Source organism: Trachemys scripta, chromosome 7 (genome assembly GCF_013100865.1).
Source record: "Trachemys scripta elegans isolate TJP31775 chromosome 7, CAS_Tse_1.0, whole genome shotgun sequence".
In the NCBI taxonomy this organism is placed as follows: Eukaryota; Metazoa; Chordata; order Testudines; family Emydidae; genus Trachemys; species Trachemys scripta.
In genome coordinates this window covers 87,374,671-87,518,849 of record NC_048304.1, presented here as the reverse complement: position 1 = coordinate 87,518,849, position 144,179 = coordinate 87,374,671, and positions in this window count along the sequence as shown.

Here is a 144,179-nt window from a genome sequence, read left to right as displayed (position 1 = left end):
GGTCTGCCAAGGGCTAGATTAATCTGGTTACTTAGGCACCTCGTGGATTGCTACTATGCCAAGGTGTGAGTCCTCTTTATGGTGGAATGGATGGCTTTTCAAATATGTTGTGAGGAACACTGCTGCCAAGGCAGTAGGTACCATCAAATGCTTAAATAAATACAGAAGCATAGTTTGTACATTTTACAAAGGTCTTTGTGATCCTTCAGATGAAAGGGGTTACATAAGAGAGTTATTATTTATTAGTAGCATATTAAAGCTCACAGTAGGAAGTATATACCCTATTTTGATCAGCCCAGCAGTTTGACAAGTCAAGAGACTGTAAGACGTTCTCAGCATGTTACTATGAAATATATTTGAATGTAATTTTTAATGCAATTATCTTGAAAATATTTTCAAATCCATTCCACAGTTTATTCATCCTAAGAAGTGTTTTTATATTTTAACACTTTCAGGATGATAGGCGGTTGTCCTTTACTGTCTAATAGTGTATATATATATATATACACACACACACACACACATATATATATATATATATATATACATACACATATATACATACACACACACACACACACAAACACACACACAATAGCACTTTGAGATATATGGATGGAAAGCATTATATAAAACTAGGTATTCATTATTATTCTTATTGAACTGTTTCAGAGCAACATGTGAAAAGGGACACAACAAATTTAAAATAAAAGAGGAATAGCCTTCACAATTATCTAATAATAGATTACAGAATCCATGTCAGTATGGACCAGAAGTCAATACAATCAGAGTTGATGGGTAAGGTTATGATTTATTCATGGGTATTTTTAGTAAAAGTCATGGATAGGTCATGGGCAATAAACAAAAATTCATGCCTGTGACCTGTCCATGACTTTTACTATATACCCCTGTCTAAATCTTATCTGGGAGGGACGCTGCTCTAGAGGGCTGGGGGAGCCCCTGCTCCAGGGAGGCCAGCGGCACCAGCTATCGGGGGCCACCGAGCAGCGTGCTGCTCCTGCCGCCCCCAGGACCACTGCTCGGTCAGTCCCAGGGCCAGCCACACCAGCTGCTGCTCAGGCGGTCCCCGAGGCCAGCTGCCCGGGGCCACTCCAGCAGCGGCCAATGTGGCTGACCTCATGGCTGCCCAACCAACTGGCCCCGCCGCCGCAGAAGTCACGGAGGTTGTGGAAGTCACTGAATCCATGACTTCCGCGACCTCCATGACAGACATGGAGCCCTATTGATGGGCAGCCTATAAGAGAATAGGATGGTCTTGTGATTTCAAAAATGTTGATCATTTCTAAAAACAATACATATCATATGTGAAATGAGTGGGCCATATCACAGAAACTACCATCACAGTTTGTGTGAACTGACCATTTGGTTTAGTTTTGACACAGAGATCAAAGGCTTAAGAAACATGGAGATTGAAGAACCCTCTCAAATCTGGGGGTAGTCCCTATAAGTTTGTGAAGTATTGGTTTGTGACAGATTTTTGTTACCCATCTGCCTGGGCCACAGCTGATCAGGCTGGGCCACAGGATCTTTTCAGGGAGGAGATGACAAAGCACACCAAGTTTTAAAGCTTTATTAATAAAATAACAGTGGAGAGTGCTGGAAATGCTTCCACGTCACTCAAAGGAAGAAAGAAAAGAGTTAGTGCCCCAAACCTCCCAAACCCTAATCCACTCTCATACTCACATATGAATGACCCAAAGGTGGCCAGACCTGGGTGTAACATGAGAAGAAGGAGGAAGGGTGGACGGGAGTGCTGTCCTGGGCCCAGGCCGTCCAAGAATTCGCTATGCTCTCCAAATTGCTCCAGCTCTCAGAAGGGTTTTAAGTCCTGGCTCTTCGGGAGGAGGGGGAAAGGGTGCGCTCCATTCTGGGACCTCTGGTCCTGGTGCCCTCTGTGCCAGTCTAAACCTGCCTTCCATGGTTTCTTCAGCTTTCCCAAAACACACCGGCTAGACTATGTTGTCCTCTTTGTTTTCCTCTGTGCTGGCCTTCGCTTGCCTCGCTTGTTATGGACTGGCTCGGCAGGTCTGTTTCTGTTCAGCTGAATCTTCCTTTCTCACGGCTGGTCTGTGGATTCTGGGCCCCCCTCTTTCTTGGCCGGCAGCCGAGAGTCAGATGTGTGCTGTGGCCTTGAGCTGGCTGGAGTTAGAGAGTCCTATCTTCGGGCTGAGCTTGCTAGCTGCAGTGTTGAGTTAACCCGTCCTCTCCTTTCTTCTTTCCTCCCCCTCCTCCCCCCGGCCTCTCATACCCTGTAAAGGAAACTTTCACTCTCCACTCGCACACTTTTGACCCTCCCCAAAATGCTTTGCGATGCTTGCAACAGTGTTAGCAATATACAGTGCTGATCTGCCTTCTCAGGGGACTTCCTAAGGGGAGGAGGCCATTGGGTTGTAACATTCACCCCTTGACCCCGAATCAACATTTTGTTGGGAGGGGTCACCACTTAGGTTTCCATCCTCCCCCTGGTATGATGGTAAGGATTACTGTTGGCCTTCTAAATAAACAGCAAAATAGCATACATAAAATTATTAGGACAGCAATAATTGCATACATTAGCCAATAATAACTTCTGGCTTCATTAGTCACATAGCATAACACATCCCGCCATTGGCATAGATGCTCCACTCGAATGGTGGTGGCAAAGGCAGCTTTCTCCAGGTTAAATGTGTGTTTTAACACTGTGGAGGAGGAGGCGTCTGTCTGGTGAGCTTATCTCATATAACACAATAATGGCCTAATCCTTACTTAATGGATAATTGATTAGCAATGTATAGTAGATGCATAAGTAATGCATAATCAATATACATGCAAGTTTTGTATGTCTGTGTAATCAAGCGTGGTTATGACCTCTGTATAATATTTCAGAGATGAAAAGTACAAACAAAGGTTTCTAGCAACGATATCATCATCTGAAAATCCTGTTATTGAGTTTGTGGAGTGTTGAGGCAAAACAAGGCAAGTTTCTTTCAGATAAATAGGACGGATACACTTTTTAGCAATAACAAAACTAAGGATCCAAGAGTGCAAGTCTACAACCCAGGGCTGTGGGGGCTCTAAATCACTGACACTCCTTCAGCATCATCAAGGGAGATGGGTGAAGCAGCTTCTCACTAAACCTGGAAGGTCAGACCCTACTGGAAGTCCTATGGGAGTACCTAAGCCCTGCTGCCACCTGATTTGTCCAAACCATTATTTAAGCCAGGAAGTGAGCCAGATGCGTTGTCTTAGCAACTGTGCAGACTTCCGGCTGCTGCCACATTGAGCCACTCTCTTGCCTGCTTTCTACAATCCTAATCCAACCCTTTCCTGATTCCTGACCTGCTCCTCATTCCTAGCTGCCACCTTGCTCCTGATCTGTGCCTGATTCTTGCCTTTCTCCAGTTCCTACCCTTTCACCTTTCTCCTGACCCAGAGCTCAGACTTCTGGCTCTGGCTCAACCCTTGGCTCTGGCATTTGGTATCTGACCCCAGCTCCAACCTTCATATTTGATTCCTGGTCCTGACTCTGGCTCTACCCCCTGGCTCTAGTATTGGCATTTGATTCTGGCTCTGACTCCCACATCTGTTCCCTGACTTGGACACCTGCTCTGCCTACTACAGCTGACTCCTGCTCTACCCACTAGACAAGACTGCCTACATCCTGGTTCCTAATGAAAAATAGAAAAACCTGTAATAGTGTAATCTGGAATAGCATATGTGGTAATAAATATTGCCAAATAGGGAAGGATAGATGGGTATAGTGAATGAGAAGAAAGGGTATTCATAAAAGATAATGTGTAATATTGTGTATAAAAGTCCCTAAAGTCTATCTCTGTGAAAATAGCTAGTTCACTAGCCTGCTACATCACTAAGGTATAACATTCTTCACCTATGCCAATAAAGCCTAGACAATGGATCCAAGAACCATGTGTTAGCAGTAGACTGTGCTTTCTTTGGGTTAGCAAGGAAACCTTGCTAGACGGTGTCCTAAAATATCCTTACAGTTTCTCCTAAACAAAAAATCTGTAGCATATTTGTGGACAAGTGTGAGAGTTTGTAATAAGAGTCTGTGCTGCATTTGTTTTGTGGATAAATAAGAGTATTCAGCACCTTTCACATGAATACTTAAATTCAATGCAAAATAGAATACAAAGAATTTAAGTCAAAAAATGGTACGGTATATATTGATGAATTATATTGTATTGCTAGGCCCATATATATTTAACATTTTGTGGTCATAACAGTCCTGAATAAGATACGAGAACAGGGTAAATATTATTATATTATATTATATTATATTATATTATAAAAGCAATAATCTATGTTATTGTAAACTTATGGCTGATGATTTTATTGCACAAGTCAGGAAATTCTAAATTATGACACCAATAGCAACCATAATTCATCCCTCTTGTATTTTGTATTACTGTACTGCATGGTGTTCACTTTAATGCCTTAATATATCTGCAATGTTACTGAGTTATAGTGATTTGGGGCAGTATATTTAAATTCCCTGAGCCAGATTCTGGTCTCAATTATATCAGTATAAATCTGGAGTAACTCAAATGCCTTTGTATGTTTTATTGTAGATTTTACTGATAGTAACTCTGGACCCCTAGCTTCAGTTGGTTTTAAAAATCCATGTCTTGATTTTGAATAACATCTTTTGAATTAATGTAATTTTGATTTATTACATTTTAAATAAGGCAAAAGACCAAAAAAAATAAAACTGATCCATTTCAAATAAATGCACTGATGCTTATGATATCAAGTCAATGGCAAAGTTCCAGAATCCTTTGATTTAATTCATTTTGGGAAATATGGTGTTTATAACCTTTTTAAAGATTCCAAAGTTCCTATTGATGTAATTGGGAACAAAATTGGATGCTGTATGTGCATTTATTTGATTTTGTAATCTGAGATTCAAATACATGCTTGAATGTAATCGTTAGAACTCTATGAATTGTATATCATAATTATTTGGGGATTTATATATTTTTAAATGCATATTTGTTTCAGTGTTCCGTTTCCCAGATACATATGCACACTCAATACCAACTTTTGGTCCTTTTGACATTACTGTGGCAAAATTCTCACCGACTTCAAGGAGAGCAAAATTTGGCATAGAGTTCATTGTTTGAAAAAAAGGTAGTAGGAAATAATACAGTATAATGTGTTCATTTCATGTAGATTTACTATTTGTAAACCCAGTTTCTTCAAAACACATCAAAGGACACCAGTTCTCACTGCATATTAAATCTGTATTTGAAGATCACCAGAAAAACATTTATCAATTGTCCAAGCACAAAAAACATCTGAAAAAAAATCATAAATGCTGAAAAGTACTTCCGACTCCTCGCCCACCTCCCACAAATGATGATTAGTAACAGTTTAAATTTGCTTACTTTTTTCAATTCAAATGGAGATTAGAACAAATCCATTGGATTACTCATGTGCTTTGAAGTTAAGAATGTGCTCAGATGTCTTGCTTGATTAGGGCAGAAAGCTCCGCATGTTGCAGAATCAAGCTCTATTTGCATTACAAGGATAGCAGATGCTTGTATCAGTACAGACTCTTCTTCCATAATATAATGGTTGCAGGTCAGGCACACCCCGTCCCTTCCCAGGGTGGGGCACGAGTCTTGATAGGCCCGTGGTCGCACCTGCCCACCCTGGCTTGGGGCTGTGCAGCCGAGTGGCCGGAAACACCAGCTGTCCCCCACCCCCAGCTCGGGGCTGTACGGCCTAGCGGCCAGAGTCTGTCGCTTCACAATGGGCCGCCACCCCAGGATGGGCGGTGGCCAGGATAGGGGAACCCAGGCCCCCCGTTCCTTCTCCCTCGGTAGCATCCAGAGTCTGGGGGTTGAGGGTTGCTGTCAGCTGGCTGGCCTCCACGTCGTGAAGTTCCCATGGCCCTTCAGCAGGAGCCAGCGGCACACCTTCCCCTATGGCGGTCAGCCCAGACTATGCCAGACTGCTCCCTGTTATACTGGTGTTGCACTTCGAGCATGCCCAGTAGGGTTGTGGGGGCATGGCCTCCTCAGCCCACAGTGAGGAGTTAACCCCCGCAGCCCCAAAGCGGTGCGTGCATGCCCCGTCTCACTAATCTTTAGGAATGTGAGAATGATGGCATAGTGTACAGAATCTAGGAGAATGGGCTGGCAATTGAGTGTATTCCCTACTCCATATCTATATAAGGTTTTTGAAATATAATTCTCTATACATCTGGTCCAGAGCCCGTTGAATTCAATGGGAGACTTTCCCTTGACTTTTATAGACTGGATCAGGTCCTATTTGCAACCAAGTATCAATGAAAGAAGTCTCTTGATTTTCTTCTATACTTATCTTAGAAATTAACAAATCTACAGATGAGACTGAAATAGTGAAGGGTGGAAGTGCAGTACTTTCTTCTTTCTCTGTCCAGGAAGCTGTTCACAAAGCAAAACTTCAAATACCTTTATTGAGAGCTAAAGTACTCAACATCATGCAGTACAAAAACAGTCTCATTACACTTATAACTGCAAGAGAAATTGGTCTCAAGCTGGCAGTCAAAAAAATGATGCATCACTCAAACACTAAGCGTCTACACTAAAATGTAGCTCCCACCAATGTAACTCACCCACTATTCCAACTTAATGACTCCACCTCCACGAGAGGCATAGCATTTAAAGTTAATTAGTTAGGTCACCACATTGGCAGGGTAGACACTTCGATGCTTACATTGACTGTTGCTGCCTTTCAGAAACCATCCAACAAGCCCTACACTGGCAGTTAATCAATGCAAGCACTCCTGGTGAGGACGTGCACCACCGACATGAGGAGCGTAGAATGGGTGTGTAAAACTGATTCAATTACTGCGGTGGCTATACATCAACATAAACTTAGGTGGACTTAATTTTTTAGTCAAGACTTGGCCTTATATACCTGGCCTCAACATCACCATATCAATTCCTGTCTTATGGATTGATTCCAGCCTAGCACAGGAATGACTCATCAATGCATGTGGCTTAATCAGGCTCTAGTTCAGGGATGACTCACAGTACATAAAGTGCCAATCATTGCATACTATTCACCCAATGTTCTGCAAAAGACCATCGTTTTACATATAAATTACCAGAACAGCAATAATCATTGTTTCAAAAGTAAAAGTCCTTTTCTAATGCCCATATTAAATATTGTATATTCCTTTCCATCTCTAAGTAAACATCCCTTTACTATGAATCATCATTTTTCTTCTAAGGAAGATAGAAATGAGTTGCCATACCAGATCAAAACTTCGTCCATCTACTCTGTTATACTATTTTTGTCCTGGGCTCATAAGTGAATACTTCAAAAGGAAGGTGAAAACCTGCTTTAATGCTGCCTAGCCCATTGTGCAATGCCATATCTGTGTGTGCATACTTGGGGGAGAGGGGGAGAAGGAAAGGAATTATTTCCTGTTTCCTGCAGCCAACCAATTTATATCATAAATATATGAGTATCACCTTATTTTTGTCTTTGAACTGGATATACAAAATGCCCCTTTGGCCAGATGCTCAGCTGATGTAAATCAACATTCAAATTAATGGAGAAATACTGATTTACACCAACTGAGGATTTCTTTCCTTGATTTATGCATAAGTGAAAAGAGTAAAGTTCACATAAATCTTGCAGAAATACTATCCTGAGACCTAATCCTGCTATTTCTACACAGGTAAAATTCACATTAAAGTCAAGATTTCTTTTTTATTTTATAAATGATTAGATGCTTTTTAGTGTACTCAGAAAAAAATAATGTTTTTAATATTTCAGCCATATATACTGAAGCAATCTACTGTACTTGTATCTCTGTTAGAAGGAAATAGCTGTATTACTATGATTGAAAAACTTTTGATTGAAAAATCTCTGAACACCAACACTGAATCTAGTATTAAATCAAAAACAAGACTTCAGACTGCAATTTGCTGTATATAAAATAAAGAAATCAACATGCAAAATATAGTTTCATGTTTTTGCACAGTGGCACATACGAGCATACAGAGAATCCCTCGAAATTCGTACCTGCTGGAGCCCTTATGTCTGTCAGTCAGTCTCAACTCCCCAAATTTATCAAAAGGAATTCATTAAAAAGTGCTGTAATTTGCGTGCCATTCATTTAGAAAATGACAATGAATTTGATTTACATAGCCTCTTTAAAAATTCTATCACCCATTTCCCTGAGGTAACAAGCACTTAATATCATAAAACTCCAAAGAGAGAAATTCACATTTGCATTATACATACTACATTAACATTTTTCTCACTTTCTTAGATAACTTCTTGTAGAGAAATCCAATAGTCTTCCAATTATTATTAAGGTTGAAAGCACTAATAGATTATGTGATTAATTGCTCCATGTGTTTAATTTGGTTTCTTTATTGCAAAAATGAATGTTGAATATACAACAAGGGCTAATGCCACTCCAGAAATAACTATATATTAAAGGGTTATTTAAGTTTTCTTGAAGTCTAACACTTCATTCTGTACATCACTTAAGAAAGAATCTCTTCCCATATCCTACACAGAATATTCTCTCTCCTTCGTCCCATTTTGTAAAACTTGTTTTCTTGGCTTAAAACTTTGGAATCTTTAAAAAGGTTATAAACACCATATTTCCCAAAATGAATTAAATCAAAGGCTTCTGGTTCAAATTAAGTGATAAACTACAAGGTCTTAAGTAAGTAGCTAAAGACCTTCAAATATTGTATGTAAAGCCGTAATTAAATGTATTATTTTGTGTGTGTACGTACTCACTCGTGTAAATAAGGTTAAGTGCAAAGCTATTACAAACTTGGAGCACGGAAATGTTTACTTATCAGTTGTTTTCTCTCTTTAGCAGATACGCATATACAGCTGTAATCAAGAAAGATATGCAGAAAACAAGCTGCTGAAAGTTACAGATTTGACTTTTACAGAAAACTGTTCTTATTAATCCTAGCTGGTGCAGACTGAACATGGGAAACTACTTAAATACAACTAATCTCTTCCCAGAAAGGAAAAAAACAACAACTAATTTCGGTCATTTATTTAGCCATTTTGATTTGTCTTGTTTGTGTGTTTGATTTTGCCACACCTAACAGCCCTCTAATCATTTTGACAATTGTGCCAAATGTAAAGATGGTATAAATAGTGAAAGTTAGATTCCTTGGGCAAAACTGTGCTGTAACACTGGCACAACCCCCACTGATTTCAATAAGGCTGTGCCAGTGTAACCAAGACCACAAATTTGCCTACTTACACTAATTTAGTTTTCCTTATATTCAGACTACCTAGACCTACTTACACTTACTAATCAGTGTGTTAGACAGACAGGATGGGTAAGGTAATATCTCACTGACAACTCTCTGATATCATCTACTATAAAGAACTCAAGGACAATCCCCCCACACCACAATTTACTCAGGAATTTAAGATCATCATCAAATCCTTCCCCAAACAATTCCAAGAGAGAAGCTACAAAAACTCATTCCCCCCCCCTACTCCCATGAACCTCCGCCTTCCCTCAGGACATTCTACATGCTTCCCAAGATACACAAACAAGGAAACCCAGACAGACCCATCATAGCTGGCTATGGTACTCTTACTGAAGGAATATCAGGACTCAGAAACCATCCTCAAAACCACTCACCACACAAATGGCCAGCTTTCTCCAGGACAGACTTCTTCCACAAATTCCACAGGATTAACCGCCCCCCTCAGAACATCATCCTTGTTACCATGGATGTCACCTCCCAATACAGACACATCCCACACAATGTCAGCATAGTTGCCTGCCTCAAATATTTACAAGACCATTGACAATACTCAGATATCCACCCCAAAATCATCTCCAAACTCATCCATTTCATCCTCGCCCATAATAAAAAACGGTTACTCACCTTTGTAGCTGTTGGTCTTCGAGATGTGTTGCTCATATCCATTTCAATAAGGTGTGTGCACGCCGCATGCACAAACATCAAAGAATTTTTACCCTAGCAACACCCGGTGGGTCGGCTGCAGAGCCCCCTGGAGTGGCGCCTTCATGGCCCTGGATATATACCCCAGCCAACCCAGCGCCCCCTCAGTTTCTTCTTGCCAGCTACTCTGACAGTGGGGAAGGAGGGCAGGTTTGGAATGGATATGAGCAACACATCTCGAAGACCAACAGTTAAAAAAGTGAGTAACTTTTTTTCTTCTTCGAGTGCTTGCTCATTTAGATTCCAATTAGGTGACTACCAAGCCTTACCTAGGTGGTGGGGTCGGAGTGAGACATCGCTGAGTGCAGAATCGCTGAGCCAAATGCAGCATCGTCTCTAGACTGCTGCACTAACATGCAGTGAGGGGCAAAGGTATGAACAGATGACCAAACTGCCACTCTACAGATCTCGTGGATTGGAACCTGGGCCAGGAAAGCGGTCGAGGAGGCTTGAGCCCTCATGGAGTGGGCGGTGATGCGTGGCGTCGGGACATCGGCCAAGTCGTAGCAAGCACGAATACAGGACGTGGTCCAAGAGGAGATACTTTGCGAGGAGACCGATAGGCCTTTCATCCGGTCAGCCACTGCAACGAAGAGTTGAGTCGTCTTCCTAAATGGTTTTGTATGCTCGATATAGAATGCAAGGGCCCTGCACACGTCCAGAGAGTGCATACGTTGATCTTGCCGCATAACGTGCGGCTTAAGATGGAAAACCGAGATTAAGATATCCTGGGTCACATGAAAAGCTGATATCACTTTGGGGAGAAAGGCAGGGTGGGTGAGAAGCTGCACCTTGTCTTTATGGAAGACTATATACGGAGGTTCCGACGTGAGGGCTCTGATTTCAGAAACACACCTTGCTGAAGTGATGGCTACAAGGAAGGCTGTCTTCCAAGATAGGTAAAGGAGTGAGCAGGTAGCCATTGGCTCGAAGGGGGGCCCCGTGAGCCTGGAAAGGACCAGGTTAAGGTCCCACGCCGGGACCGGTTGATGCAGTTGTGGGTATAGGCGATCTAAGCCCTTTAGGAATCTGACGACCATTGGGTTAGAGAAGACTGAGGAAGCATGTTCTCCTGGATGGAATGCCGAGATAGCTGCCAGGTGCACCCTGACAGAGGATAATCGCCAGGCCCTGCTATTTTAGGGATAGGAGATAGTCCAGTATAAGTGGTATCGACACCTGCAAGGGGGGCATGGCGTGCTGCTCGCACCAACAGGAGAAGCGCTTCCATTTGGCTAAGTAGGTGGCCCGTGTGGATTGTTTCCTGCTGCCTTACAGAACCTGCTGCATGGATTGTGAGCAGAGTAACTCCACCCGAGTTAGCCATGCAGCATCCACGCTGTAAGGTGGAGCGATTGCAGGTCAGGGTGACAAAGTCGTCCATGGTCCTGGGAGATCAGGTCCAGCCACAGTGGGAGCATGATCAGAGGCTCTACCGACAGCTCCAGGAGTGTGATGTACCAGTGCTGCCGCCTTGGCCATGCTGGAGTGACCACAATCATGCGGGCCTTGTCCCTGCGCAGCTTGAGCAGAACCATGTGGACCAGCGGGAATGGAGGGAAGGCGTAGAACAGCTGGTCTTTCCACGGCAGTAGGAAAGCGTCTAACAGGGAGCCCTGAGAGCGCCCCTGGAGAGAACAGAACACCTGGCACTTCCGATTGATGCGTGAAGCGAATAGGTCGATCTGGGGAAACCTCCACCTCCGGAAGATGGAGTGGATGATATCTGGGCGAATCGACCACTAGTGAGTTTGGAATGACCTGCTGAGACCATCTGCCAGCGTGTTCTGGACTCCTGGGAGAAACGATGCCATCAGATGTATCGAGTGGGCTATGCAAAACTCCCACAGGCGAATGGCCTCCTGGCATAGAGGGGACGACCGGGCTCCCCCTTGCTTGTTGATGTAGAACATGGCCGTGGTGTTGTCTGTGAGGACTGCCACACAACGGCCATGTAGGAGACCACGAAACGCCTGACATACTAGGCGTACTGCCATCAGTTCTCGTACATTGATGTGCAGAGTTAGTTTGGATGCGGTCCAAAGGCCCTGTGTTGGGTGTTCCCCGAGGTGGGTGCCCCAGTCCAGAGATGATGCGTCTGTGACAAGGTATAAGGATGGTTGTGAGTTGTGAAATGGTACCCCGTCGCACACCGACATGTGGTTCAGCCACCAGCTGAGGGAGTCAAGACCGATTCCGGAACCGTGACCACCCTATTCAGGCTGTCCCGACCTGGACGATACACCGTTGATACCCAGGCCTGAAGCGGGCAGAGCCAAAGTCTGGCATGCCTGGTTACATAAGTGCACGATGCCATGTGCCCCAAAAGGCCGAGGCATGTCCTTATCATGGAAGTCGGGAAGCTTTGGAGGCTGCGGATGATGTTTGCGATAGCCTGAAAACGAGTGTCCGGCAGGAGAGCGTGGGCGAGTCTGGCATCTAAGACTGCCCCGATAAACTCTATTCTCTGGGTTGGTTCCAGAGTTGACTTCTCTCTGTTGAGTAAGATGCCCAGCTTGCGGAACATGCCTAGGGTGAGTTGGACGAGGGATCGCACTTCTTCCCTTGTGTGGCCCCGAATGAGCCGGTCGTCAAGATACGGGAACACCTGTATCCGTTGATGATGAAGGTAGGCTGCCACGATGGCCATACATTTGGTGAACACTCTCGGAACCGTGGACAGCCTGAAGGGAAGGACGACAAATTGGTAATGTTCATGGTTCACCACAAAGCAAAGGAAGCGCCTGTGTGGAGGGTAAATCGCTACGTGAAAATACGCGTTCTTCATGTTGAGGGCGGCATACCAGTCTCCAGGGAAGGGATAATGGTCCCCAATGAGACCATGCGGAACTTCAACTTTACCATGAATTTGTTGAGTCCACACAGATCTAATATGGGTCAAAGTCCCCCTTTTGCCTTGGGAATTAGGAAATAGTGGGAGTAAAACCCCCTGCCCCTTAGCTCCGATGGAACCTCCTCGATCGCTCCCATGGACAGGAGCGTAAAGACTTCCTGTATAAGGAGTTGCTCGTGAGAGGGGTCCCTGAAGAGGGATGGGGAGGGAGGATGGGGGGGGAAGGGAAGAAAATTGGAGAGAATATCCCCTTTCCACCGTATGAAGAACCCATCGGTCTGAAGTTATAAGGGACCACGCATGGTGGAAATGGGAGAGATGATCAAGAAATGGAGGGAAAGGATCCTGGGTGGTGACTAGTACGCCGTCCTCGGGTGCACCTTCAAAAATTTTGCCTGGGCCCTGACAATGGTCTAGGAGGGCCTTGGTTCTGACCGGGTTGGTGGCCGATGGATCTCCTTCTACCACCTCGTCAACGTCTTCTGTAAAAGTCTTGCCTTGGACGAGGGGGAGGGTAGAACTTTTGAGGCTGTGGTCTAAAGGGCCTGCGCTGGGTAACTGGGACGTGCATCCCCAGGGAGCGCATGATGGTTCTGGAGTCTTTTAGGCTCTGTAACCGAGAGTCCATTTTGTCTGAGAACAGGCCCTGCCCATCAAATGGTAGATTCTGCAGGGTCTGTTGCAGTTCTGGCAGTAAGCCAGACACCTGAAGCCAGGAGATGTGTCACATAGCTATGCCCGATGCCAGGGTCCTAGCAGCAGAGTCCGCTACATCAAAAGAGGCCTGTAAGGAGGTCCTGGCCTCCTTTTTGCCCTTTTCCACTGAAGCCCCGAACTCATCCCTGGACTCTCGTGGAATCAACTCCTTAAAATTTACCCCTGGAGTTCCACGAGTTATAATCATAGTGGCTCAAGAGCACCTGTTGGTTTGCGGCTCTGAGCTGTAGGCCCCCTGCTGAGTAAATTTTGCATCCAAACAAATCGAAGCACTTGGTGTCTTTAGATTTGGGTGCTGCGGCCTGTTGACCATGCTGTTCCCTTGCATTCACTGAGGACACCACCAGTGAACACGGCTGAGGGTGAGTAAACAGGTATTCATACTCCTTAGAGGGAACAAAGTATTTCCTCTCCACCCCTCTGGCAGTAGGTGGGATAGAGGCAGGGGTCTGCCATATTGTCTTGGCGTTAGCCTGAATGGTGCGGATGATGGGCAACGCTACCCGGGACGGGGCGTCAGCTGAAAGAATGCTCACCACCAGGTCCTCCAACTCCACTATCTCCTCTGCTTGGAGGTCTATGTTACGTGCCACCCTATGTAAAATGTCTTGGTGAGCATGTAGGTCTATCGGGGGGGGGGTGCAGGGACCCGAGGTCATTATCCCCACCACCACTTCATCTGGAGAAGACGAGGAAGATGCTACTGGGACTAATGGATCCTGTGGCGGGTCCAATTGCGAGGGGTCCTGATGTTCAGGATCAATTGTACCGGGGTCTGGGGCCCGTGTAGGAGTGGGCGCAGGCGCCTCCATACCCCCCGGGGGGGACGACTGATGGTGGCCTCCGGTACTCGGGGCTCTGAATGTGTTGAGTGGGAGGCCGCCGGTGGAACCCCTTGGGCTTGGTGGTACGCCCATGGGGTCCAGAAAGACCACTGTGCAGGCTCCTGGCTAGGGTCTTTGGCCTCATCCTGCCAGTGACCCAGGCTGTCTGCTGCTTGGTGCGGTGCGGGATAGGCTGAGCGGGAGGCGCCATCCGACTGGGAAGAATGTGAGGTGGATCGTGAGGGCCAGGGCGGTGCAGAGTGTGCGTGCGTTGACTCCGCTGGGAACGGTGCCAAACGGTGCTTGCCCACAGGATAGCGGTCTCTGCACGGTGCCAGGGAGCGGTACCGGGATTGAGAATGGTGCCGATGGTCATGCCGGTACCGAGATCTGGACCTGGATCGCGATGAAGACCATCTGCAGGAGCAGTGCTGGGAGCGGCTTCTCGAGTGGGATTGGCGCTCTGACCGGTGCCAGGAGCGGCGTTGGGAGTCCAAACGGTACTGAGGTCCGGAGCAGTGCCGCTAGGTGGAACAGTACCATGTGGAAGATCTGGACCGCGAGTACGACCAGTGCCGTGATAGAGAACGATGCCAGGACTGCGAGTGGTGCCGGGACCTACTCCTAGATCGGGAGCGGTGCCGAGAGTCCACGCTCAAAGATGGTGGACGTAATAGGGCTGGCTTGCCTCTAGACTGCACCGCACGGGTGGGATGCGGTACCATAGCCTGAGTCAGTGCCGGTTCTGTAAAGGCAATGAGTTCCTCGCCATCACAAACGTCTCCGGCATCGATGGAAGACGGGGCTCAACCATGGTGCGGGTTGGGGAGTCAGTCCGCGCCGGACTCAATGGCCCTTCTGCCGGTGCTGGAGTCAACGGTGCCGATATCAGCGCCTGTATCCTCGGTCGCTCCGGTCCCGGACGCGCATCCGAGGTAGGTAAGGGGGGTGCCGGTGCCTGCTGTTGGGAGGCAGTCCCCTCTGGTTTGTAAGGTCTCTTCTGACCTGGGGACAGGGACTGGCACTGAGGTGCTTGCGGTGGATGCGGTGCCGGCGAAGGCCGGTGCCGTGGGACTCTATCCGTGTCTCCTCACAGTGCAGTACTGGAAGTCGCTGCCGGAGCACTGCACACCAAGGCACTAGGTGCCGGAACTTGGTGTGCCAAAGGAGGGTCCGGGCTGAAGGCCGCCTCCATAAGGAGCTGTTTGAGTCTAAAGTCCTGCTCCTTTTTGGTTCGAGGCCTGAATGCCTTACAGATCTTGCACTTTTCGGTCTGGTGAGATTCCCCGAGGCACTTTAATCAAGAGTCGTGAGGATCTCCCGTTGGCATAGGCTTCCAACAGGCTGAGCACAGCTTAAAGCCCGGAGCCTTGGGCATGAGCCCGGGCGGCACGCCGGAGGAAGGGGTGGGGAGGGACCCCTTCCAGCCCGCTAACTTCACTTATAAACTTAAATCTATAACTAACAACTACTGTACTACACTAAATCTATAACTATATAAGTACAACAATATCTAAACCGGGAAGTAAAAGCTAGGGAGAGTGGAGGACAGCTATGCCGCGCTCCACAGTTTCAACGACCATCACGGGTGGTAAGAAGGAACGGAGGGAGCGCTGGGTCGGCTGGGGTATAGATCCAGCACCATGAAGGCGCCACTCCAGGGGGCTACACAGCCGACCCACCAGGTGTTGCTAGGGTAAAAATTCTCTGACGATCGTGCACGCGGCACACACACACCTAATTGGAATAGATATGAGCAAGCACTCGAAGAAGAATTTCACATTCAAACGCTTTGTCCAAACTATGGGAACAACCGTGTGTACCAGTATGGTTCCTGAATATGCCAACCTCTTCACAGGCTGCCTTGAAGAATTTCTGGACTAATATACCATGAAACCAATGATATACATAAGACACGATCAATATTTTCATCATCTGGACAGATAGCTTAAAGTCCCTTGTAGATTTCCACCACAACTTCAACAACCATCACCCATCCATTAAACCCTCTCACGGACACTCCCACATTCACATCTACTTCCTGGACACCTCAATCAGCTTCTACAATAGAACCCTACAGACAAAAATATATCAGCAAAAAAACTATCCCAGCACAGCAAGAAATCTGTTATCTGTAGCCAGGCATTCAGATACCAAATAATATGCTCCAAAAAACAACAACAGGATATTCAGCTTACAATGTTCAAAAAAGTAGATCACATCATGGAATAAGGCACCCAAATACACCAAAAGACCTGGCTTCAATACAAAAAAAAAAACTCTGACCACACACCCCTAGTTGTCAACTCCCATCCCACACTAGAACTCATGCAAGGTCTCATTGAACAGTTACAATCCATACTTGATGGGGACCACATCCTGAAAGAAATCTTTTCTGAACCCTCTCTTCTCACCTTCAAACAATCCCTCAAGCTCTCCAAGCTCATCGTCAGAAGCAAGCTCCCCACCAATCATGACACACCAACTCAAAATGGAACCAAACCCTGCCAGAACATATGCAAAATCTGCAGACATATCTCCACTGCTACAATGATGAACCACTCCCAAACACACTTTTCAAGATCCATGGATCCTATATATGCTTATCACAATATGTAGTTTCAGAGTAACAGCCGTGTTAGTCTGTATCCGCAAAAAGAAGAACAGGAGTACTTGTGGCACCTTAGAGACTAACAAATTTATTAGAGCATAAGCTTTCGTGGACTACAGCCCACTTCTTCGGATGCATATAGAATGGAACATATATTGGGGAGATATATATACACACACATACAGAGAGCATAAACAGGTGGGAGTTGTCTTACCAACTCTGAGAGGCCAATTAATTAAGAGAAAAAAAAAAAACTTTTGAAGTGATAATCAAGATAGCCCAGTACAGACAGTTTGATAAGAAGTGTGAGCATACTTACAAGGGGAGATAGAATCAATGTTTGTAATGGCTCAGCCATTCCCAGTCCTTATTCAAACCGGAGTTGATTGTGTCTAGTTTGCATATCAATTCTAGCTCAGCAGTCTCTCGTTGGAGTCTGTTTTTGAAGTTTTTCTGTTGTAATATAGCCACCCGCAGGTCTGTCACTGAATGACCAGACAGGTTAAAGTGTTCTCCCACTGGTTTTTGAGTATTATGATTCCTGATGTCAGATTTGTGTCCATTAATTCTTTTGCGTAGAGACTGTCCGGTTTGGCCAATGTACATGGCAGAGGGGCATTGCTGGCACATGATGGCATATATCACATTGGTAGATGTGCAGGTGAACGAGCCCCTGATGGTACAATATGTAGTGTACCTCATCCAGTGCACTAAATGTCCCCAAAACAACTATGTGGGTGAAACCAGACAATCACTTTACTCTCAAATGAACTCACACAGGAAAGTGATAAAAGACAAAAACACCATATCCTCTGTGGATGAACATTTTTTCACAAAGTGATTGCTCTATATCTGACCTATCAGTCCTCATCCTCTAAGAACACCTCCACAAAACTTACAAAGGACAAGCCTGGGAGCTTAAATTCATAACTTTGCTAGACACTAAAAATCATAGTCTTAATAAGGGCATTGGACTTATGGCTTATAACAATCTGTAACCCATTCACCTCCCTTTTTTCCCCTATGACTACAGGGGTGTTAATGGGCCATTTCACCTTGAATAGTCCCTTAGTTTAGCATAAGTCACTGATTCTCAAACTTTTGTACTGGTGACCCCTTTCACATAGCAAGCCTCTGAGTACAACCTCCCCATCCCCCCTTATAAATTAAAAACACATTTTTATATATTTAACACCATTATAAATGCTGGAGGCAAAACAGGGCTTGGGGTGGAGGCGGACAGCTCAGGACCCCCCCCCCATGTAATAACCTCGCAATTCCCTGAGGGAATTTGCTTTTCAAAATAACCCAGGGGGGAAAAGCAAGTGTTGCCTAATATATTTTACATCTTGAATTTTTGCCCAATTAAGACACCTTTTAGCAGATGTAGACTAATACAAAATAACTAAGACATTCACCCAATAATTTTAAACCTAGGGGTTGGAACAGTTGACCTCTACTTTGCCCATAAGGAGATTCAGTAATGTTCATAGGCTAAACCTGGGTTCATGCTGTGATGTTGGGCCCAAGCCATAATGTATCAACACTAGGGTGACCAGATGTCCTGATTTTATAGGGACAGTCCCGAATTGGGTTTTTTTTTAATATGGGCTCCTATTACTCCCCATCCCCATCCCAATTTTTCACACTTGCTGTCTGGTCACCCTAATCAACACTATCTGGAGAAGAATAGGGGTGGGTAGTACATAGACCCCCCTTTTCTCACCATTTCATAAAAAAGATTCCTCATGTTTGAGGTTCGAGCAGGCCTACCACTCTACCCTCTAACAGTAGAAGGGTACTGATCCAGCTAAATGCTCCCTGTGGAGAGCCAGGTATTTGTTTTAGAACTTCTGTGGGTAGAAGTTCACTGGTAGAGTTGGTCAGATTATCCATGATTGATAATTTATCTGATAAATGTAGCCCTTTTTCACTTTATTCATAAACAGATTTGATTTTACAAATCTACGCTACTCAATTCTTTGATTGAACAGTTTTGCAAACAAGTTTCCTCATATTGGTTATGCACAAACTATCCGCTTTGTCTTATTATTTGTAATGAATGGCATGTGTGACAGGTCACCTATGTCACATTGTTGCTTCTGCTTCCTGGTTGGATGACTAAAAAAAATTTAAAACAAGAGAACAGTAAATAAATACTATTTTTGGACATGCCTTTCTGGTGCCCCTCGCCCTGCACAGCACAGCTGCATCTAGAAAGCTCCTGACAGTAGAAGCCAGGGGACTTGACTTGTCCACTACAACAGAACTTCCACTGTCTGTGGCTCCTTCTCCTCCCCGCCCTCCCACCCCAATCTCTGGAGTACCTTTTAATCTGTCATTGCTCCCTGAGATGATGTACAGCTGACATCAGGCTCAGAATGGGACAGAGCTCATTCTAACTAGAGACGTGAAAGTCATAGATAGTTCTAAGAAAGTAATGTAGCTTGATTGCTCCATTTCAGCCTGAGCCTAGTAGTGGGTTTTGCTTTTTAAAGATTCCATAAAGGCCAGTCACATGTGTTCAGACTGCAGATTTTTGTGGTTTTATTGTTTCAAAGCATTTAAATAACGGACTTGTGCTAGCTTGAGTGTACTATTTGGGGCTCCCAAGGTGCTTACCTCCAAGATGGTGGTTTGCTAATAAGCAGCCAATTTTTGCATCTGAATTCTATCTGCTAAACACACTACACAGAAAGTGAATGTATTGATAAGTACTTAGATCCAATATACAAACTGAATAAAGGTTATTACGGTGGAAGCCTGCCAAGATAGTGGAGAAATATTTGACAACTTTATAAGTCAGGAAATTCAAAGTTAAATTTCCACACGCAACCTGCTATCAATGCTCCTCATCTGCTTATTCACTAACAAACCTGTACTCCCAAATGCCATTCCACAAACCACTGCAACTTATTCAGTTTCCAATATGGACCACAAACCCTCAGCATACTGTAAATACAAAAAAGATATAAGAAACATTGCTGGACTAATCCCAATAGTGTGAGTTACATGATGTAATTTAATTCATAATAGAATTATCAACTACCATACTGTAGTTCATCAATCTATATTGATGAGCAATCGACCAATTGTCTCCACCCCTGACGATTGTGTGTAAGTGCTTGAGTCTCAATGAAGTCCATTCCTGTCCACTCTTTTATGTTGTCAGTCCATCTCTTCTTCTGTCTACCTCTTCTTCTCTTCCCCGTACTGTCCTTTGGAGGATGATCTTGGATAGACTAGATGATTGTGTTACATGGACGTACCACTTCAGCTTGCACTTCTTCATGGTTGTCAGGAGGTCTTCATATGACCCAGCATGTTGGGTAATGTTGCGGAGCTCTTCATTAGTGATGTAGTCAAAGTAGGAGATGCCCAGGATTTTATGGAAGCATCTCAACTCTACTACCCTGTATTTTCCGTTCAAGTTCTGCTGTAAGGGTCCATGTCTCGCAGGCATACAGAAAAATGGAGATGACCAGTGCATACAGCAGTTTCAGTTTGGATTCCAGGCAAATGTTCTTGTTCCTCCAAATTGGCTTTAGCTTTGCCACTGTTGCTGTTTGCGTAGTTCTTGTCAGAATTTCTGCCTTTGATCATTCATCAGTGATGATTTCCCCCAAATACTTGAACTGTTTCATTGTTTCCAGCTCTTGTCCACTGACAGTGATATGCAAGCTGATCCCATCACATTTGTTTGTCATCAGCTTCGTTTTCTCTGCATTGATTTCCATGTCATATTTTGCAGAGGTTTCATCCAATCATTTCACAAGGTTGGCAAGTTCATCTTTGCTGCCTGATAGACAGTCAATGTCATCAGCAATCCAAAGATTTGAAATTGTTCACCACCCAATGCTGACTGTGCATATGTGATCTTCTAGGGCATCAGTCATTATGCGCTCCAAGTAGATGTTGAACAGTGTGGGCAAAAGAAGGCAGCCTTGCCGGACTCCAACAGTAGTGCAAAATCACTCTCCTATTGTGCAATTGACGAGAACTTCACTGCTGGCCTTGGCATACAGTTGTTTAATGGTAAGAATAAGCTTACAACCAACATTGTACTTCTTTATGGTTGCCCAGAGAGCTTCGTGCCATACTCCGTCAAACACCTTCTTGAAGTCAACAGAGATGTGATAGATGTCCTGCTGGTGTTGTAAGTACTTCTCACATAGAACACGAAGATTGAAAATCTGTTCTGTGTGTGACAAAGTTCCTCCTCTATCTTGGTGGGTCCTGCGCTTATTGGCGGATTTTCTTGCCTCAGAGATTCACCATGTGGGTTGGGGAACAGCCCAGAGACCTTCCCCTCTGGAAGAACCCACAGTCCAGGTCAATTGGGAGGTTTGGCGGGAACCTGGGCCCGCCCTCTACTCCGGGTTCAAGCCCAGGGCCCTGTGGACTGCAGCTGTCTATAGTGCCTCCTGTAACAGCTGCAACTCCCTGGGCTACTTCCCCATGGCCTCCTCCAAACACCTTCCTTATTCTCACCACAGGACCTTCCTCCTGGTGTCTGATAACGCTTGTGCTCCTCAGTCCTCCAGCAGCACACCCTCTCCCTCTCAGCTCCTTGCACCTCTTGCTCCCAGCTCCTCACACTCTCACCACAAACTGAAGTGAGCTACTTTTAAAACCCAGGTGCCCTGATTAGCCGGCCTTAATTGATTCTAGCAGCTTCTTCTTAATTGGCTCCAGGTGTCCTACTTAGCCTGCCTGCCTTAACTGGTTCTAGCAGGTTCCCGATTACTCTAGTGCAGCCCCTTCTCTGGTCACTCAGGGAACAGAAAACTACTCATCCAGTGACCAGTATATTTGCCCTCTACCAGACTCCTGTACCCCACTGGTCTGGGTCTGTCACATGTAGTACTTCTTCCAGCACGAAAGCCAGCCTGTTTCTCAGTGATGATATTCTCCACTTGCGGCTTCAATCTGTTCGGTATGACTTTCAACATCACTTTGCTGGGATGGCTAATTAAGTTTATGGTCCAGTAATTTTGACACAATTGCAGGTTGCCTTTCTTTGGCAGAGTGATGATTAGTGATTGTGTCCATATGGAGAGCCACTCACCAGTCTGCCAGATCTTACTGCAGATCTTGGTGAGTACATCTATTATTATTTCTCCTCTGAATTTCATCAGTTCAGCTGGGATACTGTCAATACCTGTAGCCTTTCCGTTCTTGAGTGATTTCACAGCTGTAAATACAGATCTAAAAAAATCCCTGAACCCAGTTATATATGGGCCTGTCACGGCGTCACTCACCATACTGGTGCCTCCTGCTGGCCATTTTGGGAATTAGTTCAGTCCCAGCAGGTGCACCCTCGGATGGTGGTGGCTCTCCCGTCCTCACCTCTGCCTGCAGAACCATTATGGCGCCTTTCTGCTCAGCATCTACTTCATGGCACAGCCCTCCAGCCATGTCACCATCCGGTTTCCCCCCTTGCAGGGGACTCCTCCAGTAAGAGTCCAGCCACTCCTCACAGCACCTTGGCAGTCCACAGCCAGGCTGCTCCTTCAGCAGCTAGTGCGGAGGGGGGGGGCGGGGGCAGGCCCCCCCACTACTCTGGGCCCCGACCCAAGGACACTGCAAACTGCAGCTTCCTGCTGCCTCCTCCTTCCAACTCACTGTCTATTCCCTGGGCTACTTCCCCGCAGCCTCAGTTCCTTCTGCTCCTGCCTCTGGCTCCAGCTCCTTTGCACTCTTCCCAGGGCCTTGAGCCTGTAAGTTCTGGCAGCTTGCCAGGAGCCCTCTAGGAAGCCAGTTGTCTCTCTAGGACTCCCTGCAGCAAAATCCTTCACTGTGGTCTGCAGCTTCCTTTTATATGGGCCAGCTGCCGCTCTAATTGTCTGCAGCCGCCACCCTAATTATCTGCAGCTGTCGCCCTAACTGGCTGTTTCCCCTGCAGCCACTCCTTTGGCTGCCTTGCACTCAGCCTCCCTAGGCTGGTTTTAACCCTCTCAGGGCCACTGCAGGGAAGGTGCCCCATCACAGGGCCATAGACCTGAACACAGACCTTACTCCCTTCTCCATTTCAGTCATGAACTGACAGCAACCAACATCAACACCTCACTTCTTACACTTCCATGTACAATTGAAAAAGATAGTGTCTTATAGACATCAATCCACTATAAGCCAAGAGTCACTGCAATCCCTCATTCACCCCCAAACTACACATTGACTGGAAAACTAGAACAGAACTATGTGTTGTAGACAATATACATAATTTCTAAATACTGTAAATGACACTTGCATAACCTGGAAAGATAGGATGAGAACCATTGTCCTTCAGTTACAAAAATACAGGCCTCTGTCATTACAGCTAAAATATCTCCCTTAGTTGACATTAGTAATAGGACCCAGATGCTCTGTATCAACCAACCACTAGCAACCTCACACAAAGCCAGAACATTACAATAAATAGGAGACATACGCATTTTCTGTTAAGATTTATCAATAAAGGTGCTAAAATTAATATAAGTAACAGACAATATTGAATGAATGAATGAATGAATGAACAAACGAACATGAACAGATATTTCAGTTGGAACTTTAGATTTTGCTCACTAGAGCATTTTTAGCCCAGTGACAGGAAAATCTTGCCAAAAGATCTGCTACATACTTTTCCAAGATCTTTCCCTCCTTGTCTTATTGCTCTTGATGCATGCTTGTCTTGGACTAAATTCTGATTGCCTACAGCCCAGCATACCTAGATACATGCCATAAAACAGACTTTGAGGTTTCTGCCCCACCAGAACCTGGGTACAGGCCACTCCAATGACCCTCTGTGACAGGAGCTACAGAAGGGCATTCTAGCACAGATGCTAGGGATCAGGGCCATGATACATCTCTGCCACATCCCTCCAGCTCCTCTATAGCAATTATCAATGGGAATTATTTTCTCACTGCTGCCAGAGATTATTTTCTAGTCATGAATAACCTAGGTAAGGTCTGTGTAAAAGGACACTGCTGGTAAGATTTTGGGATACAAAAATGCTACGTATGCATCCTTAGACTCACCCTTTTCAGCAACAATTCTGCAGGCTACCACAACTGTCTGGCCTTCGTGCCTTATCAGTTTTTAAAGGTTCTTTTAACAACCATTAAGCTACTATTGGCATTAGAGAGTCCATTTTAATTCCCCTTCTTTGTGCTATCGTAACACCGACAGACCCTGGTCGTCAGCTGGTGGGATTGAACCTGGGAATCAAGGGCGGCTCTAGGCACCAGCAAAGCAAGCACGTGCTTGGGGCAGCCAGTTGCAGGGGCGGCAGGGATCCAGCATGGGAGCTGAGAACCAACAGGGGGCCCTGGGAGCTGTAGTTCCTTGGTTAGCTCCCTGCCTATAGAGCCAGCCCTGGAGCAGGGGAAGAACTACATTTCCCAGCATTCCCTTGGCCACTACCAACAGGAAAGGGGGAGGGAGTGAGGAAGCTGAGACCTCACGCTGCAGCCTGCTATGAATGGAGAGCTGCACTGTGAGTAGGGATTCCATATTTTAACATTAAAAAAATAGGACACCCCACGGGGAGGGAGGGTAGCCCCACCCTGCCCCCATCCACTCCCTCCAACTGCCCCCCACAGAAACCCCAACCCATCCAACCCCCCTGCTCCCTGCCCCCCCCCCCCCCCCCCTGGCACCCCCCCCCCCCCCGCTTGGGGCAGCAAAAAACCTAGAGCCGGCCCTGCTGGGAATTTCTGGAGCTAAATACATGAGCCTCTACTGCATGAACCAAAAGCCACATGGCCCTTAGCTAAGGCTATAGGGCAGACTCATTAATCTCTATCTACGTGGTCTCGGTGCCACTAGATGGGACAGAACACTACACCCAGGAGGTGTGTGGGTTATACTATTATTTTAGAATATGGTGCAGGTCCCCTTTCTTAACATGCAGTGAAAAATAATGCTACATAGCTATTTAATATCAGTGCATTTGCCCTTCACCCCTTACTGCCCTTTTTTATTCATAAAGAGAGCAGATTTTGTCTCAGCTATATATTTACTAATAACTTTCTCTCTTATGTTGAGCTTTCCTATGGCATTTGACATTTAGTTTTCATGTTTTGCTCCTTCAATTATTTTTTATGAGCTGCATTCCTTATATTTTTTATCAGTGATGCAGTGGTTTATATACCAGAAATTCAAACTCTGGTGCATAAGCCTTGTGTCAATACCCATGTTTATGCAACAGGCTTGCAGTTAAAAACAAAAACAACCGTTCCTCCACTGATTGTTCCTTCTTGGTTACTGAAGAATTGGACTCAGCCACATAAACTCTGGGATTGCTGCAAGTTCAGAAATGAAAATACCTGAGTTATACACATATACAATAAATTCTGCTATTGATAAAAGTAAAACACTATTGTCACAAAAAACATGGCATTTTCAAAACAATATTCCTTATGTACTCATAAAAAGATTGTGAACTTTTTGTATGTTTTTGATGAGCTTCAAGATCAGTTGGTCTAATATTTTAAACTATGGGGGTTTATTTCTGCCCTCTTTTGCCCAACCTGTAATTTCTATATCAATTTTAATTAATCAGCTTAAGTCTAGCAATTTTGGAGCATTTTTCAAAAGCAATTTGCTCATCACTTAGTAAATAAATACTTCCTAGGAATCATAGCTGATAATTTTACAGATTTTTTTTGTTTTCCCCAATCATTGTTGTTTTAAAGAATAAATAGTACTTGACTGCTCATTTCTTTCTGAATCACTTCAGTTACTGATTGAAAAACCTCACACTCCATTAAAATGCCACAACAACATTATTCACTACCTGAATGCCAGATGCAAGCCATTTAATTTTCTTCTGTAGTACAACTAGCAGGACAGTAGAAAGCCTGACCTAACTGTGTGTATAGTAGCAGCCTGTCATTCTGCTCTACAGGAAAGCATGGCTTTGGGAGTGACCTTTTTAATGCTCAGGTCACAACAGTAGACATCATGCAGAAAAACGTCATTGTTCTCTAGTTCCTGTCAAACTTCTATGTTTCCTTCTTAAAGTATTACACACACACCCCCTCTGAGATCAAACAAATATTCTCATTTCAGTCTGGTTGTACACTATCTTTAAGACAATCAATTTTTAAGGTCACCTATTGTAGGTCACTTAACACTTAAACCCTTTAATAGAAATACACATTTAACATTTGTTTAATACTTTGCAATGCATAAGATCATTACTTTTATTCGAAGCAAAAACCTCTTTATTTCCTCCCCCCATTACATTAAAATTCCTTTTTTCATTTCTAAATTGTTTGCTTGTTTCACAATCCTTACTCTTGACATTTTAATTGTACCTGTGATATACCGGGGCACAATCCAGACTAGTGAGGTGCTGTGTCACACCTGCCCTGCAAGCTTGAGTGCCTCACAGTGCCTTGCTGTAGCCGCTCCCACCTGGGCTGCTCAAAAAACAGCCTTCCAGTATGCAAGTCACCCTGAATGTGTGTGTGTGTGTAACTGCAGCCTGCCAGCTACACCCTGGCTCTCACTAGCCTTGATTATACTGCAGGATGACTCCTTTAAGAGAATAATGTGCCAGTTTATTACTTAAATAGTTACCTAGACATTTCCATTTAAACACACCGGTGTTTAATAAGACAGTAAGACAAGTTTATTAACTACAAAGAGAGAGAGTTTAGTGAGTATAAATAATGAGGCATAAAAGTCAGAAATGGTTATAAGAAAAATAAAGATAAAACACTTATTAGTATCTACTTAAGAAACTAACTTAGTTGCAAAGCAAACTCTCTCATCACATGTTTTTAGCATATTACTGACCAAACTCTTCAGATCAGGACCTCTCCCCAGAGTCCAATGGCTGTTACCTTTTGTCCTCTCAGGTGCAGACAATGAGGTACCTTTCCCAGACCTGAAGAAGAGCTCTGTGTGACTCAAAAGCTTCTCCCTCTCTCATCAACAGAAGCTGGTCCAGTTAGTTCTTAAAGAAAAATGGAGTGACTAAATCAAGCTTCCTTTTTGAAGATGGAATGTAGATTTTGCAAATGAAGGTTAGAAAAAATTGATGATAGCAGAAGATAGAAATTATCCAAAAGCCAGTGGTAAAATCCTGGCCCCACTGAAATCAATGGGAGTTTTGCCATTAAATTTCAGTGAGGACAGGATTTCACCTCAGGTCCATTCCCTCTTCCCCCCCCCCCCCCCCTTTTTTTTTTTAATGAACTATTGTATACCGTTTAATAAAGAACTCATGTATATTTGATGATAATCATAGGGTAAAGCGGTTGCACAATTATGAAACATTTGAATCAATTAGTAGTCCAAGATGTATGAAAACCACATTTCATTCACATATAATTCTTTCAGAGCTTTAGACTATTAATAGTAATTAGATTGTGGTGGCATGCAAAATGTGCTGGGCGCTTTCCAAACACACAAAACACAATCCCTACCAAGGATATTGGGAATATGATGAAGAGGATAGGAGAGAAAAAAGCAGTAATACCCCTTTCTTCAGGCACTCCACATAACCAAAAATCAGGCCAGCAGAAGGTATGGCAGTGGGGGGATGTGACAAGAGAAGGAATCAACAGAACAGATGGGAATGCAGCACCTGAAGGGGTCGCTCAGCAATGTTTAACAATCAGATCCCAGACAGAAACTGAGGGGTTCTTTGCTCCTATCAACATGCATGGTATTGACATATGCAATTCTCTTTCATTTCAATTGAAATTATGTAATTCACTTGAGGGGAAAAACACCTGTTTACATACACACCCTTCAGCTAGGAGCACCACACTCGACTAATCCTTCAGTCAAAATTCAGTGCAATTAAGTGAATTTACAAAGTAGGATTCCTGTGAACAACAGTATATACGCTTATTTATGTCCAGTTTTTCCAACCTAGTTTAATGACTTTCTCTGAATTCATTTGAAAACTTCTGCTCATTTCTCAGTTTATGAAAAGCAGCAACACTATAGTATATTTAAATGCCAGCTTTTCCATTATTTACTCTTTCAGCCTGAATTCATCTTATTTCCAGGCTGACAGTTTCCCACTGGAGGTTTTAGGCTTCAAAATTATATAAAATCAACGAACAGCAGCAGGTCAAGATGGTTTGGGTTAGATATCTCTGGAGAGCTTTAGAGCCGATAAAAAGGTGCAGATACTGTTGATAGCTTGGAACAGTAAATACCTTGAAGCTGTAATAAGGTTATGTCAAAAGAAAAAAAAACACAGGTCATTCAAAATAATCTTTTCTGATACCTTAACTGCTGTAGTGAAAATTAAAATAATAAATCATTCCTTGACAGGAAACAATTTTAAAGAAGCAATTTTAGATTTGGGTTCTGATGAGCATTAAGAGCTTTTTTAACACACCTTTTGCAATGGGATTAAGTAGAATGACACTTCATATAAACAACAACAAAATTAAGGTTTTTGAGGTATGCTAGTTTAAATCCAATAGAAGTGATAGGCAAGGTTAGTGAGATTTTAAAATATATTGGGTTGTCCTATTTCTACTGAATTAACTGCAAAAGCAAATGAACTTTTGATCCCAGACTTAGCTCTAAGGACCAATTGCAATACAAAGCCTACAGATATCTAGAAACACCCAAACCATGCAGAAACAGTTCAATTACTAACCAGAAAACCAAGGTACCACCCCACTAGTATAATCCTTATTTACACACCAACATTTTTCCACCCCCAGAGGCAGCTTTCAATAGAAGCCACAAAGTGGCTGCTAGGTGCCCCTTGTAAATTTGTGGCATTAGTTGTCTGACAACACAAAGCATTGCCCCGGTGATAGACGGAACTGCTGCATGAACCTATGCAAGCTAACATCTCAGTTGTCAAATCTACAAAACCAGGGATAATGAAAGCTGCTCAAAATTTTTTATCAGAACATTTTGTTTGACAAAACATGGCTTTTCAACTAAAAGGAAAGTGTTTTTTGCAGAACTTTTCCCCTTTACCTAAGTTTCCCAGGCTTTGTCAAACAAACTGAAAACCAAAAAGGTTTGGGGAGGAATTTTCAAATGAATATGTTGAGTTTTCAGTTAAAGGGGGTGGTGGGGGGAGGGAGACTAAGACACGACAACCATGACGTATTTTTTGCAGGAAATTTTGGAAAAACTGATTTGGGCCCCGACTATCCTACATTGCTTACCATCAGTTATAACATATACAGGACCTTTTCATTAATAAAGTAATAGTATTAATCTGTTACATTATACCTCTGTTCTCAACCTTTAATTCATTATGAAAGGCTTTAACACTAGTACCTCATCCATCTCTAGTAGAGTAAGTTTTCAAGTATTTATTTAAGTTTTATACAACTTGCTATACATTACAGCTATGAGAAGAGATTTACTAGTGCTATATTTTGCAATTTTGCCTAATACCTCTTGTCTAAATCGATTCTGCAACTAATAGCTATAGACTTTTGATACAAAACTAGACCCATGTTTTCTCACAAAAACATTTTACACTGAGTGTAGGAAATGAGCCCTAGCTTGATGCATAAGCCATGAGTGAATAGGGAGAAAATTATAATTTCCATTTTTTTCAAACATATATAATAAACATTACTCTGTTTATGATCAGAAATAGGAACAATATAAATTGAGCTGGTCATGACTTTTTTTAAAAAATCCATTATTTCAACAAAACAATTTGCAAAACAGGATCAGGCTTGACAAATCTCCCTACTTCCAAAAAAAAATTGGAAAAATGTTTTAAAAATTGTCAAAAATTACCTCTTTCAACATTTTCAAAATAAAAAGTCTCAGTTTTTTCAAGCTGAAATTACTTTTTGTTTTGAAGTTTTAGTAAATTTAAATTTTAAAAAGCTTTTAAAAAAAGAAAAAAGGAGGAAATCAAAAGAAAATGCTTCAAAATTATTTAAACAAAATGTTTTAACTAACCCAAATCTTTGTTTTGTTTTATTTTGTTTGTTAGTTCATGATGTTTTGTTGAAATTTTTACTTTTTGAAATCTTGAAAATTCTTTCACGACAGAAAAAACATTTCTCTTCTAGCCCTAAAAATAAGTAATATGGTTATTCAAGGCTCTTTTCCTGACCATTTCTTTGCAGGATTCTGAAATACAAGTGTTATTTTCCAGAGTTTGTTTATGAAGTGGTTGAAGTCTCTTCAGTGACAGGGCCAAATTTTCAAAAACTGACATCTTAATTGCACATACAAACTATATACACATTGGCACAAGCAGGAACAGGCATGTGTAAACTATGCTATTGTACACTCAGTTATCCATTTGGATATACAACTGTTCAGTTACCCACTTGCATCCACAGATGTATTCCAGTTCTGCACCCAAATGGTTCTACTGCTGTACCATCATCCTACACTCTTCCATTTATTTGAAATTTATGGGCGATTCACTGATACGGTATGGTTGGTTTGCATCATTCTGGTGATGCAAAGCAGCTGTAAACCCAGCTTAACTGCTTGGTTAGGCTGAATTTACTGCATCTTTGCATCACCAGAGCAGTACAAAGCAGCTGGACCCTACCAGTGAATCTGGCCCTACGTTTCCCATTAAAAGAGTCTATAACCAAAGTGATCTGCTTATAGGTAGTATCATTCCACATCTATTACTCTTCTCTATGACACTCCCTTTATTATGATTGTGGAAACATTCTTTCAATGAGATCAAATAGTGAGTGAGTCCTAAAGCTGGGTTATATCTATGATCTTCATTTAATATGTTTTACTCAACTTTCATTCTGTGGCACTGTCTAATCCAGCTGAAACCAGGAAAAAAGTTTTAGTAACTTCAAGTCCAATATTCCACCCCTTTTGTTTTTTCCCTCATTCTTTACTCCTTTGAGCCACATTCTTATTCATAGACAATTAAAGTGCATAGAATTCAAATAAAGGCCAAACATTATGCAATAATAGAAGTACAACAATATGTCTGCATTCTGACATGTTAGTGACATAATGTAAGGGAAGGTGGAAAAGAGACAGGCACTTATCATAGGTTTCCCTTCCACCTACATTGTTCTGATAGATACAGAAGTCAGAGGGTCTTTCTACATTGCATATTAAGCCCAGGGCTCTGTCTCAGGTTTGAGCCCAAGCCTCCCTTCCATCCACATACAAATCAGCAAGCATTCAGGACCTGGGTCCTAGGACCCTATTAGATAGTTGGGGGTCAGAGCCCAAGTCCCAAGCCCTGTCATTTTACAGGGTAGATGCAACTTAAGCTGCAAACCTGAATCAGAAGATGTGTGTAGTGCCGTATGGATGAGTTAGCATGGCTGTGAGACCCGGGTCCAGCAATTGTAAACCCAGGTAGATGCTCAAGCACAAGCTTGGAAATACTGAGTCCACAAGTCCAAGTCCCACAGACCCAGGCTTAGTGTGCTGCGTAGACAGATCTTAAGTGAATTGAGATTGGGCAGTAGAATAAGCCATTCCTATCATTCAGGCCAAATGCTTTACAACGAAAGGCAATCTCCAGCCCCTGCTGTTTTTTATTCATCAAGCTACAGTCACCATTGAGGACGGCAGTTGTCCTACACCTCACATCACCAGCAAGAGCATAGACCTAGGAAAGCCTGGAGTGCTGCTGGGTGGTTAATTCCAGCTTGTTAATAAATTAAGGTATGCAGCAGTGATTCCACCAGTACCATGCACTTAATATACACACTGAAGATGCACTCAAAACCATTTTACCTTTTTAACCACATCACAGCATGCCAGGACCTCCTGGATCTATGCTCTTTCTGGCCTGCTGGTGTTACAAAGAAGTCAATAAAAACTAGACAAGGGCAATCAATAGCATGTAACCAATATCAGTAAATATAAATGTAATTGAAAGTGAACCTATTATATATTTATGGGTCCAAACTTGCAGTCCTTAAATGGGCAAAATTCCTCTCAACTTCAAAAGGAGTTTTGCTCATTTAAGGATTGCAGGATTGGGCTTGATATCATAATTTATTTGTACCTCATCCAAGACACTTTGTCCTAATCATCTAGTGTAGTGCTAATATATCTTGCCACCATATTATTTTGACTTTTCCTGTTTGACAAATGTGTCTCTTGAGGATCTGATAATTGATTATTTTAATTCAATAAATTTCTCTTCCACCTCCTATGAAGACAGATTATGCTTAACGGAAATATGTACAATACAACATGCCAGAAGTGTATAATACCCTAAACTTTAACTGGTGAGCATGGTAATTTACCACTAGATTTATCTAGACATTGATATTTCATGTTTAAAATGTTAAAAGTTCTTTCAATAATCACTCTGGTGAGTTTTATGAGATTCATTATAATTTCAACTATTTTGTTATAATTTATTGGGGGACATAAATTAAGAATCATGATTATCCAGTTTTCTATAAAGTACTTTCTGACTCCTGTCAATTAAACAAAAGCCATTTTAAAAAACGAGAATAAATTTCATTAAACTAACACACACTCAACAGCCATCTTCCTTTTAATTATGAGAGTTTTAAAATGCTATATTCTATGAGTTTGCATGCAAGTGAATTAATCATATAATTCTGGATGGATGGATGGAAAAGTAGGTCCAATCCCATAGCTTCCTTGGTGTAGGTAAATGCCAGAAGGTGGTAAAATCAGGCTAATCTCTCCTGAGGAAGGATGGTGAGGTGCATAACACTGGTCTACAATTTTTGAGAAGTCGTCTGCTTCAGAGATACAATGTGCTATTTATTATGTATTTTGATGTGCTGAATTCAAATATGACAATTAAAACAACTGATTGGCTACTGTTTCTAAGATATTTAAGTTTTTACATTTTATGTCTATGTATATTGTGTAGATAGTAGAGTTTTAATCACAAATTGTAAACCTAGGTCTTTTCATGTGTTTATGGTTGCTTTACATGATAATATTTCACCTGTCCTGTTTAAGTAACACTTTAAAAATCAGCAAAAGGGGTTATATAAATAAAATTTATTATGAAACAAAAGGCAAAAAACTATTCTGTACATAGTTTAGTCCTATTCAGCGTCTACTCGGCGCTTCTTGGCTTGTCTCTTGTATTCATTAATTGGAGCATCTCTCGTCACTGTCCAGCAATAGTCTGCAAGCATTGATGGGCTCCATTTGCCCTGATAGTGTTTCTCCATTGTTGCAATGTCCTGGTGAAATCGCTCGCTGTGCTCGTCGCTCACTGCTCCGCAGTTCGGCGGAAAAAAATCTAGATGAGAATGCAAAAAATGTATCTTTAGTGACATGTTGCAACCAAGGCTTTTGTATGCCTTGAGGAGATTTTCCACCAACAACCTGTAGTTGTCTGCCTTGTTGTTTCAGAGAAAATGTATTGCCACTAACTGGAAGGCTTTCCATGCTGTCTTTTCCTTACCACGCAGTGCATGGTCAAATGCATCATCTCGAAGAAGTTCACGAATCTGAGGACCAACAAAGACACTTTCCTTTATCTTAGCTTCACTTAACCTTGGAAATTTTCCACGAGGTACTTGAAAGCTGCTTGTATTTTGTCAATTGCCTTGACAAAGTTCTTCATCAGACCCAGCTTCATGTGCAAGGGTGGTAACAAAATCTTCCCTGATTCAACAAGTGGTGGATGCTGAACACTTTTCCTCCCAGGCTCCAATGACTGTCGGAGTGACCAATCTTTCTTGATGTAGTGGGAATCTCTTGCACGACTATCCCATTCGCAGAGAAAACAGCAGTACTTTGTGTATCCAGTCTGCAGACCAAACAAGAGAGCAACAACCTTCAAATCGCCACAAAGCTGCCACTGATGTTGGTCATATTTTATGCACCTCAAAAGTTGTTTCATGTTGTCATAGGTTTCCTTCATATGGACTGCATGACCAACGGGAATTGATGGCAAAACATTGCCATTATGCAGTAAAACAGCTTTAAGACTCGTCTTCGATGAATCAATGAACAGTCTCCACTCATCTGAATCGTGACCGATGTTGAGGGCTGCCATCACACCATCGATGTTGTTGCAGGCTACAAGTTCACCTTCCATGAAGAAGAATGGGACAAGATCCTTTTGACGGTCACAGAACATGGAAACCCTAACATCACCTGCCAGGAGATTCCACTGCTGTAGTCTGGAGCCCAACAGCTCTGCCTTACTCATGGGTACTTCCAAATCCCTGACAAGGTCATTCAGTTCATCTTGTGTTATGAGGTGTGGTTCAGAGGAGGAGGATGGGAGAAAATGTGGGTCCTGTGACATTGATGGTTCAGGACCAGAAGTTTCATCCTCTTCCTCATCTGACTCAAGTGAGAATGATTCTGGTGCATCAGGAACCGGCAGTCCTTCTCCATGGGGTACTGAGCGTATAGCTAATGGAATGTTTGGATAATGCACAGTCCACTTTTTCTTCTTTGACACACCTTTCCCAACTGGAGGCACCAGGCAGAAGTAACAATTGTTGGTATGATCTGTTGGCTCTCTCCAAATCATTGGCACTGCAAAAGGCATAGATTTCCTTTTCCTGTTCAACCACTGGCCAAGATTTGTTGCACAAGTGTTGCAGCATATGTGTGGGGCCCACCTCTTGTCCTGATCTCCAATTTTGCAGCCAAAATAAAGGTGATAGGCTTTCTTAACCATAGTGGTTATACTGTGCTTTTGTGATGCAAAAGTCACTTCACCACAAACATAGCAGAAGTTATCTGCACTGTTCACACAAGTACGAGGCATCTCTGCTCACTTTGGCTAATCAGAAATGTGTCCCTTTGCAAAATCAAACACTGACAAATAAGAGAGCACGACACTGTATGATTTCTAGAGCTAATATAGGGCAATTTCTTCAGCAGAGTGATGTAAGCTTCGTTATGATTGCATCATCCATGACTTCTAGGAATAACATGATGCAATTCATATCATGTATGACGCAATACCAGCTTCAGATTGCATCATTCATTGTTTTGCCTAAAAAGCAAGTACTGTCCAAACCCAGTCATAGATTTATTCATAGATCCAGTCAAAGATGTATTTTAGTCATTTCTGGTTTAAATTGAGATCCCTTTCCCTTTATAACTCACTTAGCCTCTGCCATTCCCAAGTCAAGGGTCGTATATACTGACCCAATAGCATATCTTGAAAACTAGAGCCAATCAACAATTTTAAGCATCATTTTCATTCTCAGTGACCCAGAATTAGTAAAGTTTGACTACATTTATTTCAGAAGCATTTTGGCTGTATAGCAGTGAATTGGTGGAGAGCAAATGTACTTGGACTGTGGTCCTGAGTTTTGTAGCTGCTTGAGTGGCAGGGAGCTCTTTCAAATGAGTTCTCCATCCTTTAAGCAACTGTAGTTCTTTCCGTGACCTCTCTCTGTGCGTGCCTTATGTTTGGGCTGTGACAGCAGCCATAATCCTTTCACACAGCTCTGGTAGGAGGAGCAGGAACGACCGAGACTAGTTCCCTTTGTTTCATAACAAGAGTTTTAAATGTACCTTGCCTGCAGGAGCTCTCATGTCCTGGTTCATGAAAGGAGTTTCATTCCTTAAGGGCTCCCTCGCATCCTCCCTTTAGAGACATGTTACCAACACTGCTAACCCCAAGCATTCAAATGTTATGAGTCAGGACCCCAAAATCATGCGAGTGGCTTTAAATCATGAGACTTCTTAACATAATTAATTTAGGGTTCTTTTATTTACCTTTTGGTTTTGAGCCTTTAGGGTACACTAAGGTCATTGTAAGAGAGTCCTTGGAGGGTCAGGTGACCTAATGGGTTGCACACCCAGTTTCCAGCTTCACCTCCCAGCAGGAAGGCCTTTCAGTCCAATTCCTAATCCTTGTACCGGGCTTAGCTTCACCTCAGGGTTTTCAATATCCTTGCCCTCCCCTTACTAGAAAGGGAGTGGGGTGGAAATGAGGCTTATGCCCCTTCTGCAGCAAGGGCACCAGGTAGGCAAGCCCAGGCCCTCCCACTCCATTGGGCTCTGCCCCAGGCCCTATGAGAGCCAACAGTGTCTGGCACCCTGCCTTTGTCACTTTCTACCATCCATCTCCCTGCACAGTTCCAAATCCAATATAAGATAAAATAAAGAACAACGACTACATCTTCCACCCCAGCTGGGCTCAGCAGGCAGTCTTATTCCTCACCCAGAGGGATCTTTGGAGCCCTAAGATAAGAGTAGGTCTGTCTTCCTCCCAACCTCCCGCTGCTGAGCTGAGTTGCTCCCTTTTAAGCTTTCTCTCCAGCTGAAGCATGCTTTGCAGGTCTGGAGGGGTGGGGCTACCTGAACCCAGTATTGTCCTTTAACCCCTTTGGGTCTGGTGTGGGTTATATACACCCCATCACAGTCATTTACAAGCTTTATTCCACATCAGTGAGGGTTAGAAACTTTCTTTAAAAAAAAAAAAAAAAAAGCTGAGATTCTGATGTAGTCACTTGGTTCCAGGAGCTGGGACTTCAAGAAAACCAATTATTGTGAGAGTTGGCAGTATTGTGTTACTGGTAGCCTCTCTCCAAACCAGAGTGCTGCTGGGGAAAACCTCAGCCCAGTGAGGTTACTTCTACCTCAATGAGCTTCATTATTGGAGCTGTCAGCCAGGAACAGTTCCCATGGCCCCTTTACTGCTATCCTTTGGATGAATGTCAGTCCACCTGAGAAGAATCTATTTTCCCATGCACACTTCCCTCAAGGAGAAGCCTGGTATCCCTGAGCCTCTCCTGTGGACTTTGTCCAGAGCCTAACTATTGTATGTGGCAGTGGGGAAGGAGAGTACCTAGACTCCTCTGTTCGGGAAATACCTGTAATCATCGAGCCTGATTATGGAGGGGAAATTATTTTCCAAACCTCAGTTTGTTAGCGTTGCTGTCTCTGGGCCAAATACTGAGAATTGCTGAGCACTTAGTACTCCCATGGATTTCAGTATGAGTTACAGGAGTTCAGCACTTGGCAATGTTTAGCCCTATAGGAATATGTATGCAGTCAATAGGGCTTAGCCAGCTATTTGCTGCTTTATATATAACAAAAAATATATGCAAGGATTGGCAGCGAGGTACAACTTACCTTCAGAGGCTTTCAAGAGAGACAAAGTCCTTATTTATTTTAACTGATTGCTTTAGCTTGGGACCAGAAAAGAGCACTGTGTGACAGTGTGAGCCTGGTGGGCAAAGCAGAGTGATCTCATAAGCTAACACTGATAGTCTTGTCGAAGCTCCTTAAGAGCTTGAAAGACTGGCAAACAGCTAACTTCAACTCTAATATCTTCCTGCCCACACAATCTCCAAGTACAATGCTCTGGAGTGGGATAGAAGTCAAGACACCGCAGGGCTATAGTGGACAGTCCTGTCGTCTGCAGTGCCCTAAGTAACAAGCTAAGCCTAATCACAAGATTAGAGCTGTGTAGAAAGTCATTCCAGCTATCATTAGGGAATATTACATCTTGACTAAAACCAATCAGATACCTGTCTGGAGGTGATTACTAGACATGCAGCTGTTCAGGTTAAGAAATGAGCTCTGCCTGTATATTTGTGATGATGATTCTGGCATGTCCTTTCTGCATAAGAAGTTACTTTCAGTCTGTACCATCAAAGGTATGCAGTTCTCTATTAATAATAGCTCTAAATCGTCATTTAAATTGCCACTGAATGCCTTTATTTAAGCCACTTGATGTGTTTAATGTTTAAACAATGGTAATAACTGATAAATTAGTCAGTCATTTATCTAAAAGGATCATTTAATTATTCTAAAGAATAAATGGCACCTGAATATTTAACTAAGGGATTTAGACATCTGAGATACTGTTTTAGAATTGTTATTACTTTTATTTAGATTTGTTCCTTTCCTAATCACTGAAATACTCTGGGGCATACAACATATGTCTTGCCAGTTCTGCTGTTTATGAGTAAAGTTCCACCTCCCCACAACTCAAATCATAGCACCTTAGGGACTTATTGCTTTCCCTCCTGCTCCATTTCACCATACTGAAAACAGTTTCCTATATAAAAGATGTGGCCTTGGGTTATGCACTTAGATATGACATAAAAGGAACCAGCACCTGTACAAATAATACCACATTGAACTCTAACAAAAAGCTATTGGTTTTATTACACCTTCTTCAAAAAAGTTAACAACTGAGAAAGGCAAAGTAGAACAACAAAGATGTGACACTTCTGGATCTGCTTCAAATACGTTAATTAAATAATAGATACATTATTCTATACTAACTCTTCTGCTCTAGAATATTGCTACATCATCCACAGTGATACCCACTCCTTACAGAAAGGCACACAAACAAACACGGTCATCTGTAGCTTCAAGCTACGCATTAACCCTAGTATTAGCATATTATTGTGAGGGATTTTTTTAAATTTAATTACTTTGTAGAATAAGGGAAAAGAAAAAGCTTTGCGTTTGCCCTTCTTCACTGCAGCTGCATTCAACAAACACATTATAGTTTACAGAGACCAGGTTTAAATATCCAGGGACAGGCATTATCTCTGGAGAGATATAGATATCAATATTCACTGTAGATCAAGCTGAGGCTGAGGCTGGCAGCTTTCAGAACACAAGGCAAGACCTGTCTCCTTGAGGAGACACATTACAGAATGTCCTCAGTAATAAAGTGGACTTCCATTTGAAGTCCTGGAGTCTAGTAGTACAAATGGATTTAGAACCAAATACCATTACACACATTTCTAATGTGTTCATTACAATGGAATTTAGATGCTGTTACATATAGTAGGTGCTTATTTACAAATACTTGGACTAAAATGGTTTTCTCAGAGAGGACATTCACCACTTTCTGTAAAATGATACCTCCAAAACATTTCTTATTTCTTAACACTCAACTTAAAAGCTTAACTTCTGGTCTGTACAACAATCTTAAACAAATCATCAAGATTAATTTTATAATACCCCTTATCTAGTTTAAATATATTGTTCATGTCTTCTCTACAAACTACATAATCCCAGTTTTGTAATTCTCTTAATGTATAAGCCCCTTCATTCCATGTATCAACTCAGCTTTCTTGTGCTAGAATCTCATTGTATGTCATAATACAGCTTCACTGAATCTTTCTTCAGATACGTAGATGCAAGTCAACATTCTGTTAATCTTCTTTCCTGTTCCTATACACTGGACGCAGAATTTAAATGTTGGATATATCAATGCAGTCACATTCTCCCCCCTCCCGCACCCCCATAATGCTTGAAGGCCTTTTATACTATACTCTGGTCCTTACTTCTGATCAGTTGCATCACTTTATACTTAAAGACTTTGGGGGAAATTCATCCCTGCTGTATTTCTATTGGATTCAGTACAGTTATACCAGGAATGAATTCAGCCCAATAAATTTCATATTTCACTTCAGAGTCTCTTCACCTAAATTTTTCCTCTTAAATTTGCAAATGATACAAAATGGGGTTAAGGCAGAATTTTTGAAGTTTCTTTAGCTTAAATTCCTTTTGCGTGCACAAAGTTTTATATACGCAGAACTTGCCTGTACACTTTTTGCATATGTAAATTCCAACATGCAAGTGACAGTATTTGAAAATGTATATAAAGTATTTGCACACCCAAATTTGTGAACACACAAGACCTGTTTTTAAAATGTGGTGCTTATTTATTGGACACCTAATAAACCTCAAACTAAAAAAAGCTTGAAGATATCTTGTCTGATGAACAAAAATCTTTGACATACATACACTGTTAAAATATAAAGATTGTAATGCTGCCAGAATCAACTGTAGTTTAGATTACTGGCTCCATGAAAATAGACAATTCTTGCATCTAAGAAGAGGGAAGAATTTTGGATTCAAGTGTTACTAGAACACACTCATTTCTGGAAATCCAAGCAGATATTTCAGGAATTTAGGCCTCTAATGCTGTGTTTTAATTTGTACAGGTTCCATTTTCCCCTCTCATGATGGGACTATTGGAACTTTGTTCCTGTATAAATGGAGGAAGTTGGGTCTATTAATCCAGCAGTGCTGAATGCTCAATGAAGGTAACACAGGGTGGCATTAATTAGGACTTCAGTCCCCTCAGGTGAGGCAAAATGAACAAAAAAAGGCCCACAACAGATCTTTGCAGGAAAATCTTAAGGGGAGAAGTAAAACATTGTAGAAAGCTTGGGGTGGATTTTTTTAAAAGGTAACAAGGTGAAATTCAGAGTAATTTTTATTTAAAACCAATAAAGTTACATTATTTAGTAAATAATTTGTATCGGGGATTTCATGTTTCTGTTCATGTGACTTTGCATTTACAAAGTCCTGCAGATTTTCCAAAGCTTCCTACAGCCGCTATGGCAAAATTCTTGCCAATTTCCATTGGCTCTAGTTAATGTTTGCATTCAGCTCTGTCACAGGGCGGGACTCACCTCTGCGGTGCCTCCTACTGATTGTCCAGGGAATTAGCTCTTCCAGCCTCCAGAGCGCCCTCTGCAGGCCAGTGTCCCGCTTGCTGCTGGGGCCGAGTCCCTCCTGGATCCTGGTGCCCCTTTCAGGCTGGGGTGTTGCCCCCTGGCAGTACCCCCACAGTCTCAGGGTCTTCCTACCCAGAGGAATCCCCAACCCTCTATCCCCACCTCACCTCAATATAAGGATACTGCCAGTCATTGTCTAGGCCCACGCCCTGGGGCAGACTGCAGTACCTGCCTACTCATCACCGGCAAGGTTGAGATTTACCACTGAATTTTACTGGGTCCATACAGCTTCCAACACCTCTCCTCTTCCACTACAACCACCATTAAATTGCCAAGATGAGTCTGGATTTCCTACCTTTGTAATCTGCCACTACACCACTGTGGTATCAAAAAATAATGTCAGCTGGCTTCCCATTCTGGTGAGGGGAGTGATCATTTAAAAGTTTAGGTAGGATCCACTACTATTCAAGTATGATGATTTATTGGAACACTTAAACACTGACCTCAAATTGACAAGAAAACATTGCCCAGTAGATAGCTGTATGCATTGGGGGGAGGGGAGGGGAGAAATCGCTTTTCACTACAAGCATCACAACTTGCTGTAAATGTTAGAAGACATACACTTTGGCACTTGATAAGCCATCTCCCTTCTGTAGTCTATAAAGAAAGGGAATAAATACCAATTCTTGAAGACCTCACTTATGTTAGTAGAGCCACTGAAATCACAATGGAACTAGTTGCATGAGAAAAAGGCAGCAGAATCACGTTTAAGTATTTTTGAGAGAAGGGGAAGAGACAGGAAATCTGTGAATTGACATACGCATGCATAAGTATATACATTTTTCAGCAGGAGAATGGAGAGCTTTGAGATTAGCAGTGCTTAGTTGGTAATGAAAGAGGTGCCAGGGCTCATGCCCAGAGGTGCTGGGCTATGAAATGCCAAGCTGAGAGGCGCTGGGGCTCAGCCCTGGCAAGCCCTGGCACAAATTCCCTGGGGGGAGGGATAGCTCAGTGGTTTGAGCATTGGCCTGCTAAACCCAGGGTTGTGAGTTCAATCCTTGAGGGGGCCACTTGGGGATCTGGGGCAAAATCAGTACTTGGTCCTGCTAGTGAAGGCAGGGGGCTAGAGTCAATGACCTTTCAAGGTCCCTTCCAGTTCTAGGAGATGGGATATCTCCATTAATTAATTAAATTAAGCACTGGAGATTAGAAAACAAAAAAAACAGTGTTACAGGCAAGCTAATACTAAAAGGGGATTGGTAAGATATTCAAAATTATTTACAGATATGGGTTCTTAACTTTGGCTCAAGGTTACTGGGTAATGACAAAACCTCCCTGATTAAATCCAAACAAACACTATCCTTTCCTCCTCTAAATCTTTTCTCAAGACTCACCTCCGCTATAATGTCTACAAAACCAAACCTGCTGATCATGGCTAGACAGGTGACAAGCTGAGACTATTCCTCTTCCCCTTTTGTTTGTCTTGCCCCTTCCTCCCCAAAAAGTCCATGTGACTAAACAAGTAAAAATACAACATATGTAACTAACAAAGCTGTAGTGTAAGGACATCAACACAGAGGGCCATGTTTTAAGCAGCAACTAGACAACTCCTTGAACATGAAGTTCCTATATTTACTAAGCTCCCCATTATAACACATCCTGGTCCTCTCTGGTAAAGATAGAGGACCAGGAACTCTATAACCACTCCAAAAAAGGAGTGCCAATTCTTCACCATACTCATTACTTAATTTATTGTACCCACATCCCCTACCCCCTTGTTTGTGTCTTTAGGTTGTAAGCCCTTCAGGGAAGGTTTGTCTCTTTAATATTTGTACAGTATCCAGCACAATGGAGCTCCAATCCCAATCAGGGCCTTTGGGCACCACCATAATATAAATATTTATTACTACTAATAAGCCTGCATTATGTAAGACAAGCACAATGACTTCCTGAGAATATGCTGCTTTATATTTATAATGAGACAGGAAAATACCAAAAGCAAGCAATACCACAGGGCAATTTGTCAGTTAATAGATTGACACAGCAGTCCAAAGGTGTATTTTATCTCTATATGACAAATCCACACCTTACAATGTGTTATTGTGCTAAAATTTAAAAACAAAATTTTAAGTTATAATAGCTCATTATTTAAAACACTGGGTGTGTACAGCAGTCCCTCTCATCCCATGAATTCCAGTGTACTTTACAGACTTTATTAATTGTTAGTATACACAACAGGTCAAATTCTATCCCCATTTACATCTGTGTCACCCCACTGAAGTCAATGAGGTTGCATAGGCATAAGAGGTCAGAAATTCTGGATATGTCTGTGTGTGTATAGAGAGAGAGAGAAGATATAAAACAACCTTAACTCTGTCTTTTTATCCCTGTTACTGCCTGGACAGAGATTTAGAACCTTAAGGGAGGTTAAAGTAGTCAATGTGTTATTTGCTCATGACAGAATTAAGACTTCAAGTACTCTCATTTTTCAAAACAGTGCAGAATCACAGTTGGAGAATGTAGCACTTTGCCCCGTTACTGTAACGTAATTAGCCCCAAACTGCAAAAAAATCTAGTGTGATCAAGTGATCTCAGAAATTTCCCTCCATCTTCAATGGTGGGTGGAAATCTCCTGAGACGTTTTTGTAAGATCTTAGTCAAATTTGAACCAATACTAGAAAATGGTCTCCTTCCAGTTTTGGATCTACCTCAGAATTAAAATGGTAGAGGTGGATTTTCTGTGAATTTGGCTCCCAGCCCCAAGTTTGAAGGAGTTCAGATAAGAGTTTTCAGTTTTGGCTCATCCCTAATATAAACTAATTTAACTTACATGTGGGAGAAGATGGCAGTTTGGTGATGAAGAAGAAAAGCAGGGCTATCTGAAAAAATGTAGATGGGATAATGAAGTTTGCCTTAACTGTATGTGAGCCCATCCTATAGCTGACAGACTATCAAAGTCCTGCTGCTACTGCTACCACCAGCTTGGAGCCCCTTATGCACAAGTGACCTTTATTTGAAGACAGCTCAGAAAGCACACTTCTGTGCAGTGCTCTGCTATCAGGGCTGTTCAGTTAAGTCTTCCTGTGTTTTGAAGCCCTCACTGGAATGTGCTCGTATGCACTGTACAGCTTGGAGAACTAGAACAGCTGTCCCATATGTATTCTCCATCTAAAAGAGCTATTCCATTCAACTATCAGCTTCAATTGTCATAAAATACTGAGAAGAAAGTATATTTATTTTTCTCTGATTTTTGTAATCATTTTTCTGAGTGGGCCTGTGCCCAGATGGTCCAGTGGCAGAGTGTTCACTTGTAAAAAGGATTAGCCTGGATGTGTGTGTTCAATGGGAATAATTACATGGGTTTCAAACATTTTTCAAACAATCACTGCTTTCATAAGTCATTTTCTAACACAGCAATATACACATTCAGTTAAATTTCAGACCTGATATCTTTACAGGGACAATCCCCTCAAGAAGGAATCTTAAATTGGCTGTGGTTTCAACAAACAGATTTGGTTTAATTCAATTAACAGGAAATATCACTGGTTTCAGTAGCAGAAGTGTCCGATTTCCCCTTCCCTTCTTTCTAAAAGGTCACATACGTTTCTTGTAAACACACATTACACTTTTCACATCAAACCAAAAAACTATCTTTTCTGAAAAATATAAACAATTTTTGTATTTTCATTTTAAAACCCATACACAGCAAGTGATTTAGAAAAGCAAATCACAGTAAGTGCATCTGCTATTGTTGCATTTCTTGAAAGCTGATTAATTTGTGGATGGCACACTGTATAACATTTTATTGACCAACAAAGAAACACCCTGCAATGCATTTCCATCTCCCTCATATTGATTCAAGTCAAGCCAGGCAATCATACAAAAATCAAGCATTTTACAGTCAACCAGAATCAGAACAAAGTGAAATACCCAGCTAGAAGTTATTGTTTTGCACACAAGTAAGCTTATCACTAGGGCTGAAAAACCCACACATAACCAGGAAGCTCCTTTAGGCTCAAACTCAATAAATAAAGTCCAGCCTCCAAAGAACTGACTCTATTTAAGGCTGTCAAAGCCCACAGAACAGTTGAAAAGATTGGAAAACTTTCCTGATAGTGAAAGACTTAAGGAGCTCAATCTATTTAGCTTATCAAAGAGAAGGTTAAGGGGTGACTGAATCACAGTCTATAAGGACCTTCACAGGGAAAGAAATTTGATAATAGAGGGCTCTTCAATCTCACAAAGGTATAACAAAATCCAGTGGCTGGAAGCTGAAGCTAGAGGAATTCAGATTAGAAATAAGGCATTTTTTTTTAACAGTGAGGGTAATTAACCGTTGGAACAGTACAGATTCTCTATAACTGGAAATGTTTTAGCCAAGACTGGATGTATTTCCAAGGCTGTGTCTACGCTACTCCGGTAAGTCAATCTATGCTACGCAACTCCAGCTACGTGAATAATGTAGCTGGAGTCGACGTACCTTAGGTCAAGTTATCGCAGGGTCTACACCATGGGGGGTTGATGGGAAAAACTCTCCCGTCGACTTACCTTACTCTTCTTGTTGGGGGTGGCGTACAGGGATCAACTGGAGAGTGATCTGTCGTCAATTTGGTGGGTCTTCACTAGACCCGCTAAATCGACCGCCGGTGGATCGATCTCAGGGCGCTGATCCCAGCTGTAGTGTAGATGTAGCCTAAAAAAGATATGCTCTAGTTCAAACAGGAATTAATTCAGGAAAGTCCTCTGGCCTGTGTTATGCAGGAAGTCAGAACACAATCACAATGGTTCCCTCTGGCCTTATCTATAAATCTGTGAAAAATAATATTTCCAGGGATTCTACAGTGTACAAGTTAGATTATTTGTATTGAATGTACCTCTTAGTTGTTGTATTTTTCTAAAGCACCTCGAACCTCACAGTCCGAAAGAGATTTCAATAAATTCAATGGAGAAATCTTTCACATAAAAAAATAGCAGCTAACCACTAAACACAAAGTTTTTTAAAAAGCCAGCAACCCTGGGTTTGTGTCCTTTATTGATCCATTAACAGATCTAAAGACACAGAGGACTTCAGAAAAATCTTTGGAGTGTGTGACTGGCGACATTACTGCTCAAGGCTGATATCTGAGCTGCAGCTCTACCAGTTCCCAACTGGGAACAAGGATGTTATGTCTGAGGGTATGTCTACTGTGGCAAGTTTCTGCGCCACAAGTTATACCACTTTTAATAAAATGCTGGAATTAAACCGCTCTTGCGTGTCCGCACTGTGCTCGTTGTGACATTGCAGCTCTTGCAACTGCAAAGACCACAGTGCATTGTGGTAGTATCCCACTGTGCAACTGGCTGCACGATGCTTTGGGAAGGGTTTGCAATACCTTTTGGGGCAGGCACAGCATCACATGATGCAGGTTTTTCAATACCATGGTTCCATGGTCATCCTACTACATTGCCAGCTGCTTTTCAACTGAAGTGGCAGGGGCAAAGTGTATAACAGAGAGAGTGAGAGCGTGTGTGGGGGAGGGAGAGAGAGTGTGTTTTGGGGATGTGACAAAGTTCCTCCTCTATTTTGGTGGGTCCTGCGCTTATTGGTGGATTTTCTTGCCTCAGAGATTCACCATGTGGGTTGGGGAACAGATCAGAGACCTTCCCCTCTGGGATAACCCACAGTACAGGTCAATTGGGAGGTTTGGGGGGGAACCCGGGCCCGCCCTCTACTCCAGGTTCCAGCCCAGGGCCCTGTGGACTGCAGCTGTCTATAGTGCCTCCTGTAATAGCTGCATGACAGCTACAACTCCCTGGACTACTTCCCCGTGGCCTCCTCTAAACACCTTCCTTATTCTCACCACAGGACCTTCCTCCTGGTGTCTGATAACACTTGTGCTACTCAGTCCTCCAGCAGCACACCCTCTCAGCTCCTTGCGCCTCTTGCTCCCAGCTCCTCACACTCACACCACAAACTGAAGTGAGCTCCTTTTTAAAACCCAGGTGCCCTGATTAGCCTGCCTTAATTGATTCTAGCAGCTTCTTCTTAATTGGCTCCAGGTGTCCTAATTAGCCTGCCTGCCTTAACTGGTTCTAGCAGGTTCCTGATTACTCTAGTGCAGCCCCTGCTCTGGTCTCTCCGGGAACAGAAAACTACTCATCCAGTGACCATTATATTTGCCCTCTACCAGACTCCTGTACCCCACTGGTCTGGGTCTGTCACAGGGGACAGAAAGTGTGTCAGTATGCTGTCTTGTACATTCAGACAGCAGCAGGAAACAACCAGTACTGAGGCAGGGGGAGGGGGAAACCCCGACGACAGCCCCTGCCTTCCTCCCTGGGCCCTCTGCACAGCAATCTCTCTATCTCTCTTACACACACAGGCGGCTCTAGCTTTTTTGCCGCCCCAAGCACAGCAGGCAGGTGACTTTCGGCGGCATGCCTGCGGGAGGTCCACCAGTTCCTCAGCTTCGGCATACCCACTGCCGAATTGCCGCTGAATCCGCCGGACCGGCAGACCTCCCGCAGGCGTGCTGCCGAAGGCTGCCTGACTGCCACCCTCGCAGGGACTGGCAGGGCGTCCCCCGCGGCTTGCCGCCTCAGTCATGCGCTTGGAGCACTGGTGCCTGGAGCCACCACTGCACACACACCTTTGCCTCTGTGTCCAACAGCACGAGCATTCCACATTAATGGTTTGCTTTGTGTCCCGGAGCAGATAAGCATAGCATGCAACAGCTGTCAGAAACAGTGCTTTGAAAGGGGAGGGGCACGTCTCCAGGGCAGCAAAGTTCAAAACAATGAACAGAGCAATCATTTGAGGCATCCGGAGGCCAATTACAGTGCAGAAAGAAATCAAGTGTCTACCACTGAAGCCTCTGTGCAAACAGCCTTAAGACGCTCGTCGAGATAGTTTTTTTGCAGCGCTACAACTGAGGAGTTTCTGTTCACAAAGTGGCTTGGCAGTGTGTACACATCTGCAGTTTGAGTGCAAAAAGCTGCTTTACTGCGCAGAAACTTGCCAGTGTAGACAAGCCCTAACACTGTGTTAAAACTTGGACCTTGGAGAGCTTAGATTCAGGGTTTCACCTCAATTTGGATGTCATTACTGCAGTTTATAAAAAACAAAAACAAAAACTCTCCAGTAAAAAGAGGACCTGATATTCCTGTTTTTAAAACCAGAAAAAATAATTAGAAAGAAACCCTGTAGAATATATATAATGATGATTTCATGAAGCAGCAGTGAGGGGCACAAGCAAAAAATTCTGTTTGTGTATGTTTCCTTTTCAGTTCATTTTTATCTTTGAATTCACTGGGCCCAATTTTTCTCACTTCTATTAATGGAAATGAGGAATAAGTCCATTGAAGTCAATGGAGTCACCCCAGTGTAGTATGTGAGCAGAATATGGCCCGATATTTTTGTTTTGAGATCAAAAAGTATCTGTCAAAACAAAAAACCTTGTTCCCCACACTCTTATCTCCTTCCTTTTGTTCACCTAACACTGGCATGCTCTGTCCCTTCATATAATCTAGGGCTAGGCACTTCTGGTGTGAGAGTCTTTTCTCTGATGCGGATACTTCTGAAACACCATTCCAGTGTTTCTGCTTCTCACTGAGTCAGAGTCAGATCTATCACTGGCATAAGAGGGCACCGTGTTATTCACTTCAAAGGCATTCTCCACTCATTTACACCAATAGTGAATCTAGTCGTATCTCATCTTTTTCCTTCTGATACTTTTTCATTTTATTGTTTCTGGTCCTATTAATTAATTTTGCAAAATAGCATCCATTGCTGCGAGATGCCTTTTAAGGTAGCTACAAAGGGGCCAGAGTCACCAAGCTGACTTCAAGATGGGGGAGGAGGAACATAAAAGCAGCACAGAGCTACAATTGCCTCTCCTTCCAGCTACACCGAGTTGATGATCTAGTCCCTGATTAGGAGTTCAGCACCAACAAAACCTCAGGCAGGATACTAAGTACTTTTTGATGGTCAGAGAGCAGACCCACTCATTTGAGGCTGATCTCATGATTTGAGTTAGTTTTCAAAATGTTTCCATCTTCCCACTAACATCATTTGTGTCTTGCTGGCCTTTAACCACAGGCAGCTACTTTTCATGCAGACATCTATCTTGCTTAGGCACTAAGACAGCTAGGGGATCCCTAATATCAGCAACTGGAGTGTTTCTTTAAGTATACTGTGTGACATTCTATACCTTGGGGGAGCGTCCTTTAACCCCCATATTCCTCATTTTTATATAATCATGACCTTACATCTAAAGCATGCCTTGTAAGGTATCAGGGGAAAGGTTATGATCTGCTGAAAGTCATTTCTGTATCCATATATGTATATCATTAGTGCATATGAAGTTATGAGAATTGTGTTGTATGGTTGTCACTAAAACATGCTGTAAGTTGGGGAATCAGCCAGATATTAACTCCCCAGTGAGTTTGCAAGATTTTGTAAGCAAGCTTTGAAAGACTTTTTCACCAGCATTAAAATCTTAGGTGAATAGCTTCCTCCAGCTCCACTTTATGTGCTGGCATAGAATAAAGATAAGAAACACAGTGAATGGCATAATACTGTACCTTACTCATTCTGCTTTTACTGACTCATACCGAATACACTGAAGGAAGATCATGCATTGAACTTTGTCCCTCTTGTAAATGAAGTTACAAAGGAAAATGTCATGCATGTTAACCATTTTTGAAGCCTTGTATGTGTTGTCTGTTTATAGCCAAGGATAGTGTGATAGTTCTCAGAAGGTGTGATTTTTTCCTATTGTCTTACACTTAAGCTTTAAGCCTGATGAACAGAGTACCATGTCAGGATAGGAAAGCAACAAGGGTCAATACCAACCTCTGTGCATGCAACAATGTTAATAGGTAAATACCCTGTGTGATTTCAGCTGGACAGCAAGGCCTCATGCAGTGTGATTTCTGGGAGTGAATTGGACTTGAACACATCCATTACAAAGAGCAGAAGCAATGAATAATGTACAATGAGAGCACTGTATAGCTTACAGATAAATGTGATCTCGTAACTAGCCCAAAAAACAAACCGTACCAACTGAATTTTGTGGTGGTGCATGGTAAGCGCCACAAGCTCCTCTTGAGCAATACAGCCATACAAGCCAAGGTACAGCCTCCAAATTTTATAGCTGTAGTACAAGAACCAAAAGGAGAAGTCATATGGACAATGGAGACAGTTTTAAAAATCATATGGGGATATTTTCAAAGGTGACGAATGCCTCGAAGGAAAGCCGCAACTAAAAACAGATCCCACAATGGAACCTGTGTGCTTAACATGAAGGATAATGCCAAAGATACTACATAATCCAGTACACAAGGAGCTCAAAGTCTGCAGAGCATAGGTATCGTAGTTCTTTAAGGGTATATGTACACTGCAATAAAAAGCCCACAGCACTAAGTCTCAGAGCCAAGTCAATTGACTCGGGCTCATGAGGCTCGGCTCTGGGCTAAAAACTGCAGCGTAGATGTTTGGAATTTGTGACCCATCCCACTCACAGGATTTCAGATCCCAGGCTCCAGCCCAAGCCTGAACATCTACGCTGCTGTTTTTAGCCACACAGCCTGAGCCCAGAGAGCCTGAGTCAACTGACCTGGGTTCTGAGACATGGTGCCACAGGGTTTTTATTGCAGTGTAAATTTACATAGAGGCCAGTACCAACTGGGTAAACTTCATGGCGGTGGTAAAGAAACCATCAGGCAAATTACAAATCTGCCTAGTTCCAAAGCCACTGAACCAGGCATTGAAGAAATCCCATTATTCACTGCACACAATTGATGTCATCTTGCCAGAAGTTTCAAAGCCAGAATCTTTACTGTCTGTGATGTGAGGAATGAGTCTTGGCACATAAGCCTGAATAAAAAACCCAGCATACGGACAACCTTTGCAACACCATTTGGACACTACAGATGGCTATACATGGCGGTGGGCATAAACCCAGCTTCAGAGGTGTTCCAGAGAAGACTCACCAAGCACTGGAAGGACTGCCTAGAGTAAAAATAATTGCAAATGATATCCTCTTTGTAGGTGAAGGGAGCCATGATAAAGAAGTTGAAGGAGACCCTAACAGAAAACAACAAGCTTTTCTACAGCAATGCAAGGACAAGAACATGAAACTCATTCCAGAAAAATGTGAGACTCAAAGAGCATTAGATGACATACACTGGACATCTACTCACAGCAAAGGAACTAAAAGCAGATCCCAACAAGATCAAGGTATCAGGACTCCAAGAAGGGCAAACAGGGCCAAAGATTGTAGCAGGGGCAAACCTGAGACTGGGAGTAGCAGAGGAGTTTGTAGTCAGGATACAAGCCAGGGTCAGTACCAAGGGTCAAAGTCTGAATCAGGTTTCAGAGTCCAAGTCAGGAGATGAAGTCCAAATCAAGCTGAGGTTAAGCCAGAAATTCAAGAGCAAGGAATAGGAAAAGTCATGGCAACTACAAAAAGATCTACACTTTGTCTGGACATTTCCTGGAAAACTACTTGAGTTTATATAGGACAGGGAGCCAATCAAGAGCCATACGGCTGCTGTTTGTCAAACCCTTGAGGTGGAACTTCCCATGGTCTGTGTCCAGGGCACGTCATGGAAGTGGACTGCACATTGGTTACAGCTGCTGCTGGGTGGCAGCCTGGAGATATCAACTGCCTAGTTAGGGTTGCCAACTTTCTAATCACACAAAACCAAACATCCCTGCCCCACCCCTTCCCTGAGGCCCCGCCCCTGCTCGCTCCATCACCCCTCCCTCCATCACTCACTCTCCCCCCCCGCTCCTTACTTTCACCAAGCTGTAGCAGGGGGTTGGGGTACGAGAGGGGATTCAGGGTCCTGGAGGCACTTACCACGGCTTCTGGGAAGTGGCCACCTGGTCCCTGCAGCCCCTAGACACATGGGCAGCCAGGGAGACTCCACGCACTGCCCTCACACCTGCAGATACTGCCCCCGCCGCTTCCATTGGGCATGGTTCCCAGCCAATGGGAGATGTGGAGCCAGCCTTTGGGGCAGGGGCAGTGTGCAGAGGCTCCCTGGCCGCTTCCAGGAGCCACACAGACCTAGGGAAGACAGGGAGCCTGCCTTAGCCCTGGGCCCTTGCTGTGCCACCAACTGGACTTTTAACGGCCCGGTCGGTGTGGGCATACCAATTGAAAACCGGACTCCTGGCAACCCTAGGCCTAGTTGCTCTACAAGCCTGGGTTCAAGACCCATGGGACCTTCTACAAAGCAGTCAGACATGCCAGGTCCTGTAGATGTGAAAGGTATATAGTGCTTCGTAGAAATTATAGATGTTCTGTTGCAATAGTTGAACCCAGACATCATCTCACAAGGGAAGATGTTGAGTTGGACTGAGCAGATCCCCACTGGCAAGCATCTGACATTTTGAAAAAAATAGTAACAGATGCCCCTATTCTGAAGTATCTACCAATCAGCAGAGTCACTGACACCAGTGTGATGCTGTGGGGAAAGGACTGTGTGTAACGCTTTTGCAGGAGCAGCCAGTCACTTATGCCAGCAAAACCCTATCAGAGACTGAACAGGAGTATGCCCAAATTAAAAAAAAAAAAGCTTTTGGCTGCGTTATGTGGAGTAGAGCAATTCCATCAGTACACTTGTGGCCACCCAGTAATAGTGCAATCAGAGCACAATCCCCTAAAGACAATCACTGTAAAGCCTCCAGGGTCTACCAGGAAGAGATCAGCTATTGTCCAGGAAGATTACTGTTCTTAGCTAACACCCTGAGCAGGGCATATATCATCAGAGAGTTGGAGGAAGAGGAGGACATTCAATCTATTAACATGCTGCATTATTTCCCATTTCAACATCAAAGCTGATGGAAATCAATGAGACTACAGAAAATGACACCCAACGACAGGGAGTCAAGAGAATAATATTAAGCAGGATGGCCAAAGGCAAAAGCCAAGTACTGGTAGGAGCAAAACCATAATTTTCAAATTAAAGATGAGCTAGGTATGCATGATGGAATCATATTTCAAGGAGAGAGAGCAGTTGTCTCTGCCTCATTACATAAGGCTGTCACAAAAGAAATGCATGCCTCACACCTGACAGTTGTTTTAGGCAGGCCCATGAGTGTGTTTACTGGCTGGGAATGAACAGTCACAGTCAACCTGTGGAACTCTTTGCCAGAGAATGTTGTGAAGGCCAAGACTATAACAGGGTTCAAAAAAAAAGAACTAAATAAGTTCATGGAAGATAGGTCCATTAACGGCTATTAGCCAGGATGGGCAGGGATGGTGTCCCTAGCCTCTGTTTGCCAGAAGGCTGGAAATGGGCAACAGGGCATGGATCACTTGATGATTACCTGTTCTGTTCATTCCCTCAGGGGCACCTGGCATTGGCCACTGTCAGAAGACAGGATACTGGGCTAGATTAGATGGAACTTTGGTCTGACCCAGTCGTGTGCTAACCAACATATCAGCTGCCCACACTAGCATGGGAAAAGATGAGAGAAGAGTTATTTACCTTAAAAAAAAAAGTACTTGATTACAATCACTACTATTCAAACTCTGGGTGAGTTGATGCCCTGCCTGATACAAGAGGCAAGTCAGTGACTGGCAAACTGATGGCCCGCTTTGCAGAAATATGGCATTCCAGACACAATGACAACAGAACCCAATTTGCCTCAGAAGAATTGAAGAAATTTGCATGAAAATGGAAGTTTGACCACCACATTTCCTTCCCAAAGAGTAATGGTAACATGGAATCAGCTGTGAAAAACAGCTAAGAGACTGTTATACAAAGTTGTTTTTTCTGGCTCAGACCCCTTCTTACCATTTTGGTACTCTGTAATGTCCCACCAAAGGGGTGCCAAAACAGTCCAGAGCAGGCCTTGATGGGACGAAGGACCAAAACCCTGCTATCAATCAGGAGAGACCTCTTGCAGCCAGAAGGACAGGGCCAGCAACAAATGGAGATGGTCAACAATCTGCGAAAGGAAGCACTGGAGCACAACAGGTCATCCAAGGACATACCGGTCCTGGAGGCAATTTTTTTGAGGATCCACCCATTAGAAAGACAGCATAAGAAGTGAACTAAAAAAAGTAATGATGGGTGAAGTGATACCCAGATCAGATATGGTGACTATGCAAGAGGGACAAGTGATCTGAAGGAACGGGATGCACTTATGAGCCAGGAGATACAACACCCAAAGAGAGCCTACAGAGCTACAGCGATCATCACTGAAAGGAGAGACAGACAACTGGCCAGAGGCCAACCCCACGTGGAAGGAGGAGACTCCACAGATAGTTTGCTAGACTCAAAGGAGAGACAGGTGATGGGGAAACAGCGATAAGTCAGTCCCAGTGCATTTGCCTGTTGAGGAAACCTAACTATTTCAAAGACTATATAATCAATTGGGTCTGTGGTAAAGACAAGACTTCAGTTCCAGATCTATTTTTCTACAATTACAGGAGATCATTAATCAGAATCTCTCACACCAGCTGTGAAATTAGCTTCACTTTCTGCAATATGTGTGGTATTTTCCTTCCAGTTTTAAAAAACACAGGGAAAGGCATTGTTTTATATCTAATATTGTGTATAAAATTGAGGAGTTATTCATTACAGTTAATGCAAATGGCTTAAAGCAAGTTTGAAAGAATATTAAGTGCACATGCTAATTAATACATGCTAATTATTTGAAGACAACCTCATTATTTCCACATGCAAATACAGGTTTATTTGAACATGTAGACTCAGGAAATTGAACATCATCTTAGACATACAAATGAATAATAATTTAGCAATATTCCAGAAGTGCTCCTTAAATTTAAGGAAAATTAAATGGTTTAAAATTAAACAGATTCCTATTTAGTCTTAATTTCACCTGCCGAAACAATAAATTAGCAAAGAAATTGGTCATATTAACAATAAACAAAGCATTTAGAGCAAAAAATTATTTATAGTACAATTAGTAAATTTAACAATGGACTCAGTCTTGCAGAAAGTCATTGGAAACTTTTGCCTAAAGACTGCAGGATCAGCACTTATAGGTTTGATTCTGTTCTCACTTATGCCAATATAAATCTGGAGTAACACCACAAGTCAGTTCACTGTGGTGCAGAACTATTAAACTACACTATAAGCAAGAGCAGAAAGAGACCCTGTGTGTTCTGGAATTTTAAATATAAAAAATTGACCACACAAAAAAAATTGTGTAAATAATGTGTGTTGCCTAGCTGGATATGGGAACTCTGAAGCAAAGAAATAACTGATATACTCAGTGAATGCCAGTAATAGGAAAGTGCACAAATTACTAAGTTTGCTGGATCAAGTTCAACCCTTAGACCTGAATGCACAAATTAATGGGTTCATGTGTGCACGCACATGTCCGGGAACAGAATATGGCCCATTGCACCGATAACTGTGGCTATGAGTCATAAAATCTGTCCATTTCAGCATTTGGGCAGGGAAATAGCAAATATCTAAGGACCCAATCCTACAAGGCTCTGAAATTTCTTTGCACTTTGCAGGATCAAGCCCTAAAAAGGCAGTAAAAAGCTAACATGCAAAGCAGTATTTAAAAAGGGCTCTAGAGGTGATCTCAGCCATTACAGACCGGTCAGTCTAACATCAGTACCAGGCAAATTAGTTGAAACAATAGTTAAGAATAAAATTGTCAGACACATAGACAAACAAACTGCTGAGCAATAGTCACCATGGCTTCTGTAAAGGGAAATCATGTCTTACTAATCTATTAGAGTTCTTTGAAGGGGACAACAAACATGTGGACAAGGGGGATCCAGTGGACATAGTGTACTTAGATTTCCAGAAAGCCTTTGACAAAGTCCCTCACCAAAGGCTCTTACGTAAATTAAGCTGTCATGAGATAAAAGGGAAGGTCCTTTCATGGATTGAGAACTGGTTAAAAGACAGGGAACAAAGGGTAGGAATTAATGATAAGTTCTCAGAATGGAGAGGGGTAACTAGAGGTGTTCCCCAAGGGTCAGTCCTCAGACCAATCCTATTCAACTTATTCATAAATGATCTGGAGAAAGGGGTAAACAGTGAGGTGGCAAAGTTTGCAGATGATACTAAACTGCTCAAGATAGTTAAGACCAAAGCAGACTGTGAAGAACTTCAAAAAGATCGCACAAAACTAAGTGATTGGGCAACAAAATGGCAAATGAAATTTAAGGTGGATAAATGTAAAGTAATGCACATTGGAAAAAATAACCCCAACTGTACTTACAATATGATGGGGGCAAATTTAGTTACAACGAGTTAGGAAAAAGATCTTGGAGTCATCATGGATAGTTCTCTGAAGATGTCCAAGCAGTGTGCAGAGGCCATCAAAAAAGCAAACAAGATGTTAGGAATCATTAAAAAGGGGATAGAGAATAAGATGGAGAATATATTATTGCCCTTATATAAATCAATGGTACTTCCACATCTCAAACACTGCAAACAGATGTGGTCTCCTCATCTCAAAAAAGATATACTGGCATTAGAAAAGGTTCAATAAAAGGGCAACTAAAATGATTAGGGGGTTGGATCTGGTCCCATATGAGGAGAGATTAGAGAGGCTAGGACTCTTCATCTTGGAAAAGAGGAGACTAAGGGGGGATATGATAGAGGTATATAAAATCATGAGTGATGTGGAGAAAGTGGATAAGGAAAAGTTATTTACTTATTCCCATAATACAAGAACTAGGGGGTCACCAAATGAAATTAATAGGCAGCAGGTTTAAAACAAATAAAAGGAAGTTCTTCAAGCAGCGCACAGTCAACTTGTGGAACTCCTTACCTGAGGAGGTTGTGAAGGCTAGGACTATAACAGCATTTAAAAGAGAACTGGATAAATTCATGGAGGTTAAGTCCATTAATGGGTATTAGCCAGGATGGGTAAGGAATGGTGTCCCTAGCCACTGTTTGTCAGAGGGTGGAGATGGATGGCAGGAGAGAGATCACTTGATCATTGCCTGTTAGGTTCACTCCCTTTGGGGCACCTGGCATTGGCCACTGTCGGTAGACAGGATACTGGGCTAGATGGACTTTTGGTCTGACCCGGTACGGCCGTTCTTATGTTCTTATGTTAATATTGTGTAATTGGAAGGAATCTCTATTATTGGAGTAGTATGAGAGCCAGTGAACCCAAAACAATAATATGTATTGAAGTGAAGATGTGTCATAGAACTTGAAGTCAGAAATCAGGAGCTTCCTGTGGACAGTTAAAAAAAGAGAAGAATGAAGTAAACTGAACAGGTTTTGTGCCATTTAAGATACATACAGTAACTAATCTTTTTAGGAAAAGCAAAGTAACTTGCAGCTATATAGAAGATGGTTTGAAAGTAACTGTCCAGATGGAGAGAAGGAAAATGGAGCCATGGTTACAGAAGACATTGCCTTCTTTTTTATTTTCTACTTTTCTAAAGTGAAGCTTGTCAGTATGTATTTAGATTTTTAAAAAGTTTTACTGAAACTGCTTCCTGTAATTTATAAACAGACAAAACTATATATGGTACAGCTGCATCTGCTTTTGGGACTACTCACATACTTAACCACATGCTGAAGTGCTTTGCTGGATAAAAGCCAGAGTATGCAGCATCCTACAGGATTGAGCCCTAGCAACTCCCATCTCATCCATTTCTTGAACTCTGACTTTAATCTGCCTGCCCTTATGGAACAGTTCTTTAATAGAAAATTATAATCTTTCTATAGATTTTTTTCACTCCTTTAGCATTTAGTAAGAAGTTATATCTCTGCTATGAATTTCTTTAAAATTTTAGAGAAAGAATTAGACAATGAGATCCTATGGGTTTTTAGAACAAGAATATAAGAACGGCCCTACTGGGGCAGACCAAAGGTCCATCTAGCCCAGTATCCTGGTCTTCCGACAGTGGCCAGTGCCAGGTGCACCAGAGGAAAAGAACAGAACAGGTAATCATCAAATAATGCATCTCCTGTCGCTCATTCCCAGCTTCTGGCAAACAGAGGCTAGGGACACCATTCCTGCCCATCCTGGCTAATAGCCATTGATGGACCTATCCTCCATGAATTTATCTAGTTCTTTTTTGAACCCTGTTATCATCTTGGCCTTCACAACATCTTCTAGCAAGGAGTTCCACAGGTTGACTGTGCATTGTGTGAAGAAAAACTTCCTTTTATTTGTTTTAAACCTGCTGCATATTAATTTCATTTGGTGACCCCTAGTTCTTGTGTTATGAGAGGCAGTAAACAACATTTCCTTATCTACTTTCTGTACACCAGTCATGATTTTATAGACCTCAATCATATCTCCCCTTAGCCGTCTCTTTTCCAAGCTGAAAAGTCCCAGTCTGATTAATCTCTCCTCATACGGAAGCCGTTCCATACCCCTAATCATTTTTGTTGCCCGTTTCTGAACCTTTTCCAATTTCAATCTTTTTTGAGATGGGGCGACCATATCTGCACACAGTATTCAAGATGTGGGCATACCATGGATTTATATAGAGGCAACATGATATTTTCTGACCTATTATCTATCCCTTTCTTAATTATTCCCAGCATTCTGTTCGCTTTTTTGACTGCCGCTGCACATTGAGTGGATGTTTTCAGAGAACTATCCACAATGACTCCAAGATCTCTTTCTTGAGTGGTAACAGCTAATTTAGACCCCATCATTTTATATGCATATTTGGGATTATGCTTTCCAGTGTGCATTACTTTGCATTTATCAACATTAAATTTCATCTGCCATTTTGTTGCCCAGTCACCCAGTTTTGAGAGATCCTCTTCCCAGTCTGCCTGGGTCTTAACTATCTTTAGTAATTTTGTATCATCTGCAAATTTTGCCACCTCACTGTTTACCCCTTTTTCCAGATCATTTATGAATATGTTGACTAGGACTGGTCCCAGAACAAACCCTTGGGGGACACCACTATTTACCTCACTCCATTCTGAGAACTGACCATTTATACCTACCCTTTGTTTCCTATCTTTTAACCAGTTATCAATCCATGAGAGCACTTCCCTCTTATCCCGTGGCAGCTTACTTTGCGTAAGAGCCTTTGGTGAGGGACCTTGTCAAAGGCTTTCTGAAAATCTAAGTACACTATATCCACTGGATCCCCTTGGTCCACATGCTTGTTGACCCCCTCAAAGAATTCTAGTAGATTGGTGATGCATGATTTCCCTTTACTAAAACCATGATGACTCTTCCTCAACAAATTATGTTCATCTATATGTTTGACAATATTGTTCTTTATTATAATTTCAACCAGTTTGCCTGGTACTGAAGTCAGGCTTCCAGGCCTGTAATTGCCGGGATCACCTCTGGAGCCCTTTTTAAAAATTGGCATCATATTAGCTATCCTCCAGTCATCTGGTACAGAAGCAGATTTAAATGATAGGTTACAGACTACAGTTAGTAGTTCTGCAATTTCACATTTGAGTTCCTTCAGAACTCTTGGGTGAATACCATCTAATCCTGGTGACTTATTGCTGTTTAATTTATCAATTTGTTCCAAAACCTCCTCTAATGATACCTCAATCTGGGACAGTTCCTCAGATCTGTCACCTAAAAAGAATGGCTCAGGTTTGGGAATCTCCCTCACATCCTCAGTTGTGAATACTGATGCAAAGAATTCATTTAGTTTCTCCGCAATGGCCTTATCGGCCTCAAGTGCTCCTTTAGCACTCGATTGTCCAGTGGCCCCATTGGTTATTTAACAGACTTCCTGCTTCTAATGTACTTAAAAAAAATGCTATTACTTTTTGAGTCTTTGGCTAACTGTTCCTCAAATTCTTTTTTGGCCTTCTTAATTGTATTTTTACACTTCATTTTCCAGTGTTTATGTTCTTTTCTATTTTCCTCACTAGGATTTAACTTCCACTTTTTAAAGGATCCCTTTTTGCCTCTCACTGCTTCTTTTACTTTGTTTAGCCACGGTGGCTCTTTTTTGGTTCTCTATGTTTTTTAATTTGGGTTATACATTTAGTTGAGCCTCTATTATGGCTCAAATATTCCTATAGACCATCATTAAATATCTTTTAGAACCTTATTGATTCAATAAGGCTTTTCCAAAACACTGGGCCTCGTGTTTTACTATCTGGAAATTAAGAATACTAGTACTTATCAATTCACACAAGTTAGTTGTAGATTCATAGATTTTTAGGTCAGAAGGGCCCATTGTGATCACCCAGTCTGACTTCCTGCATAACACAGGTTATCGAATTTCACTAAGTAATTGTGAGAATTTCAGTGTTGTGAAAATCACTTAGTTAACTTTTGTAAATTGCTTTGAAAATGTTCTTTGTAACTCGAGGCCTGGCACTGTGTTATAATGAAAATGATTTCTTTGGCTACAAAAAGCATACCTCACTTGTGGGGAAGGTATTGTAGAGGTAATATGTAACTACCATCTTCTGTTTACCTGTATTCCCTCTCCTCTTTTCAGAAAATTGGCATTATCAATAAAAACTTGACAATAGAGATCATCCAGGGTGACAGGGAGAGCTACGGCTTTGTGCAGTTGGATAAGCTAGGCAAGCTTTTTCCTCCTTATCTTTAAGATGCTTCTGTAGTTTATAGGACTGTTAAGTTGTATGGGGTATGATTTAATGAGTGAATGCGATATGAATAAATATGAGCAATCACCTTTTTGTGGGTTTTTTCTTTATGTCTACTTACAACTGCAACATTTTCCTGTTCTAGTCCTTTTTTTCACTTTCTTTGGAAATTAAATGAGCTCCAGAGTCTCAACGAGTGCTAACACCTGGAAATTAGCTAGGGTTGCCATGGCAATTAGCTAGGAAAAGCAGGAACTAATTCTCTTTAGATGATCCTAACAAAACAGATGAGGCTTGGTGAGGAAAGCAGAGTCTGGGCCAATCAGGACAGGGGAAAGGCTAGATAAAAACAACTTTCCTGAGTTAGTAACAGGTGGATGGTTGTGTGTGCTGGTAAGGTTGAAGCCTGTGAATAGGAATCACTACTTTATGAACTAAAGCTAAAATACTGGGATGAGGAAGTTCAGAGCAGTATACTAGAACAGTTATGCAGTCAATTCAAGTGCTGAAAGCTATAGGCATTCTGAGTCTGGATGGTTAAAAATGTTGTGTGCTGAGACCGAAGCTGGGAATATTGCATACTAAAACCCTGGCTGTGAAACCTGAATATCTGGGTGTGCTTGGGGGGGGGGAGAGAGAATTTATTTGTTTATTTCTTTGGGAATGTCCTTTCCCAGTTCAGGGAAGGATGAATAAATTTTTGTATTTAACTGTGGATAAAGCAAGCACCTATCTCTCTTATTATAGGTAGACCCACTGCTCAAGGCATTAAGGAAGCTGGGTTGTGACAAGTTACCTTTACCCAGAAGTATGCCATGCATAGAAAAAGAAATCTGACTAGTTTTAAGAATTAGCAAATAGTGACACCAAGTGTTGAAAAGCCTCCCACCTTAGTTTGTATGGGATCTCACTTTTATTGAGCATGTTAGTCTTTGAGGTCTGTACCCTCTTCTCCTGTTGTGAGACTTCTAAAGGTAGCAGCCGTTAGCCAAATTCCTGTATCTTGTAGTCTTCTCAAGAATACCCAAGTTTGTTTTATCCAGGAAAAAAAATGTACTGCTACATTTTACGGATATTAGGAGAAATCTGTTCATTCCCATTATGCTCTGTCATCTCCAAAAATCCAGAATAATGGACGATTTGCATTTTCTGTAGTTAATTTACAATGATTACCTACGATATTAACCGTAAGATGTATTAATTAAACATGAGAGTGACTAATCAATCTGACTCAAACTAGGGACATTAGATTTAGGAGCTCATCACAATGAGTGCTTGCAGGAATTAATTGCTGTTGGGCTGTTTTTTTCCGACACAGTTCTATCTCCATCATGAGCTGGGGATGGGGAAGCAGCAGGATGCTTCCAATTGCTTGCTTCTGACTATTTTACTTTAGAGCCGGGGTCTCTTATAGATTGACCAGTTACTGACTATGCAAAGAAACAGTCCTGACAAGAGTCAGACCTGAACCAAAACTCCAGATCCAAAACCCTTGAACTTTTGGGGAATCCAGAATCCAAAACTATAGATTTCACAGCTAATTCAGAGCCTTGGATCCAAATACCCGTAATGCTTTGAAACTTTAACACCTCAATCTGAATTTTGTGGCTGACATCCATTTGTAGTTGTGACTAACTGAATTTTTATACTTGCCAACTACATTTCTATGGTAGATGTCTACGTACATAGAAATGTAATGGTTTACTGCCTATAGGAGATACATTAAGTGAGATGAACTTGTTAAAAATAAATCTGAATTTTTATTATAACTCAGTGTCTCCCCGTTGAGTGTGGATTATCAGCTAACCTGGAAGGAAGCTTATTACACTGAGAATGCTCTCAAAACTCTGACTGGCATTGCTTTTCCTTTGACTCCCTTAGTCTTCAGGCATCTATCAGACAATACATGCTCCAGAGGAAAGCCACAAAATGCACAATGGACCAAGTTCATCTTTGGTCTAACTACTTTCCCTCATTGTGCCTGTAGACACCCATACATACTACTGTGATAATATTCACAGCCTACACACTATTGCAATAATATTTGTATGCCTTGTGAGGTATCATTTAAAATCTAACACATTGGTCAATAGCATCATTGTGAAATGATGTAATAATATATGTGAAGTTATAACCTCTCTCTGTGTAATTATACTAGGACAGATTTCAGACCAGGTGACCTATCCTAGGTAAAGGTGATAAACAGGTTTGTCCTAGACAATGGAATGTGGGTTTACTTTAATTTACATATCATCAATAAATGAAGCTATTAAGCTAAATCAGCAGAGATTATCTTGAGACTGAACTCAAGAGACAGAGAATTAACATGGCTCCTGCACCCCAGAATGAAACAGGAGACTGAATTCCCAGAAGGCCTTCCTGACTTTTAGGACACAGACAATTCCTTTGGGAATATAAAGGACAGGGAGACTCCATCTTTATCATTCACATTAAGGAGATCAAAAAACAAAACAAAAAACCCACACCCAAGCAATTTCATCTCTGAGATGGGTCCTGGCCAGTAAAAGCTGGAAAGAAGACTGTGGGTGAGAGAAACCATCTTGAACAAAAACTGTACCTTGCTAAATTAAGTTTTAGACTTTTAGATGAGTGTTTTCACTTTTATTTATTTGTAACCATTTCTACTTTTATTTCTTTTACTTGGCATCACTTAATCCACACTCCTTTATTAATAAAGGTTTTGCTTTCATTATAAATCATCAGTGCTGTGTACGTTCAGTAAAGTGTGTGCTTCTAGTAACAGGTTGGAGTGTTTTATTGTCTCTGTATCGGCAGTAAACCTAATACTTTTTTTGTGAGAGTCCTGTGAGAGAGAGTGGTCCCTGCAGTAGGATGATTTCTGGGTGAATTCAGGAAGGGTATGATGGTCAGCCTGCAAGGAGTAACCAGGTTGGGCAAAGCCACAGTAAGGCTTGTGAGCTGCTGGCAAGCAACTGGGGTCAGAACTTTGAACCAAAGCTGCACAGCCACAAGACACCCAGAATTACAAGGCAGATGTTGATTGAACCTCTTAGGGTATGTATACACAACAACTAAACACCCATGTCTAGACCACAACAGCCAACTTGGGCTCACATGGGGCTCGGACTGCAGGGCTGTTTCATTACTGTGTAGACTTGGGCTGGAGCCCGGGCTCTGGGACCCTGCCACCTTGCAGGGTCCCAGAACCTGGGCTCCAGCCCAAGCCCAAGACTACACAGCAATGAAACACCTCCACAGCCCAAGCCCAAGTTGGCTGGCACGGGCCAGCCACAGGTGACTAGTCACTGTGTAGACATATGCTTACTGGCCTGAAAGGCTGGCCTTTGGGGTGGGCCGTACAGGCCCCCACCCAGGCCGACCTGCCCAAGGTGGCGCCATGTGCAGAGTTTGGATTCCCACCTGACCTGCTGCTGAGAGGCCAGCTGGGCTGACAGAGGTGACGGCAGGCAGGCAAGCAGCAGCGCTCCTGATGGGGATGGGGGGGTGGGGAGGGCAGTTGGACGACCAGCTGTTGGAGCCATGTGACTTCTCCGGAGCAGGGGTGCCCCATCTCCGCCCTATTCCGTGTGTGCACCCACTGCTGTTCCTGTCCTTCCACTAGGGTGACCAGATAGCAACTGTGAAAAAATGGGACAGGGGGTGGGGGGTAATAGGTGCCTATATAAGAAAAAAAGTCCCAAAGAACGGGACTGTCCCTTTGAAAATGGGACATTTGGTCACCCTACCTCCCACCCTCCTGGCCTCCATTGGTCTCTGGAGTTGCCCCTGTCCACTCCGGACTGGGAGCATCCTCCTCTCTGCTCTGCGGGGGGAGCTGATGGCAGGGTGTCCTCCTCTCCTCCCCCACACCTGTGTACCTGATTTCCACTAAGCTGGGGTGATGGGACTGGGGGAATCTGTGTGTGCTGCTGCCTCCCTGGGTCCAGAGCTGCTCGCAGCTGCTTGAGTCTGAACAAGCCTAGGTCAGACTCCTGACCCTGAGTGCTTTCTTAAAGAGACAGCGCACTCACCCAGGCACACACATACTCCCCGCAACACAACACACACACACTCCTTCACACAGTCCCCCCAACACACACACCAGGGCTCCCTGCATCCAAGTCACTTCCCTACCTGGGCGGTGCTGAGGCATCAGGAGCTGCTGCTCTCCTGCCCTCCCTTTACAAAGCCCACAGAGAAAGTGACCTGGATGCAGGAAGCCCTGATGTAGCTCCTTGCTTGCCCCCTCACAGCCCCCTAGGGCTGCGCGGGGTGGAGGAGCAGCAGTTCAGTCGGGGAGCGAGCAGCAATGCCAGCTTCTTTGTGCATCCAGGTCAGTTTCCCCACATGGGTGCAGTGGCGGATGCAAAAGTTAGGGGCAAAGGGAGCAGTGCAGGGGTTGGGGGGAAGGGAGAGTGGGGAGCCAGGGTGACCATCGGGGCCAGGGGCAATGAGGGGGTGCCACACCCACAGCGACCAGGGGCACCAAAATGCAAGTTCGCCCAGGGTGCCACTAAGCCCTGGGTGAATCCCAAACTATCACTGATGTAGTTACAAAAAGGATTAATCTGACTCAGAGTTCTATAGGAGCACTGGAGACAAATGTATCTTCCTCTCTGGCTCCTCTAACTTCTATTTTAGTTAGACCATTCTATTTGCTAGGCTTCCTAGTCAGGCTCCAACTGGTCAAGTACAGCATCTCCTCAGGCTTTCATTTACGCATATTTTGTGGGCTTTCGAGCATGAGCTCTGTAGACATACAAAACTGACTGCCCTTAATTTCAGCTCCCATGCTAAATTCAAACACCAAAGGATGCTGCTCTGTATTACCTGTATCATCCCTGCTGTGCTAAGATTCTTACAACAAATGAATTCCCAACAGAGACTCAGTTTAAGCTAAAAAGATTTTTAAACAGACAGTACACCATTTAGAGAGACAAGGTGGGTGAGGTAATATTTTTACTGGAGTGGACCAACTTCTATTGGTGAGAGAGACAAGCTTTCAAGCCACACAGAGCTCTTCTTCAGGTCTGGTAAAGTACTCCCAAGCTTCACAGCAAAATGCAAGGTGGAACAGATTGCTTAAAGTACACAGTTATCACATATTGTAAAGGACCATTCAAGGTAGCGTGGCCCATTGACACCTCAGCAGTCACAGGACAAAAAGGATGTCACTTCCCTATACCCCAACATCTCTCACAATAATGGCATAGCTGCCTGCCTCAAATATTTACAAGACAATGGACAACCCTCAGATAACCACCCCAAACACATGACCAAACTCGTCCATTTAACAGTCACTAACATAAGTTAATTGCTTTTTGAAAGACAGAGTTTGCCAGCTACCCAGTTACCAAGTTTGTTTTCCATTCTAAGGCAAGAGAATCTGTGGAATCTCAGGATATATCTACTCTACCATAACTTATGCCACTCAGGGGGCATGATTAAGTCACTCCCTTGAGCGACATAAGTTACATCAATCTAAGTGCCAGTGTGGACAGCACTATGTCGGCAGAAAAGCCTCTTACACGGACATAGCTGCTGCTGCTCATTGGGGGTGGATTCATTAAGTCGACAGGAGACAACTCTCCCGTCGACTTAGAGCGGCTACACGAAATGCATTGGTGCAGCTGCGCCACTAAAAGCTCTCCAGTGTAAGCGTAGCCTCAGATACCATTTTGTGGTTTTTGCACGTACTGACTGTTTCATGATGAGCACTCTTCAATATGTATTTAATGACCCAATTAATGGATAATTACATACAGACTTTGTTTTGAGCTTTATAAAAAAATATTCTCTCATGTAGCCCTTATGTAAAAGAACTCCTGTGAAATCATACTTACCTGTGAAAATATCTGAAATTATGACTAAGTGAAAGCAAAATAAATGCTGTATTCAAAGTCTGAAAACAGAAGTGAGCTATGTCTCATATTAAGGCATAAAAGAAATTAACGTTCCAGTGAACATGAATCATGAAATACCTATTTAAGAATCTTAACTTATTTACTTAAACATTTCAGGTGGAATATAGTCATATATTATGTGCACACTGGACTTAAACAGTCCGTTCACTGACTACAGGTCCGTAAAACTGTGGTATTGACATTCAGGCTTGGCCCTCTCGCAGGGTCCCAGAGCTCAAACTCCAGCCTGAACTCCAACATCACCAGCACATCCCTCAGTCCGCGCCGCTTCCAGCAGCTCCCATTTGTCTGGAGCAGCGAACTGCGGCCACTGGGAGCCACGATCAGCCGAACCTGCGGACGCAGCAGGTAAACATCCCAGCCCAGCCTGCCAGGGGCTTTGCCAGCACAAGCGGCAGAACAAGTTTGGGAACCATTGCTCTAGAGTAATCCTGACAGGATAAAGTTGAAAAATGAAACTTAGAGGAGTTAAAAAAAAAAAAGAATTCCTTTAAAAAAAAAAAAAAGAAGAAACTCTGAAAACTGTCTTTAGAATTGGATAGTCCTTCCTAAGCACGGAAGGAAATTGCCTGAAGGAGTTGAAGGAAGTATGAAAATTAACAAATTAGACCTGATCAAAAGCTTTCACAGCATGGTACCAAAGTTTTGAAGAACATCCTTATCAGATCTTTCCCTCAGAACTCTTTAAAAATAGATGGTAAAAAGCAAGCTTGTGAATATTCATATATTCAGGAACAAACTGACATCTGAGAAATGACTATGCCTGTAAAGGTGTTACACTATATTCAATACATGAGCATCAGCACCCTGGTTACCTTCCTTGCTTCACAGCCTGTAAGATCTTTGTTGTAAAAATTATTTGCCCAAGTGAAAGTGTGAGCTTTTTTGTAATTCTTTGAGATATGAACAAAAGAAGGTTTGGGAAGGAAATACCTTTTTTCTTACACAGTTGCAATCTGAGTGGCTTTTCACCAAAGCTCCATATTTCTGATACGGTTCAAAAGCCGAAGCTTCACATTTTAGAAAGAAATTTATCTAAGTCACATTGTCTTAAAAGCAAGAGCTATTTTTGGTCTTGTAAAAAGCCACAAAAGTTCTAGGTTCTTTCATTTTATCCCGTATAAGATATAAAACATGGTAATTATGATTTTTAATGGTTTAGATCTGAAGATAAAGAATAAGAAAAAAATGGTTTCTTAGCATTGTAAAAGTGGTTGTTAGGGCATAGTTACACTTCCAGGTTGCTCCCCTCAGTGCACTGATTACTGGGAACCTTTTGGAAAGCAATGCCAATGGGAATCATACACGAAACTCTTGCAGCACCAAATAGCCAGGTTCAAGTTTGCAAAAATGCCACCATTTCAGTTCCTTTCTCTCCATGCCCAGCTGCAGGTATAGGGACCTTTTCTCTGTTTGGGTGGAAAGGGGGTTTGTAGGTTTGATTTGAAACTACCTTATTTTCTAATGTTAAACTGCATTACTGTTATTTAATTTGCATTAGATAAGAACATTAGAACGGCCGTACTGGATCAGACCAAAGGTCCATTTAGCCCAGTATCCTGTCTACCAACAGTGGCCAATGCCAGGTGCCCCAGAGGGAGTGAACCTAACAGGTAATGATCAAGTGATCTCTCTCCTGCCATCCATCTCCACCCTCTGACAAACAGAGGCTAGGGACACCATTCCTTACCCATCCTGGCTAATAGCCATTAATGGACTTAACCACCATGAATTTATCCAGTTCTCTTTTAAATGCTTTTATAGTCCTAGCCTTCACAACCTCCTCAGGGAAGGAGTTCCACAAGTTGACTGTGCTCTGTGTGAAGGAGAACTTCCTTTTATTTGTTTTAAACCTGCTGCCCATTGATTTCATTTGGTGGACCCTAGTTCTTGTATTATGGGAACAAGTAAATAAGTTTTCCTTATTTACTTTCTCCACATCACTCATGATTTTATATACCTCTATCATATCCCCCCTTAGTCTCCTATATTCCAAGCTGAAAAGTCCTAGCCTCTTTAATCTCTCCTCATATGGGACCTGTTCCAAACCCCTAATCATTTTAGTTGCCCTTCTCTGAACTTTTTCTATTGCCAGTATATCTTTTTTGAGATGAGGAGATCACATCTGTACGCAATATTCAAGATGTGGGCGTACCATGGATTTATATAAGGGCAATAAGATACTCTCCGTCTTATTCTCTATCCCCTTTTTAATGATTCCGAACATCCTGTTTACTTTTTTGACCACCGCTGCACACTGCGTGGACGTCTTCAGAGAACTATCCACAATGACTCCAAGATCTTTTCCCTGATTCTTTGTAGTTAAACTAGCCCCCATCATATTGTATGTATAGTTGGGGTTATTTTTTCCAATGTGCATTACTTTACATTTATCCACATTAAATTTCATTTGCCATTTTGTTGCCCAATCACTTAGTTTTGTGAGATCTTTTTGAAGTTCTTCACAGTCTGCTTTGGTCTTAACTATCTTGAGCAGTTTAGTACCACCTGCAAACTTTGCCACTTCACTTTTTACCCCTTTCTCCAGATCATTTATGAATAAGTTGAATAGGATTGGTCCTAGGACTGACCCTGGGGGAACACCACTCTCCATTCTGAGAATTTACTATTTATTCCTACCTTTGTTTCCTGTCTTTTAACCAGTTCTCAATCCATGAAAGGACCTTTCCTTTAATCCCATGACAACTTAATTTACGTAAGAACGTTTGGTGAGGGACCTTGTCAAAGGCTTTCTGGAAATATAAGTACACTATGTCCACTGGATCCCCCTTGTCCACATGTTTGTTGACCCCTTCAAGGAACTCTAATAGATTAGTAAGACATGATTTCCCTTTACAGAAACCACGTTGAACAATTTATGTTCTATGTGTCTGACAATTTTATTCTTTACTATTGTTTCAACTAATTTGCCCTGGTACTGACGTTAGACTTACCGGTCTGTAATTGCCGGGATCACCTTTAGAGCCCTTTTTAAATATTAGCGTTACATTAGCTATCTTCCAGTCTCTGGGTACAGAAGCTGATTTAAAGGACAGGTTACAAACCATAGTTAATAGTTCCACAACTTCACATTTGAGTTTTTTCAGAACTCTTGGGTGAATGCCATCTGGTCCCGGTGACTTGTTACTGTTAAATTTATCAATTAATTCCAAAATCTCCTCTAGTTACACTTCAATCTTTGACATTTCCTCAGATTTGTCACCTACAAAAGCCGGCTCAGGTTTGGGAATCTCCCTAACATTCTCAGCCATGAAGACTGAAGCAAATAATCCATTTAGTTTCTCCGCAATGACTTTATCGTCTTTAAGCACTCCTTTTGTATCTCGTTCATCCAGGGGCCCCACTGGTTGTTTAGCAGGCTTCCTGCTTCTGATGTACTTAAAAAATATTTAGTTATTACCTTTTGAGTTTTTGGCTAGCCATTCTTCAAACTCCTCTTTGGCTTTCTTATTACATTTTTACACTTAATTTGGCAACGTTTATTCTCCTTTCTATTTACCTCACTAGGATTTGACTTCCACTTTTTAAAAGATGCCTTATCTCTCACTGCTTCTTTTACCTGGTTGTTAAGCCATGGTGGCTCTTTTTTAGTTCTTTTACTGTGTTTTTTAATTTGGGGTATACATTTAAGTTGGGCCTCTATTATGGTGTCTTTGAAAAGTGTCCATGCAGCTTGCAGGAATTTCACTTTAGTCATTGTACTTTTTAATTTCTGTTTAACTAACCCCATCATTTTTGCATAGTTCCCCTTTTTGAAATTAAATGCCACAGTGTTGGGCTGTCGAGATGTTCTTCCCACCACAGGGATGTTAAATGTTATTATATTATGGTCACTATTTCCATGCGGTCCTGTTATAGTTACCTCTTAGACCAGCTCCTGCACTCCACTCAGGACTAAATCGAGAGTTGCCTCTCCCCTTGTGGGTTCCTGTACCAGCTGCTCCAAGAAGCAGTCATTTAAAGTATCGAGAAATTTTGTCTCTGCATTTCGTCCTGAGGTGACATGTTCCCAGTCAATATGGGGATAATTGAAATCCCCCACTATTATTGAGTTCTTTATTTTGATAGCCTCTCTAATTTCCCTTAGCATTTCATCGTCACTATCACTGTCCTGGGTCAGGTGGTCGATAATAGATCCCTAAAGTTATATTCTTATTAGAGCATGAAATTACTATCCATAGAGATTCTATGGAACATGTGGATTCACTTAAGATTTTTACTTCATTTGATTCTACATTTTCTTTCACATATATTGTCACTCCCCGCATGACCTGTTCTGTCCTTCCGATATATTTTGTACTCCAGAATGATTGTGTCCCATTTATTGTCCTCAGTCCACCAGGTTTCTGTGATGCCTATTATATCAATATCCTCCTTTATCACGAGGCACTCTAGTTCACCCATCTTATTATTTAGACTTCTAGCATTTATGTACAAGCACTTTAAAAACTTGTCACTGTTTATTTGTCTGCCCTTTTCTGATGTGTCATTCTTTTTTATGTGAATGTTTCTCATCTGATCTGGCCCTTACATTATCCTCTTCCATCCTCTCCTCCTGACTAAAACCTAGAGAATCTCTATCAATAGACTCTCCTCTAAGGCTACGTCCTCACTACGGAGGGGGGGTCGATTTAAGATACGCAAATTCAGCTACGCAAACAGCGTAGCTGAATTCAATGTATCCGAGCCGACTTACCCCGCTGTGAGGACGGCAGCAAATCGACCTCCGCAGCTCCCCCATCGACGGCGCTTACGCCTACCTGTGCTGGTGGAGTACAAGTGTCAATTCGGGGATCGATTGTCGCATCCCGACAAGACGCGATAATTCGATCCCCAAGAAATCGATTTCTACCCGCCGATTCAGGCGGGTAGTGAAGACGTAGCCTAAGAGAAGTCTCTGTCCGATCCACATGCTCCTCTGCAGCAGTCGGCTTTCCCCCATCACCTAGTTTAAAAACTGCTCTGCAACCTTTTTAATGTTAAGTGCCAACAGTCTGGTTCCACTTTGGTTTAGGTGGAGCCCATCTCTCCTGTATAGGCTCCCCCATCCCAAAAGTTTCCCCAGTTCCTAATGAAACTAAAGCCCTCCTCTCTACACCATTGTCTCATCCATGCATTGAGACTCTGAAGCTCTGCCTGCCTACCTGGCCCTGCGCATGGAACTGGGAGCATTTCTGAGAATGCCACCATAGAGATCCTGGATTTCAGTCTCTTCCCTAGCAGCTTAAATTTGGCCTCCAGGACATCTCTCCTACCCTTCTCTATGTCACTGGTACCTATATGTACCACAACCACCGGCTCCTCCCCAGCACTACACATAAGTCTATCTAGATGCCTCGAGAGATCCGCAACCTTTGCACCAGGCAGGCAAGTCATCATACGATTCTCCCAGTTATCAGAAACCCAGCTATCTATGTTTTTAATGATCGAATCTCTCATTACTAACACCTGCCTTTTCTTAATGACTGGAGTTCCCTCCCCCAGAGAGGTTACCTCAGTGCGAGAGGATACCCTAACACCATCTGGAAGGAGGGTCCCAACTATAGGAAGGTTTCCCTCTGCTCCCGTTGACTGCTCTACTTCCCTGGGCCTTTCATCCTCCTCAACAGCGCAGGGGCTGTCTGACCGGAGGTGGGGCAATTCTACAGTGTCCTGGAAAGCCTCATCAACATACCTCTCTGCCTCCCTTAGCTCCTCCAGTTCCGCCACCTTGGCCTCCAAAGCCCGTACACAGTCTCTGAGGGCCAGGAGCTCCTTGCACCGAATGCACACATATGCCACCCGCCCACAGGGCAGGTAATCATACATGCTGCACTCAGCACAATAAACTGGATAGTCCCCACTCTGCTGCTGGGCTTCTGCCTGCATTCTCTCCTGCAACTACCTAAGTTAATGAAAGGGTTTTGTTTAAATCAAGAAGTTTTGAATGTAGTTTATTTTACAGGTTTTAAAGAACGTCAAGTGAACCTTGCCCCCCTTCCCACTTCCCTTCCAAACTCCCTTGCGAAACTCCCTGTTAGCAGCCCTGTTCACGATAGTTTGCATAGTTTCAAATTCAATTCTAGGACCAGGGTCTTTACAGGGCCAGCTCTAGGCACCAGCAAAACAAGCTGGTGCTTGGGGCGGCACATTTTTAGGGGCGGCATGTTAGTTAAACAAAAAAAATTGTTTTTGCTTTGGGCAGCAAAAATCCTAGAGCCGGCCCCGGGTCTTTAGACCGTTTGATCATAGCTAGCCAAGTCTCCAAGGACTTGGATAATCAGGGCCGGTTTAAGTGATGTGCAGAATTCCCCACATGTTATCACTGTTTATTCTACCTTGGTGGATAGTCTATTCTGAGTATTGTGGTCAGACAGCAAAGGCCACCACAGCTTGAGCCTGCATCAGTAGGCAGCAGACACTCCAAAGCTTCCTCACCAAGGAGACGTTATGAGCTGAGTGTATGGATCAGGCATTGGACCAGCTTTCTCTTATGAAGGGACAGAGCAGCCTGCCTTCACTTTCAAAGTCAGGAAAGACAGGGATAACTCTGACACACAAGATATTGGAGTCAAATAGATCAGTGCTCATGGCTGTTTTGCCGAAGTCTTCTACAGGCACCAAGATCTCTTTCCAGAGCTGGGGTTTGGTGCCAATATTACCGAAGCTGTGACAGATTCTGGCTTTTATTGTCTTTTGTTGGTGCCAAGAGCTCCCTGGGAACCTAAAAAACCTGCTACTAAGCAGGCATCTACTGTGTAGACAATGCTGGAAGCTAAGAACCCTGTGCCCAACATGAGGGGTGCAGGGTCCTCTTTGGAACCATCGTCACAGCCTCAAGCAAGCCCTTGTTTTGAGGATGTTTTGTTGTTGCCTTTGGCTGCCTTCTAGCACAAGGGCAAGAAAGAGATGTGCCAAAGGATCTTTGATGTTGCAGTTCTCATCACCATTTCAGAGGAGGAACAAACATCATAATGAATCCAGTGACTGGCTTCTCCAGTGATACCAATTCTGAGGGCTACTGGTTCATCCCACATCGACTACCGATGGAGGAGAACATCAGCACCATCACCACAGCACATGGATGTGCCCTGGAGTCGGAAAGATGACTGGCTCTCAGGGACACCAGCAAATCAATTTGCATGAAGAACAGTTACCTCCATTCTACACCTAAGGCATTGCCGCCCCTCCTCCCTGCCAGGAACTGTTGTCTCCCCACTAACTGCTATTCAGGTCCTTCCCATTTGGGGAGTTCAGTACGTGGAGTAGGAAGCAGCATTAAAATAATACCACAGGGCCAGGACTAATGTAAGCTGCAAATGCTCTACAGCTCTGAGAATGAACGATAGCATATCTCCCAGCTTGCCCTTCCCCTTCCTGCCAGAGTTCAAACCTTGTCCTGTATCTACACAGAGGCTTCCATGCTTCAGAACCATTGTCCCCTAGCAAACAACCCTAACCCATTTTAGCCCTTTAGGTTCCCTTCACTAGGGCATATGAAGGGGAAAGTGAAGCCCACTCATTATAGTAGCAAAGCTCTGATTTAACAAGAACTTAAAGCTAAGGGTATCACTGTTTTTTTCCCCAAGTCAATTTAGATTGAGTTGCATGGCATAAATCAGAGATGGATGGATTTGGTCACAAATGTCTTCGGAATCAATTAAATTCTACTAAAATCAATGGGATTTGGTGTATTACCACTGAAACATATTCCTAATGAACAAGGCTAATTGAAAAGCAGTGAGACAAATAGCTTCTGTACAAACACTGTAGACATTTTCTTGAATTTTATAAACTAAGCTATTTGAATATCATATTATGTCAAATAAATTTCACTTGGAGAGCAAAACAGACCCTGAAACCAGTAAAAATACTGTAAAGTAAGTCCCCAGGGCTGAAAATTTGTATGCCAATGATCAGCCTGCACAAATTTTCACTACCATAAATCCTGCAGAAAGGTGGGCTTTAATTGGAACATTGACAGTACTTTAACTGCAGCAAAGCCATAATTATGAAGGACTTGAAATGCCCATTAGAACAGTAATTCATAAAGGATTTTAACATCTTAAATGGGAAAAATTTGATTTCTTTATGTCTAAAAAAAGAGAAAAGAAATACTGCCATAGCTCAAATGCAACAGAACTTTTTAACTGGCGAGGATCTTATCTCAAATGCCCCAAAGCCCCTGAAAGCTAATACCAGAAATGTTCATGCTTCTATGTTCAGCTGCTCGCAGTGGCAATTCGGCGGCAGCTTCTGTCTTCCGGCTGAAGACAGAAGCTGCCGCCGAATTGCCGCCGCCGCGGAAATGCGCATGCCACCCTAATGGCACACGGACTGCCACCGCCATCCACGGCGGCAATTCGGCGAGCTGCTTGGGGCAGCAAAAACAGTAGAGCCGGCCCTGCAAGATGGGCAAGAAATTCCTGCTAATTTCAGAACAATGGGAGAGGGCTAGGGTATTTGAACAGCAGAGAGTTGCTGGTACTCACTGGGCCTCACAATGCCCTATGGCAGCATGTCTCCATCAGTAGCTGCTAATGCCTCCCTATCCACTACTGGCTTAAAAAACCTATGAAGGGATTTGAAGGTGTACTTGGAACCCACTGGATTTAATGATGTATTCCTCTACTGTTAGCATGGCAGTAGCTTTCACCAATGAGAGACTCCCCCAATGTAGTTGATCAGAGGAATTCCTTCTAATCCTCAATTCTTTGAAAATCCTGAGGGCGTCCTCACTGTAAAGTAGCATTTGTTCCTATCAACAATAGGAACATCTGGCACATCTCATTTCTTTGGATCAAGAAGTGGACAACATACGCTGCTACTCAAAATAATACCTACAAAGGATCATTAGATTTGCTTATTTACTCTTCATTATTGAAAATCCACAGGGAGTTATGTGCAGTTATCTATAGAAGTAGTTTATGACTATTCTTTTATGTTTTAATTACTGTGACTGCATCAGTAATAATTCTTAGCACTTTGCATTTTCAAATCATTTTGCAAATATTAAATATGTAATTAGTATTATTAATAAAATGTATGATCTGCTTTCCACTTCTGCTAATGAATAAGTACATCAATTTTGCAATATTTAAGAAGTGTACATAAATTACATCTCCTGCTGTATGCCCTGATTTAAATTATAGCTGTAGGGTGTATTGAATACCCCAGTCTAATCTTCTCTTTACAAAGGCACTGCTACCATCAGGATACAAAACTACTATATCAGCATCTTGACTTCAGTTTAGGGTTGTTTTTTCAAAAAGGTATCACTATGAAATACACAGTACAAACACAAGGTAAAATTATGGAAGTATTTTGACCCAGAGGCCCCTTTTTGTTCATAAAAAATAGAACATTTGTTTGGTTTAAGAGACTACAATATTTTATAGTTCAATAAATTTTTAGCAAATAACTTCCTTAATTTTATGAACTTCTAATCATTGCATTATCATGAAGAGAACCTGAAAGTCACTATAGCCAAAATAAGACAGAAAAAAATGATGTGCATTAAATTAGGATGGGTTAACCCATTTGATGCTTTGGTTTAAAGAACAAGTACTGTGTCAGCTGCTCTTTTCAAGTGGAAATATTCAGCTCATATGAATACTGCTTATTCTGTTATCTAGTTCGTCACATGAATGAATTATTAATTTTCAGTCTTTGAAATATGAAGTTCCTATTAGGTCTCAAATATAGGTTAGGCTAATCTTGCAAACCTTTTAGGTATTATTAATTTATTATTATTATTATTATACACACAGTTCTACTAACATAAAGGACTGCTTGCATACATAAGTTATGATAGTGTCCTGTCCTGTTAAGTAAAATAACTCAATATGAATGAACTAATATGTTCATAATTAATTAATATGCAATTGATGACTTAAATTCAAACCAAGCTCAGTCCAACCTGAACCTTTTTTAAAGCTCAGAAAATATACCGTATATACCCATTCATAAGCCAAATATTTTTGGTAAAAAAGTGACGCATCAAAGAGCGGGGGTTGGCTTATAAACAGGTCTACACCAAAATTTGATGATTTTAAACTCTATGGAATCATTGAATTGAATATCTAATACATTGTCGTTTTGTTTACCTGGAGCATCTGCAGGCATGGAGCCCCTCAGCTCCCTGAGGCCGCGGTTCGCCGTTCCCAGCCAATAGGAGCTATTTCCCGCAGCTCCCATTGGCTGGGAATGGCAAACCGCAGCCACAGGGAGCTGAGGGGCTCCATGCCTTCAGATGCTCCAAGTAAACAAAACATCCCGACCTGCCAGCAGCTTACCCTGACGGCCAGGAACCAAAGTTTGCCGACCTATTTATTGATGTCAATACTGCAGCCTTTTAAAGTTGCAAAGGCTTTGTTTAGTGGATTAGATTGACTTGAAAGGAATACTAAAAGAGCAGTGTTTCAGTTCTGCATGACATTTGACCCATGCATTTCACAAAATGCTATGCCTTGCAAGCCAATCAGAAAAATACAACGAACGATAGTGGTGTCAGTCCGCTACTGTGTAATTTGATCTCTTTATGCATTTCTACCAATGGACCTCATAAGTCTCGAGCCAATATGAAAATATAATGTGCAGAATCAATGGAATCTCTAATGAAATTGAAATAGCCTGTTATCCCCACAGACATGCCAATCTACAAGGCTGTTTTGAAATAAACAAAGAACAATAATGCGTCTGACGAAGTGGGCATTCACCCACGAAAGCTTATGCTCCAATACATCTGTTAGTCTTTAAGGTGCCACAGGACTCTTTGTTGCTTTTAATAATAATTTGACAGTGATAAAGCAGGTGACATTCCTATATAAAGTCCTACGAAATCTATAACTACAATAATAATCTATTTTCATACTAGTATTTAAAATGAACAATGGTGAAATCAAAAGAAAAAGGTCTGCTTATCACGCAGCGTTCAAACTTAAAGTTGTTGAAGATGCAGAAGCAAACAATAATTGCGCCACAGCTCGTGAATTCTGTATCAATGAGAAGCAAGTAAGAGCATGGTGAAAAAACAAAACACTAAAAGACAAGAAGCAAGAAAAAATGTCCAACGAGGTGCGCTTCATTTCCTGAGCTGGAGAAAGATCTCAGTAATTGGGTTGTTGAATGTCGACAAAATGGGTACATTGTCACTAAAACTGGAATTCATCTGCATGCTCTGAAAATGTTGAAAGACGACAAATACAAGTCAGTAAAGCCGTCAATGTTTGTCGCATCAGCGGGTTGGTGTACTCGGTTCATGAACCATCATGGTCTCGGTCTTCATCAGCGAACAAAGATAGCAGAAAAGCTGCCGAGAGATCTGGAAGAAAAAAAATCGAACCTTTCCAAAGGTTTATTATAAAATATCAAAAGGAATATGCATTTGAACTGTCACAAATAGGAAATATGGACGAAACACCAATGACATTCAATCTCCCAAGCAACAGAACGGTAACCAGTGTTGGTGAAAAAACAGTTTTAATTAAAACCACTGGCCATGAAAAAATCTATTTTACAGTGGTTTTATCGTGTTTGGCAAATGGATCAAAGCTTCCCCCTGTTATTTTTAAAAGAAAAACCTTGCCTAAAAACATGACATTTCCTGGTGGTGTCATCGTACATGCATACGAAAAGGAATGGATGGATGGATGAAAGTGGGACTATTGAATGGCTGGAAAAAGTGTGGAATAAGAGACCAGGAGCACTTTTCAAGAAACCTGCTACACTCGTTTGGGACATGTTCAGGGCACACAAGATGGATGAGGTGAAATATGTGGCCAAAAATATGAAAACTACTTTGGCTATAATACCTGGAGGCTTAACTTCAGCTCTACAACCGCTTGATGTCTGCCTGAACAAATCCTTTAAAGACAGGCTACGCAAAATGTGGTCTGAATGGATGTGCTCAGGCATGGTGAAGCTGACAAAAGGTGGGAATCTTATGAAGCCTGAAATCAATCTGGTCGCCCAGTGGATCAAGGACGCATGGGTGTCCATTCCCTCGGAAATGATGGAAAAATCATTTAGGAAATGCTGTATCAGCAATGCACTCGACGGGTCAGAAGATGATGCCATATTTGATGATAACACAACAGAGACTGATGATGAGAAGGAATCTGAGTCTGAAGATGACACTGCTGACATTTACGATGACAATGCAGGTACAACTTTGACTGAAGCCGAGTTTAATGAACTGTTTGGTTCAGAGATTGATTCAGACTTTGAAGGATTTTAAGACTTTTTAAAGTCTCATACTGTTCTTAGTTACTTGTTTTAAATATCCATTTACTGATTTTAAATATTGACTGTAATTTTGAAGGTGAATACGTATTTGTTCAGTTATTATTATAACAAAAACAGGTTTTTCGTTAGGTTACATTAAATAATTCTAGCAAAACTTTTGAGTGTTTCTTGTGATGCCAGCTTTTCAAATATCGCAGGGGTTGGCAAACTTTGGCTCCCGGCCCATCAGGGTAAGCCGCTGGCAGGTCGTGATGTTTTGTTTATCTGGAGCATTCAGCGGCATGGAGTCCCTCAGCTCCCAGTGGCCACGGTTTGTCATTCATAGTTTTTGCTATTTTTACCTAACCATCCTAGGGGGTCGGCTTATACACGAATGGGCTAATGAATGAGTATATACGTATGTTTATCTTTTATTTTATTTTCACACATGCTTAAAGTTATGCATGCATATAAGTGCTTTGCTGGATTGATGCCAGAGTGATCAGAACTTTGCAGGATCAAGCCCCAGGTGATCTGGTGATGGAGATCAGATAAGTGCCTAGATAGACTAAACCCAGGAAATCTCATTAGAAAGTCTAATCTAATGAAGCTTCTAACCAGATTTCTAGACAATCAAGGCCTAGGGGAACTTTGATCATTATAGTTCCCATTTTAGGATCCTGCTCATCCAAACTGCAGCTCAAAACATCCTATGGTTCACCCATCACTAGAATTAAAACTTGGTTTCCTATCTTATTCTATTTTATGTAGAAAACGAATAGAAAACAAACTTGATTGTCAAACAGAATATCTGTGTTTCTGAAAATCAAAGTAGGTAAATGATCTATGAAGACTAAATCCAGGTTGCCCTTGTATGATGCTGATGAACAATCTAGTGCTCAATTGTCAGGAGCAACTATTTCTCATTTAAATCCTATATTCAGTCTGTAAAATTAGAATCAGGCAGTGTCCAGATTCATCTACGTGTGGCACAGTGTTAGAGGGAATCGGTGCTCTCTAGATAATTGTTTTTTTCTATGTAATTACTGTAATAATAAAATCAGGTCCTATTATATTCATTATTTAAGTGATGCACCTCAATACCTGGTGTGAAACACAGGAAGTCCATTATTTTATCTGAGTCAGAATAAAAATCTCTTCACTTTGTCAAGGCTAAAGAACTTGTTAAAATGTATAGGAGTTTCTTTGATTAAAAAAAATATGATAGTATCCAAAGTCAGCACTGAGTGTCCTTCCACAGTCAGCAGCAATTCAGCCTTTGGGACAAATAATGGAACTCTGAAGTCAGAAAGCCTGAGTAAGGATTGCAGGATTTGTCCCATAGAGAGTCAGCCAAGTTGACTTTTAGACTATTCATGGCAGTCTTTAGAACCCATTCATTATAATCAGTGGGAATTTTGCCCTTGTGAGGGCTAGAGGATTAACTTCACTCTCTTTGTACAATATTAACCTTCTTCCCTTTTCTCTACCCTCCCCACCACTTTCTTCTACTACATTTAATTAGTACCTCCTGGCCTGGCTTTTTTTTCCTTTTCTTATTCCCATTCAGTTCTTCTTTTAATCTGCTTTCAAACTAGAGAGAGAGGGCCTCTCACTGCAATAGCAAACATTAATAAATTTTTCTCAAACTACTAGATTGTCCCTATCCACTGCTCAACCACTAATGAATGTAACCACTCCCCTATTCAGCCAAGTACAGGCTGCTCAGATCATGGAAAGAGCAGGGGCTGCTCACCTGATATTGCAAGTGAGCGGAGGAGAGAAGGGAAAGAACTTAGGCTTTACTCCCTACTCAAGGGAGCTGGCCAGATGTAAGGGATTGGGAGGGGAATAGATTACTAATTGACTTAAGATAAACTGAAATAAGTCACCTTTAAACCAAAATAAGAGCATCCACAGAGGTGTTTGCACTGGTTTAACTAAATCAGACTTACATCACACCTTTAGGCCTGGTCTACACTACGAGTTTAGGTCGAATTTAGCAGCGTTAAATCGAATTAAGCCTGGACACGTTCACACGGCTAAGTCCCTTTTTTTGACTTAAAGGGCCCTTTAAACCGGTTTCTTTACTCCACCTCCAACGAGGGGATTAGTGATAAAATCAGCCTTAGCAAGTCGGAATTGGGATAGTGTGAACGGAATTCGACGTTATTGGCCTCTGGGAGCTATCCCACAGTGCTTCATTGTGACCGCTCTGGACACAACTCAGATGCACTGACCAGGTAGGCAGGAAAAGCCCCGCGAACGTTTGAATTTCATTTCCTGTTTGCCCAGTGTGGAGAGCACAGGTGACCACACAGAGCTCATCAGCACAGGTAACCGTGATGGAGTCCCAGGATCGCAAAAGAGCTCCATCATGGACCGAACGGGAGGTACGGGATCTGCTCGCCATATGGGGAGATGAATCAGTGCTAGCTGAACTCCATAGCAGTAAACGAAATGGCAAAATATTAGAAAAGTTCTCCAAGGCCATGAAGGACAGAGGCCATAACAGGGACGCACAGCAGTGCCGCATGAAAATTAAGGAGCTAAGGCAAGCCTACCACAAAGCCAGAGAGGCAAACAGAAGGTCTGGGGCAGAGCCGCAAACATGCCGCTTCTACGCGGAGCTGCATGCCATGCTAGGGGGTGCAGCCACCACTACCCCAACCGTGTGCTTTGACTCCTTCAATGGAGAAACACACAGGGAAGCGGGTTCGGGGTACGAGGAAGATGAGGATGAAGATAATGTAGATAGCTCACAGCAGCAAGGAAGCGGAGAAACCAGTTTCCCCAACAGCCAGGATATGTTTATCACCCTGGACCTGAAACCAGTAACCCCCGAACTCACCCAAGGCGTGCTCCCAGACTCTGAGGGCACACAGGGGACCTCTGGTGAGTGTACCTTAGTAAATATTACACATGGTTTAAAAGCAAGCGTGATTAATGATTAATTTGCCCTGGCAATCGCGGCCAGTACAGCTACTGGAAAAGTCTGTTAACGTGTATGGGGACGGAACGGAAATCCTCCAGGGACATCTCCAGAAAGCTCTCCTTCATGTACTCCCAAAGCCTTTGAAAAAGGTTTCTGGGGAGAGCTGCCTTATCCTGTCCGCCATGGTAGGACACTTTACCACGCCAGGCCAGTAGTACGTAGTCTCGAATCATTGCATAACAAAGCATGGAAGCGTATGGTCCCGGTGTTTGCTGGCATGCAGACAACATCCATTCCTTATCACTCTTTGTTATCCTCAGGAGAGTGGTATCATTCACGGTCACCTGGTTGAAATGGGGTGATTTTATTAAGGGGACATTCAGAGGTGCCCACTCCTGGTCTGCTGAACAGAAATGTTCCCCGCTGTTAGCCACACAGTGGAGGGGGGGTGAAGTGATCATCCCCGAGAATTGGGTGTGAGAGGGGAGGGGGGTTAGTTGGGTTTGTGCTGCATGTTAACCTGGAAACCGCAGCCCCTCCTTTTACATTGCAAACCCATTTTAAATAGCCACCCTAACGGATGCTTGGTATGGGAAATGAGGGCACTACTGTTTGAAACCATTCCCACATGTTAAGAAGGTTAAAAAAGCCAAAAGACTGTGGCTTACCATGGCTGCCTGCAAGCCGAAATCTGTTGCCTGGCACTGCGTGAGTGATCTCTCACACCAAATTGGCAGGCCCTCAATATAAGAGGAAAAATGTGACCTTGTAACGAAAGCACATGTGTTGTGTAATGTGAACAGCAAAATTTAACGTGAAAGAGTGTACCCACTGTTCTCTAAAATGTGTCTTTTTTAACCACCTCTCCCTTCTCCTCCACCAGCTGCAAATGTTTCTCCTTCACAGAGGCTAGTGAAGATTAGAAGGAGAAAACGGCGGACTCGGGATGATATGTTCTCGGAGTTCCAGATGTCCTCCCACACTGACAGAGCACAGCAGAATGCGTGGAGGCAGTCAATGTCAGACTACAGAAAAGCACAATATGAATAAGAGGAGAGGTGGCGGGCTGAATCGCGGGATGAACAGAGCAAGTGGCGAGCTGAAGAAGATGATAGGTGGCGTCAGCTTGCAGACAGAAGGCAAGAGTCAATGCTCCAGCTGCTGGAGCATCAAACTGATATGCTCCAGCGTATGGTTGAGCTGCAGGAAAGGCAGCAGGAGCAGAGACCGCCACTACAGCCCCTGTGTAACCAACAGCCCTCCTCCCCAAGTTCCATAGCATCCTCACCCAAAAGCCCAAGAACACAGTTGGGGGGCCTCTGGCCACCCAGTCACTCCACCCCAGATGATTGCCCAAGCATCAGAAGGCTGGCCTTCAATTAGAGTTAAAGTTTTAAACTGCAGTGTGTCCTTTTCCTTCCCTCCTCCCCCACCCATCCCGGGCTACCTTGGCAATTATCCCCCTAGTTGTGTGATGAATTAATAAAGAATGCATGAATGTGAAGTAACAATGACTTTATTGCCTCTACAAGTGGTGCTCGAGGGGGGGAAGGGAGGGGGGCTGGTTGGTTTACAGGGAAGTAGAGTGAACCGGGTGGGTGGGGAGCGGAGGGTTCATCAAGGAGAAACAAACAGAAGTTTCACACCGTAGCCTGGCCAGTCACAAAACACATTTTCAAAGCTTCTCTGATGCGCACCACATCCTGCTGTGCTCTTCTAACCGCCCTGGTGTCTGGCTGTGCGTAATCAGCAGCCAGGCGATTTGCCTCAACCTCCCACCCCGCCATAAATGTCTCCCCCTTACTCTCACAGATATTGTGGCGCGCACAGCAAGCAGCAATAACAATGGGGATATTCTTTTCGCTGAGGTCTGAGCGAGTCAGTAAGCTGCGCCAGCGCGCTTTTAAACGTCCAAATGCACATTCCACCACCATTCGGCACTTGCTCAGCCTGTAGTTGAACAGGTCCTGACTCCTGTCCAGGCTGCCTGTGTACGGCTTCATGAGCCATGGCATTAAGGGGTAGGCTGGGTCCCCAAGAATAACGATAGGCATTTCAACATCCCCAACGGTTATTTTCTGGTCCGGGAAGAAAGTCCCTTCCTCCAGCTTTCAAAACAGACCAGAGTGCCTGAAGACGCGAGCATCATGTACCTTTCCCGGCCATCCCACGTTAATGTTGGTGAAACGTCCCTTGTGATCCACCAGGGCTTGCAGCAGCATTGAAAAGTACCCCTTGCGGTTTATGTACTCGGTGGCTTGGTGCTCCGGTGCCAAGATAGGGATATGGGTTCTGTCTATCGCCCCACCACAGTTTGGGAATCCCATTGCAGCAAAGCCATCCATTATGGCCTGCACGTTTCCCAGAATCACTACCCTTGATATCAGCAGATGTTTGATTGCCCTGACAGCTTGGATCACAGCAGCTCCCACAGTAGATTTGCCCACTCCAAATTGATTCCCAACTGACCAGTAGCTGTCTGGCGTTGCAAGCTTCCACAGGGCTATCGCCACTCGCTTTTCAACTGTGAATGCTGCTCTCATCCTGGTATTCTGGCGATTCAGGGGAGGGGAAAGCAAGTCACAAAGTTCCATGAAAGTGCCCTTACGCATGCGAATGTTTCGCAGCCACTGGGAATCGTCCCACACCTGCAACACAATGCATTCCCATCAGTCTGTGCTTGTTTCCCGAGCCCAGAATCGGCGTTCCACAGCATGAACCTGCCCCAGTAACACCATGATTTGCACATTGCTGGGGCCTGTGCCTTGTGAGAGGTCTATGTCCATGTCAATTTCCTCATCACTCTCGTCGCCATGCTGCAATCGCCTCCTCAGCTGGTCCTGGTTTTGCTTTGGCATGTCCTGGCTCTGCATATACTCCAGGACAATGCGCGTGGTGTTCATAGTGCTCATAATTGCCGCGGTGATCTGAGCGAGCTCCATGATCCCAGTGCTATGGCGTCTGGTCTGAAAAAAGGCGCAAAACTAGTATCTGACGGATGGAGGAAGGGAGGGAGGGGCGAGTGATGACATGGCGTACAGGTACAGGGAATTAAAATCAACAAAGGTGGCTGTGCATCAGGGAGAAACACAAACAACTGTCACACAGTTCTGTTCTGTCACACAGAATGGCCCCCCCCAAAGATTGAACTCAAAACCCTGGGTTTAGCAGGCCGTTGATTTCATGGAGGGAGGGGGAAGCAAATGAATACAGAACAAATCTATTTTTACATCTTAAGCTGGCAGACGACGGTGCAGCATGACTGATAGCCCTCAGCATCTTCTGGGTGCTTGGCAGAAAATGCTGGGCGCTTGGCAGAAAATAGTGTACTAAGACTGATAGCCATCATCGTCAAGACAGTTCAATAGGACTGAGCATGTCTGCCCAGGTGCCCATGATTGACATGCAATATGACGACGATGGATATCAGTCTTAATACACCATCTACTGCCAAAAGGCAAGGGGCTGCTGCTGTGTGCAATGCAGCCCCACATCTGCCAGCCCCGCATCTGTCAGCACCCAGATCGCCAATGAAGGCTACCAGTCATACTGCACCATCTACTGCCAAAAGGCAATTAGCTGCTGCTGTGTAGCAATGCAGTACCACGTCTGCCAGCACCCAGATGACATAAGGTGATGGTGAGCTGAGCTGAGCAGAGCGGGCTCCATGCTTGGCATGGTATGTTGTCTGCACAGGTAACCCAGGTAAAAAGGCGTGAATCGATTGTCTGCCGTTGCTCTGACGGAGGGGGAGGTGCCTGATGACATGTACCCAGAACCCCCCGTGACACTGTTTTGCATCATTCAGGCATTGGGATCTCAACCCAGAATTCCAATGGGTGGCGGAGACTGCGGGAACTGTGGGATAGCTACCCATAGTGAAGTGCTCCAGAAGTCGACGCTAGCCTCGGTACTGTGGACGTGGTCTGCCGACTTAATGCACTTAGAGCATTTTATGTGGGGACACACACAATCGGCTGTATACAACTGATTTCTATAAAACCGGCTTCTATAAATTCGACCTAATTTCGTAGTGTAGACATACCCTTAGTTAAATTGGTGCAACTTTCTATGTAGACAATGTCTGACTCTCTGATTGCAGCAAAGGAAGAAACAATTCTCTCTCAGAAATCCTACATGCTACCATCACTCTGAGCTGACTCTAATGATGCACTCATAAATTACCTGCATTATTCACGTGGCATTCTCTCTTGGTTCATATTGTGTAAGTTTTTTTAGCTGAATTACTAAGATTCATACATAAATTATTTTAACAAAGAAAAAAATAGTGTAACAGGTCAACATTATTCAGTTACAACATCTCATATCTAAAGGTATCTTTGGATGGAAGACCAAGGAAATAGCGCACAACAAACAATTATCCAACACCCCCTAGTATACTATATATCAAGACAGCACAAATTAAAACAACAAACAACAATCCATCAGTCCAACCATGTGCCCATTTAAACTCATCAACAACCACAAGAAGGGAGTAAATAAGAACATCTTAATGTCATCATTTTCTGATGCTAATATTGCTACAGTGGGCACCATGAAAGAGTTGGCATTTGCCCAGTATTATTCACTGATGCAATTAATAAATAAGAGACATTTTCCTTGGCCCAAAGAGCTTAAAATCCAAGATAGCTAAGACAAACCAAACTATCAGCTCACTCCAACAAGGCATTCTGCACGCTACAACATAATTAAACAACTTAAAATGTAATAAAAGCATAATTATAACCACTCTCTGAAAAGTCAAACAGATGATGCAAATAAGGAGGTCTAATTTAAAAGGAAGGAAAAAAGGAAATGGCTAGAACATCAATAATGCTGGAGCCCACAGTGATAATTCTATAGGACAGTCTCCGTGGGGAATGTGAGATACTTTATAAAAGCAGGGAGAGAGAGAGCTTGAGTGAATTTCAGGGGGAAATAATTTCCATTGCTGTGGTCTGCCAAACTGAAGCCATGCTCAGTGGAATACCCAAGTAGCAGGAGGCTGCAAGAGATCTCTAATGTAGTCAGGGCCCATATCTGCAAGGGTCAACTGCTAGATCTTAGAATCCTATTCAGAAGTGGTAACAAGTTATAGGAGAGCATAAAGTGGGAGTGTGACGAAGTTGGGATTTTCCCTTGTTATGTTGTATGTTAGTCTTACTGTTGAGCCTATGTGAGTTTTACTGTTTTGTATGAATATTGTGTGTGCCTCAGTTTCCCTGTGTGCTGCACCAATATCTCATTGGTGGGAATAGGAGTGTGTGACTTTAGCTGAGAACTCTGGGGCAGGTGAGTCTGCTCCAGCTGTCTGCATGTATGCTATGATCAGTGCCCTTCATAACCTGAGACCCAGGAGGGGGATGCAACCACGTGACTCTTTGCCCAGGAAGCAAGACAAAGACAAGGAGGAGCAGCAACAGGGGGGTGTGGGAGGTCGGATTGCTGGAAGCTGGGAGTCTGCTTGGGGGACTGGAAAAGGGGGAGTCCAGGGATTCTGGCCCAGAACTACCCAAGATGGACTTGGCTGAAAGTCACTGATTTCTGTGCTACCAAGTTCTGTTCTACATAAACAGACAGAGGAAGGATGGCCCTATTACAGTTTGGGGGCAAGCTGTACCTGTGATGTCTCTCTGCAGGCACTCTTTCCATGTGAAAGGCCTCTACCTATACTTCTCCCAGAGGGAGCCTCACAGTTCACCCCACTTTAGATTAGATCAACAAGCTATAACACCCCATTTCTTGGATTTACCTCAGCCAGCCCAACCTGCTATAGAATCCTCTTCAGGAGCTTGTGACCATTATGAAACATAGTGACTGAGGAGAGCTTTGTCAACACAAGCACAATTTATTGGTTCATACAAACTTAACAAGCACAGAGAAAGAGTTAAAACAATAAACTCCTCTACACATATCCTCTTACTTAACCCTTACTCTTCCCTTGCAAGTTTAGTTAGGCCTTAACTTAATCCCAGTGTAAGCATGTGGGACTCACCCCTGCGGCGCCTCCTGCTGGTGTCTTGGGCATTAGCTTGTTTCCAGCCTTGGAGCGCCCTCTGCAGGCCAGTGTCCCACCCCATCCCTCCCTAGACTCCAGTGCCCTGTTATCTGGGGTGCTGCCCCCTGGCAATAACCCCTCACTCTCAGGGTCTCCCCTCCCCAGGGAACCCGCACCCGCTACCCCCATCTTGCCTCAGTCGTAGGCTACTGCCAGTCACCAACTCACCCTCGCACCCTGGGGCAGACTGCAGTGTCAGCCACTCATCATAGGCAAGGTTGGGTCTGGACCCGCTGCCTCTTTCTGCAACCTAGTGCCTCTGTGGGGCCTTGGACAAGGCCCTGCAGCCTGGGGAGTTGCCAGCCTGGAGCTCCCCAGCCCCTCTGGCCTCTCCCCAGCCCTGCTTCACTCTAGGCACCCTGAGCTTCCCAGGAGCCAGGCCCCTCTCTCTCTCTGAAGGCAGAGAGAGACTGACTGCTCTCTGGTCCACTGCCCTTTTATAAGGGCCAGCCGCGGCCTGATTGGGGCGTGGCCCAGCTGTGGCTACTTCCCCAATCAGCCTAGGGTTTTCTCTCTCAGCCCCAGCCCTCTCCAAGGGCTGGCTTTTAACCCCTTCTTAGCCAGAGCAGGGTGACTGCCCTGCTACACCCAGACTACCTCCTTCTGAGTCTGAGGACCAGCTTGCGTTTCTCCAGACCCCTCCCAGAGTCTCTCCTCTGTCTATTTGTTAAGCTGTTTTTATCAGAACCAAAGCTCTTTGTTTGCCTAGATCTTCCCTTCCCCAGGTGTTGCCAGCCAGTGTTGAGTGGAAGTGAAACTTCAAAGGTAATGACACCTGTATTGTTAGAGTACTGACAATAGGATTTATCTGAAACCATTGGCTGCTTTCTGGGCCTAAATACAGCCATAGTCACATTACAATCAATACAATATCAAATCAGTATGGACATATAATATCCATAAAGCTAAAACAGAGCCCCCCATTTGCCACATCCCCATCAAACAAAATACTGATGAAGTAACTATTTTAACCTCTTTAATGTGATGACACTGCATAAACTTGCTGAATATAATCAATATCAGATTATAAAGTGTATCCATCAAGTGTTATTGCACGCAGACAATTTACATTTTTATCTTTACAATTACATACATTTATAGAATATGTACAGGTGTGATGGTATAAGGGATACCGTCAGATGGAAGAGCCAGGAAGTTTTGGGTTGCTGAAATTACTGTGGGAGGGACAGACTTGGGAAGGGACTACTTGGAATGCACAGACTTTTGAGGGAAGAGTCTGTGTGGTTTTGATATGTTGTGTTAAGAAGGCTTATAATAAAACAACTAACACTTCTGGAAATTGCTTCCCTTGATTCCTAGAGAGAGTTCAGACAGAATTACCACACAGAGTCAGCTGGCTTAGCAAGAGCAAAACTTGGTCCAGTAGCGGAGGATGCTGCAAGATAGGCCCTAATGCTTTACAACATGCAAAATATTGCAAAGTTTCTTACATCAGGTTATTCACTCATTCAAGAATGGATACTTGAAATGTCTCTAGTGTAGTCTAGGCTACATTAAGAATATTTATTCATCCTGTTTTCTATATCATTTATAAGTACAGGAATCTTATCAACAAAAATATGCACAATGATATCAGATGTAACCTCTGACTAGCACATTACATGTGTTATGGAATGTTTAGATCCTCTAAATTAATGCACGAGTCTTTTTGCTGCCACAGCAGAGTTTTGATAAAGTACCCCCAATCATATGCCTGACAGGCTCTTTGGCTCTGCTGAATTCTGAAAGTTTTCAGGAGTTGAGAAATTACTAAACCTACTATGAGTATTTTATGTTTATCAACTGACTGCTTTCAGGAAAATGAACTTGCCATTCTGTCAGAAATGGTCTACACTGGAGGTGTGATTAGACTTTAACCATCGGTGTAGAACTGACATTCATTTTTCCAGTTCATTGCCTGCTAGACCTAAGGTTTATTCACGGGGTATTGATTGTGCAATGCCTTAGTAACTAAATTGTGTGAGAACCCATTATTTTAAATAAAAAAGTGATTTGGATTAATTTAGATTTGAATAAAAGTCCACCTTTGCATAAAAATAAGTATTAAGATGAGTTCTTGTCTCAACTAAAGCCTTACGGGAAAAAGTACATTGCTGGTGGTAAATGAATTGAGAGTGACAATACATATTCCTACAAGGCAAAAAATTTTAGTAGAGAGCAAGTCTACATAGCTACAAGAATGGCAGCAACTTTACAAGTATTAGCTGTAATAACACCAGGCCAAATCAGGATGTCTTTCAGTGTTTACTTTCTGACTTACACTACATCTCCCAGCATGACAGGGCCTTCAGAATTTGGTGTTGCTAGTTTGATAGCTAACAAACATGCATAAAAATTGGAGAAGCAATTAATCAATGAGGGACTACACATCTGTGTATTAAGATTGTGCAATAAGCAATATCCTTGTGGTATTTGAACAGTATTGGTGATAATTAGTTGCTATGATCCTTCTTTAGTCCACATGTGTAGCATTCATTCTTCTTAACACAATACTTTGGAGTTGTCAAGTGCTAAGTATTAGAGATGAAGATGAGCTCTAAATTTCAGATCCAGATCCAAACTTGCCCAAATTTGTGAGTGTACATATTTGAGATTTTTTTTTAGTGCCCTGGAGACAATTAATTAATTTGATCATTTATTTGTGATCTAGTGTCATGTTTAACTCAGTTATTTCATATGTAATCAATATGTGATGAAAAGATTTAAATGGTAGTATTATAGGAGCATAAGATTGAAAGTATTTACGAGCGACTAGCGTGTATTAGGTATATAAGTAAGGCAAGGCTGTAATGCAAGGCCTACAGACTAAATCCTGTAAGATTTCAGCCTAGCCACACTAGGCCTCAGGCTTAAGGAGTTTTGACAGGAGTGGGTGACTCAGGAATGACCCTATCCCTGTAAGGTTACAAGATTACCATGAAGGACGTGGCAATAGGTGATGTTCTGGGAAAAGTCAAAGTTCACTGTAGCATAACTGAAAGTTCTGCTCTGACCACAGGTTACCATGGGCACGTGTTTATATAAATGTTAGTGAGATGTTAAACATAAAGGGAACTAAGAACAACCTATGAAAAGTGGGGCACCATAAAATTTATAGGGTGGAAAAGTGCAGATAAGACAATGGAGATGGACCCCTCAAATATATGCATAAGGTGTTAAATGTGGTCAGAACAGCCAAACATATACTGATGTAAGACTGTAAATTTAATGATCTGCTTAGTAGAACTCATAATACACAGTTACAAGTAACTGTATTTGTTCTTCGTGTGCACCTAAGAGTCTCCCAATCTAAGAGAATCGTAAAGAATATTTTTCATCCTATTGATCTGAAAACTGTAACACCACAGGATCTGGGCTCACTCCCCAGGGAAACTATAGTTTAACACTGAACTAATCAAGTCAATTTAAGGAGGCTACAACTCACTATAAAGATAGCAGCACTATAAAGATAGCAGCTATTTGACAGATCAAGATGCAAATCCAAATTTCCCCAAAGTGTGGAGGGGTTGATTCACAAACATAGAATCATAGGACTAGAAGAGACCTTGAGAGGTTATCTAATCCTGTTCCCTGCACTCATGGCAGGAATAAGTATTATCTAGACCATGCCTGACAGGTATTGTCTAACCTGCTCTTAAACATCTCCAATGATAGAGGTTCCACAATCTCCTTAAGCAATTTATTCCAGTGCTTAACCACCCTGACAGCAAGGACATTTTTCCTCATGTTCAACCTAAACTGTCCTTGCTGCAATTTAAGCCCATTGCTTCGTGTCCTTTCCTCAGAGGTTAAGGAGAACAAATTTTCTCTCTCCTCCTTGTAACAACCTTTTATGTACATGAAAACATGTTATGTCTCCTGTCAGTCTCCTCTTCTGCAGACTAAATAAACCCAATTTTTTCAGTCTTCTCTCATAGGTTATGTTTTCTAGACCGTTAATCATTTTTGTTGCTCTCCTTTGGCCTTTCTCCAATTTGTCCACATCTTTCCTGAAATGTGGCACCCAGAACTGGACACAATACTCCAGTTGAGGCCGAATCAGCACGGAGTAGAGAGAAAGAATTACTTCTCGTGTTTTGCTTACAACACTCAGGACCGGTGTAACCACTAGGCGAACTAGGCGGCCACCTGGGGCGCCAAGATTTGGGGGCGCCAAAAAGCGATGCTTCAAAATTTTTTTTACACTATTGCTTAGGGGCAGGTACCTGTCAGTCTCCAGTACTCGGGCCGCGCCAGCAGCCTCTTCACCTCAGAGTCTCCCCTGCTTGCCTGGGGGCCACTTCTCCTCTCAGGCTCCCCAGTCGCTGTGGCCTCCCAGGAGGACTCGGGCAGGGGGCGCCGCCATGAAGGAGACGCAAGGGGCCGGGCTCAGCTGAGGCCCCATACCTGCTGGCCGAGAGCAGCAGGAACCGGGCAGCGCTCGGGGGGAGCCAGGCGGCCCGAGCCCAGGGCGGCGGCAGCCTCTGCGGCAGCAGGGGCAGGCGGGGAGCATAGCCCGCCATGGGGCAGGAGAGGCCACACTGCTGCTGCTGTTTCCCACCTACAGCCATCCCTTGCACTGCGCAGCAATGCTTAAAAGTCTGCTTTATAGACTTGGAGTAGAAATTAGTCACCAGGGGATAATGGCCCTTTGGGGCAAGGGGGATTTGTCACCTGCCTAACATGGCTGGTGATGCAATGCAAGGCTCAATTTTTTTAGCTTTGCACAATAGTAAGACTTTGAATGGGACACCATCAGAGGCAATGGCAAGCAATTGAAACGCCTTAAAGGTAAAAAAGAAACATTACAACAGCCGTTACCCGTTCTGACAGGCTGTTTATAATGCTAAATTTACTAGTTTTCAGAGGTTGTGGAGCGGTGTGGGGCGAGGGGGGGGGGCGCAAGGTGGAAGTTTTGCCTAGGGCGCAAAATATCCTTGCACCGGCCCTGACAACACTCCTGCTAATACATCCCAGAATGGTGTTTGCTTTTTTTGCAACAGTCACTCTTGACCCATATTTAGCTTGTGATCCACTATGACCACCAGATCCCTTTCTGCAGTACTTCTTCCTAGGCAGTCATTTCCCATTTTGTTTGTGTGCAACTGATTGTTCCTTCTTAAGTGCAATACTTTGCATTTATCCTTATTGAATTTCATCCCATTTACTTCAGACCATTTCTTCAGTTTGTCCAGATCATTCTGAATTATAATCCTATCCTCCAAAGCACTTGCAATCCCTCTCAGCTTGGTATCATCCATTAAGATTTAGATTCATTACTAAACATGTGACGGCTCTCCTGTACTGAATGCTATAACTGCCACACTTATGTAATAGTGGGAGATTTATATGGTGGTCTCAGTTATCGGTTCTGATACTAGATTAATCTAAATCACTAACAGAGCTAGGAGTTACTCTGAGACTAAGACTTCGTTTACTTTTACCCTTCCTGTTCCCTTCGCTCAAGAATTGATTACATTTTGATACTATAGAACTCTTTTAGGAATGATATCAATAAATACTAGACATTTAGCACTTTTAGATCATTCCTTAATAAATATAGTGCTTTAAACTGGTAAGAATTTCCTAATATTAGAAATTAGCATAGCTAATGGTACCTAAATACTTTCTATTCTCCAATGTGAGATTAATTTTTCTTTGAATTAAGTTACACTGCAGAACAAAACCCCAGATGAGATTATTGAAAGACATTTGTTAGTGGATGACTTTTTACTCTACTAGGCACAGAAAGAAATCTGAGGATAGAGAAAAGTCATTATTTCCCAGAAATTCCCCCAAAGCCTTCTGGAACCTCCGCCTCCTGCTGGAAGCTGAGCTTAGAGGAACAGCCACAGATGTAAGAGTGAGAAAATGAGATGCCCAGAGAAGAATACCAGTCCTGGGCACTTTGAGCAACAGCATTGCTCTGCCCAGTCTTTGTTTGATGCCCCAACTTCAGCAAGAAGTGGGCCATCTCACAGCAGACAATCGTGAATGTGTAAGGGATGATGTCAGTGTACAGACCACTTATGTAATAATCCAACTATACCTACTTTTATTTGGCTTCTTTAGAACTACAGAACTGCACAATTAGGGCTGGGAAAGTGTACAGGGAGCTCCTTACTCCCCAGTACAGCTGCATTACACACAGTGTTGTGCTCCCCAAGCACAAGTGAGGCTCATCTTCTGCTCCTTGCAGAACTATATGGTCACCAATCCAAACACACACACACACCTCTCCACTCCAGGGAGTCCTGGCTTCAGAAGAACACTGGTGGAAGCTGATACGACACTTTGTCAGGTATAGCATGTACCACTTTTGAACATTAATCCTCTCTCCACTACTTTCAGGTACTACAGCTCTGACACTCATAGCCAAGCACATACACAAACAGCACTCTCTTGGCTCTTTGAACCATAATTTAGCCCAATATGTAGTTGCATCTTTTTGGTCTTAAGTGGTAAGTAACAAAAATATTCCCACTCAGCCGTCTCTATGCTGCAAACTCCAATTATATGGATGCATTTCTAGCACTACCCTCCAGTTATAATGGTGTCCACTGTTAAATAACAAAGAAATGAAATGTTAAAAGGTTGGCGTTATGAATCTGTCACACACTGTATTGCAATTCTTGAAGATATTGTAGCATAACTCATTTCCCATCACAATAGCTAATCTTTCATAAGGCTGATATCTGAACACTAATGTTTGTTATAAAAAAAGTACCAAGCCATCTATGTGTTACATAATCTCTACCTTGGGATGAAAGCAATGTGATTGTTTTCATTAACCTTTCATTCTTATAAAAGGGCAAAATCAATAACAAATTTATCCAGGCAAGTGAAAGGCAATTTCAAGCAATTTCACATGAGATTTCATTTCCATGGCTTTTTTCCTCCCACAAATTCTAATAAAAAATAATATGATCTGTCCAAACATAAGACAAATGTAAAAACTTAGATACTGTCAGCTTTTCAAAGACACTGAATGAAACCTTCTTTTTACAGCTGGATAACTGTCTTACTAAAACTACTGCTTTCTTTGAATCATAAGCAAGTTTGCAAAGCAATGGTTTATTGACAACCTCTGAAGCTCTGAGTGTGTCAAGTCCAGGATGATGACCACTGAGTTAAATACATCTGACTGAGGTTCCATGCCTAATAGAGGGCAGCTCATCACATGGAAGAAGTGAACCAAGCCCTTTTTAGATAAAGCAGATACAATATATATTTATTTTGTATGACAAATTAGGCAATTTCTTTTCCATGCATTCTGCCCTTTAATGCTATGAACATAGACTATTTTTTCAAGGGTTTTGATACACTTGTCAAACATTACTGCTGCTGTCACATATTCCATAGCACTTTGAAGCCAACATTTTAAGACATTTTCCAAAATGTCTATCAAAAGCATTGATAAAGCCTCAAAATAATTTTTCTGCAGCTCTGTTCTTCATAGGGGACAAAACATTACCCAAAAGCATAATAAAATACTAACAACCGTTTAATTTCATCTAGAACTTTATTTCACTTCTTTTGAAGAGTCCTCTACATTTGTAACTATTTTTTTTGTGTGTGTTCCTAACAGAGGAGAGGTGGGTTCTTGTTTGTTTATTTTATTTAAACAATAGTACTCTTTAAAAATGTCTTTGGAAACTAAAGATCGTTAACTATTTCTGAATGTCTAAATTCTATAAGCACATGCTTATTTTCTGTCGATTTAAATTATTATACCATGCTCATCACCATGGTAGCCGAGTGCTTGGGTTTATTAATTATGATTAGTAATATAAACTTTTAGCATAATTGTCATTTTGGTATAACTTTGGGATCTCATTCTAGGCTAATATTAAATGTACATCATTAGGGTTTGGAAATCAGGCTTAGAGGAGTTCAAATCTCAACACAGAATTTATCCACACTATCTAAATCTCTTGAATCTGCAAACTGAAGGTTCTATTCTGCTCTGTTGGAAGTCAATGACAAAACTGCAATTGACTTCATTGGAAGTAGAATTGGATCTTTAGGATGGGAATCTTGAGAGCAAAGGGTTTCTTGTGTGAATTTTGACATTTTCAATTCCATTTCCTGATCTATAAATTCTACAATAACTATCTCCTTGAATGTTTTGGCATTTCAGTGTCTAGTCATGGCCGAAAACTAGACATGAAAAATCCTTTATCCAAATATTTCAGAACATGAAAAGAGATCCATTGTCTATTTTTAGAACCAAACTCCAAACATCAAGAGTCCATCCAATCTTTCTATCTAGATAGTCCCCATCACCATAGTATGTAAACACCTGCAAAAATTAAAAAGAAATCAGCAAATCACTTCCTCATCTTTCCCATCTTAGTAGAGTAAATAACTTCATAAGATTAACTAGTATATTTTTGGTGATGTTGGAGAGGGGACAGTGTTTATTAGTATAAAGAACTTGTAGAAAGAAAACTAAGCCAAAGAGTGTAGTTTTGCATTCAGGCTCCAGATCAACAAAACATTTGAGCACATGCTTAATTTTAATGGGACTTAACTTGTGCCTATATGCTTTGCAGAAATGAGGCCTTAGTTCTGAACCTGGGCCGTTAATAAGAAGAATTTGGTCTTTATCTAAACTGCTTCAAAAAATCCAGTAGTGTGCAGAAAAGTCATCAGGATTATTAGTCGGTCTGCTCCCACAAGAAGAGGAGGTCCAGAGCAGGAACATTTGACTAGGCTGAGGGATGCAGAAGAGTGATACTGGCTTCCCTACAAGTCTTCAGCAGTCCCTCTGGGCATCTACAGTTCAGGTTGCAATCAGACTGAGGGGGCAGCTACTCTCTGCGGGATCATCCCCCTTGAAGCCTTTGAGGAAACCTCAAAAACAATGCTGAAATTGGCGCAGCAGTAATGTTACAGAAACTGGAGCTAAAAATATTTAAACAAAAACTCACCATCCTTGGATTGTTTTCCATAAAAGGAAATGAAATCACACAAAAATAAAGCTGAAAAAATAATACAGGGAACAAAAATTAGCTAAGTAGGCAGATGGGCCTAGGACCATTAAATGCTTCCTTCCATCTGAAAATGTTACTGTGTTATTATGTTACTATGTTATTATGCTACTATATAATTCACCTTCACCTAAAAAAAGAAAAGGCAGGTGTCAAGGGAATGTACTGTGAAATAGCGAGGTCTGTCTCTAGCCCTACAGAATAGAGTAGGGGAGGGGGATAACAGCATAAACAAAGATTTAAAAGGACAAAAGAAAGATGCTCTTGTATCCCCCACCAAGTAATCCTCTGCTCAGGTTGTGAGGGATACGACTGTTCATGGTGACAGTAGCAACCTGACTGTCAAGCAAGTGACATGTTTCTCCTGTACTGGGATCAGGTAGGTTAGCCATAGAAATGATTTTGTTGTCGGATAATAAACATTCGTAATATATATTCTAAGTGCCCAAGAGCATGTTAGGTTCTTCCCAGAAACATGCAGACAGTTCCTGGATGCTTTAGAGCTTTAGTTTGTTTTCTTAAATTAATTCTCACTGGGAGCTCTGTAACAAGGTGGCATGGTTGTTTAGCTGACCCAGCCTGAAAGCATCTGGTAAGAAACCTCTTACCAGTTTGACTGATTTCTGCTAATTCTTTGTGGCAGGCACTTATTAACTCCACCCTGTGTCTAAGAGCTCTTTAGGCAGAGGGAACTCAGAGCTGGGACAAAGAGGTCCATACAGGGAAAACTTGGGAACAACCAAATTTGGGGAGTGTCAAGGCTGGATCCCCACTTTGAACTTTAGGGTACAAATGTAGGGGCCTGCATGAAAACTTCTAAGCTTAACTACCAGCTTAGCTCTGGTTCTGCTGCCACCATTTCAATGGATTCCATTCCTGGGAAACCTTGAAAAACCTTCACCAATTCCCTGGTGAAAACAGATCCAAACCCCTTGGGATCTACAACAGGGAGAAATTAACTATCCCCCCTCCTTCCTCCCACCAACTCCTGGTGAATCAAGATCCAAACCCCTTGGATCTTAAAACAAGGAAAAATCAATCAGGCTCTAAAAAGAAAGCTTTTAATTAAAGAAAAAAAGATAAAAATCATCTCTGTAAAATCAGTATGGAAATTAACCTTACAGGGTAATCAAACTTAAAGAGCTTAGAGGACTCCCCTCTAGTCTCAGGTTCAAAGTACAGCAAACAAAGATAAACACTCTAGTAAAAGGTACATTTACAAGTTGAGAAAAACAAAGGAAAACTAACACGCCTTGCCTGGCTATTTACTTACAAGTTTGAAATAGGAGAGACTTGTTTAGAAAGATGTGGAGAACCTGGATTGATGTCTGGTCCCTCTCAGTCCGGAGAAGGAACACACTCCCAAACAAAGAACACACACAAAAGCCTCCCCCCCCAAGATTTGAAAGTATCTTGTCCCCTTATTGGTCCTTTAGGTCAGATGCCAGCCAGGTTACCTGAGCTTCTTAACCCTTTACAGGGAAAAGGATTTTGGAGTCTCTGGCCAGGAGGGATTTTATAGTACTGTACACAGGACAGCTGTTACCCTTCCCTTTATAGTTATGACAGGGAGAAAGCCAGATATTAAGAAGGTTATGTTTAGATTGAATACTCTGTGTGTACATTGTTCCGAACAAAGTGAGAAACATCCAGATTACAGGCTGCTTTATGGCCAATCTAGATGTTTGTTTTTATACTATATACATACAGAGTTCTTTTGCTTGTACTCCAATTTAAAAACATTAATAAGTAAGTTATTGTTTAAATATGGACAGCAACTAGACCATTTTATCAACTAAACGTAGGCCTGGCTTCTTTTCTGAAGACAATCAGAATTAATCAATTATGCTGGTTTTTGCATTTCAGATTAGGAATTAATTTGTTCTTCCTAGTCGGGGGGAAATCAAACTCTTTCAATCTCATTGTTAAGCAGAGGCTTATGGCAGTTTATGGCATGGATTTTCCACACCCCTGAGTGCCGTAGTTATACTGACCTAAGTAGCTAGTGTAGACCAAACCTATCTTTCAGTTATATGGGGGCTGATTTTCACCTCCACCAGAGCATCACTGGGTGCAGAGAGGGGTAGGGGCAGGGCATCAAGATGCCTTATGGTTCCCTAATATCTAGCTCTGATGCAGAGCTCATGTCTGTGCAGAATTGTGCCAGTGATAAAAACTCTTCAATGGACCCTGTACCTACAAAGGATTGGCATAATGGAGCTCCATTTAGCAAAAACCCCTCCCCACTCCCAAAACACTTGCTCCTGTCCCCAACAGAATCCTACACTGATGGGGAGGAAGACTAGAAGCAAAGACCCAGCTGTGGTACAGTTATGCCCAACAGAGAGTTCATTTATCCCAAGGGAAAATCTTCCCTAGGAAGTTGTGGCCAGAGCATGGCCCTTTAACACTACTTGACTGGCACAAAGGGGTTGTGATGCACCAGAGAATCTGGCCCATCACTTTCTGAAACTATGAGTTTATAATGAAAACTGACAAATCTAGAGCAGTCATAGGAATAAATTATGGCTAATTAATTTTGTTCTAAAGTGTTGCTTGAAAAATTAATGTATGTATTTTAAAGAATAATTATAGGAGAAAGGGTAATTTTGTTCTGCTGTAGAAAAGCAGACTCAGAATCAAAGAAAAGTAGCTTGCATTGTGTGGGAACTGTTTGAAGAGAGAAATTCTTCAAGCTCTAATGTCAAAACGCCATTGATTGGTGCCCCCATTGAAATTCATTTGAGCAAGCAATGGGGTGTCAATCATTGGTTTTCTGATACCTCAGAATCTCACCTTTGCCCACACTGCATACTAAACCAAAATGTTTTATTTGAAACATGAATGGGTGCAATGCACTGCTGTATTTGAAATAATATTCATATATATTATACACATACACTTTTATTGTTGCTTTAAGGAGAGACAAGTAACAGAGGCTATATTTAACTTGCACCCACTCCATCCTACATTTCTTGCACATCCAAAACTTCCACTGATACATAGAGGATATTTTCCCAGTCTCTTCATGATTTTGTGTGTTCAGAGCATGACTTCAAATTACATGTACACACTGACATGCACAAAATACATGTACAGATGCATTTATAATTTGCACCTAATTCATACAGATACTTATTGCAATAGCACATGCACATGGGGCATGTGTGCACTAAAATGGCCGGTTGTACATCAACTTTTGATGTTTCCCTATGTTCCACAATCCTTGCCACAAATAATGAGACCATCATCCAGTACAAAAGGGGGAAAAAATGGGGGAGGAAGGAAAGAGGCCACGCTTCTCCATAAAGGCCCTCATTTTTTCAGCATACTTATTCAAAACAAGGTACATAAGAAAGAATAAGTAAACAAAAGTACATACATTGGCAAAATTCTTCTGGGACCAGTGTAGTCTTCTCCATAGCACAATGGTCATCTTCCTCCCCATTACTATAACATCTGAGCACCTCACAATCTTTCTGATATATATCCTCAGAACATCGCTGTGAGCTAGTGAAGTACTATTATCCCATCTTACATTTGAAGAACAGAGGCACAAGAAGTCTGTGGCAGAACTAGGAATTGAATTCAGGTCTTCCAAACCCCAGATTAACACCCTAACAACTGGGCTATGTTTTATCTCAAAAAATTTTGAGAACTAAGTGCAGTTGTCTTGTCTTCTTCCCTTGAGTGCCTGAAGGAATTCCTTTGGGTCCTAGCTTCTTAATCCCCAAATAATTGTTGCCTCCCTTCATTATGGAAACTAGGACATGGGGAAATCCTAACGAAGACATGTTTGGGTTCATAAGGTTCTATCCTGCCCACCACACTAGAATATGTTGCTGAACAGCTGTGAATGCCTTAAATATGCCATTGAGGTAAACGAAACATGACAGATATTCTAGTCAACTAGAAAGAACACATTTGAAGTGCCAGCAGCTTTATTAATCAGCAAAATCACAGGCTACAGCAAACCAGACCTGCACTGCTCCCAGTTCACATAAAAAGGGAGAAAGTTGGAGATCACCTTTCACCCAGAGCAACTAATTCTTCACAATGGCACTGTATTTCTGAAATGAGAAAACACGTAATTAAACTGACAGATGCCATTGTGTGACTTGGTGCTGCTTTTAACATTGACATCTTCACTATGGCTTCCAGCCAATAAACCGAGTCTAATTCAAGTATGCTCAGCGATTTAAAAGGTACACAGCAAGACTGATGGGAACCATTCATTTTCAATGCAGAACTGAAAATAGATGCCACCTAATGTTCTCCAGTCTGTTGTGGGGCAGGGTTCTCTTCTAAATATCCAAAAGCCAAAAAGTAAGCTTTCTAATTTCACTTGTCAGTGTCTGCCTGATTTCATTTTCAGTGACTTTCTGGCCTTGGGGTGTCCACTAAAGTGGTAAATTGACAGGGAAATTGATTTTCCAAGGAGCTATGCCTGAGGTGGCCCACAATTAACTTGTCATTATTAGCTATGGCACTAAACAATGTTTCCTTTTGAATAATCCCAGGTCTAAATCAGATACTTTGAATCCAGATTGGCTTCACATACCAGACATGCTAACCTGATACACCCTTTACTTAATGTTGTGATAATATACCAATGTTAGGACCCTACTTTGATTTGGTTTTCTTATGTGGACCAGTTATACAGGTCACCTAGTGATTGTTTAATGTGTCAATTCTCGTCACTAATTGCCTGACTGCACAGCTCCCATACAAGGAGTTTAGCTGTCTATGCATTTTACACGTTCAGTCAAACAGGGACTTGCAGAGCACCTGTTTTTCCCACACACACCCCATCATAAAATATTACACATTCAGTTTGTCTCCATCTGTAAGACATGTTACTGAATTATGAATGTTGTTATAACTATTGGGAGGGTTGTTTGTTTTGGGAAAGAATAAGGCTGATTAAAAATTAAACCTTAGAACTTTTTTAAATCAAGTCTTGACATCTCTATATATAATGATACAATGTGAAAAAACTTGCTTAGGAAGACTCCAGCTTTTTTCCCAGCTATTGACTGATGATTCTATACTGCCATGTGATCCTCCCTAATCTAATATTTTGGACTTTCCCTCTGGTAATGGCAAAAGCCACTGAAATGTATTAGGAAGTACCTTACGTACCAGGCATGTTTTCAAATATAAAACTTTTACTATTTCCCCATTTTCTTGGATTCAAGGAGTAAGAGAGCTACTCTTATAACATGAAGGTTCAAATGCTGGATACTCTTGATTATCACTTCAAAAGTTTTTTTTCCTCTTACTTAATTGGCCCCTCAGAGTTGGTAAGACAACTCCCACCTGTTTATGCTCTTTGTATGTGTGGATATATATCTCCTCAATATTTATTCCACTCTATATGCATCCGAAGAAGTGGGCTGTAGTCCACGAAAGCTTATGCTCTAATAAATTTGTTAGTCTCTAAGGTGCCACAAGTACTCCTATTCTTTTTACTAATCGGTAGTGGTTTTAGTTTAAAAGAAGGCATACTTTCTCCAAAGCAGGATGCAGACTAGAGTTTGACAGTTGAAATGATTCCATGAGTTTCTCCTCACAAAGATCTCTTCTCCAGTGTGTTTCTCATCTGACTCATCCTAATCAAAATTGAGCCTGCTTGACTCTTCCCTCCTGGATTCTCCTGAGTTTGAACTTCCCTGCTCTAGTTGCTGAAGATGAACAAAGGATGTTCCAGCCTGGTAGACTCTTCACTGGATTCACTCTTGTTGCTCTGTGTCACAAAATGTTGTACCAATTAATTTCAGGAAGCCTCTACAGCAGCTTTATTCTTCATCCCTGCTGAATCCAATGAAATATTCAGTTGAAAGGAAAGATTCATCACCCCTTTGTGAATGATTCTGACTTCTAGTACTTAGTGGTGCATGACTTCAGAAGTGATACTGACATTATACAGCACATCCTGGGCTCTATCCTGCAAAGTGCTCAGCCCTGCCACAGAGTGCTGAATGCCCTCAACTCCCACTGATGGGGGGGGAAATAACTTTGCTGCTTTCTGATCTGCAAGTCTGACCTTTCCCACGTCAGATATTTCCATTTCAGGAAAACACCTCCTAGTTCTTTGAGTCCAACCCTTACTTTGAAAAGATCTTCACTGAAAGACAAATGCCACCTTCTGGAAGAAAAAAATAAAACAAACAGTTTGAGGAGTCTGGTATGCGTAATGGAGCACACTCGGTCTCTGTTGTGACGTCCCAGAAGCCTCACAGACTCCAGTAAGTGGCAACTTAGGGCATGTCTACACTTACCTCTGGAGTGATCGATCCAGCGAGGGTCAATTTATCGCGTCTAGTGAAGACACGATAAAACGACCGCCGAGCGCTCTCTTGTCGATTCCAGTACTCCACCAGAGCGAGAAACGTAGATGGGGGAGTATCAGCAGTCAACCTGCCGCAGTGAAGACACCGTGGTAAGTAGATCTAAATACGTCAACTTCAGCTACATTATTCACGTAGCTGAAGTTGCATAACTTAGATTGACACCCCGCCCCAGTGTAGACCAGGCCTTAGTGTGAGTTTATTTACATTCCCATCACCCACACAATACAGTATCATGCAGTAAATATTTAGTGTTTCTAGCCCTTTCCCACCAGGCCAGGGAAGAATGGGCTCCCTTCCTTGGGATCTCTCAGCTAGCCCAGGTCCTCCCCCTCAGTTCCTTCCTGTGTTTTTTTTTTTTTTTAAATACCTGTCAGCTGACGGCTCATTCGTTCAATCAGCCCTCCAAGCCTTATAGGTCTCAACTGCACAAATGCAGAAGATCAGGATTTCTGCCTCACTTTTATCATGATGTCAGCAGATATCTAGAGCATTCCATGCAGAAGATACTGTTGGTCCTTTAAATGTATCAGTAAAGCCAAATTTGGGAACATGCAGTGCGGACGAATATCATGGCCATGAGAGATAAAGATCTTTACATTAGTGTACTCTAAATTACTGGCATTACCTGCAGGAAATATTCTGTGCATCCTTAATATTCAATTTTTCTGCTATTGTACTGTTATGATGGACTCAAAGTACATTCAGAATATTCGACTTCAAGACTGCAAACAGGGCCTTAACTCTTAATTGAGACTTTAAAAATCAACATCCTCTTTCAGTCAGTCCATTTTTATTTCACGTTAGCCAAAGTCACTCATTGTGTAATGACACTGAAGTGTGTAACTCATCAGAAGTATTTGTTCTAGAGTTCTCTTCACCACAGCATTGACTATAGAGGATTAAAGGTGACTCCACTGAAATAAAGCAATTCTGTGACAAGTCATCACTTTTCTTTCCTAATTCAATTGTTATATTTCATGCTGTTTGGTGACTGTCATTAAATGCACAGTTGCAGGGGTCACTGTATCCACAGTCTATGCACTACCGTAATGAATTAGGGCATGGTCTTGCAAACCCTGACTAAAGAGCATTACTTACAAGAGTAAAAGCTTGTAAGAGCAAGCCTGTGTAAATCCAGACTCTGTTTTCTTGTTCTGTATTTAATGTTAGCTTTGCATGCTCCAAAACCTGTTGCATGTTCTATATTTCTGAAATTTTTACTTAGTGCCACCATGGAGCTGCATAGCACTTTACAGATAGACACACAGATCCTGGGTCCAAGTGGTTCCATGTCAAACACTGAGAATTTCTATGGCTTACTGGGGCTCTTCAATTGTAGATGTTTGCACTGATCCTGAGGTCTAAGGACTGCCCCTCCCTTCTACCACTGCAGGCAAACAATCCTTTTAATTCTTTGTGTGTGAAGTTGAAGCTTCCTAGTGCACTGAAACAAAATTATTTTCACTGTCTTTGATGTATCAGGAAATTCTAAAAGCACAGGCATCTAGCAGAGATTAACCTGAAGCTAAGCACTGAATCATAACACTCCCACACTTTGTGAAAGTTTGAGTCTGGAGCTGAATTGTGTGGGTAACCCCTAGCTCAGAATCAAAACCCTGGATCTGAACATCTCTGCCCTTTTGGAAAATAAGATCAGAAACAGAACTCTGCAAATCAGGCACATCTGTAGTATCTAGAGATTACATATGTTCCCTCCTCCAACAGTAATATTTTTCTACTGTCTATTAAGCAGGAGAACTTATTTTGAGATTTACAATTTTTACATGGATGACATTCTTGCCACCACTGATGTTTGTCAGAACTTTAGCTGAAGTCATGCATTGAAATCTCCTGAAGCTGTGGGCTGTAAGTCTCATGAAAATTCGGTAGTGGCCATTATTTCACTTATATAACATCCTAGATGTGCACAGCACAAACATAGAAAGGCAAAGTCCCTCACCCAAGAAACTTATCATCTAATTTAGAGAGGCACAGCACAATGATTAAGGATCAGCTATAGGAATGGGAACTAACAGTATTTAAGCCCTTTGACCTAAATTTTCCAAAAACAACTAGTGATTCTGGAAACTCAACATGACACTTTAGAAGGCCTGATTGTCAGAAAGCACTGGGCATCCTCCCTCAGAAATTCAGGCCCCTCAATCTCTGGTTGGTGCCCAAAAATAGACACACAATAGCATTAGTCACTTTTGAAAGCTTACAGCTCTCACACTTCACTTCTGGTTCAGTATGAAATCAGGAAGATGTATAAAGAATGAAAAGTAACTTTTTTAAAAAAAAATTGCTCAAACCTTTTTGAAATGCAAAGAATTTAGTTCTAGACTGGTTCACATATTGGCAAAAGTTATGGTTGCTTTCTATTTCATCTATGATGGTTAGTCCCTCATTCCTTATAAAGCAAGAATTTTCAACAGCCTAGAACCTCATCTTTGAAGTTCCTGTAAAAATATTACCCCCAATGTGGACTTTTCAGCTGAATCTGAAATACATTCTTTATTGCTGCCAGATGGGTTCATGTACATATTTTTGGTTATTAGGTCATAGAATATTAAAAATAAAACCAGACAGCTCCTCAGCAAGTGTAATTTAGTATAGTTCCATTGAAGCCAATAGAGCTATACTGATTTACAGAAGTTGAGGATCTGGTCCAATAAATTCTAGAAGTTCCATTTGCAGGAGCAAAGCATCACCATGTTACTGGTCAGGATCCTACATAATTCTATGCTGATCATGATTTCAAATCAAACTGACTTCATCTATTGTACAGTGCTAATTGGTAGCTTGAAAATGTAATAACCATTTTCAGAAAAAGCAGATACTATTTGCAGAATACTTTCACTGCAAAAAATTGTGTGCATTTTTAGTACATGCATTTAGCCTGGATGTGCAGCAGCCACAGTGATGTGCAAAGACTTTAGGATCTATGTTGTCAATCATCAGAAAAATTAAAGTGTTCCCAAGTAGGCTTTCAGACAGAAATTAGGATGATTTGAGAGAAGACTTTACAGTCAATTGTGTCAAAAATCCCTGGATTAAAGTATCACCAAGTAGACCTTGACACAATATATTATAACAGCTCAAAAGACTATCTTTTTCCTATATGATTTATAAAACTTGACTTCAAAGCAGTGTGGTTCTAGTGCCTTGCCTGTCCTAAAAGAACCAATTACATATTTGATATTATCTAATACACTCGATTAAGAATTTATCGTCTTACTGTGAAGATGGAAGATTAACGTAGTAGTCATCCAAAATATTCTGAGTGACAGTGTATGCCGTTAGATTTGTGAAGTAATCTCTAAATACAGAGTTAATTCCAGTTGTGCTAGCGGTTATTTGTTCTACCTCATTTCTGATCTGATACTCCGTCTCAGCTGTCCTGGTGTGCCAGAAACAAGGTTTTTTAGATTTATTGCTTTACTTGTAGGCTTTGGGATTTGTGTTTTTATTATACCATATATTTTCTTTATTAAATAAAGGGTATAGTTTAGTCCTTTGGCTGCAGAATGAGAGAATTCTTATATTAGTTAATTTAGATATCAGATTTACAACTCTAGAATAAAGGTTTTTATTACTGATTACCATGAAATAATTTGCCTTCCTTTACAGCTTTTGTGAGTATGCCAATAATATGTCTACCTGATTTTCAGTGTTTCTGAGCTCACATACACATCCATAATACAGCAACTGGAAGTCCTTGACCCTGAACTCTGTATCCTCCCACAACTCCTGTGTCTTTAAATAGGCCTGATCACCTCAGCAACATGGCCTGTGCTACTGTAAAGTTGGTTGTACTACAGTAGCACCATCAGGGGTTGAGGTCCATTGACCCACGCCTTGCACAAATACATTGTGGCATAGGGACTCTGACTTTGAGTTTACAATCTATGGCCCCTCATGCTTGCAACTGAATCTGTGCAGATAGATACAGCATTCACTCAGAGCCCTGTTGAAGAATGGCTAGTCCATACTGTGCTTTCAGCAACATACGCTAGTCAAGAGTGTATATGGCTTCATTTCAGAGTAGCAGCAGTGTGTCGCTCAGCACCAAGGAATCATCCCCCATCTCACAGGACAACTGTTACAATCACTGCCCCTCCTAACAAACCCAGCCTAGGGCCTGATTTGGCCCCTTAAAACAAATATGCAGGTATATTTTGAGTGACATGGAGTAAGAAAATGCCAATCCATTATAAGAGTTAAGAGAAACAAAATTAGATTTATATCTAGGCAGTTATTTCTTGAGGGTTAAGTTTCCAAAGGGGTTCTCTGCCTGGCCTCAGTCTGTGTCTGTGCCTAAGATGTGCAAGTGTACAATTCTTAAGAACTAGCACTTGAGGTTTGCGCTTGTCTGCTTTCTGTGATGGGCACACAAGTGGTAGGGTGCAAAACTGCTCACAAGACCAGAGTCTGCAAATGTACTATCATAATTAATACATGCTCTTAATATAATGCATCAATATTTAATGTTATAAGAGAGAATTCATATTAATGGAACAAAAGATGTCAGCTGGAATCTTATTTCATTAGCTAGATGACAGCAAAATAAGTGAAACATTCTGGAATCTGACCATCTTGTTACTAACATTACCATCCAGTTATCCATGGGCAGCAGGTGAAGCTTCCCCTGGGGGAGGCTAGCTCCCTGTCCCACATCTTCCGCCCATGTCCCTGCCCACATTCCTCCCCTGCTCCACCCCAGGCCCAACTCCCTCCCAGCAACATCCCCCCCACCTCTTCCCCCCCCCAGGCCCCGAGGGGGTATGAGGAGAGATACAGCGAGTAGTCTCATGGGGTAGTGGAATGGAGGAGGAGAGGGATGTGGCAAGCAGTGGGGGGTCTTGCAGGGGGAGGTGGCTGGAGGAGAGGAAGGATCAATGAGCGGCAGGTGAGGGGGGACATGGTGAGCGATGGGGACTTCTGGAGACAGGGGGTGGGGTGGAGGAGACGAGGGACTCACCAGGCAGTGGAGCAGGGAGGGGAAGCGGCGGAGTGCAGGTGGGGCCACCATGGCCTAGGCCTCCTATGCCTCCTCTGGCCTATTTCTGGATTCCAAAGTCCAATTGTTCATCACTTACAACTGGCTTATAATACAGCACTTTTATTTAGATCCATTTATACAAAAATCCTAGCATTCTGATATATGCTGACAAATTATGGTTTTGATCTACAACTGAAACACTGCATGTTTGTCATACCATGGAAGCTGTTGTCAAAGTTTAGTATGTTTCTGCCAATTTTAACTGAAAGAATAACAGATGAAAGTGCAAAACCATAAGCCCTTAGTGTAGCTGATAAAACCACCTTCACCAAATAAACACTCCACCAGAGGAGTAGATCACATCATGGAACGGGCCACCCAAATACTCTGAAAGAATGGAAATAAAAACCCCTGTGACCGCACAACCCTAGTTGTCACCTACCACCCCATACTGGAACCATACAGAGTATCATTAAACAATTAAAATCCATGCTCAATGGGGACCACATCCTGAACAATCTTTCCTGCTCTTCTGGCCTTCAAACAACCCACCAGATTCTTCAAGCTTCCCACAAGCCAGGACACACCAACTTAAAAGCAGCAACAGATCAACAGATGCAAAACCCATAGACGTATCTCCACTGCTACAATGATCAACTCTCTTTCAACAACACATCTTTCTAAATCCATGGGTCCTACCAATACCTATCACAACATGTTGTGTATCTCATCCAATGCACTAAAACGCCCCAAAAACTATGCAGTTGAAACCAGACAATGCTCTCAAATGACCTTGCACAGAAAAATAAGACAGACACCATATCAGTTGTGGGTGAACACTTTTCACAAAACAATCACTCCATATCTGACCTCTCAGTCCTGATTCTCAAATCATAGACTGAATAGACACTGGATTTATGGCTAATTACAATAATCTGTAACCCAGTAACACCATTCCCCACCCTCCTCAGCTGCTTCCCCCCTCCCTATAATGGGCCACTTTACCTGGAATGGTCCCTTGAAATGTGTTAACTACTTATGCTAAACAATCTGTTCCATCTTGTATTTAGCTGTGACACTGAGTACGTTTCCCAAACCTGAAGAAGAGCTCTGTGTAAACTCAAAAGCTTGTTTCTTACCTCACCACCTTGTCTCTCTAAAATATTACTAATTAACATTCAATGACAAATCTGTAGCTTAACTTGTCAATGCTTTTAGAGATGTTTCTACTTCTCCTTCAACCCAAGGCATAAATTCTATCATCTGACCTCCTTTTGGAGGATTTGTGGCATTTGGACAATAAATCAATAATTTATTGTGAAATGCTGGCTGGCTGCAAAGATCCTCTGAAATTGAACATTCAAGAATTGGGTTTGCTGGAAACGTGCTCTTCATTTCCTTCTTTGGGATAAATGGTATCTGACATTCAGTATCTTTCCCAGTTTAAACCAGAGTTCACAAACACAGATTAATCAATTTCTCATTGATCAGAGACCAGATGAATTTTTAATAATTGAAGGTTTTTTTAAAAAAAAATGCTGAGGGAGAATGGCCTTGTATTTAAGGCATTGCATTAGGACTTAGGAGATCTGAATTCATTTCCCAGCTGCTGCCAAAGGTTTCCTGTGTGATCTTGAGCAAATCATTTACTTTTGCTGAGCTTCACATCTGTAAAATGGGATTCTCACCCTTTGTCTTGTCTGATTAGATTATAAGCCGTTTGGGAAAGAGTCTTACTGAGTGTATGTACAGCACCTAGCCCAATAGGGTCTGAGCTCAGTTAGTCCCTCTAGATACTATTGTAATACAAATACTAATAATAAGTAGGTCAAATCTTGCCTCATGTTCGTCTCTTCACTTTAGGAGAGTTGACGGGTGGCACCAAGGCACTATTTGGCCCACTCTTCATAATGTACACAGAGGGGAAAAGTCACATGCAGACCATGGGACCAGAACATATTTATATATATAAATTGTCTTGTCTGTATCTTGACACTAGCAGCTATAGCCTGTACTTTTTACAGAGCCCAGGTTCTCATTGACTTGAAAGGCAATTCTGAACTCCTTAGGATCAAATCCATATTGTACATTTTTGGTATTTGCAACAGTAGAGATTGCAAATAGATACTGACTCAGAGATACCTGAGAAATATTTCTAATTCCCCAAAACAAAGAGAACCATCATTTATTCTTAAATTCCTTCTGCCTACCGCTGTTTTTTGACACCCAAACCAACTTTGACCTACCTGTTCATTGAAATAAGGTGCAATCACTTTTTCTTTCGGATGAAGGCAAAATGTCATTTACCATCTGATGGCTCTGAGGTGTCCCACATGGATGGCCAGAAGTTCATCAGACAAAAAAAAACACCACCACAATTGGCAAACTGACACGTTTATTAATCTCCTCAGCAAAGTTAAACACTGGATGAGCATGGAGACTTGGCTACTTTCTCAGTGCTAGAGGTGGTTTCTCCTGGGTAAGTTGGAAGTGTACTGGAGGTGACTAGTGGGGGGAATTAGCACTGAAGCAGACTGTGCTGCAGCTGAGTAAATAAAAGGCTGCTAGTGACTAAGCACCTGTCATAAGCACAAGAAAAAGGATTTTAAAAGCTGAACCATGGGTAATAATGCCACTAGGTCTCATTAAACAGGTTCAGGGATGGGTTTACTTGTTTGTTTTTCCTGAGAGAACTTATGTCTGAAAAGCAAATTCCATCTTTTGCATCCATAACTGCTGTTTTGATGGTTCATTGCAAGCATCTACCTTAAAGTGAACCCAGCAAATTGAATTTATTTATTTGCCATTATTATTATGCATGCCAGTGCCTAGAGTAAGTGTCTCTCTGGTCATTTAAATTAAATAAAATATTTACAATTATATTTTTAATATAGAGAACTAGTGTCAACACCCTAATAGCACTTGATGTTATGGGAGTTTACTTTCCTGGACTTTGGTTAACACAAGAACATTTTTCCAGGACTTTGACTTTTAGGTACTGCACATATTTTCTCACCTGAGATTCTATAGCTCATCTTCTGTGGTTTTGGAAAATTAAACACTTTAATATCTAATAGATTTCAATTGAGTGAGAGAGGTGTCTTGTGATTAAGGCCTTGGATTACAATTCAGGAGAGCTGAGCTCAGTTCCCCGCTTGAGCATAGCCTTTGTGTGTCAGCTTGGGCAAGTTGTTTTGGGCCATCTTCTGAATATTACCTTATTCTGTAAGTGGTCCCACTGAAGTTATTGGGACCACTTGTGGAGTAAGGTGCTGCTCCTTTATCTTTGTTCCAGTTCCCTATTTGTAAAAATCATCATCATAGTTCCTTTCTCCCACACTTTTATCTGCTCAGCTATTTAGATTGCGAGCTCTTCAGGACAGGGAAACTCACTATGTGTATGTACAGCACCTAGCACAATGGGGTCCTGGTCTCAGTGAGAGTTTCTAGGCACTACAAAAAGCCACCCATAAGCATGAGTCTAGTTAAATTACAATCATCTCCCTTACTTGTGTGCTACTTTTAGCTTTCAGGACACTAATAGAAAAACCCTAAAAAGATGGGAGCAGTTGTTTTCTCATGTGTTTGTCTCTGAAACATTTTCCTACAATCTGATCCATCTTTTCATCACCCTTCTGCTTCTGTCCATCTTTTTCTTCTTGTCCCTCATAGTCCTGTTCCTTCCCTAATCCTCTTGACCCCCCCCCCCACTTCCATCCCAGACTTCCATCTATTTATCAATGTTATTGCAGTTAGAGTGCCATACTCATCTCACTAATCTCTCTTGGCTGGAGCAGAGAGTCTGGAGATGTACATGATGAAATGTCTAACAAAACACATTAAAAACAATTCTTTTAACTGCAGTTGTTTCACTTTGAATTTTTTTCTGATGTTGGTCCTCAAAGATATGAGAATTTCAAATGTACAGCAAGCGTCAAAGATATCAGCAAATACTAGCTCAGTTACCACACCAGTGGTTGCGGTGTAAGATAGATAGATGATCTATTTACACCTAATAGTAGTGAGTTGTGTGCTCTGATCTGGTAACTAGAATTAAGAAATACATGTCAGATTCCTCCAACCCACTCACCCGTGGTATATAACCAAGCAAAAACCAGGAGCCAAATTCCCTGGTAGTGTAAGTGGGAGACAGTGCACAAGAGCATACACAACCTGAACTGAATAGAGTCAATTTCAATGAATTTCTCCCATTTAAACTAGCAGAGAATTGGATCTTATTTTTACCTTTTACTTTGTTTGCCCCAGACTTAAGGAACTCATCAGCTCTTTCATGCCTCTTTTCAGTACAAGAGATGCTTGTACGTTTAAGTATAGGAGTTTCTACATGTAAATGTTACAAACTTATTTGTGGAGGCCACCAGGAAATCTGTTCCTAAAAGTTCATGTCTTATGTGCAGAATCTGAAAGCAACATTAATGTAGTTATGGTCCACCAGTAAGTAGGAACCTTTGCACTTGATGGAGGTGAATTATTGCTATCCCAGCCTGGGAGTGAAAAAGAATGGAGCCAGAAAAGGTAAATGTGTAACGAACCATAGAACAAGCAGTATGCTTGATCCCAGGGGATGCAACAGAGATATCATACTGAATGGAAAAACAGGCCTAGTCTGTGTAGTGCATATAATAAGAGAAGATTGTGCACTGTCATTTGTTATTAGAATTTGCACTTTGGTAGAAGAATAGGATCTCCAGCTGCTGCTAGTTGATCCCCCTAGAGCAGTGACTAGAACAACATTTTTCCATCTGCATTTGGCCAAAAAGGTTGACTTCCTCCCATCCCCCAAACGCAACTCACATCTTTGAGAGCACATGTCTGCAAAGTGCTCTCTATAGAGTTACACCTTAAATCTACTTTTAAAATGATATCAGTACAAAGGGGAGCAGCCTGTTTATTAAATGGTCTGATCCAGGACCCATTGAAGTAAGTGGGAGCCCTTCCCTTGATTTCAGTAGGCTTTCAATCAGGCCCCACAAACTTGACACCAGTGCTCCCTCTTTTGCAGGGGCTGGCTGTGGGTTTTAGGGTTGAGTTTAACATGTTACTATTAAGCTATAAAGCTTCAAATGGCTTGGATCTCCCTCTTTGAGAAACAGCTTCCTTCCCCAAGCTGCAGTCAGTGGATGTAACAGCATTCCCTCAGACTGCTTGGCAGGGCTTTTTCCATGAGCAGTTAACACCTCCCCCTCAGAAGTAGCCCAGATTTTTGATCTTCAAGGCATGCTGCTTTGCCCAGACTTTGGGGGCAGGGAGCAGAGCCCTGAGGCTGGGGTTGGTAAATGGGGATGTATTGTTGGAGTGGGGAGCATTTTTCTCCCTAGAGTATGGTTGAGAAAAATCACTATTTGAACCTGTAATGGACACAAAGGCACTTTTCTATGTAACGCCAACAGACCCAGTTGTTGGTGGGTAGGATTGAACCAGGGACCCCTAGAGCTCAGTGCATGAGCCTCTAGCACATAAGCTAAAAGCCAACTGACCATTAGCTAAAGCTGTAGAGCAGACTCATTTTTTCTCTCTGTAAGTGATCTCACTACCACTAGATGGGACAGAGCACCACGCCCAGAAGGCGTGTGGGTTACATCTATATGTTTTATAAGTCCAAATAACTAATCACAGGTGACTAACAGCAGGACGGCATGCAAGTAAAAATTGCTTTTTAAAATGAGTGAAAAACATTTAATCCAATTAGAGACCAATTCTGCCTATTGGATGCTAACTACATGTTAATTCCCATGTATTAATGAGTGATTTTAGAAGCTCTGCATTTTATAAATGCCTATAAACAAATGTAGCATTTTAATGCATGCATAACTTACTGATGCAGATTACACACCACTTCCAAAATGATGCATAAATTTTCAATAGCAATTATTCTCCCCCCCTCCCCCAATGAATTTTTAAGATATTTAGTTATACTGTTCTGTATAAACACTTAAACCTCATTTGGGGCCCCCAAACAGAGAAGTGTTGAGCACCTTCAACTCCCATTGATTTCAGAGTGTCACCTCACAGAATCAAGCCTTTATTTACATATGAAAAATAACACAACTTAGTATGATACAAGAAGGGGTGTGTTTTCCTCTATGTATAAGTGATATGTATATAAAAAGAGACCCTCAAAGTATTTACACATTTAATGCTGCTGGTCTAATATGCTTATGAAGATTATGTCTTTTCCTATCACTTGTGGGTAAAATAACTAGCACAAAATGCACCAGGCAGCAAGCCAGATGTTTGGAAGAAGAAGCCAAGACAAGGATCTGGTGTCATTCTTTGAGCTAAAAAATAGCTGAGCTACTGGAATTGAGTATATGCATATGCAAATGGGAAGCTACAAAGTGATATATGAGATGATTTTGGGATTATTTCTTGGCAATCAAAATTTTCTCACTGGCTCAGTCTCTCTTAGCTCATTCTCATTCACAGAGCTAGGCACTTAGTTTTAATGGAATGCTCATTTCTAGAAGCAGGCGGTTTATATGGGATCTAGTGGACCTCCTAAGTATGTTTTCTTAGTAAAACCTAGACATGAAAACGTACCAACTAAGATTTCCTTGTAATCGCTCATTAAATACTGAAGAACTGGCACATTATAGGTCTGCCAGCTGTTAATACAGCTCACTGGCTCCCACAGCCATACACATGGTGCATACCACTGCCCACACAGGTTTGGCCTCACAGCCCCTCCACTAGGACAGAGGGAATCATGGAGCCAAAACTGAGTGAGTGGCATTGTGCCCCCCATGCATGGGATCATGCCACCATTCAGGTTTGGCCCTATAGCCCCTCTGTCACGACAGAAGGGACAGTAGGCCCAACTTTGAGTGGGCACATTGGGCAGTGGGATGGTCAGCAGTGCTCCACTTCACTGCTGCCATGGGTTGGCTCCTGTCAGGGATGCCCAGAGGCGGGGGCAAGTGGGGCAATTTGCCCCAGGCCCCGCAGGGGCCCCTCGAGCCCTGGCTGAGAATCCTTTTCCTCACCTGGCGGCGGTCCAGGTCTTCGGCAGCATTTCGGCGGTGGGCGGGCCCTTTAGTCGCTTTGTGTCTTCGGCAGCACTGAAGGGCCCCCCACCACCGAAATGCCGCTGCAGACTCGGAGCACCGCCCGGTGAGTACAAGCTCCCCTGCTTTGCTCCAGGCCTCCGAATCCTCTGGGTGGCCCTGGTTCCTGTACCAGGGCTGCCCCACCCAGGCAGCCTGTCCAGCTTTTCCCTGCTTCCAGCAGCCTGTATCCCTCCTCTGAGACAGGAAGCAATACTGCACCTGAGCAGTGCAGGCTGGAAAGTGGGGGGTGAGGTGCTCGGGCTGGCAGCGGCAGTGGCAATGGCAATGGTTCCACAGGAATTGATGGTGTGTACCATGAGAAAAATTTCTGAGGTCAACCCTGCTACACTCCTTATCATTGGCTAAAAGATTGATTTACTGAACTGAAGCACAGAATTAGTGAGCATTTTCTGTCATCTTTGAGGCAAGCAATTGTCAAATAAGTAAAAAAATAGTGAAAGATGAACCACAAAAGTTTAGAGTTTAGCTCCTGTCAGACTTTTATTCAAACTCTTCTTAAGACTCCATCAAGTGCTCTGATCATATCTGCTGTCCAATGCCATAACTAGGCTTTCCCTGGCTGGAGAACATAAAGCAAACACAATGGCCTGTAATATGATTCTCCTCCAGTGCCTGTCTAAGCCCAGCCAGAAAGCTGATTTTCTTTCTATTTCTGGGCCTCACCAGAGAGGCCAGCTATGAAGTCTGAATCCAGACCACATCTGAGCACTCAATCATCATTCTGTTTTAGGTATACTTCTACTCTTCCTGTCAGAGCCAAAATGCTCAGCTGTATTATTCTGCTTTCCCTTTCTGTGTAAGGATTCATTTGAAGTCCATGAGAAATCTGTGTCTGTTGGAGGGGGAAGAATATCAGAGGCAAGATCCACCACACCGATCTGAAAAATTTTGCCCAATAACCACAAACTAGGCGGGGGGAGTTCTGTAATTTTTGGAATCATGAAGGGAGACAAATATTTGGAAGTATCTGGTCTTCATTTGGGATGTATGGTTCAAAAATCATTTTTCCCTTCCTCCTCTCCTAGTTTACTCTCTTTAGTAAGTGTACATAGATATGACTTATTTGTAATATCCAGTATCACAATAACTTTAGTAATTTCAATTGTATATTTGTTAAGTTACATTAGATGCATTTTTTTGTTGTTGCTGCCCTGAGCAGATGCCTAATGGCCAAATTGGATCATTTCCCCTATAACTTGGAGCGATCAAATTGATCTACATTTGTATTTTAAATTGCAGCATTTCACACTAAAGCTGTGAAAAACAAGACACTTAACTTTTATATGGGAATGTAGTATAAAGTGTTGTCACCGTTTTAACCATAGTGTAATCTGTGACAGTGAGTTAAAGATTGCAGGGATCAGAATTCAAGGGTGTCATATCAGTTGTACACTTCTGGAAATCAACTGCCAGGAACCAGACACCAGCATAAGTAGCAGCCCTCTATATTTTAAATACCTAATCTGTTACAGCAAGTTCAAAAAGTGATAGTAAAGGATTGAAATTCAGAGCTGTCACCTTTTTCCATGCACCCATGGTGGAAAGGATAGTGCTACAACAATTCAGGCTGAGTTGGCACCACTTCTATAAACCCAGCGCAACACAGTTTAATATCTTTACTAAAGCACATACTCTATAGCAGGGGTTCTCAAACTTCACTGCACTGCGACCCCCTTCTGAGAACAAAAATTATTAAATGACCCCAGGGGAGGGGGGACTGAAATCTGAACCTGCTGAGCCCTGCTGCCCCGGGTGGGGGGGTGGGGTTCAAAGTCCAAGTCCAAGAGCTTCAGGAGTCTGTAACCTGAGCTCTGGCTGCTGTACTAATAATATTATGATTCAGCCCATCACTTTCAATCAGTCCTGTCACGGGGCGCAACACTCACTGCTGGACTGGCACTTCCTCCCGATCACTCTGGGGATTAGCTCAAGGTGACATCCTGCTGTTTACAATTTGCACCCAGTCACTTTGCCTCCACTTCCGCTTCCTTCTTCACCCTTACTTCAGGGCCTCTGTTACTTAGGGCTTGTCATCACTTACCAGGGGATTGACGTGCAGCAATTGATCCACAGGAGGCTGATTGCCCACCTGTTGACTCTGGTACTCCACCGGAACGAGAAGCATAAGGTAAACTGACGGGAGAGTTTCTCCTGTCGACCCAGCGCAGTGTAGACACCGCAAAAAGTCAACCAAATGTATGTCGACTCCAGGTATGTTATTCACGTAGCTGGAGTTGCGTAACTTAGGTTGACTTAGCCCTGTAGGGTAAACTTACCCTCAGTCCCAGCAGCCAGCTAGGAGGAACTCCCTCTTGCTCCCCCAGGCACCACCAGCAATTGCTCTGTCCATGGTGCTACAACCTCTTTTACCTGCTAGAAACCCTGTCCTTACTCCTGGAGCCCCAGGCCATGACTGCCTGACTCTGTCCCCATAGCTCCTTTTATATGAGCCCTGCTGAGCCCCGATTGGTTGCTCCCTGCAACCCCTCTCTTATTGGTTGCAGCCCGCACAACCACTCTAAGCCACTCGAAGACTCACCTCCACTGTGCCTTCCTGGGGTTAACCTCTTCCATGCCGGTGTGAGGTAGACACCCCATCATAAGTCCTAAAAAGCAAATTATATCAATACCTTTGACTGCTCCTGCTACCATAGGTCAAGCTTGGGAAGGAAACAAATAGTGTCTGCATAAACCCAAATTCTTATTAATTGTGGATTACCTGAACATCCTGCTTGATTTGAAGTTTTTAATGAACTATTTATCCCACATTAAATTGTGTTGATTTCAAGAAATAAGATCTTGTATAAACACTGCAGGCATTGAAAATGTTTTTCTTCATTCACCACTGTTATTTACTCATTCAGGTTCATTTATTTGAAAGACAAAAATTAAAAATAGGCAAAAAGCTATTTTTTGGCCAAAATATTGTGTGTTCTGTTTGCTGCCAAGAAAGGAACTTAGGCCTCAGTCTATGAATAGCTATTCATAGGAGCTATGTTAATATATTGAGATATACTTATCTCATAGAACTGGAAGGGACCTTGAAAGGTCATTGAGTCCAGTCCCCTACCTTCACTAGCAGGACCAAGTTTGTTTGTTTTGCCCCAGATCCTTAAATAGCCCCCTCAAAGATTGAACTCACAACCCTGAGTTTAGCAGGCCAATGCTCAAACCACTGAGCTATCCCTCCCCCTATTTCCCTCATTGTAAGCTCTAAGCAAAGATTCTTAGAGAATTCTTGGAGGAGTGTTTGCAGGGTTTGGCTGTTATTGAATAAGCAAAAATGATGGCATTTTTAACTCGGAAGTGCTTGGAGTAACTATCTTGTTGATGTCACACAGTGGTTTTGCAAAACACTCCCAGCTGCAATAAAAAGTTATGAAGTCTGTAGAAAAAGTACACTGCTCTCTCTACTCTCTACATATGGAGAAAATTCTTGCTACTAGTTTCAGAAAAGCCCATGAACTTACTAGATATTGCTTCATAGATCATAAACAAATCTGATGTTTCCTTCAACAACAGAGCCTATCTATAGGAAATTTAATATTTTTAATGCTTATTATGATAATTCCTAGGAACCAACGAAGAATGGGGCCCCACTATGCCAGGCACTGTATGCACAATAGTAGATAGTAAGCTTTTCAGGGCAGGGACTACCTAAATGGACAAGTCAGATGCAGGATAGGGAAAAGGAATATAACACACAAGCAGAAAACTATTCAAAGGAATGAAATTAAAGGGGCTCTTTAGAAATTATAAATCTACAGATTTTAAATAAAAATGTTAATCTGTCAATAGCTGCTTTTGAGCCATCCTGCAGAATTCTATAACATACATAATTCTGTCACAAATTCTATAGGCAAGTCTAAAAATCAACAAAGGTTAGCATTTTCCGTTACAATCAATAGGACTTTTCCACGGGGCTATATTTCCAAGGATCCAGTATTATGGTGTGCCCACTTTGCAGCCCTAAAGCCAGTGCAGAAAGTCACAGGAGGTACATTTAAGTATAGAGTGATTCTCAGGGAGTACAAAGTACAGGCCTAGCCTATTCAGATACATTCACGTCTGAAGGGTAATTGGAGTAAGAGGGGCGCAGATGGTGCTCCCTTCCAGCCAACTGATTCCTGGCTACTGGTTCTGTACCATGGGGCTACTGATGGCTGGAGAGTAACTTAAAGCTCTAACTTATGCTAGACAACTGCTCTAATGTATGCCAGGCAACTGGTCCAGTGCCCAGGACTAGAAGAGTTCAAACCTGAGCTTTATGTCACTTTTGCATGCCCTCTCTCGAGTGGCCATAGATTGGCTATAATCCACTATCTTTAGCTTTATGATATTCATTTTTTTTTTTTTTTGCAAATGTAGTTTGCAAATGTAATGGTTATTTTATAAACTTTATTTTCAACTGAGAAAAATAAATTGTAATTAAATATATTGTTGATTAAAGATTTATCACTAGTTTAAACAGGAAATATTTTGTTCATTTGAACCCTATGGCAAGCATTCATTTTGAGCCTAATTGTAATCACAGCTGATTGATCTCTGAATACATTAATTATGGGGATATAGTGAACACCATTTACTTAAGACAGTTATGCATTCTATGAAAAAAGAAGTGATCTTTGTGATAGCACCCATTAATATGAAGATTAACAATTCTGGTAGAGAGATTTTGTGATTACTTGGGGATTTCTAAGGTGTACTGATTGACTGAAAAAATGAACTGCAATTTACTCCTTGAATGGCTAAAGTGAAACTGTCTTCACTATAAAATATTACCATCTGTTCATCTATATTAAAATTCTTATGCATGCTTAGTCTCAATCACTGTGCATATTGCAAATTTTGTATTATAAAAATGGAACAATTCAGCTTATACAATTCGTCTTAAACTATTATGTGAACTCTTAAATCCTGTGGCAATTCCCAGAATAAATATAACTTAAAATCTCTTCACTTGTCTTCAGAAGTGATCGACTCAACTACTCACTACAATCTCTCAAGTAAACAGTCAGAGAACCAATAACACTCAGTTGCTTAATGGAAATAGTCTTCTAATAAAGGCAAAGCAGGATTGTATTCAAGTGCCTTTCGGGATCTGTTGCGGTGAAAGTTAAAACAAGAAATTGCCGAATAAGGCAGATCTCTTGAACAAGTTAATAAATGAGTTGTGATATCTCTTGATACTGTTTTCCTGTAGGGAAAGGAAAAATGGAGAAGCTCCATTTGAGTAATGGCGGAATTATAGTAAAGCAATTAGTTGACCCACTTCTGCCTATCTTTACTTTTCTAATCAATTCCACTGAACAACATACACTATCAGTTTTGTCCAATGACATTTTGGACAGTTAATATGAACCAAAGCCCCAAAATGAAAGATCATACAAATAATAATTAAGACAAGAAACTTTATGCTACTGCATATGGTTAAACTGCATGATCACTAACTGGGAGTTTTGTAGAGCTGATTAAGAAAATGTTCCATTAGAACATTTTTCCATCAGAAATGCTCTTGTCAAAATCAAAATACTTTTGCAGAAGTTTGATTCTGAAGGTTTTTTAGAAACAAATCAAAATGAACTTGCTTTCACATTCACAAGGAAACATTTCTATTTTGTTTCAAACTGGGTTTTCATTTAAAATTTTGTTAAAGTCAAAATCAGAACAAAATATTCCAATCTCTCTAAAATTGGTTGTTATTTTTGTTTTATTGGAAACTTCTTCATTTTGATTCAGAACAAAAACAGCTTTAAAAATTTCCCATCGAATGGAAACTCCAAGTTTTGACCACTGCTAGAGTTTTACTCATGTAAAGATCTTATAATTTGATTTAGGCACACATCGTTCAGTCATAGTACTACCCTCACTATGTTCTCCACCTTCTTAATAGAGCCCACTCCTTATTCAGCATAACTTTCCCTGAAGTCAATGGGAGATTTGCCTGGGTAAGGACTGCAGAATCAGGCCCATACAGAGCACTCTTTGTTAGTGAGCTGTGCCACAAAGGGGGCAGCCTATGTCAGCTGTTTCAGTCACTTAAGGTGGGACTAAAAGCACTCAGCACCAATCCTAACTATGCTCCCATTAAAGTCAATAGTAAAATTCCCATTGACCTCAATGATAATTTGGCCAATGCTGAGCATTTTTGAAAATCCTACCTTTCAAGTACAGTTCTATTCTGAAAGATTATGAAAAAAAATGTAGACTTTAATAGATCAGTCCCCTTAACATTCTGCCCCCTTTAGTGACAAAAACAAGGTATTACTTTTTACTGCCACTATAGTATTAGTCAATACAGCTACAGGAGACAAAGCTGCATTCTATTCTCATACGTGCATTGCATTCTATTTTGGTTCTTTCATCATGAGAACTGCCAACCTATTTAGAATTCACTCCAGAAGTGCCACATTCTGCCTCCATGTACACCAGTGCAACGCCACTGAAAAGAATTGCAAAGTTGTAAGTAAGGGCAGAATTTGGCCTGCTCTGATGACACAAACTAGGAAGAACAGAGTTTGATTTACAGATTACAAAATTTGCTGAGCAGGCACTTAAGAAAAAATTCTTCTTGTAAATTGAGCAAAATGTGACTGAGAAGTAACTGTGGCACAACAAATATAAAACCCCACAATGCTGGTTTTCAGTCACTTTTCTTAGTAAATCTACATTCTAATTGCTTGTAAAACGTTGCTTTAAATATCACCTAAAGGGGAAACCTGACATATTAGTTTCTGCAGCCAAATCTACCTTCAAAGTACTACAAGAGGATGGAACTAATGCCAAATTTCTCCTCTAAGCACACTACCCTTTAGTTTCACAGTAAGGGCTGAGATGAGGGAGTGCTCCAATAGACTTGCTTTTGGCTTCTTTCCCCATTTCTGTGGTGTCATTTAGAATTCATTCCAGCAAAAAGGAGCCTTTGCAGGGGAGGAGGAAAGGAAGATTAAAATTAACACAGCCTCATCTCCCTAAAGAGCTTCTGGAAATTAATAATTGCTTTTACAAGTAGTGGCAGTGTGGATGGAACACATCTGATACTGCTAGGAGCCACCTTGTTCCCATGAGCATCCACGTTTCAATAAAACCAACTCTCCCAAGATAAGCCACTTTAGACATCAACCATCAGCACTGACCTAAACCCTGCTCCCATTGAAGCCAGCAGTAAAATTCCCATCGATTTCAATGAGATCTGAGTTACGGTAATGCTGAGCACTTTTAAAAATCCCACCCTCTCTCTTTATGCACTTTATATTTATATAAACACAATACTAACACACACACACACACACACACACAGGAACACTCTCAACTAGACCTTTTTCTAGTTTCTCCATATGTACAATTGCAGTCTGATACTTTTGCCTTCACTTTTACTGTTAACATCTATTACAAATGTGAGTGTGTACTGTAGTCACAAATTTGCATGCAAGATGGTGTTTGTAGTGCATTACCTACTACTCCACTGAGTTTTAAAGATGCAGACATTTACACTTGCACACACATGTAGACTGTTTAAAAGCAGTTTGCAAGTGCTAACATGGAAATGTTTTCATCATGAAAGTGCATACCCACGGGCTTTGAATGTGAATGATAGCTCACTTTTTAAAATTCCTTGATGCATAGAAAAAGCAGCAATGGATCTATATGTTTGTAGCACTTTTATGCTTTGTTTGGCTGCAATCAGAAAAATGTAAAACACTACATGAACGTTTGGCCCAGAAAGAAAATCAATTCAGATACAACAGCAGTTTCCGCCTCTGAAAAGTTGCAATTCATTGAAATGAAATGTAACAGCAGTAATTGTGAGAGTAATAGGCAAATGGTGCATGAATCAATAATGATGTGGCTTGTATGCCATTTGTCTCTTTGCATGATCCACAGAAAATACAATTGCATAGTTATATTATTCAGTCTGTCAAGAGTGAAGAATAACTGGATTTTATTAGCAGATGTACATACACTGGCTTATCTGGCATGGTGTAGATACACTCATAGGGACTAACCTGGCCATCCATTATCAGCCAAAGCTCCCACTGTGATGGGATCATACCTGTGAGAACTCATGCTGAAACCCTTTGGGCTGCCAGAGGAGGCTTCCTTTCAGCTATCAGTGAAGTGATGCCTTCAAGTAAAATTTTTAATTCCTAAAGTTTGTTGAAAGTTTTGGAGTCTTTAGATGCTATACAGCTGTTATGGCCATGGGCTTGTCTACAGAGATTCAGTGCATGGCAAGCCAGGGTGTGCATGTACAGTGCACAAGCCTGCCACATACTAAGTTGTCATGTGGACACTGCTACTGAGCACTAGAAGTTCTATAGTGTCAATATGTCAAAGCATACAATGGAACTTTTCATGCACTGTACATTCACACCCTGCCACGTCCCCATGTAGACAAGCCCTATTACCATTAAGTATATTGCCATTAGAAGTTGGTATTTCTAGGAATAAAGTCAGAAACTTAAATTTCCAAAACATAGGCCCTTAACAGGTCTGTGAGAGGGTGCTGGGCAGAGGGTTGTTGATTCAGCCCTCTGTCCCACCAGCTCCCATTTAGGGGAATAAATTAGAGCTGGCTGGAGATAAACTGGCCCTAACTGGGGAAGCACAGACAACTGCCACCTAATTAGCCTGGAGCTGTATAAGAGCCTCAGAGAAAGGAAGCCAATGGGGGAGTAGAAAGAAAGGGAAAAGGTATGGAGTGGAAGCAGGGAGGTAGCTCTCACCTCCCCCGGGTGTGCATATGGTGAAGGGCCAACTGTACATGGTGAAATGGTGGTGGGAACAAGCCTATGAATAAACTGCACCAGTGGTTACTAACCCAAGGGTCTCAGAGTGACTTTGTGGACCTAGCAGAGGCAGGAGCCAAGGGGGCCCTGCCATGCTCTGTTACAAAGTCTAAATTCCATATTTAGATGCTCAAACTAGACTGTGGGTGCAGAAACTATCATTTCAAACCGAAATTCTAATATGAAATTTTAAGTTACTGACAGGCATAGTCTATCTAACATGTAGTCAATTGAGTGATTCCTGTATTAAGTGTGTGGTGTGGATGTCCTATTTGAAAACCAGGCCGATAGTGTTTACTGATTCTGTTGCACCATTTCTAAGATTACATGTTTAGCCCATTTAAGAATAGGATAGTACTACTAATTTGGTGACAATATCCAAGTTGGCAGCACTTACTTTATTTTTGTTTTCAAGGAGGCTGTAAGCATTTCCCTTCACCACCAAACACAGCATTTCAAGAGTCCCCTTCTCCAGCACATGCTGGTGACCTCTCCTTTGACCCTGCGATGGCCTGTCTCTGTTTACATATTCCATGGCCCACCAGCCAGGTCATGCTTAAGTTCAGTCCTCTTCCAGGGTAATAATACAAACAAATGATCCTTCTGCCCCTCTTGCGCTATGTTGAAATTTTGCTGCTCTACACCCATACTCCTGGGACCTGCAGAGTTCCTTCTGTGCTCCTTCAGTTCAGCATGACCTCCCTGGGCTCCTCCCCATAGACCCTTCTTCTCAGGAGGTTTCCCTACTGCCTCCCCTCCCCAAGAATTCTGGCAGCTTCTCCCAGGAACTTCCCTGCCTCTTGCAAGTCCTATCTCAGGGCCTCCCACAGGCACATAACCTTCTCCCTGTGGCTCTATCTACCCTGCCTTTACCAGGCTCTTCCCAGACAAAGAGAGCATTTCCCCTAGCTCCACTCACCTGAGCCCCCTCCTGAGTGAGTTCTCCTCTGTTCAGATAGTCCTCCCTGACCCTTTCACAGCTGGGCTCTCAGAAAAAAGCTAAGCACACCTCCCCTTAAATGGCCAGCCAGTCTATGACATGGTCACTTCCATTACTTGATTGAATCTCATCTGATAGGGACTAGAGCCCAGCAAGAATTGCTATAGAGTGGCCATTCTGGTGCCAACTATATTTGCTCAATAGATTGATTGGGTAGACAAATGCATGTTTTGTAACAAACCAAACTGAATTTGGCTCTATCCTCAAATCTTAGATAATAGGAAACCACTGAACTGATTCTGCAGACCTCTACTAAAAATTAAATAAATCCTAATTTCTGTGTTTACTGCTTTGACATCACTTAAAATTGTATGCAGTGTTGTTGTAGCCATGTTGGTCCCAGGATATTAGAGAGACATGGTGAGTGAGGTAATATCTGAAGACCTGAAGAAGAGTTCTGTGTAACTCAAAAGTTTCTCTCTCTCACTAACAGAAGTTGGCCCAATAAAAGATATTACCTCACCCACCTTTGTGGGAATGTATCATCCTTACGCCAACCTAATGGAAAGTTCCATGAGGAGAAAAGGGTCACGATGGGACACTTGCCAGGCAACAGTCCATGGCCTTATGTAAGGCCCCCTGGTGGTCTAGGGATTATATAAAATGAGGTAAACAAGGTAATAAATCATGGCCTTATATAAGGCCCCCTGGTGGTCTAGGGATTATATAAGATGAGGTAAACAAGGTAATAAATCATGGCCTTATGTAAGGCCCCCTGGTGGTCTAGGAATTATATAAGATGAGGTAAACAAGGTAATAAATCATGGCCTTATGTAAGGAACGGTTGAACCAATCGGTGTGGGGCTATACATGTGATAAACACATGATTCTCCTTTTTGTCCAATCTGTAGATGTGTGATTATAGCCTAATTGTGTTATGTAATGTTGAGAAACACTATAAAAGAAAGCTTGCAATAAACAGGATTCAGATTCAGCTTGCAACCACATTGGTCGTGTGCTTTATCCGCTACGCATGGGACCCCACACACCTTGTCTCGCTAATCACTTAAAACTGGTAGATTTATGGCTTAGCTACAATAAATTATGTAAAGTTATGAAAAGTTTGACATTTTTTGTTTGTATTTTAGCTGGATTTTTTCAAGAATACAACTCTGAGTGGAGGATTATACAAACTAGAATCTTGCCAATATTAGTTAATTATATAATTTTTGTAGGTCATTTGGGTATTTTTCTTTTATTTGTTTGGAGCCAATGCAATTTTAGTTTATCAAATTGTTTCAATTTATCACTGGAGAATTGAAGATGTCATCACTTAAACATAGCTGATTTATGAATAAAAATTACCTTACATTGCAGTTTTACAGTTAATTTTATATACAAATTGCACATTTTATAATCCAACAAAAATAGAGCAGTTAGTGCCAGATATATCTAAACTACACGAGAGTTCTTAGCCAAGAGGAATGCTAAGCAAACTGACAAAATTACCCACACTGCTTCCTCAAAATTTGCAAATCCTGTACTCTGATCATCAGAACGTTACTACAGTTCAAACCCTATGCTGTGCTATGATGCCTGCTATTTTCTCTGTGTCTCATCAACCAACAGAACTGAGTAAAAAATAAAAGTTAGAAAAATTTATCTCAGAGTTTCTTTGTCATAGAATAAAAATATTCCCAAAGAAGTTGGTTGTGCCACTCACCGATAAATGTCTCCTGCAGGTATAAACAGTTGGGCTACAAGGCTCTATCTTTATGAAACGTGGAGAAGTTTATTGCCTCATACATCCTCTTCTACCATGGGATTATCACTTAAATAGTTGACCTATTTGAAAATGATACTGCAATTTGTTATGGCTACAGGTGGTTACTTTTCTCAACAGGATGGATTGGAGTTACATGATATGAAAGTGGGATAAGAGTAAAATCTTTTGCTATGACATTAACTTGGTTTTATTACTAGCCCTGGAGGAAATATAGAAAATGAAAGATTCAAATAAACAGTTAAAACAGTAACAAATGTTAATGGATGGATGAAGATTTGAACAATTTAAAATCAAAAAGCAGAAAATTCATTTTTAGGCAAACAACTCATTTGCATTTTTTAAAAATATGTCCCTATTTAACTTTAATCATTACTTTTAAGAGAGGAACTGAACTGCTTTTCTATTCCATATGTTGTAAATCAAAATTGACTCAAGATTCTGATATCTTGACCCTGAATCTGGTTTGAGGGGAAGATTCAGGGATTTTAATCTGAATTGATCTGCCAATAGTCAAATCCCTGAGAGTCATTTTCTGTCTCACGGATACACTGCAAGATAATCTTTACAGTAAAAAGTCCAATTTCAATCAGAATTTGTCTATTGCTGATAATATTGAGATATTAATATTCCAAGCTCCTTTAGGGTAAGAACTTACTCTTATAAAGACAGAGCTAGTGTGTATTTGCAGCAAGAGAGGCTTTCTTCACTGGTACCCAATGATAGTGTTGTCTGGGAGGATGGAATGTAGGAAGAACTGAAATATGCTAACTCAGAAATAAATCATGCCCCCAGCTGTTATACAATATAATTCATTCAAAAATTGATTTCACAAACTAACCAATGGTAACTAACTTTGTCCCCACTTCATCCACAGAAGGCCTTTTATATGAGCTCCATTGCAGAACATGGGGCCCAAGTTTGCTCTCACCCCAATGTTAGTTAGGAGAAGTGCTACTCAAAACAATGCATTTTCACAGGTCTCAAGCTGATATAAGATTGCAATCAAGCAGTCCACAGCCTAGTAAATGTTCTCTGGAGCTTTCCATCCCCTTCTCCTCCCTCCCCAAAATATACATATATCTTAAAATAAATACACAGCCATAAGAACTAGTATCCCAGCATACTTTTCTCATGAAGACAGATAGCCTAAACCTGAGAATGTCTACGAAGAAGAATTGTACCAAATGTAGAAGAGGAGATCTGTGCAAAAATGTCTGTCTATCTTGTGGGCCTATTCATCCAATTTCCAATAGATTTTAAAAATATTATTTTCCTAGGCATGTTTGACCAAAATGAAAATAAACATTTCCTCTCTCCTGACTACAGAATGTAATATAAGCTCATTGTGCAGTCAGGAGAAAGGAAATGTTTATTTTCATTTTGGTCACACACACTCACTCTGAGCATCGCACTAAGGCCCAAATCTTGTGTCCCCTTATGTGGATAAAATAGGGCCTAAAGCACCTTAAAAGTTGTTGACCTGCTGCCCAAAGGGCCAAAGCAGCATTGATACTATCCAATAGAACATTCGCTCTCTTGGATTCTTCAAAGATGACCTCTGTGTTAAGTTCTTGTGGCTCCTGGTGGATGGTTGAATGTGCATGGACCATGAAATATGTGCACAAAGAAAAATGCTTATAGGGAGGGAGTACAATAGAACCATCTACTCAACTGGAGACACATTCCCTCAGACTTTGCTTCCAGGATCAAGACACTTTTTTAAATGGAAACTGAAGTTGAGAAATAAGTAGCCACTCAGAAGAAAAAAGAAAAGAAAAATACTAAGGTTTAATCTCAATAGGAAGAAAAATAAAAGGGTATTGATAATATCACTGCTAAATTGGCAGAATACTACTTGATAAATAAAACAATATATTTGTATTGTACTATGTTTTGCTATAGGAAATACAATGATGATACTTGTTACATTTGCAATTCACACTCAATACTGTTAGTTAACTGTAGCATAATGCATTGGCAGATAACCATTGCAAGGCTCTAGTTCAATCATAGCTGCTTCTTGCAACATAATAAACTGCGAGAACAAAGCTTGCTAGATGTATTCATGTTATCAGAACCCTGACTATGAAACTGCAGCCACAGACCTGGCTACTGGCCCATACATTCTCATTTATAATGTGTAGTACACTTAAAAAATTAAATTAAAACAAGATTAATTTGTGTGTGTGTATAAAATAGGAAAAAAACATGTATCTTATGCATGGTTTTATAATGTGTAGGGGTAAATAATATCTTCTTGGTACTTACAGCTGCTAAAAGCACAGGAAATCATCAGATATCTCACAAAGTGTGCTCTTGCATGACATGAACATTAAGCTATCTGGCAGCTGTCACTCTACTCATCTTTGACTGATACCGTATGTTCAAAAGGTGCAGAGCAGTAATGTATGTGCAATCTAGTCACCATTTTATAGAGAAAATAATGGTAACATTACTTCCATGACAGACTGTTGAAGAGGATTTTTCCTAGATTCAGCATAGGATTTGTGACTAGGATCACTGCTGAAAGAGAAACATTCTTTCAGAGGGACTCTTAGCATCTACATCCTAGTACTGCCACTTTTACATATATAAATGTTCTTTGAGTAGACTCTTGGGTGTAGAAGGGCTTACTCCATCCTCAAGAGACACTGGGCCTGCATCAGCCTGTAGCAGTAACCATGGATTCCCTCAAGAGCTTTGAAGACGAATGGGGATGGGGGGTGACACAGATAGGGATCAAGGTTTGCTTTTGTCCCCACATGCCAATGAATCTGCTTACTCAAATACCACAGTCTGGCAACTCCATCAATGCACCACCACAAGCAAAGGTGGGAAAATAACTGGAAAAAAAAAAAGAAAGAAGCTGTTCTTCAATTGCAAGTTGAATGGATCCCAAATGCAAAAAGCCATTTATTTTCTAATTTTATATTTTCATTTTTTACTGCCAAACACTCTCTAGAGCAGATGATAGAGGCATGGCGATAAGTCAGTCTCCTTCAAACAGAAAATTATTCAGTGTGCTGAAGATAGGGTAATCCCTAATATCAGTGACTCAAGAGGTTACCAGAATCCAAGCATACAATATTGGCCTCAGCTGTAGGTTTTCATTGCAAGGCAGATAGGACAGCATCACTTGAGACCTTTTCAAAAACTGTATTCACATTAAGCCTTGCATACCCCCATGAGAAATTTATATAAATCTCCCATTGTTGCTATCCCTTGTTCAACTACACTGGTGTTAGCAACATTGAGAGCCCTAGTGTACATGGGCCATCAACTCCTGCCAGCATTTTAATTTATTATGTGGGTAAGACCTGGTTAGATGACACAATATTTAAAATAGAGTTGGCAGCCAGAAGCCCATCAGCATTAGGGTTCTAAACCTCCCTAACACCATTACAAGTGAACCAATGTTAGCAATAGTGGGAATATTTTTGCAAAATTTTTCTCCTGAGAAAAATCCAGTCGATTTCCAGTGATGGTAGTTGAACCAGTATTAGGGTGGGCATCAGGCATTCACATACAACTGTGGCTTCTATAGGAGAATTTTATAGAAGAGGATGTAGCAAAAAATTCCTATGTCAAATCGACAGAACCAAAGTTTGAGAAACTATAAAGTGCGGAGACTCAAATAAAATGTTTGTCTGAGGATTTCCTATGTCCATGGTCATTCTTTGAATATTTCAGCACCTTGCAAGGAAGGATTTTGCTTCATACACACAATTCTGTCACTAAGATATGCAGTAATCAGCAGGCAGATACCTTCACCCACGCTGACTTATATGTGAGGTGTTTTCCCTGCTAACCTCTAATTCAAATCAACTCACTATTGAAGTTACAGTAATTTTGCTCATGCACTGAATACCACCAGCTGCATTGCTTTGCCACTTATATTCATTTTTGTGATCAGTATACACCACCTGTTTGTCATCTTATTTTGGCCCAGAGCCTTCCATGAGAATTATATCCCCCATACTGTACTCCAGATTGGATTTGGCCCATTTTGAGGAAGGAAAGGGCCTATCAATTCACAGAAGCCTGGTGTAAATAGTTACATGGGCTGAAAAACTAATCAATAGATGGGCTCTTATTCATTACTGTTATAAAGATTGGTGGAAATTACAATGTGGTAACCACTACAATCAAATGTAATACCTGATGTAGCAAGACAAGTAATAATTCTCTAGTGTCAAAATCCTAATATTACATTTTGGATTCAAGCATATTGCACTGAATTCAGGGCATGGGCAATAGTACTATGAACTGTTCTCAGTCTGAGAAATTTTGCATCAAAACACGAGATCTCCAAATGCTTTTGCCAAGGTGTGCAAGGGATACGAAAAACTTGAAAAGGCTTCTAATAGAATAAGATGAAGATTTAGTTTAGTAGTTATAATCAAATGGTGACATTCAAACAACACAGAAAGCTTATTCTGTCTGTGAGGGGTATTAGATCAAGCTGACTATCAACTATGTGTTGTGCACTGGGCCACCATAGGAAATAAATTAAGAATTATCTTTATCTATCTGTGGAGGTAAAAGGTGAGGAAGTGTGTGTTAACTGTCTACATCCATGTAGATAATTAATAGTAAAAATGTGCCTTTTAACACCAACAGATAATTTGCCATGTGTATTGTGGAAAGCACAAAGCATGTGTTGTGAGAGGCTACCGGTGTGGTGCTTCTGCTTTCTCCTGTTGATATCACTCGGCTGCATGCGTGTGTTCCCTCTGTGTGCTGCCCCAGCTCTGCGCAGATAGCTGACACAGCAGACCCGACGAGAATCCCCAATAACCACAGAGTCTACTAAGATACAAAGGCACCTCGGCCAGGTTTATTGCGATCTCGGACACAATTGCAGTTCCCCGTAGATTACTTAGTCTACCGGGCATACTACTAATAGATGCCTCTTGGCAAGGACCCGGCTCAGTGGCGGGACTTTCCACTGCCCCCGTGGCCGGACAAAGACACCACCCCAGGGACACATTCTTATACACAGGTACAAACAAGTTACACATCACTCCTGACGTATTGAGATGCAACCCCTCTACGTAGCAAGGTACAACCCCTCTACGTAATAAGGTGCCACCTCTCACCTTGTACCTGTTGGTTCGATCAAAACAACTCTATCCATCATTTTACCCTTTTGCCCCTGTCATTGGGATGGGTCGGCCTGTTCCATGTTATCTGTGGAATGTTCCGGTATAGTGTGTCTTGGTACCATGTTTACACTGTAACTATGCAACATCAGCCCTTTCCTTGCCAACTTCTGTGAGCAGGGCCTGCCTCTTGCTCACAGCTTAACTTTGCTTCATATTAGCAAAGTCTTGACCATTACTTTAGTTTGGTTCAGGTCTCATACTGGGCCTTCATTAGGCCTTTACTTACTACATTGCCTTCACTTACTACAGCATGAACAGAGAGGTAGCTACTTGGAAAAACACAGCCTGATCGTGTGTATTTGTTTTCTCTCTTCATCATATTTATTTCTGCTTTTGTTCACTAAGCAGTGAATTTGTATTCTAAACAGAAATGTATGGGCAACACAGTGTCATGTACTACTGCAAGCAACAAGACTTTTCTATTCTTTTTTTTTCTGATTTTTAATTTTTTAAAGCAGCACAGAACAGGAAAAGCAGTTTGTGTGGGAGTTATGAATGGGCCTGAGCTACCATATCCAGATTTCAAACTCCTCCAAAACTCTGGCATATTAAAATCGAAAGTTTGGGTTCAACCCATCAGACAGAAGGGTTAGCTGTTAAACTTACAGCTGGTTCCAGAGTCAGATTCCAAAACCAACTATCCCAAAGTCAAGGATGTTCAGATCTAGTGTCTGGCTTGGGCTCAACTCTACCCACAGTATCTTTGTAGAATACCTATAAATGCCTCCAATTTTCTGTAATATTTGGCAAGATTTCAATTCAATAAAATGCCACATTTGAAAACATTTGTCATTTATTTCAAATGTTTTTTCATCTAATATACATGTATTGTTTGTTTCTTTCTAATATCTTAGGTTTTTTTAAACTATCCCGGATTTTGATCTTTTTATAAAGATTTTAATGAGCTTTGTCTCCACCGTCATGCATGGCGTGTGCTTGGAGAGATCACTTTTATTAGTGTATTATAAACAAAATACAGATGGAGCTTCAGTGAAAGATATCCAAAGCAGGCAGGCAGCAAATTGCAGTTATTTAGCAATAATTGTCTTATTTTGTTGTTGTTTGTTTTGTTACTTAAAGTAAACAGGAACAAACCAAGCAGACACAATGTAAACAGGCAAACTGCAAAAGAAGGATGTAGATCACTATTTTTATTCTCATTTTGGCTTCTTATGTCAAAAAAGTATTAGAGATTAGCAAAAAAGGGCTTGGATTTATTTTGACTACCACCTATAAAGTGCAGTTATCATCAGAAATCATTTACTTTCAAGAGATGTTCTTATGATTAATTCCAGGACACATCTGTTTATTTTCATAATTTTTAACTTCTGTTAGCCCTACAAACCAACGCAGCTATGGGCAGGGCCGGTGCTTCCAATTAGGCGACCTAGGCGGTTGCCTAGGGCACCAAGATTTGGGGGGGGGCGGCAATTCGGCAGCGGGGGGTCCTTCGGCAGCAATTCTGCGGCGGATCCTTCACTTTCTCCGGGACCTGCTGCCGAAGTGCCCTGAAGACCGGGAGCGCGGAAGGACCTCCGCCTACGGCGCCAAAAACCCTGGAGCCGCTCCTGGCTAAGGGAGTGTAGAGGTGCTGGCTGGGGCTCGACCCTCTCCGGGGCGGAGGGGAGCCACACCGGCTCACTGCACACAGCTGAGGTACTAGTCCGGCTGTGGGAGTCTTCCCTGGTGGCCCTCGTGGAGGCAGAAATAAGTACAATAATGCCAGGGCCCTAGGTCAGGGTGGGGCAACGATGACTCAGACCCTCGGGCAGGGGCTGACCAATAACGTTATCGCAGTAGCAATATATACAATAGTAAACACCAGCCCTAGGTCAGGGCAGGGCAATAATAAGTCAGGAGCTCAGGGGCTGAGCAGTAACAGTATAAACAGTGGTAAGCCCGGGCCCTAGGTCAGGGTGGGCAACGACTCAATCCCTCAGGCAGGGTCTGAGCAGTACCAGTACAAAGCGCAGTGCGCCCAGGCCCTAGGTCAGGGCAGGGCAATAATGAGTCAGGAGCTCAGGCCCTCAGGCAGGGGCTGAGCAGTACCAGTACAAAGCACAGTGCGCCCAGGCCCTAGGTCAGGGCGGGGCAATAATGAGTCAGGAGCTCAGGCCCTCAGGCCGGGGCTGAGCAACAACAGTAGGCTCAAGCCTCTAAAAGGCCTGGGAGAGAGGGGAAGACTGCCACCCACGAGTTGGGTGGCAGGGGGGATGCAGGCCCTCCCACTCCACCGCATCCCAGCCCGGGCCCTAGCAGCAGCAGAAGATCCGCTGCTGTGTCAGTGGGGATCCTGGCCGCAATACACTGACATGGGCTCCGGCTGTGCTGCAGCCAGACGAGGATCGGCTGCCCCTGGGCTACTTTCTGCCTCCCCCTCTTATGGTACCTGAGTCACGGTGGTGTCCTCCAGGGGGGTCCAACACCATGGGTTCCTCGGAGTAGTGGTCAAGCGGCAGGCCCAGCAGCTCCTCCGGGTAGCAAGCGCAGGGCAAGTCCAGCAACTCCTTCGGGTAGCGGGTGCAGGTCAAGTCCGGCAACTCCTCCAGGTAGCGGATGCAGGGCAAGTCCGGCAACTCCTCCGGGTAGCGGGTGCAGGGCAAGTCCGGCAACTCCTTCGGATAGCGGGTGCAGGTCAAGTCCGGCAACTCCTCCAGGTAGCGGGTGCAGGGCAAGTCGGGCCAATCCTTCTACTGAGTTTTGAGGGCGAGCCTTTATACTTCTGAGTCGCCACCTGACCCTCTGAGGGGCAGGCTCAGAGCTCCCTAGCTCCACCCACCCCGGCTTCCGGATGGGCTCGTCCCTCTCTGGGGCAGCGGGGAGCCACACCACCTCATTACAGGGAGAATGAGCTAGAGTCTATTCCAGCTCATGTATTGTCAACACAATTATTAACTAACACCCAACTGCAGCATCTGTTACTAGTAATGATGCACAAGAAGAAAACACGGATTGGGATCTGAAAGTCAGATTCAGTTTGTAGAACACCCATAAAGGAGATAACCTAGATTAGCTGAAGAGACCACTAGGTATCATTCTTGCTACAGAGAATACAGCTGCAAAAACATTTTTTGGCAGTAACTAAGCATGTCTTTCAAGATATAACTTCACAAACATCCATATAGATGGAACATACAGTATGGGTTGAGTTAAACCTCTTTGAAACTGGAATGTGTCACCACTGCCCTTGTAAGAAACCATTATGTTTCTTTATGGAAGCAGGTAATTGAAACAATAGCAGCCTCACTGACCAAAACAAAGGCACATGTGGGTGGAGGGATTTCTCTCGCTATTGTTTGTGTGTCTAGAGATACAGCAGAAAGACCAAAGAAGCTGAGAGAGAAGAAGGCAACAAGGAAACACGAGACAGCCATTGAAGCACTAGTGCAGTGGCCCGGAGAAAAGCCTAGAGCACATGCTTCTAAGGCCAAGTGCTGGCTGACATGAGCTTACAGCTCTGAACAAAGAAACTACCTCCTGTTTGATTCTTCCTGTGTTCAGAGAAACAGGACTTTGTACATTCTTTATAAATGAACAGGATTTCATTAAAGATACCTGATTGCATTGTCAATTTCTCCTTCTAATGGAAACTTCCTAACCACTGGAATCAAAAGAGATAAGATATATCTTGCAGCAATATATGTTGATGGACAAAACAGAGAGAGCATAGAGTATCAATTGATATAAACAGGACTGATTTATTAAGGTGCTACATGCAATGTTATGTTATTGCACAACCTTCTATTACATCTCAAAGATACAGATTACAGTTTAATTTTGAGACTGAGTCTGACATATGTGAAATGTTCTCTCAGGTACAGTTATTCAGATTAATCAAAACATCTTTTGTAAACAGCAGCACTGTAAGGTCTGGTCTACACTACAATTTTAGGTCGAATTTAGCAGCGTTACCTCGATTTAAGCCTGGACCCGTCCACGCGACGAAGCCCTTTTTTTCGACTTAAAGGGCTCTTTAAATCTATTTCTTTACTCCACCTCCGACGAGGGGATTAGCACTGAAATCGGCCTTGCCGGGTCGAATTTGGGGTAGTGTGGACGCAATTTGACGGCATTGGCCTCTGGGAGCTATCCCAGAGTGCTCCATTGCGACTGCTCTGGACAGCGCTCTCAACTCAGATGGCCAGGTAGACAGGAAAAGGCCCGCAAACTTTTGAATCTCATTTGCTGTTTGGCCAGCATGGCAAGGTGCAGATGAGTGCAGATCTCGTCAGCAAAGGTGACCATGATGGAGTCCCAGGATTGCAAAAGAGCTCCAGCATGGACCAAACAGGAGGTACGGGATCTGCTCGCCCTATGGGGAGACGAATCCATGCTTACTGAACTCCGTCCCAGTAAACAAAATGCCAAAACATTAGAAAAAGTCTCAAAGGGCATGAAGGACAGAGGCCATAGCAGGGACGTACAGCAGTGCCGCGTGAAAATTAAGGAGCTAAGGCAAGCCTACCACAAAACAGAGAGGCAAAAGGAAGGTCCGGGGCAGAGCCGCAGACATGCTGCTTCTACGTTGAGCTGCATGCCATGCTAGGGGGTGCAGCCACCACTACTCCAACCCTGTGCTTTGACTCCGTCAATGGAGAATCACGCAACACGGAGGTGAGTTTTGGGGACGAAGAAGATGATGATGAAGAGATTGAAGATAGCTCACAGCAAGGAAGCGGAGAAACCGGTTTCCCCAACAGCCAAGATATATTTTTCACCCTAGACCTGGAGCCAGTAACCCCCGAACCCAGCCAAAGTGTGCTCCCGGACCCTGAGGGCAGACAAGGGACCTCTGGTGAGTGTACCTTTGTAAATATTACACATGGTTTAAAAGCAAGCGTGTTTTATGATTAATTTGCCATGGCATTCGCGGCCAGTACAGCTACTGGAAAAGTCTGCGAATGTGTATGGGGATGGAGCGGAAATTCTCCAGGGACATCTCCATAAAGCTCTCCTGGATGTACTCCCAAAGCCTTTGCAAAAGGTTTTTGGAAAGGGCTGCCTCATTCCATCCGCCACGGTAGGACACTTTACCACGCCAGGCAAGTAGCACGTAGTCTGGAATCACTGCATAACAAAGCATGGCAGCGTATGGTCCCAGTGTTTGCTGGCATTCAAACAACATCTGTTCCTTATCTCTCTGTGTTATCCTCAGGAGAGTGATATCACTCATGGTCACCTGGTTGAAATAGGGTGCTTTTATTAAGGGGACATTCAGAGGTGCCCGTTCCTGCTCAGCTGTTTGGCTGTGGCTGAACAGAAATGTTCCCCGCTGTTAGCCACGCGGTGGGCTGAGGGGTAAAGTGATCAACCCAGAGAATTGCACGGGGGGGTGTTATTTGGGTTTGTGCTGCACACTAACTCACAAACTGCAGCCCCTCCTTTTAAATTGACAACCCATTTTAAATGGCCAACCCATTGGCCACTTGGTATGAGAAATGAGGGCGCTGCTGTTTGAAACCATTTCCACATGTTATGAAGGTTAAAGAAGCCAAAAGACTGTGGCTTATCATGGCTGCCTGCAAGCCGAATTCTGTTGCCTGGCACTGTGTGAGTGATCTCTCACACCAAACCGGCACGCCCTCAATATAAGAGGCAAAATGCGACCTTGTAACGAAAGCACATGTGCTGTGTAATGTGAACAGCAAGGTTTAATGGGGAAGAGTGATCCTATTGTTCTCTAAAATGTGTCTTTTTAACTACCAATCTCCTTTTTCCCCCACCAGCTGCAAATGTTTCTCCTTCGCAGATGCTAACGAAGATTAGAAAGAAGAAAAAAATGCACTCGAGATGACATGTTCTCAGAGTTCCTGCTGTCCTCCCACACTGACAGAGCACAGCAGAATGCGTGGAGGCAGACAATGTCAGAGTGCAGGAAAGCACAATATGAACCTGAGGAGAGGTGGTGGGCTGAATGGCGGGCTGAAGAGGATAGGTGGCATCAGCTTGCTGACAGAAGGCAAGAATCGATGCTCCGACTGCTGGAGCATCAAACTGATATGCTCCAGCGTATGGTTGAGCAGCAGGAAAGGCAGCAGGAGCACAGACTGCCGCTACAGCCCCTGTGTAACTAACAGCCCTCCTCCCCAAGTTCCATAGCCTCCTCACCCAGATGCCCAAGAACACGGTGGGGGGGGCCTCCAGCCACCCAGCCACTCCACCCCAGAGGATTGCCCAAGCAACAGAAGGCTGGTCTTCAATAAGTTTTAAAGTTTTAAAGTGCACTGTATCCTTGTCCTTCCCTCCCTCCCCCCACTCCACCCGGTGCTTCCCTCCTTCCCCACCCCTATCAGGCTACCTTGGCAGTTATCCCCCTATTTGTGTGATGAATTAATAAAAAATGCATGAATGTGAAGTAACAATGACTTTATTGCCTCTGCAAGTGGTGATCAAATGGGGGAGGGGAGGGTGGCTACCTTACAGGGAAGTAGAGTGAACCAAGGGCGGGGGGAGTTCATCATGGAGAAACAAACAGAACTTTCACACCGTAGGCTGATGTGCACCACGCCCTGCTGTGCTCTTCTAACCGCCCTTGTGTCTGGCTCTGCATAATCAGCAGCCAGGCGATTTGCCTCAACCTCCCACCCTGCCATAAATGTTTCCCTCTTAATCTCACAGATATTGTGGAGTGCACAGCAAGCAGTAATAACAATAGGAATATTGGTTTCGCTGAGGTCTTATCTGAGTCAGTAAACTGCACCAGCGCGCTTTTAAACATCCAAATGCACATTCTACCACCATTCTGCATTTACTCAGCCTATAATTGAACAGCTCCTGACTACTGTCCAGGCTGCCTGTGTATGGCTTCATGAGCCATGGAATTAAGGGGTAGGCTGAGTCCCCAAGGATAACTATAGGCATTTCAACATCCCCAACGGTTATTTTCTGGTCTGGGAAGAAAGTCCCTTCCTACAGCTTTTGAAACAGACCAGAGTTCCTGAAGACGTGCACGTCATGTACCTTTCCCGGCCATCCCACATTGATGTTGGTGAAATGTCCCTTGTGATCCACCAGTGTTTGCAGCAGTATTGAAAAGTACCACTTTCAGTTTATGTACTCAGTGGCTTGGTGCTCCGGTGCCAAGATAGGAATATGGGTTCCGTCTATCACCCCACCACAGTTAGGGAATCCCATTGCAGCAAAGCCATCCACTATGACCTGCACATTTCCCAGAGTCACTACCCTTGATATCAGCAGCTCTTTGATTGCGTTGGCTACTTGGATCACAGCAGCCCCCACAGTAGATTTGCCCACTCCAAATTGATGCCCGACTGACCAGTAGCTATCTGGCGTTGCAAGCTTCCACAGGGCTATCGCCACTTGCTTCTCAACTGTGAAGGCTGCTCTCATCTTGGTATTCTGGCGCTTCAGGGCAGGGGAAAGCAAGTCACAAAGTTCCATGGAAGTGCCCTTACGCATGCGAAAGTTTCACAGCCACTGGGAATCATCCCAGACCTGCAACACTATGTGGTCCCACCAGTCTGTGCTTGTTTCCTGGGCCCAGAATCGGCGTTCCACGGCATGAACCTGCCTCATTAACACCATGATGTGCACATTGCCAGGGCCCGTACTTTGTGAGAAGTCTATGTCCATGTCTATTTCCTCATCACTCTCGTCACCGCGCTGCCGTCGCCTCCTCGCCTGGTTTTGCTTTGGCAGGTTCTGGTTCTGCATATACTCCAGGATAATGCGCGTGTTGCTTATAGTGCTCATAATTGCCGCGGTGATCTGAGCGGACTCCATGATCCCAGTGCTATGGCGTCTGGGCTTAAAAAAGGTGCAAAACAATTGTCTGCCGTTGCTTTCACGGAGGGAGGGAGGGAGTGGGGGCCTCACAACATGTACCCAGAATCACCCGCGACACTGTTTTTGCCCCATTAGGCATTGGGATCTCAACCCAGAATTCCAATGGGCTGCAGAGACTGCAGGAACTGTGGGATAGCTACCCACAGTGCAATGCTCCGGAAGTTGACGCTAGCCTCGGTACTGTGGATGCAGTCCGCCGACTTAATGCACTTACAGCATTTTGTGTGTGGACACACACAATCAACTGTATAAAAATAACTTCTAAAAAATGGATTTCTATACATTCAGCCTAATTTCGTACTGGAGACATAAGTCATATTTTCAGAACTGGCAATATTGATAACCTTACCTGCAAAAGGATCTCTGTGCAGGTCAGCTTTAGATATTATCTGCAGGAAAATATATCGGTTTTGTACCTGTATCCCTCTCAGGAACGCCCAGGAAGCTTGATAACAGCAAAGGCAAGGTTTATTCCACTTTTTCCTCCTCCACTGGTGCACCATGGGAATTATAGTTCCTGGACTCAAAGCCACAGGAACCACTTAGGAACAAAAACTTACAAACACAAACTGTGGTAGCTAGTTGAACCTACCTAGATACAACAATCAGCATAGAAAAGTGGCCAGAAAAATTATATAAAAAGTACCTGATCAAGCAACAGATCACCAAGAGAATTTTAAAAATGCTAGATATGAGAGTCTTTCCTTATCCATCCTTATTATATTGAGTTCCCTAAATGGAGTTCAGATTGTTGTGCACAACATACAATTTGTGCCCCTTCCCTCCTGACTCCCTGTGAATGGCTGCAGATGATATATAATTAAAGACAGACACTGAAACTGTCCTTTGGTCTGGAATACACACAAGATAAATGTCTCTGAAATCCACAGACATCATCCTTTCAACAGACCTGATACTAAAATTGAAATCCAACTGATTAAAATCATTTAGACGCATGGCAAATAACAAAAGCTAGCTTAACATGACTATTATTTTGACAAACTGCCTACCAGCCTGGACAATCATTGCATACAATGTGGAACATAAATTAATACCAATTAAATAACTGACTGAAATTCATCTTCTGTGTATAACAGATGAGTCAAAAGGTGCATTCCCACTCAGTTGACTTCTAAAGCTGTCACTGACAATCTCTGACCTCTTTCTTTAAGGGACATGGATTTTTTTTTCCTTCAACAAATGGAGTGCAGAGGAGGATGTTGAGAGTAGAAGGTATGGCGATGTTCGTCTTTGCTATGACAATCCTCCACTGCAACATGGTCAGTTAAAGGACTCTGGCAGTGGCACAAGTTAGAGTTACTAGGAAGAGTTGAACTCTCTTCAGCATTCAGGCTGGTCCTGAGTATTAGGGTGCTGAACTGTATCAGTCCCTTTGCACGGAACTAGAATTGAGCCCACTATATTGTAATTTCCTGAGTGTGGTGTAGGATGACCATATTTCCCAAAGAGAAAACGGGACACTGCCAGCCACTTGCCCGAGGGACACCTCCGCCCAATGCTGTTGACCATCGCTGGAACCCTGCAGGCCCCCCTCCTCCTGAGCATGCTGGAATGCTGCCTCCCACCCCCAACCCTACCTCCTCCTCTACAAGGAGCTGACATCTCAGCTCGCACTCCCGCTCCACCCGCACATTCCTCTGCACCCCACTTGTTTGATGAAAGTGGGCATTTGTTCTGTTTGCTCTCGCCAACTGATCAAGTTGACAAGAGCAAATGTGACAAATACCTCCTTTTGGAAAAAAAAAGTTGTAACAGCCAGGACAGGGCTTAAAAAGGGACTGTCCCAGCCAAAACAGGAGGTATGGTCATCCTAGTGTGGTGGGACATGTAGATCTTCAGTGCATTAAATCTTTGAGCTTGGAGATTCAAATTCTGGTTAGATCATAGCAGAAATACGTTTGTTGACCCCCTCTGAGAGCCAAGTAGAATTCTATCTACATCACAAAAACAGTGCATTATTCAGCATAAATTTCTTCTTATCTGAAGCTCAAAATCAGAGATATTTCCAGGCTCGGACTGAGGCAATTCTGAGGATGTAGGCAGAAGCGAAAGAGAAAACTTGCCCAGTCAATTATATTATGCTTGCTGCTTCCTCACTTTCAGAGAGTGCCAAGATAAAAGATTAATATAATGTTATGCAGCAAATTGAAAATGTACATAAAGAAAATAAAAATCCAAATACTGGTTCTTCCACTAAGTGAAATATTTTGTAATATCAGTTAGATCAACAATGGAAAATATGAAATTGCTGGTAATATTAGTGCTATTGCTGCATCCAGTGCCATCAGTGGTTCCTCACACTTTCAAACTGTAATCAATGCAAATAAGCAAGACAGAGGGAAAACTCAGACTTTTCAATACAAATATAAACTGCTCAACTTCAAAACCAAAAGCAATGCACAGGATAACCAACCAGAGTCCAGTTATGTAAGCAGAGAGAACTGATGGCAAGCACCTTCTCCTAAATCCTTACCCATAGCTCATGCTTCTTCAAACAGCTGTGTGCATGTAAATTGAGGATAAAAATAAAAGTTTGTTTCCATTTTTCATTGCATCTTCCCAATTCATTTCCTGGCAGCTCTGACAAGACTTTTCTTTTCCATCAATACAGTCATCTAGTAATTCCATTTTGTCCATTTACTTTACAGAATAAATAAACCCTTTGCATTATATATTTTAGGTAGATTATGTAGATATATTATAAGTAGGTATTCAAATAAAATTGATTCATTCAAATAAAATACAAGCAAACTTTCATGCAACAACTGAACAGACTTTTTTATAAAGCTTTTGTGAAGTCATTGCAACTTGAATTTAGTACTCATCAAACATGTTGGACCGACACATCAGGTATGCAACAACAGCAGCTGCTTGCTCTTCCCTGCACTATCCCACCAATAGAGAGCCACTACTGAAGGCGAGAAATTAGCTCAGCTTCCTTGCCCTTTCAGTGCTTGGCTTGAGATGACCAAACAGAATACCCCAATTAATACTAATTATGGATTGATTTTTGTGAGCTAGATCCCTGGCAACAATAAACTAGCTAAATCCGCAAACTCTTTTTCACATAGGCTACCAAACAGCCACCAGTGTGTTGAAAAAGTTAAGAAAACCATATTGATGGATCAAAGGGTATCAGAAATGTGCTTCCTGGGGCTGATCACTGAACAGAGCCACCTAGCCATGGGATAATGAAAATAATGGCTTACATTATTCATTTAGGCTGAGCAGAGAGTAATTACACCGAAGAGAAAAGTATAAGGATCTACTTCAGTAGGAGCCGCCCCCTTGAAGCTCTAACATCAACTCCACCAAGATTTAACAACAGAACACAACTTGGACAACCAAAGATTGATGGATGAATAAATTGCAGCCAATAGAATATTTCTGAAGAAAGTGAAAAAATACAGTGCATAAGAAATGTAAATTGGCAATTGTTGGAAGGAGCAGAGAGTGGAGGTCAACAAGAATATTGATTGTTGGTAGGTGGAAGAATAAAACTATGAATTCTTATCATCTGATTTAATTCCAGACAGTTACATTGCATATAATAATTCAATCTACTGCTGTAGTTTAAATGAATCATGCACTAAAAAAAAAAATGGCTTACTCTAATAAATTGGAACATGAATAGATTTTTTTTTTAATCAGGTAGCCTTCAAGAACCTTGAAATGTTTTATATGGTCTGTATGTATTTCACTACTGGCACATCCTGTACTCCCACAGCAGTGTCTGTATATCTAGACTTGAAACCTATGAAACCTCCATTACTTCTCATATCAGTGTTTTCACAGACACAGACTTCCCTGTAAACAGTAACATTTTAATGTATCAGATGCCAGATGCTTCAAAAATATCAAAGCTAATTTTTCCCAGTACTTTTTCATGTGTCTGTGTGGTATTATCTAAGGTAACTGATGATTTCAGATTTAATAAAACATGAATTGATATTCACCCTTAGAACTAAACATTCCTATTTTTATCCAGTTTCATCATATTTCAAGGTGAATAAAAAATAGCAGCAGTTATCCACACATGGCATTTTATTAATGGCTTCTCCAAGGATAACACATTGGTTTATTCAGTACAGAAAGTCAGCAATAAACCTCTGTTGCTGTTATGTCTTCAAATGCTGTTTTATGCCAGTTAGATCAGGTCCTTATCTTACAAAAACACAGGCAATCAGGCCAAACAGAGTTGAATTAAACAACTTAAAATGCTTAATATTCTTTGTCAAACAGCTTCTAGGGACTTATGGGCTTTAGAGAAACTCATTTAGTGTTATTGGCATATTAATTTTTAAGAGGCAGTAAAAATTCTGAGAGACTTGTCTGTAGGAATCATTTCAAAAGCTTGTTCCAGATTAAGCTCAAAAGGGATTTTTTAACAAACAACTTTACTGTTTAATAACAATGAAAGATTGATATTCAGACCTGCCATTGTCTGCTTACTTTGTGTTCACTTGATTTCTCTATGGTATACAATACCATTTAAAAAAAAAGAATTGTAGCAAATTATAGGAAGTCACATGCATTGTGCCTAAACCTGCTCTCATCCCAGACTTTCATAAATTACTCTATACTTATACTAGGGTAAATGAAAATAGAATTTGACCCTGTATCTTTCAAATGGATTGAATCCAGTTGTATCTGGGTGGAGATGTATATGGCATGATACTTAGTTACTTTTCTTTAGAACAGAGGAATACAACCTTTACAACAAACAAGGTTAGGATTGGGATGATAATGCACATGACTCCCTTTCCATATAATCAAACATAAAAAAAGAAGCTTACAAGAAGTAGAAGATTGGACAAATGACCAAATATTGCTCAGGCATGCAGGAGGAAATCAGGAAGGCCAAATCACACTTGGAGTTGCAGCTAGCAAGAGATGTTAAGAGTAACAAGAAGAGTTTCTACAGGTATGTTAGCAACAAGAAGACGGTCAAGGAAAGTGTGGGCCCCTTACTGAATGTGGGAGGCAATCTAGCTACAGAGGATGTGGAAAAAGCTAATGTACTCAATGATTTTTTTGCCTCTGTCTTCACGAACAAGGTCAGCTCCCAGACTACTGCACTGGGCAGCACAGTATGGGGAGGAGGTGACCAGCCCTCTGTGGAGAAAGAAGTGGTTCAGGGCTATTTAGAAAAGCTGGACGAGCACAAGTCCATGGGGCTGGATGCACGGCATCCAAGGGTGCTAAAGGAGTTGGGGGATGTGATTGCAGAGCCATTGGCCATTATCTTTGAAAACTCATGGTGATTGGGGGAGGTCCCGAATG